The sequence below is a fragment of the Hylobates moloch genome, unplaced genomic scaffold (assembly GCF_009828535.3).
Source record: "Hylobates moloch isolate HMO894 unplaced genomic scaffold, HMol_V3 SCAFFOLD_10, whole genome shotgun sequence".
NCBI classification, from domain to species: domain Eukaryota; kingdom Metazoa; phylum Chordata; class Mammalia; order Primates; family Hylobatidae; genus Hylobates; species Hylobates moloch.
The window spans coordinates 83,805,634-83,949,812 of NW_026652285.1; the positions used below are offsets into that span (position 1 = coordinate 83,805,634).

At 37.2% G+C, this 144,179-nt stretch overlaps 1 protein-coding gene across 4 annotated transcripts; it reads right to left on the reverse strand.

Moving 5' to 3' along the window:
- Positions 1-8,370: 8,370 nt before the first annotated feature.
- Positions 8,371-111,565, reverse strand: SHOC1 (shortage in chiasmata 1). 4 transcript variants are annotated; one of them, XM_032761274.2, is made up of 27 exons: positions 111,497-111,565; positions 106,069-106,192; positions 101,108-101,195; positions 95,984-96,168; positions 78,831-78,984; positions 78,212-78,323; positions 76,450-76,603; positions 68,229-68,336; positions 66,060-66,168; positions 61,294-61,388; positions 58,120-58,362; positions 47,459-47,875; positions 43,636-43,755; positions 42,241-42,417; positions 37,998-38,102; positions 34,255-34,433; positions 32,972-33,044; positions 27,725-27,794; positions 26,439-26,617; positions 25,127-25,244; positions 23,770-23,881; positions 22,015-22,136; positions 19,866-19,959; positions 15,918-16,049; positions 15,482-15,631; positions 13,209-14,169; positions 8,371-9,068 (listed from the first exon to the last, which is right to left on the reverse strand). In XM_032761274.2, exons 1-27 carry the CDS (start codon positions 111,539-111,541, stop codon positions 8,968-8,970), a joined length of 4,527 nt encoding a protein of 1,508 aa, XP_032617165.1. In that variant the 5' UTR covers positions 111,542-111,565; the 3' UTR covers positions 8,371-8,967. The 4 variants fall into 4 exon arrangements, with proteins under 4 accessions (XP_032617165.1, XP_058301916.1, XP_058301918.1 ...); XM_058445933.1 differs by lacking the exons at positions 106,069-106,192; positions 111,497-111,565 and adding an exon at positions 103,987-104,121; XM_058445935.1 differs by lacking the exons at positions 47,459-47,875; positions 106,069-106,192; positions 111,497-111,565 and adding an exon at positions 103,987-104,121.
- Between the last annotated feature and the right edge of the window lie 32,614 nt (positions 111,566-144,179).

The window sequence follows — 144,179 nt, forward strand, 5'->3', positions numbered from 1 at the left end:
CATCATAAGTTTATATATATCATCGAAAGTTTAAATATATGTTTTAATATATAATTTTATTAAAAGTCTAGCATTTTAACATGAAATTATTTCATTCCTCTTTTAAATGTATTCAATGGAATACAAATACCATCATCATTTGAAACCTACTCTCATCCATTTAAAAATATACAAACCGTACCCTCCTTTAGTCAGAAATTTTACATGATTCTTTTTTCTTCTCTAAAATCATACTTCCAATTTAATTTCCCCACAAAATTTAATCCTGTCTCAATTACCCTTTTATTGCCTCTCATCTCCAAAGACATACTTCATTGGTTTTGTGAAAATGGATCTGGATCCTTTAAATATCCTTTCTTTGCCAATTGGCATAATGCTGATTTGTTCATAGAAGGTGTTGGAGAGATATTCCAGGAGGAAGGAACGGGTATGTCTTCCTGGGTCTCACGTGGTTTTCTCCAATGCTAGGCAAAGAGCAGCTTTTTCTAGCTCTTCATGAAGGCAGTAGTGCTATAGCTGGGAACCTCAGACAATGTGGCTCTGAGTCTTAGCCCAGGCTGCTGCTCCTCATACCCTCTCCTCAGCGCCTCATGCATACTTGCTGGGGCCCTGCAGTGATGGCCATTTAGCAAGCCAGCCAAATGACCTTTGCTCTGCACCAAAGCCCAGAGCTTTCCAAGCCCAAGCTATACACAGAAGTGTGTTAGGTTTCGACAGAGGGCAGCCTGTTTATCTCCTGGTTTCAGCAATGCCCACAGTGGTGCCACTCTCTCCATGTCCCCCACCTCCATCGACTCTGGCTCTCCTGTGTGCAAAAGGTTTTTTCCCCACAGCCCTCCTGTCATGAACATTGTGTGCTCCAGGACTTATTCTGCCTACGAGCCTTGGCTTGCCAATGCCCCAAAGGGTTGTTCTTGTTTTCCCCGCAATTATGGACCAATTCTGGCCCCAAATAAAATAAAATTTCTTTGTTGTCCAGTGGGCTACAACCACACCTTCTTCAAAGAGGTCTTCAAATAGGTGACCAGGTTTGTCTTTCTTTTGGGCTCTCCCTCAACTTTAGGGTACCCTTAGAGTTCTCATTCACAACTTAAAAATTTTTTATATTAAATTTCCCCTATTTAAATTACTGTGCAGTTTCTCTCTTGGTTGAACCCAGATTGATGCAAATCCTAATGTAATGTTTATGCTTGAAAGCCTTTTATGATCAACCTATCATACTTCTCTGTAATAGGATATAAATTGAAATAATTAAAAAATATTTCTTGTGACCTTAAGACTCTAAGTTAAATAATTTTTCTTAATTACTAATTCAATTTATTTAAGTACAAATATTCAAAACCACATAAATATATTACAAATTTTGATAATTAAATATAAAAAGAAAATACATATTAGAAATGCATGACATTACTTAACTAAGAGGGTAGCGAAAGGAGGGGCTGACTTTGGAAACGACTGGAACTCTAAAGACAAATGGATTGTTCATAAGCATTGTACACTAGTTGGTGAAGTTGTTTCTCATGGGGTATGGGTTAACAAATCTGAACCTACCATGATGCATATTGGGATTGAACAAAAAAGTAAATGGATAGAGGATGGTGGGAGTTAAGTGTCTCACTGTTGGAGTGGGGTGTGGGTTTACAGATAAGCAAGCAGGGAAGCTATAATGAACCATGTGGTACTGAATTAGAATACAAACGTAAGAATGAACTCATGTTTATCTTTCTTTTTTCTTTCTTTTCTTTTCTCTCTTTTTTTTTTTGTTTGAGATGGAGCCTTGCTCTGTCACCAGGCTGGAGTGCTATGGCACGATCTCGGCTCACTGCAACCTCTGACTCCTTGGTTCAAGCGATTCTCCTGCCTCAGCCTCCTGAGTAGCTGGCATTACAGGCACGTGCCATCATGCCCGGCTAATTTTTTTGTATTTTTAATAGAGACAGAGTTTCACTATGTTGGCCAGGATGGTCTCGATCTCCTGACCTCGTGACCCACCCGCTTTGGCCTCTCAAAGTGCTGGGATTATAGGCGTGAGCCACTGCACCCGGCTGAACTCATGTTTATCTTAATATAGATACTGATGGATAGATGTAGATAAACTTGTAGATATATGTATATACAGAGATAACTATAACACATCTATTTCTAGCTCTGTTTGCTTAGAGGGCCTTGGAGCAAGGACACTCTAGTAGCAACGAGCATAGCCAGTGCCCAGATTTTGGTTGCTAATACCATTCTCCAATAAAGGGTACTAGAGCTCCTTGGAGAAATGACTGATTCTAGAGCTGGGACAATGAATATACTAGATGGGTCTTGATATCTTGTAATGTGAGAAAGTAAAGAAGTGGTCAAAAACCAAAATGGTGGGGATTTATCTAAGGAACATAGGAGCAAACTGAAAGAGCTCCCAGTGGCTAAACCTGGAATAATTTGAACAATATTTTTTCTTTTTTCTTTTTCTTTTTTTTTTGAGGCAGAGTTTCACTCTGTTGCCCAGGCTGGAGTTCAATGGCACCATCTTGGCTCACGACAACCTCTGCCTCCTGGGTTAAAGAGATTCTTGTGTCTCAGCCTCCCAAGTAGCTGGGATTACAGAAGTATGCCACCACACCTGGCTAATTTTTGTATTTTTAATAGAGATATGGTTTCACCATGTTGGCCAGGCTGGTCTGGAACCCCTGACCGTAAGTGATTCACCTTCCTTGCCCTCCCAAAGTGCTGAGATTATAGGCATGAGCCACCATGCCTGGCCAATAATATTTTTAAAATGTCATATTGGATTATAAACCTGTCAGTCCATTTTATGTGGTATAACAGAATACTACAGATTGGGTAATTTATAATCAAGAGAAATTTATTTGGCTCACTGTTCTGGAGGCTGGGAAGTCCAAAAGCATGGCATGAGCATCTGGCAAGGACCCTCTTGCTGTGTCATCCCATGGAAGAGACAGAAGGGCAAGAGAGTGCAATAGGGCAATAGAGAAAGGGGCTCAACTCATCCTTTTTATCAGGAACTCACTCCTATGGTACTAACTCCTGCAATAATACCATTAATCCATTCATGAGGGCAGAGCCTAATAAGCTCTTAAAGATCCTTCCTCTCAAAACTGTTGCATTGGGAATTAAGTTCTTAAGACTTGCCTATTGGGGATCATGTTCAAACCATAGCAAACCCTTAGTATACATAAATATCTATGAGTAAGTACTATATAAATAAATAATTGAATAAGTAAATAAATTGGGGGAGAAGAGATAAATCTCCTGTATAGAAAGCTTCCAAATAATTTATATAGATACTCTTTCCTCAAGGAGGTAGAACATAAATCCCTACCCCTTAAGTGTGGACTACACTTAGCAACTTATTTCCAAAAAGTACAATATGGAAAAGGGTAGGGAGTAACTTTTTAATGGGAAACCTGGCAAATGGTACCTTATCTAGGTGATGAAATTTAACATAATCAGTGATAAGTCATGTTGATAACATGTACCTTTGATATGATGTATTGAGAATGAAACTTTAACTCGTTATGTAGTTTTCCTCCTCAAAGCACATAACCCAAGTCTAATCACGAGGAAAACATCAGACAAATCCAAATTGAGCAATATTCTATAAAATACCTGACCAGTATTCCTTAAAACTTCAAGGTCATAAAAAAAAGGCAAGTTTGAGAAACTGTCACAGCTAAGAGGAGCTCAAGGAGATATGATGACTAAATCTAATGATATATCCTACATGAGGGTATATATATCTTATATAAGGATATATCCTACATGAGATCCTATAACATAAATAGGACATTAAAGAAAAACTAATGAGTTCTGAATAAAGGATGGTGTTTAGTTAATAATAATGTATCAATATTGGTTCATTAGTTGTGACCAATGTACCATAGTAATAGTAATGTAAGATATTAATAATAGGAGAAATTTGATGTTTTATATTTGGGACTCTTTATTTTTGTAACTTTTCTGTTAATCTATTCTAAAATTGAGAGTTTATTTAAATTTTGGCTGGGCATGGTGGCTCACGCCTGTAATCCCAGCACTTTGGGAGGCTGAGGCGGTCGGATCACCTGAGGTCAGGAGTTCGAGACCAGCCTGACCAATATGGTGGAACCCTGTCTCTACTAAAAATACAAAAAATCACCCGGGCATGGTGGCTTGCACCTGTAGTCCCAGCTACTCGGGAGGCTGTGACATGAGAATTGCTTGAACCCAGGAGGCGGAGGTTGCAGTGAGCCGAGAGTATGACACTGTACTCCAGCCTGGGTGACAGAGCAAAACTCCATCTCAAAAAAAAAAAAGAAAAGAAAAAGAAAATTTATTTAAATTTTAAAAAGTAGATGTAATGGAAATGCATCTCTTAGTGAGATGAATGGGATGTTATGGTGGTTTAAAGGAGATTTTGCTGATCCTAATATTTCAAATTATTCCTTTATTTATTGCTCTGGTAGTATTTAGATCTTAGGTCTTGGCTTAGTAAGATTCAGGATGGGTGACAGATATATATTTGTTTCACAAAGTGGAAGGACAATTGTAAAAGTGGAGGACAGAAAAAAAGAACCATTGTGATGTGTAGGTCTCAGGTGTGTTCTTTGGCTTGGGAAAGAGTGCCTGTGGAAATTGAAGCACTGGAAATTTACTCTTTTAAAACTGTTGGTGCCCATGTACTCACTCCTTGAAATGTCTTTGTAATATGCCCTAATGGTAGGTGTACCTCAGTCTAAAGACTTCTGATATATATAATTTTGAGAAGTTCAGCTGTGAAAGAGAACAGAGCAGGAGTAGTTGGAGAGGATATGAAGTCTAGAAAAGCTTCCTTCAGAAGCTTAAATACATTTAAACGTCAAGGGGAAGGCCATTGTTGAGGGCAGGAAGGAAGGGAGACCTCATGTGGACTTCAGGTTTAGCCTCAGTTTTGAACATGGTTTAGAGAAAGCTCTATATAGGAGTTATATGCACAGCTTAATTTATAATAAAATGTACTTTGTGTCCCATTTACAATGTTAACATTATAACATTATCATTATTATGGTCACTGCCTTGCATACTTTGTCATCTCCCTTGCCCCACTTTCACTTTTGCTTCCTTACACAGTGACTAAGCCACAGCTCTTTTTTGTTTGTTTGTTTGAGATGGAGTCTCACTCTGCCACCCAGGCTGGAGTGCAGTGGTGCGATCTCAGCTCACTGCAAGCTCTGCCACCCCAGGTTCACGCCATTCTCCTGCCTCAGCCTCCCGAGTAGCTGGGACTACAGGCGTCCGCCACCATGCCCGGCTAATTTTTTGTATTTTCAGTAGAAATGGGGTTTCACCATGTGAGCCAGGATGGTCTCGATCTCCTGACCTCGTGATCGGCCCCCCCTCGGCCTCCCAAAGTGCTGGGATTGCAGGCGTGGGCCACCGCACCTGCACCACAGCCCTTTAAATGCAATTATCTGTCTTTGTTTTCCTCCTTTCTACTGGGCATCCCTCCTCCATTTGTGACCTACTTAATGCTCTCACTTTAGAGTCATGATCACTAATTTAAGAGGATCTTTATATTTTCTGGCAAACATACCCTATAGTTCCCCCATTCCCTTCACTCTCTCACTCTCCTAGATGACTGTTTCATAATTTATTTCTTCTCAAATCTCCAATACCTTCTCCTTCTTCACTCTCAGCTTCCTCGCTTTCATATCACTGAGGTTGAAAGTGACTCTAGTTTGTCCTGGCAAGTTCCAGTTTATCTTTCCCATTTTGCTTCCAACTCTCCTGACAATGAGCTTGGCTGACCTGAAGTGACTTCAGGCCCAACACTGGATGCAAAGGCAACTGTCCCACATAACTTTTAAACCAGTTCCCACATTTGTACAAGGCCTAATCCTTATAATAAACTCTTTATTCTATAACTCTCAGTGGTTCTGCTTTTCTGATCAAAGAAAACAGAAAAGAGGAAAAAAATGGAAGCAATCAGAAGAGAATGGCCATAATCTCCCACCACATCTGCCTGTATCTCTGCCCATAATTTCAATGGTTCTTCTTATGTCTGTGGATCAACTCTCTATGGTTCTAGCCAAGACCAACTCCCTCCTTTTCTGCACTATATCCCATCTCTTTTCACCTTCCCAGGGACTTGTGTCCAGTAAATCTCTCTCTGTCTCCATTAGCATTTGCTCTCATACTGGAATTTTCCCATCCATTTACAAACACTGTGAGATTTTTCTATGTTAAAACTACCCTCTCTTGACTTCTTCCTCTAGCCAATACCCCATCTCTCATCTATACAGCAAAAGTTTCAGAAAGAGTTGTCTAAACTCCCCATCTCCTGTTTTCCTTTCCTGTGCTTTCTGGAATCTATGATAATCAGGCTTTTGCCCCCACCATTGCTCCGAACACTGCTGCTATCAAGATCACCAAAGAGCTCCACATTGGTAAATCCAATGGTTCTCTTTCCTCCTCTCACTTGATTTGTCAATAGCAGTTGACACAACCGATTACTGTCTCCTTCTGCAAACATCTTCATCTAGCTTTCAGGAAATCTCCTGGGTTTTCTCCTACATCAACTGATCCCTTCTTCTCAATCTCCTTTCCATTTTCCTCTATTTCTGTCTAATGTTGTCCCATGGCTTGGTGGTTGAAATTTTTCTATTTTCTGTCTATATTCACTACCTTGGTAATCTTACCCATTTTTATAGCTTTAAACATCATCTATACTCTGATGACTCCCAAATTTATACTTCCCAGATTATATTTTCTACTGAACTTGAGACTTACATAATACAAATACCTATTTAGTATCTCCACTTGGAAGTCTAGTAGGTATTTCAAATTTAACTTGCCCAAAAATTGAGCTCCCAAGCTCGGTAAATTATACCTTTCTCATAATCTTCCCCATTGCAATAAATGACAACGTCATTCTTCTTAGGCCACAAACCTTGGTGCTATCCCTGATTCCTCAGCTGTACCTTCAAAATATATCCAAATGTATAAAGAATGACAACCTTTGTATTTATTACTCTATCTCCCACTGTTGAAAGTTTAAGAATGTGTCTGTCCATATATTTTTCATGCCAAAGTTGGAGTCAACCTAAATGTTCATTAGTGAGAGAATGATTAAATATATCATGGCAGATTATATTAAGCAGCTGCTAAGAAGAATATGTATTCAGTAGTGCTGCTACAATATGACACAGGCATTCCTAAAAATCACCAAGCTATATAAAATCACACAATAACCACCACAGGGCCTATGGGAAAATGGAGTTGGGACTTAATATTAAAAAATTTTGCCAGTGACAGTAAAAAAGACAGAAACCTAATGAAAATGATAGCACAGTTTTAAACATGTTAAATGATTAAGGAATACACAAATACTGTAATACATATGGCTCCTTACCTGGAAAAATACTCAAAGTTTGCTCTTGAGCCTGTAGGCCCCACTGTCCCACTGGCCAGCCCTGCCTAGCGACCATGGCCGGTGCCCTTTCTGTTCAAGGAAAAGAACAAAAGAGAGATAGAAAAAGAGTGAGAGAATAAATAGAGAAAAATGGCAGAGACCTGAGAGAAAAGTGGAGAACAATTAAAGAAAGGGGAAGGTAGGAAGCTGCTTAGCCAAGTTGCAACTGGCGAGTTACTGTGAGGTGGTAGCAGGTGGGCTATCTAGCCAGAAAGTTGAGACACCGAATGTGGCATTAGCTACATTGTGTGGCTCAATGACCCTGTGAAGTGTGGTGTGTATGTGTGTTTTGTGTATTCCTATGCAGCTTACTTCAGTTGGGTGTCATTTTTTAGTTCACCTAGTGTTTCTTGTGAACAAAATTGCATATCAGAATGTGAAATTCATCTTATGCCCACATTGTTCCCTGATATGGTGATCACTTTGGAAAATTTTTGAATTTTCAAAGGTCTATTTTTAAAAAACAGAAATGGAGTTGTGCAACATATAGTATTTTATATATTGTTTTTCCCTTTTTTTTACTCTATGTTATAGACATCCTGCCTTGTCAGAGCACACAGACTTACTTTCTTCTAATGGTTTCATGATATTCTATAGTCTAAGTTGTTGATCTGTTCCCCAACTGATAGCATTTTTATTGTCTATAATTTTTAACTATTACAAATTATATGGTATTTCATTGTGTAATTGGACATTTCTTTAAGAGATTCCTGGAAATGTGGTTGTTGAGTCAAAAGATAGGAGCATTTTTCATCTTAGTGGGTTTACACAAACTGTGCTAAAGAAGCTCTACAAACAATATAGGAAAGTGTTCTTTTCTTCAATATGTAGAAATTGGATAGTAGGAATTTTCAAAAATGTTGGCAACTGATAGGTGAAAAAACAGTAACATTGTTTTAATTTGCATTTGTCTAATAAGTAATGAAGCTTCATTGTGTCTCAAATGTTTATTGAAAATTTTTGTTTTTTTTCTGAGGAAATATCTATTCATATATTTTGCCCATTCTTCTATCAGGTTGTCTTCTTTCTATCAATTTGTAGGAATTCTTTATATATGAGAAATGTAAACTTTTTTTCCTATTATCTGGGTTGCAAATATTTCCTCTTAGTCATTTGTTCTTAAATTGTGTTTACAGAAAACAGTACTTTAAGTTGGAAGTTTTCTAACTTCAATTTTGTCCTAGGTTTTAACTTTCTTGATGTGGGAGGGTTAACTGTGATGATCTTCACTTCCTGACTCAAAGGGTCAGACTATGATGGAGACTCATTTAAATGGCTTGTGTGTAGGGGTGTCTGGAAGACATTTTGGATCTTATGATAATTATTCTAACTGATAAATTAGAATATTTAACTTACAAAGATGCAAACCATAGGGCAGAATACATATTATGAATATTTAATACAGAAATACTGAGACATATTTGAACAATTGCATTTTCTTTAGTGTATGAGCAAATCTAAATAATTGTGCTAGTGGATTAGCATCAAAAACAGTGGAATATGGCATGTAACATTGCTCTTCTCCTCCTTCAAAAAAACCTCAGCCGAGTCTGCCCATCAACTCTACCAGGGACTTTTTCATATGCTAGACGTCGTTTTTTGAATTGTGGTAGTTGTGAGTACATAAAACCTGTTAAAAGGAGAAAAAGGAAAATCATTTTATTGCTTACAGTAGTAAAGTATAGGTTTTTTCTTTTCCTTTTTTTTTTTTTTCTTTTTGAGACGAAGTTTTGCTCTTGTTGCCCAGGCTGGAGTGTAGTGGCACAATCTTGGCTCACTGCAATGTCTGCCTCCTGGGTTCAAGCGATTCTCCTGCCTCAGCTTCCCAAGTAGCTGGGATTACAGGCACCTACCACGATGCCTGGCTAATTTTTTGTATTTTTAGTAGAAACGGGGTCTTTCCATGTTGGGCAAGCTAGTCTCAAACTCCTGACCTCAGGTGATCTACCTGCCTCGGCCTCCCAAAGTGCTGGGATCACAGGCTTGAGCCACCATGCCTGGCTGAAGTATAGGTGTGTTTTCCTCACTATTCAAATGGATTTTGTGTCTTCATCATCTACCTATAAAGTGTCAAAATTTCCAAACTGAGATAAAATAATGACTATTAAAAAGTATGTTTTTAACATAAATGCCTCTGTACCTAATGGCCCAGTATTAAAAATTAGTGATAAATGCATATATTTTTATGCGCATGCCTTGTACAAGTAGTTAAATCTCCCTGGGTTTCAATTTTCTCTTCTGTGAAATGAAAAGTTATAATTCATAATCTCTAAGTTCTCTTCTAATTCTAACATTTTTAAGTAAAAACAATCCAAAATGGTTTGGGAAGCAACTCAGGCAGGGCTTCCTAATTCCTGAAAGTTTCCAATAAGTCCTCATTAATTAGGATATAAGTTAGAGGCTCATTTTGACAGACTTTGAACCTAAAACAAAGACATATTGCCTGATCTCCGTGTACCTTGTATCCATCTTTGTGGTGAGAGTGTATACAATTCTGTCAGGTTTTTTTTCTTCTTCTTCTTCTTTTTTTTTTTTTCCAGTTTGCCTTTCCTATTCCTGACTGTGGCTTTTTTTCATTTGGGATTATATATAATCCATATATTATTTATATATGGATATCCATATATAGTTATCCCTATATTAGTATCCACAGGTGCAATTATAAAGCACACACAAATTTCCAGTTAACCAATACAAAGTATCCCAAGTACATTCACAGATGAAAACAGTTTTGAAGAGATTACCAGCATTTTGAACATTATGAGCAAAATTCACTACATCCTTGCCAAGTCGGATAAAGAATCATCATTAATAAATGGAAGGAGTAAATAATAAACTGATAACAATGCAGTTGTCAGAAATAACAAAAGTTCAAAAAAACCAACAACATGAGAAAAACCCCACTCTTGGCTCAAAGAAAAATTTATAATAGATCAATAAGAAAAAAATAAAAATTAGGATACCATATTTAAAAATGGTATTAGTAGCTCATATTCAGCTTCCACTCCAGAGTCTTTAATATGCCATTTTCAATACTCTTGCTTTTAAGTTTTCCCTCATGAGCTTGATCCTTGACCCATAGCTGTAATGTGACATTTATTTTAAGCCCTGATGAATGATAGGTGGTGATCATGTAAGAACTCACCTTATAGGGCTTTTTTATATATGATACATTAACTTGAAAAATCCCAGATTTGGATACTAACAGAGGCTGATTATGAAATCAGTAAAATGGAAAACTAAAAATTATAAAACAGTTTTAATAATTATCCCTGGAGATATAATCTCATAATTGCAAGAGTTAGGGTACCATTATTTAAAAGTTTAAAAGGCAGGGTGGGGTGCAGTAGTTCACACCTGTAATCCCAGCACTTTGGAAGGCTGAGGCAGGCGGATTGCTTGAGCCCAAGAGTTTGAGACCAGACTGGGGAACATGGCAAGACCTTGCCTCAACAAAAAATACAAAAATTAGCTGGGAGTGGTGGTGCGTGCCTTTCGTCCCAGCTACTCAAGAGGTTGAGGAGCGATGATTCAGCCTGGGTGACAGAGCAAGACTCTGTCAATAATAATAATAATAATAATAATAATTTTAAAAAGCATTGTATTTTGTTAAACAGACACGCCAAAAAATAAAAATAAAGCAATGTAGTAAGTAATTATATCATAGAGATCCCATATATACACTTTGGGACAAATGGAAAATTATCTTGAAGTTATGGGTTATGCTAATGGCTTTGGATAATTTTCCAGGGCTGTGCCAATGTTAATTCAAAAAGTGTTGTATCTTAAACTATGTATTTGGAGGTAATGATGTACTATGGAAAACCAGTTAAGTAAAATTTGCCATATTGAATGTAGATACTAGTATCAAAAAGTCATGTGAACTGTTTGAATAAAATTATTTCATGGAAATAACTTGGAAATCGGAAGAAATTAATATTTCTAAACTGACATTATTTTATACAGTATGTGATTTAAAAATATATAACTAAATTAAAGAATTAAAATATAGGTAGATGTTTGACTATTCTACTCATATACCTAAAAGCTTTAAGCTTTTTCTAACATTTAATGTTAGAATTTATTTAAAAACGACTTCTGGGTCTTCTCATTGGAAAATGGGGGTTATATATTGGAGTACCCTGTGTTCAAGAACATATAGTAATTCACATACGTATTTTGTTTCAGAGTAGAAAAATATGAAATTTTCATCCAGTTTATGAAGTTAGCATAACCTTTATGTCCAAATGTGATAAGGCACAAATAAAGAACACAATGTAATATCATGAATGTAGACATGAAAATCATAAACAAATATTAGCTACCATATTTAACAGCATATTAAAAGAATCTCTTAGGCCGGGCCAGGTGGCTCACTCCTATAATCCCAGCACATTGGGAGGCCAAGACAGGTAGATTACTTGAGCCCAGGAGTTCGAGACCAGCCTGGACAACATAACAAAACCCTGTCTCTACTAAAAATAGAAACAAATTAGCCAGACATGGTGGTGCGTGCCTGTAATCCCAGCTACTTGGGAGGCTAAGATGGGAGGATCGGTTGAGCCCGAAAGGTGGGGGTGGCAGTGAACCAATCATGCCACTGCACTCCGGCCTGGGCCACAGAGGCAGACCCTGTCTTAAAAAAAAAAATCTCTTAGACAAGGTAGCATGAAATATTAAATAAAACAAAAATATAAAAATTAAAAAAAAAAGAATCACCCCTCAAAAGCCAGTTATGTTTATCACAGAAATGGCAAAGACAATTTAATATTAGTAAACCTGTAAATATAATCTTTGACATGAATAGGTCAATAGAGAAAACACATTTGATTTTTCCCAATATGTACTAAAATGAGTTTGGATAAATTCAGCATCTGTTTTTCACAGAAGTTTTTACAAAACTAGACACAGAATACTTCCCATTAAGGTGAAGAACAAAACAAGTTGTAAGTATTAAGTAAGAGCAAATCCAAGCATTACAAGTCCTGTAGCTTATACAATTTGGGAAGCCTTTTTAAAACAAAACAAAGAATACAAGATTTTCTTGGCCCCTCTCAGGCCTCACAAAAAAACCTATGAAAAAGAGAAGTTTGAAACTTAAGCATCCCCCCTCCCTCCCCTTTTTCTCCTATCCTGGGGAAGGCCACCTTTGTACGGCCATTAGAACTTAATATTTTGTTTTAGATGCTTGGGCCAATGCAGTAAGAAATGACACTGAACGAAAAGCTAGAATCACTAGAAACAAGAAAATTAAATTGTTCTTTTAAAAATTTGATATGCTTAAATGTTCAGACAACTCAAAAACATCCACCAGAATGGAGCTAATAATAGTGCCTATTTAATAGAATTGTTAGAATTAAAGTAAATAATCCAATAAAGGACTTAGAATAGAGACTGGCACCTAATTAGGCTCTTTTAATAAATGTTAGTCAATTAAATATATCTGCTCCACAAAGAGGTTAATTTTCTAGTTCACTGATTCCTCTGTTTAATCTTTGTTGATTTTAGTCTCCTGCTTTACTTAGAGTTGCACTGCTTTTATTTTTAAGTTCTTAAGTTGAATGCTTAGTTCACTTAAGGCTATAATAATTTAACACAATATATTTTCTTTGCATTTATTTTAGAGTTTAGATTTTCTCTTTTACCCAACAGTTATTAGAGAAGTTTTTTAAATGTAGTAATTAAAACAAAAAAATGTTAAATTTGGAGATGGTTTTATCTTTTAAAATTAAATTTGATAGTAGTTTTATCAACTATTGGATAGTGTTACCTGTTAATGATTCCTTGTCTCCTGAGTTAAATGAAGATTCAGGTTGCCTTTTCTGTCCTAAACTTTTTCCAGCTCTTTGGTAGAAATAAAGGCTGTTGAATTCTTTTGGATTTGCATTAGAATCAGAAGCACGAAATAAATTCAAACTGGGGACAGATGGTAATTCTCTCCAGAAAGTCTCATCATTTGAACTTTCACATGTGAGGCCTTCAGACTCATCTGATAGACATTTTTGCTGATCAGTGAATAAATTACCTTTCTGAGAGTACAATTTGTTACATGTAGTCTGCTCTGCACCATATTGTAAGTTGAACGGGTGATTCTCTTGTTCCCATATATTTTTCTTAAAGTTCCAAAGAAGAGGAGATTGAGTGCCCTCTAGTGAAAAGATAGGGTCCGATACGTCTTTATTTATGAAACCTTTTGCTTCATGTGTTCTCCTTTTCTGAGAATTTATAAAACGGGGAACAACTGACACTCTCTTCTGAGTGTCAATTGGTGATTTTATAGTTTCACAGTTCATTTGTGTTAGACCCAAAGAAAAGACATCTAACTCCGAATCACTGTGGTTTAGAAAGGAGTTATAAGCCGGTCTCCTTGATTCTGTATTAATTAGAAAAGGAGTATTCTGCCCGATATTAGGTTTACAGCTGGAGTCTTTCCAGTAGCTGGTCTGATTGTATGAAGTCACAGATGGTAAAAAACTTGAGATTTCTTTTAGTTCCATAATGGAAGAGTTGTCATTCGAAGTGGTGGTTTTGTCTTCCTGCACTGTCTCTCCTAATCCTAAATACTGATAATATTCATTATGTTCTTGAATGACAGAGTCTAAATCAGAAGCTGAACTCTGAGGAGACAAGGTACTAATCTGATTCCTATTTTCCTGAGGTGACGAAATTTGCGGTGATTTTGTTATGGAAGAAGAACTAATCTTGAATAGGGAAGTGATGCTACAAAAATGCTAAAAAATGAATTAATATAATGCAAACGTCAGTTTAGTAAATATAAATAATGATGCTTATCTATATGGAAAGAAGCCAAAATATAAATAGGTAGTCTATTCATAGATATTACATGGATCCAGGTATTAAGAACATGAAATCATTAGGCTCTATTAAAAGAAAAACTCATTGTAATTCATACATATTTTCTAATCATTTGTAATAGAATTTTTAATAGTCTGTTTTTCAGAACAATTTTAGGCTCACAGCAAATACAATAGAATTTTTAGTTATACAATTCATACATGAATACTATTTCCCTTGATAAGAATTTTAAAATATTACCAGTAAGGCCAAAGCTGTCTTTACAGCTAGAATTAAGGGTATGTTAGGACTGTTTGGAAGAGGTAATGTAAATACATGTGAATAGGGTACATAATTGAATTTTCTATGAGCACAATAATATTCCAAAATGATTTAAAGCGACTATATTGAATTTATCTGTATAAAATAGCTTTAGAATGTATAATATAGGCTGGGGTTTATGGCTCATGCCTGTAATCCTAGCACTTTGGGAGGCCAAGGCAGTTAGATCACTTGGGGTCAGGAGTTTGAGACCAGCCTGGCCAACATGGTGAGACCCTGTCTCTACTAAAAATACAAAACTTAACCAGGTGTGGTGGTGCACACCTGCAGTCCTAGCTGCTCGGAAGGCTGAGGCACGAGAATTGCTTGAACCCAGGAGCTGGAGACTGCAGTGAGCCGAGATCAAGCCACTGCACTATAGCCTGGGTGACAGAGGGAGACTCCATCTCAAAAAAAGAAAAAACACTGTAATCCCAGCACTTTGGGAGGCCGAGGTGGGTAGATCACCTGAGGTAAGGAGTTTGAGACCAGACTGACCAACATGGTGAAACCCCTGTCTCTACTAAAAAAAAAAAAAAAAAAAATTCAAAATTAGCCAGGCATGGTGGTGTATACCTATAATCCCAGCTACTTGGGAGGCTGAGGCAGGAAAATCTCTTGAACTTGGGAGGTGGAGGTTGCAGTGAGCTGAGATTGTACCATTGTACTCCAGCCTGGGCAACAAGAGTGAAACTCTGTCTCAAAAAAAGTAAATAAATAAAATATAAAATAAAATAAAATGTATAATTGATAGCTAATGAAAAGTCTATATGAAATTTAGTTCAAGTAAAGTATTTCTTTGCTATTTGAAGTCCAAAACAATTAAACCTGGATCTCACCTTCATTTTAAAAATTCTATTGTAAAAATAGATACTCAAATCGAAAGGAAATAAATTAATATCATAATACAGATCTCAAATAACTAACCTTTAACACTTTTTCTGGGACTTCAGGTAGGAGTTCCTGAAGTTGACACAGAGTTGCTAATAATATCCAATGCAGTGAAGGTCCTTTATTTAGCATAAGCTGAGCCACCAATGGGTTAATACATGGAAAATCAAGTAAGTACATTTCTTCCTAGAAAAGAGTTTAAGAAATAATCAGTCAGCAGTCTTTTGAAAGTGAGCCATTTTACTCTACAAGTAAGTACATTTCTTCCTAGAAAAGAGTTTAAGAAATAGTCAGTAGTCTTTCGAAAGTGATCCATTTTATTTTACTCGTTGCAGCAGATTAAAACTTTTGTCATTGCACCTACCACTCAATTTGAGACATTTGGGGGGAAAATGTTACCAGAAAGTAAATTCAAATACAGGTTTTTATATTTGCTTTGCAAATATCTATTTTATACATTTAGAAAATATACCTCAGATGGTGAAACTTTAAGCCAGGATTTATCCAGCCATTCATGAGGATCTCTCTTTGAGGTCATTAAATTGTGGTCAGCAATTTGTCGAATTATCAAGGCAGTTGCTTCTACTCCTGGGGCAATTATAAGCTGAAAAATATTTTTTATGTTAGATTACAGGAAATACTAGGAAGCAAAATATAATATTTTTTAAAAGTTTTTAATTAGAAGATAAAATTAAACAACAGCAGATTCTATCTAATTTTAGATAGAAACTATTGGTTTATCTATGTCCAGGACATTTTATTTATGAGGATAACCAATTTTCCTTCCTTATTTAAATGTGATATCCTTATTATTTAAATGTGATATCCTTGTATTTTTAATTTTTGGAACTAAATCATTTTCATTTCATTTGGCATTTATTAAGAGTCATTAAAATATAGTGTTATATTTCAACTATATTAGAAAAATCAGCAATTTGAATATCACTAGTAATATTACTATTTTGCTGTTTCCAAAAGTTAAACCTAATAGTTGGCAACTAAAATAAGAATTTTTAAAATATAGTGCAAGATTTTTCAAAGACAAAGTTAAAAAATAAGGGTACTTATAAATGAATTTGAAGTTGTATTCAAAAAAGAAAAAATAAGGTTTTGATTTAGAGTAGTCGTCATTCCCAGCATTTTGGGAATTGCTCATCTAATATTGGCTTACTGATTCTAAGATACCCCTGCCAAAAATGTGGTGTTTGTGTATATTAAATTTAATTCTAAAAAATATTTTTTTCCCATTAGTACAGTAGTAAGAAAAAAAAGTAAAGAAAAAATAATTTCATAATATCCTCTGTTTCCTGTCTGACACTGTTTTCCTCCATGCCCTTCTCTCTTCTGAAATGTCAGCCTTCTTCTGCTTTCATTTCTTTCTTTTCTTCTTCATCTTTTAAATTTGATTGAAGGAAAGATAGTTCATGAGTTAGCAGTTTAATGTGAACAGAGAAATACTGCCCCAAATAATCATATCCTGGAAAATAAATATCCTGTACTATAGTGGAAATTTAGTAAACCATAGAAATCTCACAAAATAATTATGACTTCTTACCTTCAGGGTGGAGGATATATGAATAAATATCCCCATACTATAATAAAGATATGAAGTGTTAGCAGGAGAATGGAAGGAGAGATGATGCATCCTGAGAGAGTAGGGTTGGGGCAAGTTTCTTTTGTTTTGTTTTTTAAATTATACTTTAAGTTCTAGATTACATGTGCACAATGTGCAAGTTTGTTATATATGTATACATGTGCCATGTTGGAGTGCTGCCCCCATTAGGTATATCTCCTAATGCTATCCCTCCCCGCTCCCGCCACCCCACGACAGGCCCCAGTGTGTGATGTTCCCCATCCTGTGTCCAAGTGTTCTAATTGTTCAATTCCCACCTATGAGTGAGAACATGTAGTGTTTGGTTTTCTGTCCTTGTGACAGTTTGCTCAGAATGATGGTTTCCAGCTTCATCCATGTCCCTACAAAGGACATGGACTCATCCTTTTTTATGGCTGCATAGTACTCCATGGTGTATATGTGCCACATTTTCTTAACCCAGTCTATCATTGATGAACATTTCGGTTGGTTCCAAGTCTTTGTTATTGTGAATAGTGCAGCAATAAACATACGTGTGCATATGTCTTTATAGCAGCATGATTTATAATCCTTTGGGTATATATACCCAGTAATGGGATGGCTGGGTCAAATGACATTTCTAGTTCTAGATCCTTCAGGAATTGCCACACTGTCTTCCACAATGGTTGAACTAGTTTACAGTCCCACCAACAGTGTAAAAGTGTTCCTATTTCTCCACATTCTCTCCAGTATCTGTTGTTTCCTGACTTTTTAATGATCGCCATTCTAACTGGTGTGAGATGGTATCTCAGTGTGGTTTTGATTTGCATTTCTCTGATGGCCAGTGATGATGAGCATTTTTTCATGTGTCTGTTGGCTGCATAAATGTTGTCTCTTGAGAAGTGTCTGTTCATATCTGTTGCCCACTTTTTGATGGGGTTGATTTTTTCTTGTAAATTTGTTTAAGTTCTTTGTAGATTCTGGATATTAGCCCTTTGTCAGATGGGTAGATTGTAAAAATGTTCTCCCATTCTGTAGGTTGCCTGTTCACTCTTGTGGTAGTTTCCTTTGCTGTGCAGAAGCTCTTTAGTTTAATTAGATCCCATTTGTCAATTTTGGCTTTTGTTGCCATTGCTTTTGGTGTTTTATTCATGAAGTCATTGCCCATGCCTATGTCCTGAATGGTATTGCCTAGGTTTTCTTCTAGGGTTTTTATGGTTTTAGGTCTAATATTTAAGTCTTTAATCCATCTTGAATTAATTTTTGTATAAGGTGTAAGGAAGGGATCCAGTTTCAGCTTTTTACCTATGACTAGCCAGTTTTCCCAGCACCATTTATTAAATAAGGAATCCTTTCCCCATTTCTTGTTTTTGTCAGGTTTGTCAAAGATCAGATGGTTGTAGATGTGTGGTATTATTTCTGAGGGCTCTGTTCTGTTCCATTGGTCTATATTTCTGTTTTGGTACCAGTACCATGCTGTTTTGTTTACTGTAGACTTGTAGCATAGTTTGAAGTCAGGTAGTGTGATGTGGGGCAAGTTTCTTAAAGGAGGTAGTGTTTGAACTGGGCAGTGAAAGACAGGTAGAACTCTGACAGCTAGTGGTAAGAGAATGGGGGAATAGTATTCCTGGGGGAAGGCAGGCCAGAATGACATGTTTGTGCAAAGGCTGAGAGGTGACAGTATGGAGGTATATTCAGTAAATGGTGAGTAAAATAATGTTAAAGTAGGAATCACTAAGGGCCACATTGTGGAGGAGTTTGAATCCAGCTGAGTTTGAACTTTATGTTGACTTAAGTAGGAAGCTATGGACAGTCTTTTGAGCAAGAAATTCAAATCAACAGCAAATTTTTATCAAGAGACTACTATGTACCTGGCATTGTGCTAGTTTCCAGGAATAAAAAAAATGAATAAATATGTTTCCTTACCTTTAAGGGGCTTATAGTCTAGTGAGTGAAATATTCACAGCTGTATTTTGGAAATGTAATTTGTATCTATATGTGATGAATTGAAGTGGGGAAAGAGTAGAAAAGGGATATTAATTAGGAAGCTACTTTAAAAATCCAAGTGTGAGGTGATGAAGGCCTGAATTTAGGCCTAGAAGAAGTAGAAGGAGAGACATACTCTAGAGACACTGCAGAGTTAAAAGAAGACTTAGCTACTAATTAAATTAGAATAGTGATACCATAAACTAAGCTTGTGGGAGGATGAGAAGCTGTGTTTTGGACATGCAGAGTTTGAGGTACTTGTTGGATATTCACGTGGAGATTCCCAGTAGTCTGCTAGAATACAGGTGCAGACCTTAAGAAATGTCAGGAAAAATTTAAGAATTATACTCAGAAATGAAAGCGAAATCTGTGGGAATCTCTAAGTTCATAAAGAAAAGAATGTAATGTGATAATGGAACAGTGCTGAGCCCTGAACTTGGACAAATGTCTAAATTTCAGAGCGGGACACTGAAAAAGGGGGCCAAGGAAAGAGACTGATTAGAGATCACCAATATATTACCCTAGTATATGTCTTAAGAGTTCCATTTACAGCAGATACAAGCTTAGTACATCTTTCATAAGGAAAATTTTTAATCAAGGGATATTTATTTTTATTCATATCCTGCTATGTTTAGAAAACATCTGAGTAGTAATAAAGAGAAGAAACATGATTTTAAATTCATTAAATTAAAGCCTTTTGGAACAGAATAATGATAAAATGTTTATTAATTTGAAAACTATGTTTAGCTTTTAAACAGTTTTTAATTCATTTGCTTAACACTTTTTTCTCATTGGGCACTGAAGTTTGAGTATAATTTTGGTTTATAAAAAATACTTACGAAGAAACACATAGGAAAAGAATACCTTTACATCCAGTTCTTCAGAGTTTAGCCCAAATGAAACCGAAGCTGCATAAATCAGTGCTAGGTGATGAAGTGTCTTTTCTGTAAGCGGATACCTACAAAGAATTATATTACTATATTTCTATTCATTTGATATCGGATTATATTTATTAAAAATTCATTTTGTTTTCCACATTTCATAGTATGTTTAGAATAACCTAGCTAAGACAATACTAGTGTGGCAAATTTGTGGGTTTTTTTTTCCACTCTGTGCTCTTGAAAAACCATCTCCATCTCCATTCTTTAATAATACTGTCAAATCTATGGGATGCATGTGTGTTAGGGGAGGCATGGGTTGTGGGAAGAACTTAACCCATCCCTTTACTGACTCCAGGGATGGCTTTATGACCAAATCCTAGCCAACTGGAATACTGCATCCCCCTGGTCAAAGTAACAGGTTCAGACATGGACATGTGACCAGAACCAGGATACATGGAATCCTCTCAGAGTTCCCTAAACTGTTAGAAAATGCATCTTTTTCTTTTCCTTCTGTGGTTACTAAGCAGGTCAGATGTAAGTGCTGAACGGTGGGTAGATATTTCTACTACCTTTACCCACTTTATGTACCCTAAGCAACAAAGAGGAAATTATTAGCTTATATTACAAAGAAGTCCAGAGGAAGCCATTGTTGGATCCTGGGACTCAAACAATACCATCAAGATAATGGCTCTCTTTATTTCTTGGCTCTTCTTTCCTGTTTCGGATTCTTTCTCAGATTAGCTGTTTCCATATGAGACGCTGATAAGAACACTGTGCCTAAACTGTTGACAAACAACGTAGTTTCTGTTGAACATCTGCTTTTCTTCTTAGAGTCTAGAACTTTGATTAAATGCCAGGCAGAGGGTGCCTACTTGACCAGCCCTTAAAAAAAACCCTGGGCAATGTGTCTCTAATGAGCTGGTCTGGTAAAGAAAATTTTACAAGTGTTCTAACTGTTTGTTGCTGAGGAAGTTAAGCACATCCTGTATGACTCTACTAGGAGAGGACTCTTAGAAGCTTCCTCCTAGTTTCCTCTGGACTTTGCCCCATGAGCTTTTTTCCTTTGCTGACTTTGCATTATAGGCTTTGTATTGTAACCTTGCACCGTAATAAATCATAGCCATGAATACAGCTATATACTGAGTCCTCCTAGCAAACTATCAAACCTCAGTATGGTCTCAGGGACCCCTGACACTCTTACTCAAATAAGAATTAATGGCATGAACACTAACATAATTCAAACAATTTCTTTTGTATTTTCAGTTTTCCTAATTTGGTCAGTTGATTAAGATACTTCCTAAATGTTCTAATTCTCTAAAAATACGAATCTGGGATATCTAGAGGTCTGAAATCATTATATTTTATAATATATGATTGTGAATATTTATTCACTCTTTACATCTTGAATATAAAACTATCTCAGAATATTAGATAATTATTTTCATGAAAATCTGGGTGAAAATAAGTTTGAATCTCCTTTTATTCTCCCTTGTACCTCAATTGCACTACTAGAATCATAGGTAGACAATAATCTAAAACAACTTTTAAAAGTTTCCAAATAAGTTATTTATCCAGAATCACTTCCAAGTTCCAGATCAAGCTTAAAATGCTTTACAAGAAAGTTCAAAGCTTAAAATGCTTTACTCCCTTTATTATTCTTCAAAATGAAGGTTTTAGACCAGAATTATTATTTTTCAGCTCTGGTAGAAGGGAAAAACCAGGCTAAATCACTTGGTAGAGGTTATTTGTTAATAGTAGGAATAAAAACCAAGGTATTTAGACTCTTATATTTGAACTTATACCCACCTGATGACAAGTGTATACAAAAAATTTAGTACAGGAATTAGACAGAAATCAGACAAGTCCAGAATTACAAAATAATAAAATACTTAAAGCAGCAATTCTTAGTGAGATGGGGGAGGGAAATATGGCTTTCATAGAATGTCTAGGGAAACATATCATCTCCAAAATTCAAATTTGTTTTCCTGTGATCATACCTCCAACTTGAAAATCCTTGACTTAAAGCAAACTAGATGACCACGCAGAAAATTGCATAGCCATTTCCATTCAAATAAGAGGACTTAGGCTTAAGAAATACGAACATAACTTTGGATGAAGAAATGTTTACCTACTCTGAATTTAATGTTTCTTTGGTATATAAAATTATCCAACAATATCTGTACTGTAATGATAATGCCATCAGCCTCATAATGATATTGTCTGATGCCTTCTCACAGTTCAATTCTTCTAGATCCTATCAGAAAATAAAGAAAATGTAAAAATTCATTAGGTTGAACAGGTATTATGAAATTATGTTATCATATTTCAAGAATCTATGACATATAAATAAGTTGAAAAGAGGCATGGGTATGAGCCCCCATTTCGTGGAAAAATGAAAATCATGCAGTAGGATTAAAGCTACAGTAGACATAAAACACCTAATTACAGCTTCAGCAAGGAAGGCTCCTGAATCTCCCAAGGTCCTAGATATGAAGAAAGTAGCCTATGGAGTGCCCCTAGTTTGGCACGCCATAGGCTAGTCCAATTTTCTATTGCCTTTGGAATAATCAGATCCTAGTCCTTTGTGGATGCAAGTCCTTTGTGGACTATGATCTGGTCACTCTAAAGGCAACAGAAAATATGTTTAAAACCTATGAGATAATGTGCACTGCATGGTTATTCAGAGGAGATGAGAAAGCAGCAGTTAATGGACTTTCTGGGAATCTCTACCTAATGGTATGGAATCTCCTTTTCCTTTAAAATAAGTAATTTTTGATAGATTAAGGAATTCAAAAAATGACCTTCCTCTAACAATAAGTTATATAATTGGATTACAACAGTTTTGCCAGCCAGGCACGGTAGCTCATGCCTGTAATCCCAGCACTTTGGGAGGCTGAAGTGAGAGGATCACTTGAAGCCAAGAGTTCAAGGCCACCCTGGGCAACATAGCACAACACTGTCCCTACAAAATATTAAAAAGTTAGCTAGGTGCAGTGGAGCATGCCTGTAGTCCCAGCTACTTGGGAGGCTGAGATAGGAGGATCACTTGAGCCCAGGAGTTCGAGGCTGCAGTGAGCTATGATTGTGTCATTGCACTCCAGGCTGGGCAATGGTGTGAGAGCCTATCTCTAAAAACAAACAGTTTTGCCAAACAGAAAAATATTGTTTAAGAACTTTAAATATACAAGACACAGTATCTCTTAAAAATCTCTAATAGAGTTGTGTTTTTCCATCATATAATTCTTATAACATTTGCTTATCAAAACACATATTGGCCATTAATATATAGCAATATTTATATTGCATACCATCAAACCTGGTTTCTGCTCCCACTCCCACCCCAATAAATTAATTTCTTTTCAGTTGGTTCTCCAATCAAGCAAACATATCAGGGAGATTCACCCAAGAATTTATACATAAAAATTCCAAACTACATGAATTTTTGAAGAGAAATTCTCTTTCTAAAAACTAGCTTACTTAGAGACAACTCCTATTTACACTGGAAATGCAATGAATGATTGGAAATTCAATATTATCAATCATCAATTAATATACTATCTCCTTGTAATAAAAGTGGCTGGAAATTGCTTCTTTAAAGCTTTCAATACTATAATTACTCTATAAATATACTTAAAATAGGTTAATACACAATATTACATATTCTTTATTTGCCCTATCTTCTTAAAGTATGTTAAAAAGCTATAAGGCATCAGAGAAGTTTGATAATAGTCATTTTCCACAGTGATGATTTTAGCACTTCTGGCCCATTTGCAAAATTTAGAAGAAATCACTAATATAGTTAAGCTTCCTACAGAAAAGATAATAACAAATTACATAGCCATATATTTTAGTCTATTTTAGTTTATATATTTTCTACCTAGTTTTACCTGCAAAATTATGGCAGTGTGTTCATCAATTGTCACCACTACATAACGCTCTGAACTTCCAAAGAGTTTCAATGACTCACTGCAGCCTCTCTCTACTAGTGAGATGTTATAGCTGTAAAATACAATATTCTTGAGTAAAAAAATGAAATGCTAATAAAATTATTTAAGAAAAGTTGTAGTTCCCTCCTGCATGTTAAGTTATTTGGATTTCTATGCTTTTTCTTTTACATGTCAATTTGTTCTACTTTATAAAATTTGAAGAATAAAGTTATGATTTATTCAGTATATAAAACAAATCAGCTGAGATGTGTGTTGCCTGAGGCATTGTGCTAAATGTTACTGCACATAACACTATTACAAATGTTTTGACCAATTTATTCCAGCTCTTTAAATAATAATTCATGAAATCAAAACATTATGGGACTAAAATATTCTGCATTTATCAGAATTTCCTTTTTTTATTCCTTAAAAATGGCTTACATTTTAAGCACTTTTTATTTTATTACTGTATATTGTTATTATTTTTAGAGACAGCTCTGTTGCCCAGCCTGGAGTGCAGTGGTGCTATCGTGGCTCACTGTAGCCTTGAATTCCTGGGCTCAATCGAACCTCCCATCTCAGCCTCCTAAGTGGCTGGTACTACAGGTACATACCATCATGCCCTTAACTACCTTTTATAAGCTCATAGTTTCCTATGAATGCTCCACAGCCTTAATATATAAAAACAAAAGCATGGAACATACATATTCATTTTAACTAAGGTAACAGTACAATTATCTTTCCTTGATATAGAGCCCAAGGTCCAACATTCCTGTGACAACTTGTGTGTTATGATAAAGTGTTTTACAATTTTATAACATCTAATGTTGGTATGACCTTAGATCTAAAGATTTAAAACCTTGAGAATTCATTTAGAACTTCACAGTCTTGTTTCCCAGGCAGTAAAGTTCCCTAAACAAGAATACTCATTCTCAATATTATCAATGGCTCAAAGACATGAACATATAATTCACAGAAAAAAGCATATAAAAGTTCATATTTGCTGGTAACAAAAGAAATGCAAGTAAAACATGAATTTAAACAATAATTGAATATTATTTTTGTCCATAAAATTGATAAATATTACCAAAAAATATAATATTCAATAATTATGAGGGTACAGTATAAGGAAAGAAGTATACATTGATATAAACTCTCTGGAAAACTATGCTTTTGTGATCTAATTCCAGGCTTGAATCACAGACACATGGAGACACATATACAGCATAATATTTAGCCTATCAGAATATATATATATACACATACATATATATATATAATGTACCCTTTTGTTAAAATTGTGAAATCAATAACTTACTTGGATTCTAGCAGCTGAAGTATGTCTGGAGTATTAAGAAGTCCTTCAGATGCAAAAAACACATATGGAATCCGAATTTCCAAAAGAAAACCTCCAAATCTATCCAGCAAGGTGCTTCCTAAATAAGAGAAAATTTATAAATATTTCTCTTTTATTCTCATCTCCCAGCTCTTTCTCTTTTTTTTACTAAACATGAGGATAAGAAGGAGTAGTATAAAAATAATATTCAGTGTAAAAAATCAGAAACAGGATAAAGACAGGCTTGAAGAAGAAAATAAAAACCATGTTATCCTACCTAGAAATAATAGAGTTTACTAATACCACTATACACTAAAAACAGAGTTTTGCACATATTTCCAGACTTTTTTCAGTATATTTTCTTGCTTATACTCACACATGTACACTCACTTCAATAAAGAGAGAAAAACAGGGTCACTCTCTAACTGAAATGTTGAAACTTGCTTTATTCACTTAAGTATATATTGGGCATGTGCTGTATTAAATATATACTGATTTACATAAAGATTTTAAATTATGTGCAATAACCCATGGGAAAACATTTTACAGATCAATAAGAAAAGAATAAATACCTCAATAGATACATGGTCAAAAGATATACACAGGTAATTTATAAAAGAATAGTTACACAAGATCAATTCCAAATAAACCATTATGGTGACTGTATTTTTAGAAATTTTTAGTTGGAATGTCTCAGAATCTAGACTTCCCACTCATATTTGAGGTGAATAGAAAATAATTGATGGCAAGTACTGAGAGAGATGCACTCTCACATTGAGTGCATTTTATACTCAAAATGTATCAGATTTATGGATCTGAGAATTCACAGCCTTAGTCATGACTGACAAATACAAAGAAATAAAGTGATATATGAAGTGGTTTAGGCTTTCTTCTAAGTATTTGTAGATAATTTGTTTTACACATTAAAATTTTCTGAATCAGTTAGCATACTATTACACAATTGTCCCCTAAAAATCAATAAAAATACTATTGCATAAAAGGCATCAGATTAAGATTGGATATCAATGTAATAAAACTGTGCTATTATAAGTAAAATTTGGAAGTTAGATAAAGGAATGAAAACATATAATTAGTAATGCTTACTTTACAAATGAGGACTACGAGGTAAGAGACAGTTAAAGGACTACCCCAGGTCACACAGATAGTGGGGGGGTTAGAGGTTGAACTCAAGGCTTCTAATGTCACAGCTTATTTTTATCTATAAATCACAAACAGAAAATAGAAAATTTTCATTCTAATAAAGCAAAAAAAGGATTTTGGTTTATATTCTTACTTTCTAAAACTGTGTCTGGAAGAATCACTTTAAAGGCCGTGTAAGGAATATTCAACTCTTTGCAGTGTTTAGTCCAACAAGAGTCTTCCACATAATTGTATTCCACCACAAATGAGAACTTACTCCATGGGAAATCTGCTCCAATATATTGATTATGTACAACTACACAGGAACTTGTACTAAAGACAAAAGACAGCCAAGAAAATGGCATTATACTTGTGTTATTATTTGCTTGGACTATTAAAAGATGACTGTTTTCTGGCTGTTCCATCCTTCTCTAATCTATGCCTCATCTTAGAAAGGCACTGGTGCATTTTCTGTTGATTTGCTCTTCAATTGTGTTAATTTCTTTATATTTTTCTTCTTAATGATCATATATTTTTATACCAGGATATAAAAACCTGTAGCCTATTTCATATCCTCAAATGGGAGACAGCCTGATTTTATTACCTGAGTACTATCAATAACAGAAATCAGCGTGAAAAATCAGTCTCATTTTCTTACAAATATAAGGTCTTAATCTTAGATAATTACATAATAGAATATTATCTGGCAACTTTAAAATGGGATTTTTTTTTCTTAATGGGCTTCATAAATGATTTAACAACAACAAAAAATGGACACTTAAATATCATAAATTTAGCTTTCTTTTCTCATAAAATATCATAAACATTTTCAAATCTCATAAAACATACCACCTACTATAATTAAAATTCTCTATTGCTGCTATCTAGAGCAATCTAGAAGTTAAAAAGTACCTATGTCCAGTTTTTATGGGCTTCTATTTGATCTACATTTTTTTTATTATTTGGATCCCAATATTTGAAAAAAATAATTTCTATGTAAAATGAGGCAAAATAAAGAGTTTTACACAATTCAACACTTGATTTATTATTAACAGGCCCTCACTAAAAGAATTTCTAAAGGACATACTTCAGGAAGAAGGAGAACCCTGAAGAAAGAAAATGTAAAAAACAATGCTGAGCAAAGAAACTGATAAAATATACTCTAAATAGGCACTTCTGTACTACAATAACAATAGTATTATTATTATTTGGGGATATTAAAATAAGATTGAATTAAATTTCTGGACACTAATAACATATAATACACAGGACAATGATCAGAATTAAAGTGCCCTATGTGAAGCATTTTTCAGGAAGAGGGTAGAGGCATTGCTTAATTTCAGATTTTGTTAAATTTTTAAAGTTAACTTCTAGGAAGATTTTGCTTTTCCTGTGAAACTGGTATGTTTGTTCCTCACAGATGAAGGAATGAATTTTTACCCCTTTAAAACACCTTCAGATTCCAGAAAACCTTTTCTTTCATTTGAATGAAGGACAGTCAGTGTTAAACCTGTTGGCAAAAAGAATAACTTTTTTCAGTGTCTTGTTCAGATACATATTTTTGGTATGTCATATATTTCACTACCATAAAAATGAATTAAAAATCTGTGAATAACAAAACTGCTTAAAATACAATTTGCTAGATTATTTTTCTAAGTTTAGCATATCAGAAAGTTTGAACCATAACGAATATTTCTCTTGTGTGTATACATACAGCATGGAAATTCTAAATTTATTACATAAAATAATAAAATTGATGAAAAAATTATTTTTGTTAATTTTTAATTTTTTTTTTTTTTTTTTTTTTTTGAGACAGAGTCTTGCTCTGTCGCCCAGGCTGGAGTTCAGTGGTGCCATCTTGGCTCACTGCAACTCCCGCCTCCTGGGTTGAAAGAATTCTCCTGCCTCAGCCTCCCAAGTAGCTGGGATGACAAGTGCCTGCCACCATGCAAAGCCAATTTTTGTATTTTTAGTAGAGACAGGGTTTCACCATGTTGGTCAGGCTTGTCTTAAACTCCTGATCTCAAGTGAACCCCCGCCTCAGCCTCCCAAAGTGCTGGGATTATAGGCATGAGCCACTGCACCCCCAAAAACTTAATTTTAAAGTAAGCAAATTGAACACTCACCAATCCTCTGCAGTTAATTTTATTTTGCTAAATATCATAGTAGATTTTTATCTTTGTTCTCTAGCCAAAAATTTAAGTACATAACTAAATAAGAGACTGTATTTCAATGTAATAGGAATGCCTTTATTCTCTTTCTACTGAGTATTTAGAAGCAGAAGACTTATTGGGAACTGTTTCTTAGATTCACTCTTGCTTCTGATACTTTAAATTTCTTATTTTACTAATGTTTAAACAAAATATAATAAATTTCAAAATATTCTGTACCCATCCACACAATTTATTTTTGGTAGACATAATTGATTCAAGAATAGCTAATTCTAGTTCAAATAAATTATATATACTCTATTAGTGTTATTTTTTCAACCACAGAGTTGACAAAGGTGTGATATAATAATAATGACAGTAATGGTTAATAATTTCATGTAACTTTACTTGACATGACAATAGTTCTGGTAGTGATAAGAAGTGAGTAATATTTCTCTTTTATAATTCCTAAGGTGATTCTTCTATTTAAAACCTAATCTGGCCGGGTGCAGTGGCTCACGCCTGTAATCCCAGCACTTTGAGTGGCCGAAGCGGGTGGATCACCTGAGGTCAGGAGTTCGAGACCAGCCTGGCCAACATGGTGAAGCCCTGTCTCTACTAAAAAAATACAAAATTAGCTGGGCATAGTGGCCCAGGCCTGTAATTCCAGCTACTTGGGAGGGTAAGGCAGGAGAATGGCTTAAACCTGGGAGGTGGAGGTTGCAGTGAGCCGAGATCACGCCATTGCACTCCAGCCTGGGCAACAAGAGTGAAACTCAAAAAAAAAAAAACAAAACAAAAAACAAAAAACAAACAAACCTAATCTGCTTAAATGATTGTATTAGCTATGATCCCAAAGCAGATTAATTACTTGGTAAGTGCAGTACTAGATCTTACAAACACACAGAAGACAGAACTACTTTCTAACACTAGGCAGAAAAAAAAGGCCTCGCTTCCAGAAACTGAGGATAATTGCCATCCTGAAAAAGAGTAAAAACATCTTCCAGTTTATAGATTCAAAATTTTTGTGTCAGTAGACCTTGTTGAAATGAAGATAACAAGCTCAGTGATTACATAATCCTGAATACCAAAAGAGACAGGAGTATTCAGCATGAAACCTAGATATGTGATACAGATACAGAGTAATAATCTGTCAATAAGGGTGACTATAGTCGGTAATAACTTAATTGCACATTTTAAAATAAAGAGTGTAACTGAGTTGTCTGTAACTCAAAGGATAAATGCTTGAGGGGACGGATACCCCATTCTCCATAATGGGCTTATTTCACATTGCATGCCTGTATCAAAACATCTCATGTGCCCCATAAATTTATACACCTACTATGTTCCCACAAAAACTAAAACTAAAAAAAAATCTGTCAGTGTATCTTCAGTAACATCAAAGGAGAAGGTGTCGCACTGAGTAGGTTTAAATATTCTTCTCTGTGGAGCAGGCATATTTCCTCAGGTTCTTCACAAAAACATTCCTTTGGTTATCCAAGTCCCTTTCTTTTATAGTGCAAACATTGCTCAGCACTTTCCTGATTTTTTAAAAAAATGTTTCCAATTACCCTGATTACAGACAACTGTGGTAGTCTCAGCCCCATAATTGTTAACTATTGCTCTAACATTTTGGTACTAGTAAGGATCTTATGAATTTAGTGGATACAAATCATCTTCCCAGGATTGGAAAACTGAATGAAATAATAAGATCCAAGTTTACAAATATGGACTCTGGATATATGACAACTTCGTCAAGAAATAGCACCTTATAAGACTCTGCTTGAGAGACCTTTCCATTCTCACATTACCATAATTTAAAATATTAGTTAACTTTACTTCCTGCACTGATGAGCAGATCTATGTGGCTATATTTGTATATTTCAGTTCAGTCTTTTTCACTAGTTTTAGTGTGTACTAGGTATATAGAGGGGCACTAATTGGCACATTCATTTGTTCAATAAACTTTTATTGAGTGCCTTCTATGTTTTGGGCATTTTCCTGAGTGCTAGGAATACAAATTAGGGTATGATCTGAACCCCCCAAAAGCAGACATTTTAGTGAGGAAAACAGATAAGAGGATCATTTCTAAGGGTGATAACACCCTTACAGCCTAGGGTGGGAGGTGGTGCCTTAGAAGTATGCACATAATGGGCTGAGAGCACAGAGGAAAAGCATGGATATCAAGCCTTCCTGAACAAATGTTTTAATTAATTTTTTAAAAATATGTAGGAGTTAGCTTCCTAACAAAGGGGGAAGAATATTCTTACAGCAGGAACAGGAGGTATAAAGGCATAGAGATATGAAACAGCATCATAGTTTGGTAAGGTAAGAGTAAAGAACTATTTTAGGAGATGAAGATGGCAAAAGATGCAGCTTATAGACGGAAGAGAAATGGTAACCAAAGGGTGACACAGGTTGACAGTGGTATTTTATTTTATTTTTAAGACTGAAAGGCTTGAACATTAAGGAAAAGAGTCATTAGAGAGAAAGGTTGGGCTAGGAAGTAGCTGATGGAACAAAGTCCTTGAGACTGCAGGAGATGGTATCCAAAGCACAAGTGAAAGATTGGTCTTCAAACGGAGGTTCATTTCTATAGAGAAAAGAGGAAAGGATAAAGAACAGAGAGAAATGCAGGTAAGTCTGTAAATGGTGATAGAGACAGGAGGCAGCCAATGGTCCCCCGGCGAAACCCCTCCTTCAAGCCTAAAACAGCCTGAAGGCTGAAAAACCAGACTGCAGGTCCTGGATGAAGCCCAACCTTTCTTGACTGATTCTTTCTGAATAATGCTCACCTGCGCACTGGGAAGACAGGATGAGGCCTTGGGAAGTTCCTGCAGTTTGCAGGAGGCAGGATCCTGTCCTGTCCTCTTCCTGTGTGGTAACCTGGGATTCAATCTGTGAGATGGGGGTCTATTAACAGGAGCCCCTCTCGCTTTGCTGAGTTTTTTCTTTTTCACCCAATAAATTCTGCTCCTCACCCTTCAAAGTGTCTGCGAGCCTAATCTTTTCTGGTCATGTGACAAGAGCCCGGTTTTTCTACAACAATTGTAGGGAAGGAAACTGAGGAGGATACTTAAATGATTAATGAAAATTAGAAGGCACAATTCCCTTCCAAAAAAATGAAAGGATTGGTAATATAGTAGGGGTTTTTGGTATAGTCATTTGGAAAATAGGAGTGGAACTAAGAATATATAAAAAGATTGTTAAGACGTCTTAAGAGCCCAGGTAAATTTAGAGGGCATGAGTTTGTAGTACTACCAATCTATATGGCTATGTGATTCTCTCCAATAGTGCTCAGCATCTCAGGTGTAGGAATAGAGAAATTAAGTGAATTGATTCATTCAGGATTGAGGATTAAATGAAAAGTACAATAGAAGCATAAGACTGATTAAAGTGATGGGTCAAATCACTGAGTCTGGAAAGAAAAGGAGATGAAACAAAAAAGTAGCTAGTGGATTATAGATCTCTAAGATGTTGAGGATCACGAAAGAGCTATAGGTATAGACAAAGAGCAGTGTATCAGAATTTAAGTTCAGAGGTAGGACAGTTCTGCATTATCACAAGTTCAATGGAATAGCCAAGGAACTGAAGATGAATATAATTTTTGTTGTGGAGGCCAATGAAACTATAAGGCCAGGGTGTCGAATGAATCATTCACATTAGAAACATTAAAGACATCTAGAATAATGACAGGACTAGAAGTGTCAAGAATACCATGAGCTAGGTACACAATTGTCCATGGATGATGGGAAATGACCAGGTGGTTAGTAGATGATGAGTGGTAGAGAATGCTGTGGCAATATGGCACAGCCTCAAAGGTGGAGAAATAATGTTTTGAAAATGATAATGGAAAGCAAGAAATGGCTTTCTCATCTCTGTGAGGTATATATATGTAGAGAAAATTATCAGCTTTTATATGAGAGGAAGTAGTATCATGCGGAGAAAGTTGGGCTTCAGTTAAGACAAAGGAGATTAAGAATGAGAAGAGTTTGCATAACAAGCAATGGATTCCACAGCACAAAGTGGAAGGGGTTAACAGAAGGGGCAGTAGTGGGTAGAAAAGTGTAGTAAGTGAGGAAAACAGACCAGAGAACTGAAGAATTGAGAGTTGAAGAATGATACTAAAACGAGAGTCCTAGGTTCAAATCCTGACTCCCTAACTACCTGTGAGATTTGGCATGCTACATCACCTTTAGCATGAACTTTAGTTTCTTTTTTGTAAAACTGAGTTAATAAAACCTATTCATAGAATTGCAAGTAGCTAATATTATTTAGCAACTAGTAGGCAATCAATAAACGGTGTCAATTATTAGTAATAACAAATACATATAAACACCTTGTAGTATATTTATACTGCAAATTTATAGTCCAGACTGATTTAAAAGCTGGTTAGATCCCAATGAGTTATACCCTTTCAAAGGGTGAATTTCATGCTATGTTAATTATGTCTTACTTTTAGAAGCTGTTTAGATCAATACACTTTTATAAGTTCAAGCATTTGTTATCAAATGAAGCATAATTTAAAACTGCCTACCTTCTATTTTGTTAAGAATTTTAATGAGTAAATGTTTTTCACCATCTGAGTCCATTCTTATTATAATCAGTACCTAGTCAAAAATAAAAATTTCATATGTATGTGAATGATTATTCTTTTTCATAGTCTTGATACAGTGACAAAATAACAAACTTTAATTGGTCCTATGAAACTAATGACAATAAGATTACAGAGCAAATATTTCTGTTGTAAAAGATGTCAATACTTAAACACAAGGAATATATTCTGGTAAGATCAAATATCGGTGAAGAAAATATTTTGGGGTAGGGCATTCTTAGCATTCTTCAAGTATCCCCATATATGTGACTATCAATACATAGGTTGTCTCTGTTAGTGTTAAATTCAACTCACACATTTAAATTTGTTGGAGAAAACCCATGATCTGCTGCTATATTTTGCTACTTACCAGTACAGTTTTGTGGGGGAGAGGTGGGAGAGCAAATTATTTTCAATGTAAAATTTCTCACCCAAGAAACTATAAAGTTGCAGTTAAGAAATAGGAGGCATAGAGCGAAAAATCAGAAAAAGGCCACAATTTATATCTGGATTTTTAGTGTAAAAGATTTGAAATGCTTTTCTGCTTGATAAGATTTTAAAAAGCAATTTCTGTTAAAACTTCATTAATGCAACCTTTATTTGCTTGATGTAGGGTAGGCAAATAATTGTGAATGTAATCCAAGGCATAAACTAAATGTTTGTTCTGGTGGAATCATATGAGATTCTGGCTCAGTATTTTAAAATAAATCATTGAGTTCTATTATTATATATATGTTCATGAACTTATATAAATACTAGACAAAATTTCTGACAATTGGAGAACAAATCCATAGGAAAACTATGCATAATAAAAATTAAAGTTTGTTTGGCTCTTTTGCCCAGGCCGGAGTGCAGTGGAACAATCATGGCTCACTGCAGCCTCACCCTCCTGGGCTCAAGAGATCCTCCCACCTCAGCCTCCCTAATAGGTGGAACTACAGGTGCACACAACCATGCCTGGCTAATTTAAAAATTTTTTTATAGAGACAAGGTCTCAGTATGTTGCCCACACTGGTAAAGTATTTTTAAATTCGAGACATGAATAATGATGCAAATCATCCTTTCTATGGGTCTGATTCTGTTCTGTTACCTTATTCAAGGACTAAACCGTCAAGGGACTAAGTAGTATAGACTACTTCATAATTTTAAAGTTAATGCAAAAATCTATCTTACATCCAATTCTTACTTAAACTGATTATTTTACCTGCTTTATTCCAATACTTAACCTTAATTTGCTGTTGACTTTGCATCCAACTTAGTATCTGACATTGCAATTCTTGTATCTTGTAGTTGGTTTCAGGCTTTTTCCCCCTAATAAACTGTACAATCTCCAGCTGTCTCCAAATGTCACCCAAATAGGGGCCTAAAATGCTATTGTAGATATCCTTTGCCTTTGACAAATATCCTATTGAAGCAAAATTAGAAAAAAATTGCGTAAGTATTTGTTTTTTAAGAAACTCCGTGGTAAAAAAGGCTGAAAGAAAAATAAGTCAAAGCAGAGACAGTTAAAATTTCCTTTAATTGTTTTCTGATTTTGATCAGATATTGACCAGATATTGACTAATAAAAACTTTAAAACTGAGTGAAGCTTAAAAATATGTACCACATATCTCTTTTTAAGCTGCATATATACATTCATGTATGCTAACACACTCTCTGAATATATAACCTATCCTGCCTCCTGGCTTGTTGAATGCTATTGCACTCTTCCTAAATCCCAGGATCTATATTTACATGGAAGTCCTGTTGAAATGCTCCTTAAGTGGAATGTTCTTGGTATTTTATCTGTACAACTTTTGTACTTGATATCTGCTTATTTATGTATATCACTTAGCCTATAAGCTCTTTCAGGGTAGAACATGTGGTATTTATACATATTTAATTCATATGGCTGCTAAAACAGCAGTGCCTAATTCAGGCTCACTAAGGGCATTTTTAAACATAAATTCATCCTTGAACGTTCATATTCAGTACATCTAGATTATGTCCTAATGATTTCTATGTCTAAAAAGCTCTCCATGTGATCCTGCTGAATTTCACCAGAGTTACCACCAGAGCACCTGGCATGGTAACTTACATAGATCAGGTGTTTAATGACTATTTGGGTAACAAATGAAATAATAAACTTTGGTAACAAATGAAATAATAAATTTTAAAAATTTAATGTCTATATACAAGTTTTATGTATGTGTGCATATTAATTCTATTTTTATATTAAAATTGCTAGACTGATGGGCAACTTAGAGACTGACTTATGTTCTTTCTGCCTCTTTATCTTCAGACCTCCCCCTGATTCTCTATATTGCCATGAGAATTAACCTTTTGAAAAATAAATGTAATCCAGTAGCATCCCTGAAATTCTTTTGTGTAGCTTAAAGGGCTCTCCATGGCTTTTTCTTATTTCTCCAGGCCTAGCTCCTGTTTGCCTTCTACCTTGTCCTCTTCAATCGAACCACATGGAACTGTTGGCAACATTTCCACTGGTACATTCCTCTGGGCTCTTAATTCTGCCTAGAATAGTCTTTTATACTGTGTCTACTTGGCAAACTTCTACTTATTTTTTTAAAAACATATTCATCTTAAGAATAATAGTCTCCATCCTTTGTGCCACTACCATATATCTCTGTTGTAATACCTATCACATTGCATAATAAACACTGAATTTATTTCTAGGTTAAAGCCCAGAAGAGAAACTCTATTATTTGAACCTAAAACTCATTACCTTGCCAGCTTGGGAGAGGGAGCAAACTGGAAGCTAGGAGAAAACACAGAATTCTGGCAGCCAGACCTCCATGGATTTTTTTTCCTCTGCCATTATACAGAGAGGAAGGAAGGACAACCTAACTTGATCTTGGCTTTCAAGAGGTATAGAAGAAAGAGAAAGCCCTCTACTAAAAATGTCCAAAGCAACTAGATTATTCATATGGCTGGATACCTGGAGATTAAGAAGTTAGTTTTCCAACAAGAATCTTACTTTTATGGTATTCCTTAAGGTAGATAAATAGTAATGCCAAAGTATGATTTAGTAAATGCATTTCTTATAGGAACAGAAAGAATTCAGTCCAAGTATAAAGCTCTCAGTGGTCTCACTTAACTAGGGTAAATTATAGACTACACTACTTAAAGATAAATATTGTTTAAGCCAACCTCCATAAATATTATTTCTTTCTTTCTTTTTCTTTTTTTTTTTTTTTGAGACGGAGTTTCACTCTTCTTGCCCAGGCTGGAGTGCAATGGTGCAATCTTGGCTCACTGCAGCCTGCGCCTCGTGGTTTCAAGTGATCCTTCTGCCTCAGCCTCCTGAGTAGCTGGGACTACAGGTGCACACCACCACGCCAGGCTAATTTTTGTATTTTTAGTAGAGGCAGGGTTTCACCATGTTGGCCAGGCTGGTTTTGAACTCCTGACCTCAGGTGATCCACCCACCTCAGCCTCCCAAAGTGCTGGGATTACAGGCGTGAGCCATGGCACCCAGCTCATAAATATTATTTATTTAATCCAAGGCTTTGGTAAGTATTGAGCACACCATACTTGGCTAGATTATGCACTTGACCAAGTATTATTACTAAACTACAGCTACCTTTAGAAAGCCCAACATGGTGCTCTTCTTTTCTTCTTCAATTAAACCACTTGAGTGTTGATACTGGACCGGGTTGTCTTATCTCCATCCTCAGACAAGTAAGGACTGGGGGCTAAGAATCCTACTTTACAGTACCTAAACAAGCATAAGCGTGTAGTGTCACATGCTCTTTTATTTAGTCACCTGACTTCATTGTGCTTCTCAGCTTCTATAATAGATTGCTAGCTCTACAAACAGTGAGACTGGTTATTACTCATGATATTAAAACAGAATTTCAGAATCTAGAATATCTGAGGTCCCACTGCTTTAGAGGGAGTACATTGATGATTCACTGCTGCTCAATATTTACCAAAACTTTGGATTAGAAAAATAACATTTATGTCTGGATCATAAATAAGAGAAAATGTCTGGGTCTTAGATCAGAGGAAATTTATTTTTACTTTATGTTTGAAATAGGTTCTAGGAATTCTAAATTATAAAACATAATTCCGTAAACACACCATTATTAAACAAGGCTAGGCCGGGCGTGGTGGCTCAAGCTTATAATCCCAGCCCCTTGGGAGGCCAAGGCGGGTGGATCACCTGAGGTCAGGAGTTCGAGAGCAGCCTGGCCAACGTGATGAAACGCTGTCTCTACTAAAAATACAAAATTAGCCAGGCATGGTGGTAGGTGCCTGTAATTCCAGCTTCTTGGGGGGCTGAGGCAGGAGAATGGCATGAACCCAGGAGGCAGAGGTTGCAGGTTGCAGTGAGATCACACCTCTGCACACCTACCTGGGCAACAAAGCAAAACTCTGTCTCAAAAAAAAAAAAAAGTCTAAATAATCTTGCAATAAGGGGCATAAAGCAGTAATGTAGTAAGACAGACATTTTAATTTTGATAGGTTATAAAAAATTCCAAAATCTCAGAAATTTCCAATATGCTCAAAATAGTTTGATTTTATTACCCAAGTAATTCATATACTAATATAGACATGACTAAAAAAGAAATTGCAAAAGATCTTACTCCTTATAGTTATATTTTACATAGCAAAGACTCAAAGCCACAAACATGCAACAAGGACCCAAAATGTTTATGGCAAAATGTCAAATCTCACATTAAAAAGTCATGCATGATAATGATTAGACAATCAAATCTGCTAGATTAGAGAATCCTAAATCTATTTTTCTAGGTGATGATAGTGTTAAGGACAATTTCTTTTAATGAATACAAGCAGAATAAAATGTATGTATTTCATTAGAATTATGTCAAAATGTATATAATGCTTAGTATAATAGAAAAGAAAGCTACATCATTTCTTATAAGGTGTATCTTTTTCAGAAAAGTAAGTTATTTCAGATGAAATATTTAATAGGAAGAAAAGAGGAAATAAAATATTCCCCACCAACCCAATGCTGTGTCCAAGCTGCATGTTAAAAGGACATCTCTAATTGTTACCAGAAGATGTAAGACAGCGGCATGCCTGAAAGTCATTTCTCTTTCATCAATTGTACCTAAGTAAGAAAAATATATTTTAAAACAGACTATATATTACAGTTTTAGAATATGTATCAGAATCTGCCTAACAATGGGAGCTAACATTTATTATTGAGTGCTTACTATATGCCAGGCTGTATATAAGCTGGCTATTTCATTGAATCCATAACAATAGTCCCATCAGACAAGTTTATTATGATCCAAATTTTATGAATGAGGAAATAGTATTAATGAGGTTAAGTAACTGTCCAAGGTCAGTTAGTGAGTAAATGGTAGAGCTGTCATTTAAACTCAGCTAACCTGAGAATTCATGCCCTTGTTGCTTCCAAAGAATATTCAGTTATTTCTACTCCTATTGGGAAAAAGAGTCAACAATTCCCAGTTATGAAACAAGAATAAAAATAAATTCGTAACTTGCCAACTGATTAAGATAAAAGTAGAGGATCATAACATGAAGAAATACCTTGAAATGGAGGTAGACACCTAGGGATATTTATTCAAAGGTATAACTCAAACAAGAGATAAACTCACAGGGACAGGCTAATTGCCTAATTGTGTTCCATTTAGTTCCAGAGCTTTTTTGGATGATAGATTGGATTTTTCTGCATATAAAAGTGAGACCAAGAAGATGGTATTCTAGACCCCCTGCCCCAATTTAACCAGAGAAGCTCTACTTTTCTTTTTCATATATTGGGATCTCATGAAATATTTATTTGAACAAAGAATTCTGCTAAAAAGTTTGCAAATTGATTATCTATTCAATGAAGATCAAGGCAAATGTGTAGCAGGGAATTAAAAGGCAACAGGAAAGCCAATTATGGGTAGTATATTCAGCCCCTAGAAGGACTTGTGGGAACAAGCCAATTATGACCTGCAAGAGATGAGAATAGGGCAGAGAAAACATATTTGGGGAACTGGAAATGTAAAAATGCTTGGAAAATGGAGTACAGACTAGGAAACTAGTTGTGGGAAATGGTCTGACTTCTTTTAATCTAGGTTTACTTAATCGTTACTTGTAGGCTTAGTTTTATCTCAATTCTGGGGCCAATGAAAGAAATATTAAGTATAACAACTATTCACTTGCTGGGGATTAATGCGATATTGTTCCAATTGGATACCCAAAACCATGTCCCTTTTTTGTCCTCTATTATACTTCATACATACCATTGCTGTATATTTTATAATAATCATCATTCTGCTCAATGATGTTCAAAGCCTTTAGAAGGTCAACCCATATTCAGCTAATTTAAAACCTGAGAATTACAGGACTGAAACTATCTAGAAGACATGAGTTTTTATTTTATGTAAGTCTTGTCTTCTTTCATAAAGGCCAGTTTGCTGACAATTGTTCTTTTCTATCCAGTATAATCATTACCAGAATGCCAGCTCCCCAAAATGTTGATCTTGATGCCTTTCTGTGGCTCAGGTATTTCAAGTAGTAAACTATGGATTAACACCTTCCTCTCAGATCAGGTATTCTATCTCAGTAATACTACTGTGACCTCGAGGTTTTGGTGACTAAAATGTTGCTCCCCTCAAAGACTGGGCACTCTATATGGAAGAAGATTAGAGTCAACTTTTTTTTCATTTGTAAAAGAGAGTTAATCTTTAAAAAATATATAGGACATCTAAGTTTAATGAATTTAGAAAACAGACTTTAAAAATAAATTAAGTAGATTCCAGGTAAGATGGAGTAAGTACACTCCACCCTGTCTCTTCCATTGAATACAACTATAAACACAAAACAGAATACATGAAACAGCTATCTGAAAACTCTAAAAGGTAAATGCTAGCAAGTGGACTGGGGAAGGAGCTCAGATTTCAAAATGCCACCAAACAAGTGGTGAGTTTCCTATTTTTTCCGCTTCTGGTATTTACTGGCTTAGACTAAAGCAGCCCAAGGCCCAGAAGTGATTATCACCATGTGGACAGAAAGAGCTCCAACAGAAGTCCTCATTTTGTCTAATACAGAAAACTAGGTTGATGTTTTTTGCTTTCAGAATTTTCAAAATGTTACTCATTGTCTTTTCATTTATATTATTTATGTCAAAAAATCTCATGTTACCCTTATCTTTGTTTCCTGCATGTGGCACGTCTTTTTTGTTCCTCTGGCTCCTCCTACAGTTCTCTTTTTATTATTGGCTTTGAGTAATTTGATTATGTGGACCTTCTTTGTGTCTCTTGTACTAAGTATTCATTGAGATTTTTGCATCTGTGGGTTTGTAGTTTTCATTAAGTTTAGAAAGATTTCAGTCATTATTTCTTCAAATATTTTTTCCATTTACTCTCTTTTCTCTTTTGAGAATGCTAATTACAGTATGTTAGGCTACTTTAAGTTGTTCCACAGCCCACTGATGCTCTTTTCTTTTATTTCTTTTTCATTCTTTCATGCTTTACAGTTTTTGCAGTGATTGTTTCTATTGCTGTGCTTTCAAGTTAACTAATTTTTTCTTCTGCAATATTTAATCTGCCATTAATCGCATCCACTATATTTTTCATCTCATGCATTGTAGTTTAGTCTCTAGAAGTTTGATCTAGGTCTTTTTAAATATCTCCAACTTTGCAAACATACAGAAAACAGTAATAAGAAGTTTCAGTGTCCTTTTCTGGTCATTCTAATGTCTTTGTTGATTCTGGGTTTGTTTTATTATTCTCATTATGGATTGTACTTTCCTGCCTCTTTGTATACTTCATGATCTTATTGGATGCCAGACATTGTGACTGTTACCTTGTTGGGTATTCTTGTATTCATATCAATCCTCCTGTGCTTTATAATGGGATGCAGCTAAGTTCCTTGGAGACAGTTTGATCCTTGGGGTGTTGCTTTGTGATTTGTTAGGCAGGTTCAGAGCAGTGCTAAGGCTAGGGATAATTATCCCCCACTACTGAGGCAAGATTTTTCTGAGTACTCTCCTTAATCCCCTATGAATTACGAGTTTTTCTAGTCTAGCTGGTAGGAATAGCCATTATTCCTGCCCTGTGTGAATGCAGCATAGTAGTCCCTCTAGTCCTTTCAGATGGTTTGTTTCTCCAACTCCAGGTAGTCTTCTCACATATATTCTTTGTTTGTTTGTTTTTGTTTTGTTTTTGTTTTTGAGATGGAGTCTCACTCTGTCACCCAGGCTGGAATGCAGTGGTGTGATCTCAGCTCACTGCAACCTCTGCCTCCCAGGTTCAAGTGATTCTCCTGCCTCAGCCCCCCAAGTAGCCAGGATTACAGATGCCCGCCAACGCACCAGGCTAATTATTGTATTCTTAGTAGAGATGGGGTTTCACATGTTGGCCAGGCTGGTCTCCAACTCCTGACCTCAGATGATCTGCCCGCCTCGGCCTCCCAAAGTGCTGGGATTACAAGCATGAGTCACTGTGCCTGGCCACCTCACATATATTCTTTGATCGATCATTTGCTGAATACTCGAGGGAGAGGCTCTGCACAATTCTATACTCTCTGTGCGAAGCTCTCTGCTCTCTAACATTCTATTTTGAACTCTTATCTGTCTTGGCCTCCCTGGACTCTTACCTCCTGTTTCCTCAACTTAAATTGTCTACCAGGCTCTGCCTCAGGTAACTCTCCCTCCACCATGGCCTGGCAATTCTTTCAAGGCAGTTAGCTAGGGTAATGGTAGGGCTTATTTCGCTCATTTTCTTTCTCTCAGAAACCACTGTTCTTCATTGCCTGATGTCCAAGGTCTTAAAAACTGGTTTAATGTATTTTGTCTTTGTCTTTTTTTGTTGTTATTTCTGGTAGGAGGGTAAATCTAGTCCCTGTTACTCCATCTTGGCAGAAATAAAAAGTCTAGGATTGACTTTAATTAATCTAGTTTTTGACCTCCTTTTTTGGGAGGAGACTGAGTGGTTCATATGCTGACAATAATAAAGTTAATTTAGTTTCTGCAATAGCAATCTGTCAAGTAATATATGTCAATTAGGAGCTTCACTGAGAAGTAATGCCAGGTGATATTTCTTACCTTTTTCTCTACTTAGCTGATCCTCCAGTATTGCTTTGTTGATTCTGGGTTTGTATCATAAGCTGAATTACAGTCATGCCATCATCTATAACTAATTTCTGAATCTTCTATACCCAATTTTTACTAATTTGATACAATAATTTCTAAACATATCTTTTTAAATAACGTGACTTTTATTTGCACTCACCTTGGTGAACAGCATCACTTACTACTTTTTCTTGTTCCTTTAAGAGAAACCTTGTTTGGTCAAAAATAACAGTGGCAAATTTCCAATTAGCAGTTGGGAGAATACAGAAGGATACAAGGTTTTTTAAGATAGGAGAAGCTGCTGCTTCGAGGAGGCAAAATGCTTGGCACTGGCTATCTGCAAAAATAAAAGCATTAATGGCATGTTTTAATAAAGATGGTATGCTTGTTTTGATAAACCAATTAAATGTTATTTCGTGGAAATCTGAACTTCTATCTGAATTATTTTCTGAGTTAAAAATAATGAGACTATAAAAACTTATTTTAAGATATTTATTCTAAATAAACTAATAAAAACAAACATGGAATTATATAATTTTATGGCTATTTTATTTATTTATTCATTGAGACAGAGTCTTGCTCTGTCACCAGGCTGGAGTGTAGTGGCACCATCTCGGCTCACTGCAACCTCCGCCTCCCGGATTCAAGCTATTCTCCTGCCTCAGCCTCCTGAGTAGCTGGGACTATAGGCACGCACCACTATGCCCAGCTAATTTTTGTATTTTTAGTAGCGATGGGGTTTCATCATATTGTCCAGGATGGTCTCGATGGCTTGACCTCATGATCCGCCCACCTCGGCCTCCCAAAGTGCTGGAATTACAGGCATGAGCCACTGCGCCTGGCCTATATTATTTATTAGAGAGGATTTATTCCATAATTGACTTGACATGGCAAATATAAAGATCCATATAAAGAGAACTGCATTTTTTTCTTTGCCATTCTCCACGGTTAGCATACAATCTTAAGCCAAACAATGAAAAATTTTTTCCAGTTATCACTAGAATAACATTATTTAAAGATTTGCATAATCATCTAGAGACCAAAAGAATGAAAAGATACTTGAGAACCTGGGTCATATTTCCTTATTGATTTTAATAATGAATCTGATGTTCTTAAGCAGGCTGTTCTTTAGGAGTCAAAGAATACTCTTCTTTATAGCATAACAAAAAAATCAATATAGGAATCAACAGTAACTTATTTACATCACTCTGATAGCAGGTAAGAGAACAGAGAGAGCATGATTAGCAGTTCATTTTCCAGCCTAGGCAGAAGAGTCCAAGGAGGTACAGTTGTTCTCAGATTGATATAGGGAAGCAGCAGTAGTTTAAATGAAAGAAGAAATAACACTGAGTAGCTTGGGTAGGGCAATGGGGAGAGGCAGGGGTAGTGAACAGGGCATTCCAGGTCGGGATATAACTTGAAAGTAGGAGTGGAATGAAGAAATACCTGAAACAAGTGAAGAAAATGACATGGAAAATGAGGTATGTCCTAGCTATCTAGGAAAGGGCTTTGAAACTAAGCAAATCCGAATGCATTTTAAAAGCATATAACATACCCGATGCTTGAATTTCAATGACATTATCTGTTCCCCTTTCCTGATTTATTTCCTCCAGGGTTTTATTAATATGAACAATAGGACTTTCTTCTTGAAGTGTCAAAGAACATGCTTCTTTATCTTGAAATTCCAATAAAAAATATAAATTTGTGTTGTTCAAGAGAAACTTAATGTTGTTTTACCTTATTTTTTTTCTAAAATATGATCAGTAGTTAAATTTCTTCATTGAAACATATCAGTATTAAAGTGAACAACTATTCAGATCAACAGACTTAACACTGCTAGGTAGGAAGATGAATGGTAAAAATGGAAAAAACTTTGGTATCAGATCAGTATTTTGAGCTCAGTTCTGACTCAGTTTCCTCATATGTAAAATGTGGATAAATATATCTGCTTTAAACACCAAGTACAGTTTCTGACACAGAAGGTATGTACCGTTCTACTTAATTTCTCTGTGACTTTCCACATGCCCTTTCTTCTACTACTACCCTCTCCTCTGCCCCAAACCTTCCCTATTTCCATCTTTTTTTAACCAGGCCAATTCTTTTTCTTTTCTTAAGACAGGGTCTCCCTCTGTCACCCAGGCTGAATGCATTGGTATGATCAGGGCTCACTGCAGCCTTGACCTCTTGGGCTCAAGCCATCCTCCCACCTCAGCCTCCAAGTAGCTGGCAGCACAGGCATGCACCACCATCCTGGGCTAATTTATTTTTTTAATTTATTATTATTATTATTTTGGTAGAGATAAGGTCTCTTCTGTGTTGTCCAGGTTGGTCTCAAACTCCTGGGCTCAAGGGATCTGCCTACCCAAAGTGCTGGGATTACAGGCCTGAGCTACCATGCCTGACCTGGGCCTAGTCTTACTGCTGCACCCTGCAGGTCTCAGGCATCTTCTATAAAAAGTCATATGTAACTGCCCACTCTACTTCCAGGCCAGCAAAGGGCTCCTCCTTTTGTTTCTTTAGCACTCTGTGAAGACTTCTTTACTGGTACTTGCCACATTGAATTGAAATGATCTATCTGCATATCTGACCTACTCTATTATACTGTGAGCTTCTCAAGGTCAGCAACAGCATCATATTTATCTCTAATATGTAATTTAGTGCCAGGCACAAAGTATCTAATAAATGTTAGTTTTCTTTCTGTCCTAGGTATTACAGAGGATTTCTTCTTTCCTAAGTATTATAGAGGATTTACACATAGATACAGACACACATAAAAATCTAGTTATTCTAACCATATAGTAGTATTATCCATCAGTAATATGATCACAAAATAATTCCAGAAACACATTACCAAATTTACATACATGGTTAAAAATATAATGGACTATATTCTAAACTAGATTAACCTGCTATTTTCAAGTAATACTTTCAATTAACCATAAATAATTAGAATAGATACAATCAAACAATATTATTAAAATTTTTGAGGGGGTCTAAGAATTTATAGTATTTCTTGCCTCTGAATTAACTGTAAAATAAGACAAAAAGTAAAATATACACCAAAATATTAAGACAGGGTCTCCCTCTGTCACCCAGGCTGGAGTGCATTGGTATGATCTATTAAAGGCTACGTTGGGGAACAGAATTTAGTTTGAGAGTCAAATGAGCTTGCTAACTAAACACCAGAATTAGACAGAATTACCCACCCAGTCCTAGGGTATGCTGGACTGGGATAGGATACCCCATTGGGTCCAGGGAGGGCGGGGGAGGTCAGGGGAACTGCCCAGAAAAGAGCCATGACATAGAAAAACCAAGGAGAATTCCTGTTCTTCCTGGGCAACCATTCCCACAGCTTATGTCCAATTTATTATTTTGACTTTACAATTCAGATCATTCTTTCCATCCCCTCTGGAGAGATGTATAAAAAGCCAAAGAGGCCAGGAACTTAACACTTAATTGAGGAAACGTCAGGAGTACAGAAGCCTTCCCTCATAACATTAATGGTTTTTTAATTGTTTAGTAAATGAATGGCTAATTTTTTAAATAAGAAAAGATAAAATAATACTTAAAGATTTCAGAATTTTGTGATCTTTCCTATTTTTATTCTTTTTTACATTTTCCTCCTTTCTTGCTGCTTTCCCTCACTTTCTGTTGATAATATACCCTATCATAAGCCATTATTACCACTATGGCAACCAGAAGATGTTAGTGTTAATTTTGGGGTAGATTCCTTTTTTGCACCAAATATAAATAGAATCAGAAAACATGAACAAATCTGAGAATAACAAATCTTTGAAAAATTCTTATTTTTGTGTCACATTTATAAAATAATTATTTATATTTTGCTTATTTTTATGCAGAAGCGATGCTTCAATTATGGTCCAAATATTGGTTAGAAATAGCTCAGTCACATACAGAATTGTCATCTGGTAAGGTAAGTTATAAGGTGGCCAAACTATTACATAAAAAGTAAATTGAATATGTAGAAATAGGAAATATCACAAAATTCTGAAATCTTTAAATATTATTCTGCATTTTTACCATGAAAAATGCTCTGATTGACACAGTAATATTGCTTTTTTAAAAATGACAGCTCACCATAACCTCAAACTCCCGGGCTAAGGCATCTGCCCACCTCAGCCTCCTGAGTAGCTGAGATCACATGTGTGTGCCACCACACTTGGCTAATTTTAGAGATGGGGTCTCATTATGTTGCTCAGGCTGGTCTCAAACCCTTGGCCTCAAACAATCCTCCTGCCTTGGCCTTCCAAAGTTCTGGGATTAGAGGTGTGAGCCACCATGCCCAGCCCCAGTAATATTACTTTAAGCAGATTTATAAAAGGCTGTCACATCTTTTGGAAAAATAAATATAACCATCATGACATTAAGAACTGAAGATCTTGTGTCTATTAATAGTATATGAGGCAGTAAGACCTAACTGTCTCTAAGTCACATAAATATTTTTGTACTCTTTAACTGAAATGCGGTAATACTACCTACTTTGATTCCTCAACAATGTTTCTAAACAGATCAAATATGACAATAGATGTAAAAGTGCTTTATAAAGCATAAAGATACCTGTATTTATGATAATATTATTAACCTTATGAAGAAAGAAAGAATAGGATTTATCAAACAAACTGATCATTAGAAAATATTTCTGGTGTTTCTGAATGTAACAATATATAAATATTGAAAGTTTCCAATGTCCCTAGTCATTAGGTTGCATCAATGTGTACTGGATTTTAGGAATAAATAGCAGCCAATAAAAAAATAAATATTGTTGTATTTATTTCATCAGGGTAACCTATGTCAAACTTATTCTGGAATGCCTATTTTATTTTCATGAGAAGTAAAATGATATGACACATTATATTACCTTTGATATGGCTGTAAGCAGTGAATATAAGACAGTTACAACTCAAACAGAAACTTTTAGGTAATGTTAGAAAGAAACAATTAAGTAGACAGAGAAAGTTTTCTTTCAAGTACACATAAAAATATAATTTAAAATACTGAGACAGGACTGACAGCTAAAACAGAAAAAAGAATGGCAGAATTGACCAACAAAATTTAGAGATACTATGAATTTGTAAGGCCATGCTGTAGAAAGCAAGTTTTACAAATAGTGGCTTTTGTTATAAATTCAAATGCATTTTTAGACTTTTTGAAACATATGTATCTATATCTAAATCATGCCTATATATCCATATCTATCTGTATACAAGAAGTATCAAGAATTGACAACATTTTCCTTGACTACAAAAAATAACATAATTTTATCTAGAAGAACTTTATCTCCTTGCCTTCTATAATAAATTATGTACTTAGTCCTTGAGCCTATCATATCTATGGCAAAATATTATTAAATTACCTACCATGTTTTTCATCACTGTTTGTGACTTCAGTCTTTGAGGTACAAGTCTTATATTTATTTCGCAGCATAATAAAGTCGCTCAAAGGGTCCAAATCATTCTCTTGTTTTTTACCATGTTCAAAAGATGCTTTTTTAATTATTGAAGAGGAAGGTGATTTAATAGATGGTCCTGTACAGTCAAGTTCAAAGTGATCGTTATTTTCTTTCTTTGGGATTATTCTGTTTACTGATTCTTGGTCATTCTTTGGTTTTTCTTCTTTTGCTGCTCTTTTATCAGAGAAATAGTCATCAGAAAAACATAGATCTGGTACTTCTTTTGCCAGAGATGGACTCTTTTGTGGAAGTGATAAATGAACATTTGTAGATTTTTCATCAATAAGTGCAATAGGTGAAGAATGACTTTTATGTTCTAGACATGCTGAAAACAGAAAATAAAAAACACACAAGTAACTTCCACACTTAAATGAGTGTTCTATTAGGTATTTGAATAACTTTTAGTTGTGGTTTCTTATTAATGTAATTTGATCTTTACAAGTACTTTGTTTACTGCTTTGAAAATCAATTTTTGGTCTGAATAAAATAAATTTTTAAAAAGGATCAAAATTTCGCACCCTTTTTCTTACTATAGGAGCTAGTTTACCAAGCAAAGAAGACATTCCAGTAAAGCCCTTTTGCTGATAGGCTTATGAATCATACCCTTGGAGGTAACAGTTACTCCATGGGTCAAACACTTACCTACCAGGCAAGCCACAATGGAAAAAAATACTTGCAATACATATAACTGACAAAGGACTGTATCCAAAATATATAAAGAACTCTTATAACTCTATATTTAAAAAGGAACCCAATTAAAAATTTGGCAAAAGACTTGAACCATAGTTCACATAAGATATGCATATTCTACAAAATAGATGAATCTTGAAAACCTGCTAAGTGAAAGAAGTGTCACGAAAGGCCACATATTGTATGATTCCATTTATATAAAATGTCCAGAAAAGGCAAATCTATAGAGAGAGAACAGTGGTTCCAGAGCTGAGTAAAATGGGGAGTGACCACTAATGGGTACAGGATTTCTTTGGGGGATGGTACAAGTTTTCTAAAATAGTTTGTGGTGATGATTGCACAACTCTGGGCTTATATTAAAAACCATGGAATGGTTTACTTTAAATGAGTCAGTTGTATGGTATGTGAAATGTATCTTGATAAAGCTGTTACAGGAATACCTCAGAGATATTGTGGGTTCAGTTCTGGACCATCACAATAAAGTAAATATGTTAAGGTGAGTCACACAAATGTTTTGATTTCCCAGTACATATAAAAGTTATGTTTACGTTATACTGCAGTGTATTGTGTACAATAGCATTATGTCTAAACAAACAAGTACATACTTTAATTTTGAAATACTTTATTGCCAAAAAATGCTAATGATCATCTGAGCCTTTAGCAAGTCATAAACTTTTTGCTAAGGTGGGGGTGTCTTTTTTTTTTTTTTTTTTGAGACATGGTCTTCCTCTGTACCCCAGGCTGGAATGCAGTGCCACAATCATAGCTCACTGCATCCTCCAACTCCTGGGCCCAAGCAATCCTCCCACCATCCTCCCAAGTAGCTGAGACTACAGGTGCATACCACCATGCCAGGCTTTTATTTTTATTTTTAGGAGAGACAAAGTTTTGCTATGTTGCCCAGGCTGATCTTGAACTCTTGGGCTCACATAATCCTCCCACACTGGACTCCCAAAGTGCTGGAATTACAGGTGTAAGCCACTGGACCCGACTAGGGGGTCTTGTCTCAATGTTGACAGCTGCTGACTGTCAGAGTGGTGGTTGCTAAAGGTTGGTGTGGCTGTGGAAATTTTTTGAACTAAGACAACAATGAAGTTTGCCACACTGACTGACTTTTCTTTTCACAAAAGATTTTTCTGTAGCATGTGCTGTTTGACAGCATTTACCCAGAGTAGAACTTCTTTCAAAATTGGAGTCAAGGCTGGGAGCGTGGCTCACGCCTGTAATCCCAGCACTTTGGGAAGGCCAAGGCAGGCGGATCACGAGGTCAAGAGATCAAGACCATCCTGGCCAAAATGGTGAAACCTGTCTCTACTACAAATACAAGTTAGCTGGGCATGGTGGTGCGTGCCTGTAGTCCCAGCTACTCAGGAGGCTGAGGCAGGAGAATCGCTTGAACCCTGGAGGCGGAGGGTGCAGTTGAGCCAAGATCGTGCCGCTGCACTCCAGCTTGGTGACAGAGTGAGACTTGGTCTCAAAAAAAAAAAAAAAAAACCACTGGAGTCAGTCTTCTCTGATGCTGCCACCACTTTATCAACTATGTTTATGGAATATTTCAAATCCTTTGTTGTCATTAAAACAATGTTCACAGAATCTCCAGCAGGGGTAGATTCTATCTCAAGAAACCATTTTCTTTGCCCATCCATAAGAAAAAACTCCTCATTTGTTCAAGTTTTGGCATGAGATTGCAGCAATTCAACCACACCTTCAGGCTCCACTTCTAATTCTAGTTTTCTTGCCACTTCCACCACATCTGTAGTTATGTACTTGCACTGCTAAAGTCTTGAACCCTTCAAAATCATCCATGAAGGTTCAAATCAACTTTTTCAATCTTGCTAATGTTGATATTTTGGCCTCCTCCCAAGAATAAGGAATGTTCTTAATGGCATCTAGAATGGTAAATCCTTTCCCAAAAGTATTTCAATTGACTTTGACTAGATCCATCAGAGGAATGACTATCTATGGCAGCTCTGGCCTTATGAAATGTATTTCTTAAATAATAACACTAGAAAGTAGAAATGACTCCTTGATCCATGGGCTGAAGAATGGATGTTGTGTTAGCAGACATGAAAACAAAATTAATCTTCTTGTATATCTCCATCAGAGCTCTTGAATGACCAGGTACACTGTCAATGAGCAGTAATATTTTGAAAGGAATCTTTTTTTCTGAGTAGTAGGTCTCAACAGTGGCCTTAAAATTTTGTAAGCCATGCTGTAAACAGATGTGCTATCATTCCGGCTTTGTTGTTCCATTTATAGAGCACAGAAAGTGTAGATTTATCATAATTCTTAGGGGCCTTAGGATTTTCAGAATGGTAAATGAACTTTGGCATCAACGTACAGTCAACAGCTGCATTAGCCCCTAATAGGAGGGTCAGCCTGTCCTTTGAAGCTTTGAAGCCAGACATTGACTGCTCCCCTCTAGCTATAAAAGTCCTAGATAACACTTTCTTCAAATAGAATGCTGTTTCATCTACATTGAATATCTGTTGTTTAGTGTGGCCATCTTCATCAATAATCTTGGCCAGATCTTCAGGATAACTTGCTGCAGCTTCTACATTCACACTTGTTGCTTCACCTTGTACTTTTATGTTACGGAGATGACTTTTTTCCCTAAACTTCATGAACCAATCTCTGTTAGCTTCCAACTTCTGTAGCTCCTTACCTTTCTCAGCCTTCATAGAATCAAAGGGACTTAGAGCTTTGCATTGTACTGGGCTTTGGCTTAAGGGAATATTGTGGCTGGTTTGATCTATCTACACCACTCAAACCCTTTCCATATTAGCAACAAGGCTATTTAACTTTCTTATCATTTGTGTATTCACTAAAGTAGCACTTTTAATTTCCTTCAGGAATTTTTCGTTTGCATTCACAACTTGGCAACTGGCCAAAAGCAAGAGACCTAGCTTTTGGCCTAGGTTGGCTCTCAGCATGCCTTTCTCACTTAATAATTTCTAGCCTTTGATTTAAAGTGAGAGTTGTACAACTCTTCCTTTCACTTGAAGACTTACAGGCCACTGTAGGATTATTAATTGGCCTGATTTTAGTATTGTTGTGTCTCGACAGACAGAGTGGGCCAAGGAAAGGGAGAGAGATGAGGGAACAGCTGGTTAGTGGAGCAGTCAGAACACACACATTTATTAATTCAATTCACTTTTTTATATGGGCAGAGTCTATGGCACCCCAAAACAATTACAAAATTAAAATCAAGGTAATTGATCACAGATAACTATAACAGATATAATAAGAAAAAAATCTTTACTATTGTGATAATTACAAATGTGACAGAGACACAAAGTGAGCACATGTTCTTCAAATATCCATATAATGTATTAAATCTATAAAATTATGTAAAGTCTTTATTGTGATATATAACTAACTTGAGGTTAAAATAAAACATTCATTTTATATTTTTGATAGCTAATAAATTATGATAATTCTAAAGTTGGAAATGCTGTTGGAAAATGGCTGCAAAAGAATTGCTTGATGCAAGATTGCCACAAAACTTCCATTTGTAAAAAACACAATTATCTGTGAAGCACAATAAAGTGAAGTACAATAAAATGAGATGTGCCTGTATTTTTTGTTTAAATTATATACAAATGGCCAATGAACATGAATAAGATGCCCAACATCATTAGTCAGCAGGGAAATATAATTAAAACCACAATGAAATAACCACAACACATTCATTAGAATGATTAAAATTTAAAACACTGCCAGTACCAAGTGTTAGCAAGGATATGGGATAACTGGATCTCTCACACATTGCTGGTGAAAATGTGCAATGGTGAAATTACTTTGGGTAGCAATTTAGTGGTTTCTTATAAAAGTAAACATACACATAAGACTCAGCAATTTGACTCCTAGATATTCACTCAAGAGAAATGATAATGTGTGGCCTGGCACGGTGGCTCACACCTGTAATCCCAGTACTTTGGGCGGACCAGATGGGAGGATCGCTTGAAGCCAAGAGATTGAGACCCCCATCTCTAATTAATTAAAAAAAAATAAAAAAATTTAAAGAGAGAAATAACATGTTTCCACAAAAAGACTTGCACAAAAATATTTATAACTTTTATTCACAATAATAAAAAAACTGGGGGAAAAGCCCAGGGGAATTGATAAACAAACTGTGGTATATCCATACAATGAAAAATTTCTTAACAATAAACAGAAATGAACTAGTGATACACAACATCATGAATGAACCTCAGAAATGTTATGCTCAGTGGAAGAAGGCAAACACAAAAGAACTTATACTATTTCATTCCACAAGTGAAATTCTAGGATAGGGGAAACATATAATACATAGTGACAGAAAGTATACCAGTGGTTGTCAAGGACCAGGGGGGTAGGTTAGTGAGGAGGAGAGATGGGATGTCAGGAGAATGACTGCAAAGGGGCATAAAGAAACGTTTTTATGATAGAAATACTCTGTATCTTAATTGTAGTGGCAGTTTCACAGGCATATACTTGTCAAAATTCATCAAACTGTACAGTTAAAATAGGTGCAGTCTTCCTGGACTGGCAACATTTGTGTATATTGTGATGTATCAATGACAAAAGAGTAGTGCATCCTGGGGACAAGGAAATCTTCACATTTGGAGCCCTCCTACATTCCATCATAAACATCTCTTTTTTTGGCTCATTCTAATATGCGTCCTTTCCCTTAATAAACCATATTTGTGAGTACAGTAAAAATAAAACAGGGGCAGTTTATTTTATGTAAATTATACTTCATAAAATTGATTTGGAAAAAAACAAATGCCTATAGGGCCAACTAAATAATGTAAATTAGTAAAATGTATGGCTATGGCTTAAATCACAATCTTTGTTTGTATAGATGAACTTTGTATTATTTTCTTCCAAAATGTAGTTTATAATTTTTTTTTTGCTTTTATTAGAGGTATTGGTATAAGAAACATTTTACTTTCCTCTTAACTATACCTAAATGTAAGACAAAAGTGTCAAATGTCAAGTAACAACGGGCTTCAATTTGTAAGTCCTGGGAACTACGGTGAGCTGGAGAGTGCATGGTCTGTCTAATGTGGTAAGCTGCTAATGGCTCCAGCTAATTGTTGCCATATCAGAACCTGAGTCCAGTTTTTGGAATTTTAAAGATAAGTTCAAAATACAGATTATATATGTGAAATCTCCCAAATTTTAAATGTTGGTAACTGGCTGGGCACGGTGGCTCACGCCTATAATCCCAGCACTTTGGGACACCAAGGCGGGCGGATCACCTGAGGTCAGGAGTTCGAGACCAGCTTGGCCAACATGGCGAAACCCCATCTCTACTAAAAATACAATAATTAGCCAGGCATGGTGGTGCATGGCTGTAGTTCCAGCTACTCAAGAGGCTGAGACAGGAGAATTGCATGAACCCAGGAGGTAGAGGTTGCAGTGAGCTGAGATCATGCCAGCCTGGGCAACAGAGCAAGACTCTGTCTCAAAAAAAAAAAAAAGTTGTTAACTAATTAAAACACCATATGAGTCAATAACATGTGGGCTGAATAGGATCCGAGTGCCACTTTTCAGATATTCTCTAGTGGTAATCTGGTATGTTTAGCAGGTGAATAGAAACTATTTATTATTTCAGTTTTCTCATTATTTTCCTTTATTATTTTCTCTTTAAGCACCCCTGCCCTGACGACTTGGCATGGGTTCCAGATATAGTTATTGCTACTTAAACTTCAGAATTATACTGCTATACATTTAATTATACTGTTAAACATTCATTTTTTTACAAATTAAAGTTTTGTGGCCATCTTGCATCAAGCAAGTGTATTGCTGTCATTTTCCAGCAGCATTTCCAACTTCAGAATTACCATAATTTATTGGATATCAAGAATATCAAATATGAATTATGTTTTATTTTAATCTCAAATTAGTTACAAATCACAATAAAGACTTTAGTTTTACAGATTTAATACATTATATGGATATTTGAAGACCTCATAAAATCTTCTCCCTTTTCTTTGTCTACTAACCTGACCTAATCTTATTTAACATTCTTATTCCACCATGGGTACTATGTAGGCCTGAGATGGACTGGTGTGTATTTGCTTGATATAGTCTGTTTATCTGTTCTCTTTCCTAGCCATCCAAACATCTTTGTCTTCTGTCTTTCTAAAAAATTTATTTTACATTGCTTATTGTTCTTTTTATAAGGAATATTCAAGAAGTAAGAAAGCAGATTTTCTTAGGTTACCTTTGAACCTGGAATTTGTGTTACCACTGTGGTTATATTACTAGTGAGCCACAGGAGTACACTATAGAAATGAGTGGAAACAGAGACGGGGATATGATGACAGTTAATTGTCTATCATATATTTATCCCAAGGAGCACTTATACATCTGTTACATATTTTGGTATTTGCTATTTGTAGTTTTTTTGTGATTAAAAAAATAATTTGAACTTTTTATTTTAGATTTAGGAGTACATGGGCAGGTTTGTTACCTGGGTATATTGCATGATGCTGAGGTTTGGGCTATGACTGATCTCATCACCCAGGTACTGAGCATAGTACTCAATAGTTAGTTTTTCAACCCTTTCCCCCACTTCCCTCCTCTAGTAGCCCCCAGTTTCTATTGTTGCCATCTTTATGTCTATGAATACCCAATGTTTAGCTCCTACTAGAACATGCAGTATTTGGTTTTCCATTCCTGAGTTAATTCACTTAAGATCATGGCCTCCAGCTGCATCCATGTCACTGCAAAGGACATGATTTCATTCTTTTTTATGGTTGTGTACTATTCTATGGTGTATATGTACCACAATGTTTTTTTATACTTTAAGTTCTGGGATACATGTGCAGAACGTGTAGGTTTGTTACATAGGTATATACATGTTATGGTGGTTTGCTGCACCCATCAACCCTTCATCTACATTAGGTATTTCTCCTAATGCTATCCCTCCCCTAGCCCCCAACCCCACAACAGGCCCCGGTGTGTGATGTTCCCCTCCCTGTGTCCATGTGTTCTCATTGTTCAACTCTCACTTTTGAGTGAGAATATGTGATGTTTGATTTTCTGTTCCTGTGTTAGTTTGCTGAGAATGATGGTTTCCAGCTTCATCCATGTCTCTGCAAAGGACATAAAACTCATCCTTTTTTATGGCTGCATAGTATTCCATGGTGTAAATGTACCACATTTTCTTTATCCAGTCTATCATTGATGGGCATCTGGGTTGGTTCCAAGTCTTTGCTATTGTGAATAGTGCCGCAATAAACATATGTGTGCATGTGTCTTTATAGCAGAATGATTTATAATCCTTTGGGTATATACCCAGTAATGGGATTGCTGGGTCAAATGGTATTTCTGGTTCTAGATCCTTGAGGAATTGCCACACTGTCTTCCACAACAGTTGAACTAGTTTACACTCCTACCAACAGTGTAAAAGCATTTCTATTTTTCCACATCCTCTGCAGCATCTGTTGTTTCCTGACGTTTTAATGATCGCCATTCTAACTGGCGTGAGATGGTATCTCATTGGTACCACATTTTCTTTATCCAATCCACGTTAATGGCCACCTAGGTTGATTTCTTGTCTTTGCTATTGTGAATAGTGCTGTGATGAACATATTAGTGCATGTATGAGATAAAAGACCTCTACAAGGAGAACTACAAAACACTGCTGAAAGAAATCATAGATGACACAAATAAAAGGAAAAACATTACATCCTCATGGATTGGAAGAATCAATATAGTTAAAATGACCATACTGCCCAAAGCAATGTACAGATTCAACACTATTCCTATCAAACTATCGACATCATTTTCCACAGACCTAGGAAAAACTATTCTAAAGTTCATATAAAACCAAAAAAGAACCCGAGTAGCCAAAGCAATCCTAAGCAAAAAGAATAAAGCCAGAGGCATAACATTACCTGATTCCAACTATACTATAGGGCTAGGGTAACCAAAATGCCAAGGTACTGGTACAAAAACAGATACAAGGACTAATGGGACAGAAGAGAGAACCTAGAAATAAAGTCGCACACCTACAGCCATCAGATCTTCAACAAAGCCAGCAAAAACAAGCAAGGGGGAAAGAACTCCCTATTCAATGAATAGTTCTGGGATAGCTGGCTAGCCATACACAGAAGAATAAAACTGGATCCCTACCTTTCACCATATATAAAAATTAACTCAAGATGGATTAAATATTTACATGTGAGACCTTAAACTATAAGAATCATAGAGGAAAACCTAGGAAACACCATTCTGGACATCAGCCTTGGGAAAGAATTTATGACTAAGTCCTCAAAAGCAATCGCAACAAAAACAAAAATTGCCAAGTGGGACCTAATGAAACTAAAGAGCTTCTGTACAGCAAAAGAAACTATCAACAGAGTAAACAGACAGTCTACAGAATGGGAGAAAATAATCACAAACTATGCATCCCACTAAGATCTAATATCCAGAATCTACAAGGAATTTTAACAATTGAACAAGCAAAAAACAACTCCATTAAAAAATGGGCAAAAGACATGAACAGACACTTCTAAAAAGAAGACTTACAAGACCTACAACATATGGAAAAAGTGCACAACATCACCAATCATCAGAGAAATGCAAATCAAAGCTACAAGGAGGTACCATTTCATACCATTCAGAATGGCTACTATTAAAAAGTCAAAAAACAATAGAGGCTGGTAAGGCTGTGGAGAAAAGAGAATACTTACACACTCTGGGTGGGGGATGTAAATTAGCTCAGCCACTGTGGAAACAGTTTGGAGATTTATCAAAGAACTTAAAACAGAACTACGTTTGACCCAGCAATCCCATTACTGGGTATATGTTAAAAAAAATTGTTCTGTCTTCTGTGTTTGAAACACTCCTTGCTGATAACAATTCTTATTCAGATTCCTTATCTCCTTAGACCAATCTCCCAACATAGATAGTAATTTCTAAAATTTATTTCTAACTATGTTCATTATCCTATAATAAACTATAAACTTTCCCAAATCTGGCTGGGCACGGTGGCTCATGCCTGTAATCCCAGCATTTTGGGAGGCTGAGGTGGGCAGATCACTTGAGGTCAGGAGTTCGAGACCAGCCTGGCCAAAATGGTGAAACCCCATCTCTACCAAAAATACAAAAATTAGCCGGGCATGGTGGCGGGCACCTGTAATCCCAGCTACCTGAGAGGCTGAGGCAGGAGAATCACTTGAACCCGGGAGGTGGAGGTTGCAGTGGGTTGAGATCATGCCACTGTGCTCCAGCCTGGGCAACAGAGTGAGACTATGTCTCAAAACAAACAAACAAACAAACAAAACAAACCCCCCCCCACACACAAAATATATAATTCATGCTAAATATGTTTAATTTACTATTAATATAATGCCCGTATATAGCAACCCAAATAGCTCAAGACATAGATACTCAAAAGACATTTTTGCCTTCTTAAGTTGTACAGTAAAAAATGAATTAGTAAACTTTTAAGTAAAAAGGAAAATCCTCTATTGTTAAAGAGTGATATTATTGAATGCTAATGTTCAGCTGTTAGGTCAAAATACAGTTACTGCAAAATGCTGGTTTGCGTCTAGGCTGATATGAACAGAAACTGCTAGCAATTTAATCATTTATAAAAGGAAACAAAGTCACTTTAAATGAAAATGGCTAGAAATTTAAAAACTGAGACTATAGAATTCTAGGACATAACAAGATTTTAGGGTTAGCTAGTCCAACTTCATCATTTTTTCAAGAAAATGGGACCTAGAGAAATCCAAAGCCGTAAATTCTGGCAGAGCCAGGGCCTATATGGAATGCTAGAACCTAGTGATTTTCCCAATTGCCTAGAGGAATCCAGAATCTAACATTTTCACATTCTGAAAATGTTTACATAACTAATATTTACTATTATGTACTTACATTCTAATTGAAGCACTTTCGTAGGCAAAAATATCTCAATTTTAGTGTCATTAGAAGACAAATTATCATGACATAAATATGTATTCAGATGTTCCAATGTTTCCATCATTTTCAGATTTAGTCCTGCTTGTTTCCACCACTCTGCCTTTTCTAGATTAATCACAAGGCTTTCTTCTTTAACAGAAAATATCTTTTTCAAATCTGTAACTGAACATTGGCGGTGGGGCTCTTGAAGTTTTGGCACTTACAAAAAAAAATAAAAAACCAATAGTTAGAAACAGTCTACCAAGCAAAAGAAACAAAACACAATAAACAGAACCACACTGGAATTTCTTTATGAAATGCATTTTTATGCATTAGAAAAAAAGTGAAACGAAGTTATAGCTGATATTTTTGTCTCAAGATGCTAATATTTGTAAAAGTTCAAGCTATTATAGCAGTAGAAGTCACATAAAGGATTTATTTCACTCTTTGAAAATATCAAAAAGTTAAAATTATTCTAATATTTAGTAGAAGGAAATCTTATTTTGTTTGACCATTTTCAATTATTAAATTAATGTTTGATTAACATTTTGAAGTAATATAAGCTTTATTAAATTAGAAATTCTAACTCATTATAATAAGCCTAAACAAAAAGATATATTTGTTCAGATTTTATGATGACTATATCATCTTAGATATTGTGGTACAGAGCTTACTGCCTCGTTACTTTCTAGCCTAAACGGGAGAAATCATAACATATGGAGGAACTGAAGTAGCACAACTACCTAATATTATTACCTGCATTATAAACATCAACTTGAAATTAGGATTATAAATTTTGAAACTCTAATTTTGGAATGGTGCTTTTATAATGACAATAATATTAAGAAGAAATTAAAACTTAAAAATACTAATATTAATAATAGTAAATACAAGTTACTAAAAAACATCTGGCACTGTGCTAAGTGCTTTCTTTACATGCATTATTCTTAATTAATCCCTAAATAATTCTATAAGATAGGTATAATTTTTAATAGTTTTATTAAAGTATAACTGACATGCAATAAACTACACATATTTAGAGTGAAAAGTCTCATAAGTTTTGACATATTTATACATTCATTAATCCATTACCACAATCAAGGTAATGAACATATCCATTCCCTCCAAAGTTTTGTATCCCTCCCGCCTCTTTATACCTCCCTTCTAATCTTCCTCATCCCCCAACCCCTGTCCCACTGTTCTGCTTCCTGACACTATAAACTACATTTTCTAAAATTTTATATAAATGGAATTATACCATATGAATTTTTTGTGGATTCTGTCATTCTGCATAATTATTTTGAGATCATCTGTGTTGTGTATATCAACAGTCCATTCCTTTTTTTCAGATAGAAATAATTGTAGATTCACATGCAGTTGCAAGAAATAATACAAGACATCTTGTTCTCCCCTTTTTTTTGCTTTAAAAGTATATTATACTATGTAACTGATAATTTCAATACATGACCTGATTTTGATGTCTAATGTTTCTGCTGTATCTCACTGATGATGCCAATATATTTTGTGATTTTTGTCTATCAGCATGTGTTTCTTTCAACATTGTGGAAGGTCTTTGAAGCATGAGTTGAAGTACATTCTTCCACAAAAAAAATTATTTTCCTCTAGAAAGGATTTACTTTTGTTTCTCTATGTGTTTGGGAGGCACTGTCAACCTGGGACCACTTTAAATTAAGTCACCACTATTTTTAAAAGTATATAGGTGGTTTGAATTCAGAGTGCAACCAGGCATGATGGCTGCCTTCTGGTTAGAAGTACTTAAGAGAAATTTTTTTTCTTTTCCTCTCTTCCAGCTCCAAGGTAGAAATATGCAAATTTATTCGGAGTTCCCTTCTATATATGGTGGTTTATTTTTGTATGCTCTTATTTTGATGGTAGTTTGTTGAATTCCCAGTTTTATGTAGGGGTCCCCTATCAGACCCTCCACGTAGGATATTTCTTGACTCTGTCAACCTCAAAACAGAAAAGTTCAAAGTCTCCAAGGTTTAATAGAAAGCTTGGAGTGAAAGCCAGCTTTGGTGCTTACGTGCTTCCCAGGATTCCTGTTTTCACTTTGTTTTTGGCAACTCAGTGATTCATTTAAAAAAATTTTAAAACAATACCTTATCCAAAGTTCCATTTCCATGATGGAATAGTTCAGACACAGACAAGAGTTTAACTTACTCAGATAAATTTTGAATATACATGTGAAATGTATATTCACCTCAAAATTATTTTGTTAAACTATAAACAAGTTTTGCTAAAATTTTATTTATTTATTTTTGAGATGGAGTCTCACCATGTTACTCAGGCTGGAGTGCAGTGGTGATCTCAGCTCCTGCAACTTCCACCTCCCTGGTTCAAGCGATTTTCCTGCCTCAGCCTCCAGAGTAGCTGGGACTACAGGCGTGCACCACCATGCTCAGCTAATTTTTGTATTTTTAGTAGAGAGGGGATTTCAACATTTTGGCCAGACTGGTCTCGAACTCCTGGCCTCAAGTGATCCATCCGGGTCGGCCTCCCAAAGTGCTGGGATTACAAGTGTGAGCCACGGTGCCCAGCCATTTTTTTTGTTTTGTTTGTTTGTTCGTTTGTTTGAGACAGAGACTTGCTCCGTCGCGTAGGCTGGAGTGCAATGGCGCCATGTCGGCTCACTGCAACCTCCACCTCCCAGGTTCCAGTGATTCTTGGGCCTCAGCCTCCCGAGTAGCTGGGGCTAAAGGTGCGCTCCGACACTCCCGGCTAATTTCCGGCCGTTGCTAAAATGTTTTTAAATGTCCTTTTTGGAAAGCTTGGGCAACTAAAACTTTTAACATTAGATGTGATTTATTTTATTTTTTTTTACAAACAACTCACAACCTTGGAAATACAGATAACGTGTATGGGACTGTTTTATGTACTACTTGTATTTCATTTCTTTTCCTTCTCCCATGTATAGGAATTACCCAGAAAATCAGCAAGATCCGGATCTTGTCATATACTTCTGCACCTAGCATAATGAACTTTATGGAAGATATCTTGGTATTTTAGCTTCAGGCGAAGTTATATATTGTGTTAAGAAATGGTCAAAGAAAAAGGATATCCCACATTTCTACTGGTTGTACCTTTTTACCTATACTTTCTATTTATCACTTAAAAGCAATTAATCCTTACCTGTAAGCAAAAATGGGTTCAAAGGGCTTCTACATCTTTCTAATTGCCACATCATGTAGTATTTATTAGCTGATTCTTCAGCAGTAAGCAAATTACTGAAAAAAAAGAGTTAAAGTTTAATACATTAATAATATTGAGTCTTTTGTATAATAAAATTTTATTCTTTTATTTTATTTTTTTGAGACAGCGTCTCGCTCTGTCACCCAGGCTGGAGTACAGTGGCACTATCTTGGCTCACTGCAATCTCCGCTCCAGATTCAAGTGATTTTCCTGTCTCAGCCTCCCGAGCAGCTGGGACCACAGGCGTCTGCCACCACGCCTGACTAATTTTTGTATTTTTAGTAGAGGCGGGGTTTCACCACGTGGGCCAGGCTGGTCTCCAGCTCCTGACCTCAAGTGATCTGCCCACCTCGGCCTCCCAAAGTGCTGGGATTACAGGTGTGAGCCACCGTGCCTGGCCCAAAATGCTATTTTTAAAAAGTATTTTTAAAGTACTTTTACACTCAAAATCAAGTGAAAAATTAACTTTATAAATGTGTAAACTGCAGTCGAGTTCTACAGACCAAATATCAAACACAGTACTCACTTCCTCCATCCTTGGGAAAGTTTGGTAATTTGTAAACTCAATTGTTCCTACTTGACTAAAAATTAGTCCCACCTCTACCTCCCTCTATGGAACCTGGAGCCAGAGAGGGCTGACTTGGGAGAGTTTTAGCACTTCCCTCCATAAACTATGCTAGCGTCAACCTTATACACCACCAAAAATAAAAATACAATCTAAGTAAAATTACCATGCTTACCATGCAAATAGCAACCTCAACAAAAATTTTTATAAAATTGCTGTCCCCAAGTCCATTCCATATAGAAATTCTGGATCCTCTACCGGCTGAGGATCAGAACTATGAAAAAGTCCTTCTCTGGAGATGGCAGAGTCCTAAAGTTTAGTTCAAGACCTTCAATCTTGATGGGTTTGTGAGTGAGTGATGTGTGTCTGTGTATGTGTGTTTAGGGGTACTGGGGGGAGAAGGGAGAAAATATGCATGACAATCAGTGTAAATTACAGCTCTTCTGTAGCTATGATGCTACTAGCCTTGGTAGGGGAAAGACTATTAATTCATAAACCCCTTAATCTGTGTCCCAAGCTTCCTGCTACCCTGAGTGAGAACTGACTGTCTTCTGTTTCTCTGTTCACATGGAACATATATGAGCATGCTAATTATAAGTATTGCCAGTTAAATTGACAGTCTAAGGCAGTGGAAAGCTAGGTTTTATGTCTAAGGCATCCAGTTTACTCACATAATCCAAAAATCTGGTCATGTGGTAGAAAATTTGAGAATCTAGACAATTCCTGAATCTTACCAAGGTTTCTTTGACAACACCTCAGATTGTAAGCAACTATTTTAAAGTGAAAGGAAGGGGTTATATTTAGCAAGCCATGTCCAATATAGACACACATTTTCACTCTTAATGGAGCTTTCTGAAGGCATGTCTGAATCTGATACATTGTTCATAAAAATATATTCACAAGTCAGCAGTCAGTTAGTAGGTTAATAAAATCTTACACCATACAGACTTTTCTTTTTTAGCCCATAAAATCTAGCATAGAATCTTATATGTGGTAGGCACTAAAAATATTCTTAACTGGGTATTATTTTCAGCCAAAATGTTGTGCTCTGAAATAAAAATAATTGGGACCATAAAAATAAGTTAAAGCTACAATAACATTCTTTATTATTTTTCCTTCTTTTTTAAAAAAATTTTTAACATCTTTTCTCCTTGTTTTTAGTTTTACAGTTGAGATATACAGTAGTTCCCCCTTATCCATGAGTTCACTATACTCGGTTTCATTTATCTGTGGTCATCTGCAGTCCAAACTATTAAACAGAATATTCAATAAACAATTCATAAGTTTTAAATTGCACTGTTGCGAGCAGTGTGATGAAATTTCACGCCATCCTACACCATCTCGCCCAGGATGTGAATCATCCCTTTGCCCAGCATATCCACACTATATATACTCACCACCTGCCCATTAGTCACTTAGTAGCATTCTCAGTTATCAAATCGGCTGTTGCAGAATCACAGTGCTTGTGTTCAAGTAACACTTTCTGTATTTAATAATGACTCCAAAGCACAAGAGTAATGAGGATGGTATTTGTTATGGTTGTTCTATTTTACTATTTTACTATAGTTATTGCTGTTAATGTCTTACTATGGCTAATTTATAAATTAAACTTTATCATAGGTATGAATATATGAGAAAAAACAGTATATATAGGGTTCAATAACATTCGCAGTTTCAGGCATCCATTTAAGGTCTTGGAATTTATTCTCCCGGTATAAAGGGGGACTACTGTAAACTCATTTTTAAAATATGGATTTTTAAGCTTTCACAGTCACCAAACAAATGGAAGTGATTTATCTCTTGCTGGTAAATGTAGTATCGAGGGGACAACTTCTTTCAGTTGTTTCAAATGGCTCTAAAACCATTAGCTAATTTGAAAGCCTTTTTTTCTAACTTTGCCAAATCATAAGTCATTAGTTAAGATTTGTTTCATAAATTCGTATTAGATATTTGAGTTATAACAATAGACATATAACTTGTGATTAAAAAGAGCTTATTATGGTTTAAATACTTTTAAAATCAAACTGAAATTAAAGATCATACTAATTTCTGCTAGTTTCTGTTTCTAAAAATGCCAGTCTGCCATAACAGATGGATTAGGGTGTATGGACTAAATAAAAGAGTAAAAGGGCACTAACAAAAACAGTATATGTCCTGCAAATAAAGATCTTGTACCTTAGCAAGAGAATTAAAAGTATTTAAACAAAGTATATGTAGTTTCCATACTTGTCCTATGCTCTTTTTAGGGCTCATATCTGATATGGACAATTCTTAGTTCATGATAAAACTCTGTATAGCACAAATTTACTCAAGAAATGTAAATAATTCTTAGCCAGAAGATAAAGATATATTTAGGGCCCTCTGTCTTATGCTTTGACACTTTCCTGAGACCATTAATAGAAGCCTAAGCAGCCAGTGATGAATTATAGAGCCTTGACTCCAGCTGGTCCCAGTAATCCAAATAGCACTCTCCTCTGGCAGATCAGCTAATTATAACAAGAACTCAAACCTAATACACACAGTTCCCACAGTTTCCAGTCCTGGAATAATTCATTAGAGACTTTTAGACTTTACTGTCGTTTTCCTGAAAATATGTTATTTTAGGACACATTAAGTTCTAGGTTTACAGTAGACTAATTGTACTGGTTATGTTCCCAATTTTGAAACTGGCGTTAAGAAGCAGAGGAATGGAGTGGCTTTATTTCAGGATAGCAGACTAATCAATCTTAGAAAACATTAAGTTACATGTATGCTGCATGGTTTAAGACAGCAGTGAAAGCTATCTCAGACTCTGTCAAAGGGCAAGGATGCTGGGCTATTAAGCTATGCAGTTTTGGCTCAAACTAGAATATAATGACCTAGCCCTGCAATATCAATTCTATAATTTCAGACTATTCTGTGCAACAACGATGGGGTATTGAACAAGTTTATGAATCAACCCTTGGTTCTGTATGTCTGGTCCACCCAATACTGAGACCACACTGACAAGAGGTGAACAAGGTCAGTGGATGTCCTCTGTTAGAGATAAGACATGATCCCTTGCACTCTCAGTGGGAATAAACTGATAGCCAAATCTATTGATCAACGATTGTCCACACTGCTCTGTGATCTTTGGCTATTTCTGGCCACAGACCTATGACAAATCTTTTAGTAGACCTCTTAACAACCTTATGAGGTAGATACTATTATTAGCCCAGTATTGTAGATTAAAAAAACCTGAGGCACAGAACAATTAAGGTTGCAGTTAGAAAGTGATAGAGCCAGGCAATGTGGCTCTAGTTCAGAGCTTCTAACCACTTATTATGGGCTGAATTGTGTCCCCACAAAATTCTTATTTGAAGTCCTAATTCTCAGTACCTCAGAATGTGACTGTATTTGGAGACAAGGTCTTTAAAGAGGTAATTAAGTGAAACAGAGCCATTAATACAACATGACTGGTGTCCTTATAAGAACAGGAGATTGGGGTATAGACAATGACAGAGGAAAGAATGTATGAAGGCAAAGGGACATCTATAAGCCAAGGAGGGAGGTCTTAGAAAGAAACCAACCCGGCTGACACTTTGTTCTTTCACTTCTCACCTCCAGAACTGTGAAGGAATAAATTTCTATTGTTTAAGTCATCTAATCTGTGGTATTTGTTAGGGCAGCCCTAGCAAACAAATACACCACTACATTACCTTTCATGGCAGTGACTGCCAGTAGAGACAGTGCCATTAGCAAGTGTCCAGTGGCAATGTCCTAAGCATACTATTCCAATGCCAGGATCTTAAAAATTTTTTAAGTTATTTATTTTTAAGTTATTTATTTTTAATGATAATATATTCACATTAAAAATACTGAAATGTATAAAAGCCATACTGTGAAAAATCTCCTACCCACATTGCTAGGTTACCTATTTCTTTTCTGGATACAACCAATATTACTTGTTTCTTGTGTGCCCTTCTAAAGATACTCTTTGCATATAAAACCAAATATATACATATATTTATATATTCCTTTTAGTTACTTATTACAGATACTGTACTAGATCTTAAATTTTTTTCATAGAAGTATCTTGGAAATTGCTTTCATATGGAGAGATTTAAATAAAGACTGCTTGTTCTGAATTGCAACTTGGGTTCTAGATATAATCTTTACTTACATTTTACAAACCGGAGATAATGGAAATGTCTGAAGTTCTGTACATAATGAATTCACTGAAGAATGTTGGCATGTTAGGAATAGAGGAGTTAGTGGCATTTCTAACTCTCCTGGAATACATGAAAATTAAAGTTATGTAAACATTGAATAATATTAAGTAGGCTAGGCGTGGTGGCTCACACCTGTAATTCTAACAGTTTAGGAGGCTGAGGTGAAAGGATCACTTGAGTCCAGGAGTCTAAGACCTAGGCAACATGGCAAGATCAGTCTCTACAAAAAGTACAAAATTAGCCAGCAGTGATGGCACATGCTTATAGTCCTAGCTACCTGGGAAGCTGAGCTGGAACGATTGCTTGAGCCCAGGAATTTGAGATTGCAATGAGCTGTGATTGTGTCACTGTACTCCAACCTGGGCAACAGAGCAAGCCTTTGTCTCTAAATAAATAAATAAATAAAAATTAAGTATAATTTAGAACATTTTGTAAGCAACTATTATGTTTGGTCATTCTGTTAAAACAAAAATGTTTTAATAAAAAGAAATTTGAGTTGAGATATAAAATGTCTTAAATGTCTATCTATATAAGGAATTACATATATATAACACTGTGTCTCAATTACAACCGTGGTGATTTTTTTTTTTTTTTTTTTTTTGAGATGGAGTCTCGCTCTGTTGCCCAGGCTGGAGTGCAGTGGCGCGATCTCGACTCACTGCAAGCTCCGCCTCCCGGGTTCATGCCATTCTCCTGCCTCAGCCTCCCAAGTAGCTGGGACTACAGGCAGCCACCACCATGCCCGGCTAATTTTTTGTATTTTTTAGTAGAGACGGGGTTTCACCGTGTTAGCTAGGATGGTCTCGATCTCCTGACCTCGTGATTCGCCCGCCTTGGCCTCCCAAAGTGCTGGGATTACAGGCATGAGCCACCCAACTGTGGTGATTTTTAAAAAATACATTGATAGCTAAACTTTATTGAGTTTAGTGTGTTTAACATAAATTCCAAGAGCTTTATATGTATTAAGGCTTTTGATTCTGACAGCTTGTGTTGTCAGTACTTAGGCAATAGAATTATTTTTATTTCCAAAGAAAGAAAAAAATTATTATTTTTATTTCCATACTAATTATTAGTGATGTTAAACAAACTGTATTATAAAGAGTAATTATTCACCTGAATGACTCTGGACTCTAGATGGCCTAGCACAGAATTATATATTTATAGGGCAGGCTTGAAAAAGTGATTCTCATGTATTGCTAACTACTAAGTGTGGTTTTATTACTTTCATAAATAAAGCAGTAAACTTTCAAATAGATAATTCAGAAGATCCAATTATAAATGTAATTAAGTATCAGGGCCATCAATATAGTTAAGCAACACAATTTGGCATTGTACTGGAACAAAAGATGATTCTAAGATTCAAAATTTGGTAGAATAATAATATTAACAATAATGATGACATAGAGAATGATAACATTGCTTTGGGAGATTAAAAATTCAAATTTTAAAAAAATGTGACAGTGGTGAGCAAGATTGCTAATATTGAGATCAAATATGAAATTTTATTTACTGAGCTATAATATTTTAAGGTTTCTATTTTTAATATTAATGCTATTTCCTCCATTCCTCTTCTACAATCTTTGTAACTGCCATCTATATGTTATTCAGTTTTTTTTTTGTTTGCTTTGAGACAGAGTCTAGCTGTTGCCCAGGCTGGAGTGCAGTGGTGTAATCTCGGCTCACTACAACCTCCACCTCGCCAGTTCAAGCCATTCTTGTGCCTCAGCCTCCTGAGTATCTGGGATTACAGCCATGTGTCACCATGCCTGGCTGGCTAATTTTTGTAATTTTAGTAGAGATGGTGTTTCGTCGCATTGGCCAGGCTGGTCTTGAACTCTTGACCTTAAGTGATCCACCCACCTCAGCCTCCCAAGATGGTTCACTCCCCGTACAGGCGTGAACCACCGCACTAGGCCTATTATTCAGTTTTGATGCCAGTAGAATTCTGAATTAATAATAGTAATAAATATAAAGGGGCAAATAAAAAATGACAGGATTATAACAATCCAATTTTAAACATGGAAACTGACTCACAGTACACTGTATATGTGAATGTACTGTACTTTTACATCATAAATAGGTAATCCCCAATAAGCTCAATGATTTATCAAAATTTCTACCTGGTTTACTGCACTCTTCTGGTTCACTCTGGCTTTGAATGGTCAAAATCTCTGTGGAGCTGAATTTTATATCCCCGATATCCTCAATTCCATGCTTGTTAGTAAGATCTGAAAAGGAAGAAACTTCGCTATTAGCAAATGTACCATTAAATTAATTTTCTGTAACCTTGTTCAGTGGCATTTTCCTTTTAAAGTATCTTTATTGTTTTATTGCATGTCAATTTTTCCTTTTAGAGAGAAATAGAGATTTATACTTCTGAAGAAAATGCTAACTTAGGTAAATAACTATTCCCCCATGCACACTCCTTGTTACTCTTCAACTGTCAATCAGAATTACCCAAGGAAAACAAAAATGGCAAAATCTACATAATCACTGGAAGGTAAGATAGGGTGGGCAATCCATAAGCCACAAACTTCAAAGAATGAGGTCGCTTTGAAGGGTTTCATCTCTATCAATATATGATGACTTTCTATGCCTTGCTTAGCTGGAACTCTACTTGTCTATATTAATACTGCCACGTTGGCTTTCTTTTTTCTTTCTTTTATCTCCCTTCTTCCCTCCCTCCCTCTCTTCCTTTTTTCCTCACTTCCTCCTTCCTTTCCAGCTGCCTGACACATTTTACCTATCCCTTTTTTTGCCTTCCTTCCTTCCTTTCTTCCTTCCTTCTTTCCTTCCTTCCCTCCCTCCCCTCCCCTCCCCCCACTCCCCTCCTTCCTTCCTTCCTTCCTCCCTCCCTTCCTCTCTCCCTCCCTCCTTCGTTTCTAGCTGTCCGACACATTTTGCCTATCCCTTTTTTATCTTTTGGCTTTCTTTTTTCCCTCCCTTCCCTCCTTCCTTCTCCACCCTAGATGTCTGACACATTTTGCCTATCCTTTTATTTTCCCCTCCCTCCCTCCCTCCTTTCCTGCCTTCCTGCCTTCCTTCCTGCCTTCCTGCCTTCCTTCCCCAGCTGTCTGACACATTTTGCCTATCCCTTTATTGTTTACCTTTTGGCTTTTTTTCTTTCTTTTCTTAAGGCTCAACTCTTGAAAACAACATACTCAGTGGTTCTTTATTGTAAGACATAGATTTTGTATTTTGTTTTTTGAAATTATGATGCATCTTATAACCTGTATGTGCATTTAGAATGTTTCTTTCTTCCCTAAAAATTCTTAAGTTGATAATACATCTTGCAGTTGGTAGGATCTTTGAATCAGACATATGGTCATTATATTTGCTTTTTAAATTTAATCTAAGAATCGATCTCTCTTTTAATAGAGAAGTTTAACCAATTTATATTTACTCAAACAAAGGTGATACTTTTATAATCTTATTTTATGCTTCCAATGCCTTTTGCTTGCTTTGCTCTCCTTTATTTCCATAGAATTAATTCTATTGCTCAGAGTTTTTTTTTTTTTTCCTCTGTTAGTTCAGAAGTTATACATGTCATCAACTTTTAAGTTCAGGGGTACATGTATAGGTTGTGCAGGTTTGTTACATAGGTAAGCATGTGCCGTGATGGTTTGCTGCACAGATCATCTCATCACCTAGGTACTAAGCCCAGCATCCATTAGCTATTCTTACTGATGCTCTTCCTCCCCCTATATCACCCCACCCCCCGATAGGCCCTAGTGTGTGTTGTTCCCTCCACCATGTGTCCATGTGTTCTCATCGTTCAGCTCCCACTTACAAGTGAGAACATGCGGCGTTTGGCTTTCTGTTCCTGCATTAGTTTGCTGAGGACGATGACTTCCAACTCCATCCATGTACCTGCAAAGGACATAATCTCATTCCTTTTTATGGCTGTATAGTATTCCACGGTGTATATGTAGCACATTTTCTTTATCCAATCTATCATTGATGGGCATTTAGATTGGTTCCATGTCTTTGCTATTGTGAATAGTGCTGCAATGAACATACACGTGCATCTATCTTTATAATACGATAATTTATATTCCTTTGGGTATATATATACCCAGTAATGGGATTGCTGGGTCAAATGGTATTTCTGCTTCTAGATCTTTGAGGAATCGCCACACTGTCTTCCACAATGGTTGAACTAATTTTCACTCCCATCAACAGTGTAAAAGCATTCCTTTTTCTCTACAACCTCACCAACATCTATTTTTTTTTACTTTTTAATAATAGCCATTCTGACTGGCATGAGATGTTATCTCATTGTGGCTTTGATTTGCATTTCTCTAATGATCAGGGATGTTGAGGGTTTTTTTTTTTCATGTTTGTTGGCTGCATGTATTTCTTCTTCTCCTTCTCCTTCTCCTTCTCCTTCTTCTTCTTCTTCTTTTTTTTTGAGACAGAGTCTTGCTCTGTCACCCAGGCTGGATGGAGTGCAATGGTGTGATCTCAGCTCACTGCAACCTCTACCTCCCAAGTTCAAGTGATTCTCCTGCCTCAGTCTCCCCAGTAGCTGGGACTACAAGCACTTGCCACCATGCCTGGCTAATTTTTGTATTTTTAGTAGAGACGGGGTTTCACCATGTTGGCCAGGCTGGTCTCAAACTCCTGACCTCAAGTGATCCACCCACCTTGGCCTCCCAAAGTGCTGGGATTACAGGTGTGAGCCTCTGCACCTGGCCGTATGTCTTTTGAGAAGTGTCTGTTCATGTCCTTTGCCCACTTTTGGGGGTTGTTAGCTTTTTTCTTGTACATTTGTTTAAGTTCTTTGTAGACTTGAGATATTAGACCTTTGTCAAATGGATTGCAAAAATTTTCTCCCATTTTGTAGGTTGTCTCTTCACTCTGATGATAGTTTCTTTTGCTGTGCAGAAGCTCTTTAGTTTAATTAGATCCCATTTGTCAATTTTTGCTTTTATTGCAATTGCTTTTGGCGTTTTCGGCATGCAATCTTTGCCCATGCGTATGTCCTGAATGGTATTGCCTAGATTTTTTTCTAGGATTTTTATAGTTTTGGGTTTTACATTTAAGTCTTTAATCCATCTTGAGTTAATTCTTGTATATGGTGTAAGAAAGGGGTCCAGTTTCAATTTTTTGCACATAGCTCCGCCAGCTCCCTCAGCACCATTTATTAAATAGGGAGTCCTTACCCCATTGTTTTTGTCAGGTTTGTTGAAGATCAGATGGTTGTAGCTGTGTGGTCTTATCTGAGTTCTCTATTCTGTTCCATTGGTCTATGTGTCTGTTCTTGTACCAGTAACATGCTGTTTTGGTTACTGGAGCCTTGTAGCATAGTTTGAAGTTGGGTAGCATGATGCCTCCAGCTTTGTTCTTTTTGCTTAGGATTGTCTTGGCTATTTGGGCTGTTTTTTGGTTCCATACAAACTGCTTGCCTGTTGTTGGTGTATAGGAATGCTAGCAATTTTTGCACATTGATTTTGTATCCTGAGACTTTGCTGAAGTTGTTTATCAGCTTAAGAAGCTTTTGGGCTGAGAACATCTTATTTTAAATCAATGCACTATCATTAATTTTATAATATATGTATTTCAATCTTTATTTTTTCTATCAATTAAAAAAGGCTATGTCTCAGTTATCCTATTTATAAAATAAGAAATTTAGCATATTTTTTCACCAAAACTTTCTCCCTTTCAAACAGATTAATCTAATTAAAGCTGAGATCTTGGGGATCTTAGAGATCTCTAAGATCTTAGCTTTTGTTAGATTAGCCTATGTTTCAAATGAGGTTATAATTATTTCTTTCAAAATTATCTGGCTTTTGTTTTAAGAAAGCAGGAAACACATATATTAGTTCTCCCCTCTAAATCCTATAGAACGACAGTAGCCATCTATAAAATACATAAAGTGAGGAGAAGGGGAAGGAATATTCATCTGCAGTTCAGAGATATTAATAGAATCCTAGGAGATAAAAAGAAAATTTAAAAACTAGTATATAAAACAGAATGGAGTTTTACTTCTAGCAATAGCTCCTATTGGATCAATCTTCCTGTAGATAGCACTTATAACTCTCAACAAAATATGTAAAATGACTATCTGAAGGTACTACAGTCTAAAGCATGCAGAAATGGGAAGGGAATTGACACTGAGTGAATTTCCCATTTTTACAGCTTTTCACTTGAAGGGATGACATATTTCATACTAGCTGGGTCAACCAGAACTTGGATAAAAATCTGTGGTCTTATTATCTTGGAGAATGAGAGGACAGTTCTACGTGAATTAGAGTTCAGGGTTACCATAGCAGCTGGAAGATAAAGGAAGAAATCCAGGAAAGGAGACAGCAACAGAGGAGGAGCCCCAAACTCTATGTATAAACTCTGCTTAATAAATCCCTGGATGATCCCTGAACTACACATGTATGGGGCAGATTGAAAGCATATCAGCTAAGGCTATATAAAGATTTCAGCTCTTTCCCACCATAGTAGAGACAAAGTTTATAGTTTGAGTTCAGCCAAGTTAACAGCCTATTAAAACAAACAGAGAAAGTCAACTCTCTTCAAAGGAACATAGCAAACTACTGTTTCTGTAATGTATCAGGTGCAATGTCAGGATACAATCCAAATACAGTTAGTAAAATGAAAAAACAGGAACACGTGACTCATTCTCTACAAAAAAATATGTTACTGGACGCTAACCATGAGATGACTCAGATTTTGAAATTAGTATCCAAAGATTTCAAAGCAGTAATAACATAGTAATCACTATGCTAAAGGATGTAAAGAAAAATATGGTTGTAATGAATGAGCAAATAGAAATTCTCGGCAGTGAAAGAGAAACTATAAAAAAGAACAAATGGAAATTTTAAAACAATATCTGAAATAAAAAATTCACTGGATGAGCTTAACAGAAAATTAGAGGTGACATAAGAGTCAGTGAAATTGAAGACAGAGCAACAGAAATTACACAATCTGAAAAACAATAAGAAAAAAATCGAATAAAAATGAACAGAGGCCAGGTGTAGTGGCTCATGCCTGTAATCCTAGCACTTTGGGAGGCCAAGGTGGGAGGAACACTTGAGGCCAGGAGTTCAAGACAAGCCTGAGCAACATAGTGAGACCCTGTCTCGATAATAAAAAAAGAAAGAAAGAAAACATGAACAGAGCTTCAGTGACTGTGGGACAATTTATCTACCTAGTTTTTTTTAACTATATATCTTTGTATTTTTGTCATAAAATATAATTCTGTGGTAATCAAGAACTACTCACAAAGCAATATGCTTGCTCAGTTGCCTTCAATGATGAATTCCACTAAACATTTTTAAAAAATCAACATCAATTATTTAGCCACTCCTAAAAATAGAAGTAAAGTTAATGATGCTTAAGTCATTCTATGAGGCCCATATTATTCTGATACCAAAACCAAAGACACTACGAGAAAATAAAACTACAGACCAATATTTTTTATGAATATTGACACAAAATTAATAATCTAGTAAAAAAGTGGGATTTATTGCAGTAATGCAAGGTTGATGGGAAATCCCAAACTCAATGTAATATACCATATCAAAAGGATAAAAAATTTTAAAAACATGATTATTCAATAAAAAATAAGAATTCTAAAAAAATTAAAAATCCTCAACAAAATACTAGTAAATTGTATTTGACAGCATATTACAAGGATTAAATACCATGATCAAGTGAGATTTTTTTCCCCTGAGATGCAAGGATAGTTCAACATATGCAAATCAATAAATGTGATACACTACATTAATAGAACGAGGGACAAGAACCATATGATCATCTCAATAGATGCAAAAAAGGCATCTGACAAGATTCAATACCCTTTCATGATAAAAACTCTCAAAAAATTAGGTATTGACAAATCTGCCTAATATTACCACTTCTATGTGGAATCTAAAAAGCCAAACTTAGAGAATGGAAGAGTGGTTACCAGGGGCTAGGGTGTAGGGGAAATGAGGAGAAGTTGGTTAAAGGGTATAAACTTTCTATTATAAGATGAACAGGTTCTAGAGACCTAACATACAGTATGGTGACTATAGTTAATAATAATGCATTGTACACTTTAAATTTACTAAGAAAGTAGATCTTAAGTATTCTCATTACATACAAAAAAGTAACTATGAGATGATAAGTTAATTAGCTTTTTTATGGTAAATATTTCACAATGTATATGTATATCAAAATATGTTATACACCTGAAGTATGTACAATTTTGTCACAAAAACACTTCCTTAAAAAATTCAAGTAATCCCAAAGAAGGCAGAAAAGGAGGAATTGAGAAACAAAAACAAATGACACAAGCTTACAGCTCAGTAATAAAAAGAAAAATAACCCAACTAAAATGGGCAAAGGATCTGAGTAGACATTTCTCCAAAGAAGATATACAAATGGCCAACAGTATGTGAAAAGATGTTTGACATCCTTATCCATCTGGAAAATGCAAATCAAAACCACAATGAGATATCACTTCACACCTAGTAGGATGGCTATAAAAAAGTTATATAATAACAAGTTTTGGAGAGGATGTAGGTAATTGGAACCCTCACACATTGTTGGTGGGAAAGAAATAGTGTAATTACTTTGGAAAACAGTCTGGCAATTCCTCAAAAAGTTAAACATAGAGTTACCATTTGATCTAGCAATTCCACTCCTAGGTATATATCCAAGAGAAATGAAAACATATGTGTGGACAAAAACTTGTACACGAATGTTCATAGCAGGATTGCTTTTAAGTTAAAAGGACAGCCCAAATATCTATCAACAGATGTACAGATACACAAAATGTGCTATAGCCATACAATGGAATATTGTTTAGCCATAAAAATGAATGAAGTACTGATATATTGGATAATGCCAATAAACTTGAAAATATTATGCTAAGTGAAATAAGTCACAGATCACATATTATATGATTCCATTTTTATTGAATGTTCAGAGTAGGCAAATCTATGTAGTTTTACTTACACTTTGAGCATGGGAAATAGGAAGGATGTTATGGCTTGAGATATCCCTGTAGCAGGCAACTTTATTGCTGTACTAAGCAGTTTTATTGTTATTGTTGTCACAACCCAAAGGTACCTGGGACACTGCCTACCCCCTGACCTTTCAATAATGTGTATAACTTTCCTTATTAGAAGTCCTCTGTGGCAGTGACTCTGTTTTACTTAGTACAGCAGCCGAGTCAAGTGAAGGCTGGGAGTTTAACAGTATAATCACTCAGTAAAGTCATTTGTTGTCCTTTACATTTGCATTTATGGAACTGAGATTTGTGTCCTGCAAATAAGCCTATGGCCCACCCTGCATTTTGAGATCTACTATATTTGCAAGTTCTGGTATGGATTTAATCTACTTTCCCAGGTTGGCTTTTCATTCCCTTGCTTTGATTTGTGGCAGAACAGTAATTCCCTGATTTAGTTTTAACTGTAAGAATTCCTTCAAGTCTGTGGTCTGTTCATGGCAAGCATCCCTGTTCTCAATGGATATCACAGATCCCCCTTCCTTTCCTCCATGATATTATATATCTTTGATCATTTTAAATGAAATTTATGAGAGGACAGTTAAATATTTGGGCTTATACTGTCACTAAAAATAACTCAATAATATTTACTAAGACTAAATGAGATGAAACCATCTAAGTTATGACTCTCCTAGTCATTGACGCCACGAATCCATACTCTGAGCTCTTTATTGTGAGCCCCTCCATAGTTAACTAATGTCAGTATAGAAGTTGATAATGTTTTTATTGTTTATAAGAAAACAACTCTTTAAAAATTTGTATAGTCATAGGTGTTTTAGTTTTATTTGTATAATTATCTTGAAATGGTTAAATTTCAGAGAAGTTTCAAACCTGAAAGTCATATAAAGAGAATGACGGCTGGGTGCGGTGGCTCATGCCTACAATCTCAGCACTTTGGGAGGCCGAGGTGGGCAGATCACCTGAAGTCAGGAGTTCAAGACCAGCCTGATCAACATGGAGAAACCCCATCTCTACTAAAAATAAAAAATTAGCCAGGTGTGGTGGTGCATGCCTGTAATCCCAGCTACTTGGGAGGCTGAGGTGGGAGAATCACTTGAACCTGGGAGGCGGAGGTTGTGGTGAGCCGAGATCTTGCCATTGCACTCCAGCCTGGGCAACAAGAGCAAAATTTTGTCTCGACAACAACAACAACAACAAGAAAATGACAATGAGAAAATAATCTCATCAAAAATAATACTGAGATTTCAACATGTAACTTGCAGAACATTTTTACAAAATCTGGAGGTTCAGAAAAATTTTAATAAACAAGAACCTATGTAACAAACATTCTTAAGTGGTTTTTACAAGTAATACATTTTACAATTAATTCTCACCTTTTTCAAAAAGCTTTTCATTTTCATCTGCATAGTTTATTATTTCTGGCACTAGGTTTAATAACTCCTTCAGTTCTGAGAGTGATGGAATATCAATTTCTGGTTTGAGGCTTGGAGGTATTAAGAATTCATACTCAATAAGAAAACTTGATGGCTGAAAAAACATAGTTTAAAAAAGTTTTTAGAGAGGCTTTCCAAATAAATATTTTTGAAACCATAAGTGGACAAAATTTGCTTAAATGATGTACCAAATTTTAAACTAAATCCACATTCAAAATTGTTAAAGCTGTATATACTTTAAAAAAACAGAAATGTAGCAGCTAAAAATACGTTCTATTATAAGCAATGTTCTCTCTGAGTATTGTATTTTATGATCACTCATTACATTAGTGGTGTACAATATCCCTAGATGCAGAAATAGCTTCTTTTTGGCTAATAGCAAATTGTAAACATTTTAAATTAAAAATAGTCACTGCAGTAGATGAGAGATAATAAATGGTGAGAAGTGAAATGAGATCATAGAATGGAATAGATCTTTACTGTGATCCATGGAGTATGTTTCTCTTTCATTCCAACAGAATTTGACTCAACAAGACAGACTAAGTCCACAACTCTCAGGGTTAACCTGGGAGGCAAGAGGTAGTGGAGGAATGGGGCCTATTGGTGAATTAACATTTTTACCATCATGTTAAAATTTTTATTGTAAGGAAACCCCTTAAGTGCTTTAAGTCCATTAAAATCCCCAAATATAAAACATTTTAAGTTGTCCTAAAAAAATGTTTTTTGTTTTTTGTTTTTGAGATGGAGTCTCGCTCTGTCACCCAGGCTGGAGTGCAGTGGTGCGATCTCGGCTCACTGCAAGCTACGTCTCCCGGGTTCACGCCATTCTCCTGCCTCAGCCTCCCGAGTAGCTGGGACTACAGGCGCCCACCATTATGCCTGGCTAATTTTTTGTATTTTTAGTAGAGATGGAGTTTCACCATGTTAGCCAGGATGGTCTCGATCTCCTGACCTCATGATCTGCCCACCTCGGCCTCCCACAGTGCTGGGATCACAGGCGTGAGCCACGCGCCCAGCCAAAAAATGTTTTTTTAAAGTAGCTTTGTGAACGCATCTAATCAATATGGGCCTAGATTTCTGAGCTTGTCCAACTGCAAAAAGTTACTGCACTCTCAACAGCTAGAATTCTTTACATACTGATATTACAACCATTTTGTGTGCTATTGAAACTAAATGCATCTTTGAGAAGTTTGGCCTTTAATATGCAAAAGATGCTATCATCCTGGTTAAACACTGGCAGAAATTCAGTCTTGGACCATCTATATTCTTACTCTTACAATATTCTCATTAGCTCAAGTACTATTTTTTGTGTATAACTCACAAATCAATATTTCTAGTTCAGGTGTCAATTTTTAAACTAGACATGACTACTTAATTTCCTATACCAGGTATATTGATTACAATTATTGGAAGAGATTTTAAAGTTCCCTATGACTGGCCTGCACACCAGACCAATTTATCAGAATATATCTGTGTAGAACTCAGGCTTCAAATTTTTTTTTAACTATTCAGGTAATTCCAACATACAGCCAAGGCTGAGAACCACTATTTAGAAGTAAATTTGACTTTTTAATTGATACATGTTCATTCCATTATAAAATATTTTTAATCTGACAATTGCAGACAGTGTATATTACAAAAATTTTACAAAAATGTGCCTCACTACTTTTACTAAAATATTATTGAAAGCCAGTATTACAACCTCATTTAAACATATTGTATCTTCTAGTTTCTCTTGACAAAAGTTCACTTTATCCATACAAAAATCTTCTTTTGCAAAAGCTTCCAAAGTTTCTTGAAGAGAGAAACATTCCCTTAAAAAAAAAATACATTAATTAGTGTTTACTAAAAGCCAAGTCACACACTAAATGTAGCCAACCAAAACACATAATCATTAAAATTAAAGTTGAGGTAAAACGATGATAAAAGTTATTGGCCAGGTGCAGTGGCTCACTCCTGTAATCCCAGCACTTTGGGAGGCCAAGGCGGGTGGATCACCTGAGGTCAGGAGTTCAAGACCAGCCTGGCGAACATGGTGAAACCACGTCTCTACTAAAAATACAAAAATTAGCTGGGTACAGTGGTGCATGCCTGTAGTCTCAGCAAGGCTGAGGCAGGAGAATCGCATGTGCCCGGGAGACGGAGGTTGCAGTGAGCCGAGATTGCGCCATTGTACTCCAGCCTGGGCCACAGAGCAAGACTCCATCTCAAAACAAAACAAAACAAAACAAAACATTGTTGATAACATTTAAGCTTGTGATCATACAAAAACATTTTCACCTCTTAAAAATATTTACAGCATTGGTCAATTAAGTAAGTACCTGGAAAAATTAGCTTCTGTGAAGATCTGTCCTTTGAAATCCAAAAGAGGATCCTTTACCAAAAACAGTTTTAGTCTACTCAAGAGAGTAGGCAAAGTTGGTAGGTGTTTTCTATTACTTACAAAAAGTATTCCTTTATCATCAATAAATAAATCTGAAAAGAAATAAGAAATATAAAGGAATAAGAAAAAAACAAAGTTATCCAAAGGGAGCTAGATAGTTAATGTAATCAGTCATTAGATACAGTTGGGTTTTTCAATCACATTTTAAACTCTTTAGCTCTTCATTGTACTGTGCATATACAGCATGTAGCATAGTTCTGGAACAAAGGCAAAAGTACAATAAATTTTAGTATTATCTAGGACACCGAGGAATAGCCAAATATCCCAAAAGAGCTGTAACGGCTAATACTTTATCAATAAAGATTAATCAATGGAGGAAAATATCTTATGGACTTACACTTCAAAATAGCCAGGAGTAGCCTACGCAAAATTTTAAAGAAATAGAAGTATTTGACTTCTGCTGACCTTGGTCTTCTCTGCATCATTTTACCTCTTAATATCTCCAATTCATCCCCCAGAGTCTCTGACATGTAGGGAATGGAGATGGTCTACAGTGCCTACAAATGAGACTGATTCTATTATTCTTAAGTTATTCACATGGTTGCTATAAAATTATTTACAGTGAAAGTTTTAAGCAAAGAATCTACTTGAGGAGTATGATATAGCTTATGTATTAAGAAACACTACTGCTAACAGTTAATTTCTGGAATAAATTTCTCCTCTCGGTCTCCACCCTGCCTTGTCTGGGTTTCTTTAGAATCTTGTCTGTCTAACAGCTTTAATAGTTTCTAAGTCACAGGAAGGAACATAAACTTGCCCCCAATTCTTCAATAAGTTTTTGAGTAGAAAGAGAAAAAGAAAAATATAAGCTCAGATGAAGAACTACTCAAAAAGCCAAGCTCCCAAACAGAAAGCCATCCTGAAGGGAGAGCAATGGTTTCTTGTTCTGGGTATTGACTTTTCGGTTAAGTGATGCTGAATCGCATGAGAAAAGAATAGTATGGAGTTTTCAGGTAGTAATGTCTCCCATGGTCAACTACATAATTGGTATGCAGGCAGCAAGGGAACATCCCTTTGCTTGGTGCTAACTTAATATGCCTTAAGAGAACTTGTGGTATGAACTAGCCTCCTAAGAGATATTTATCTGAACTTAAGTTCCCGACAATCTCATGGCCAAAAGCTTCCCATGATACACCAAAGGAAGTTAGTCAATCAATTCCATGTCTAAGGAGGGCTTATCTGAGACAGTTAAATATAGTTTACTGGTATAATCCATTCTGTAAGTATTAATGAAATTACATTAATAGTAAAAACCCAAACAGCATTAGTTTATATCCTATATCCACCTTCTGCTTCTAAACAGATCCTCCAGCCATCTTCCCTATCTACAGCCTCATTCTGGATATTTCTGGAACTAAATGGCTGACATCTGAAGGCAGTTATGTGGTCTTGTTTTCCATCCACCCTTTTTTGATGAAACCACTTGAGGGCAGCATCACACCACAACTAATATTCTTTGTAATTCTACCAAGATTGTTTATAGCAAGAGTGCCACTTCCTTACTTTCTTTGCGTTATACAGCATGCCCTGGAGTTCTTATTTTACTACAGCTAATATATGTACTATACAGATATAAGGAGACTGTTTTCTTCTATTGTAGAGGAATATTAAATTGTCACCAGGAAACAAAATTTTGGCTAGTTAACTATGAAAAGAAGCAGAAAAAGGTCTACTAATATGAAAGAAGAGAGGTTTATTCTTTACAAAGGACACTTTTATCTCCCTAGAAAATTCAAGATAATGAAATGAAAACAAGAGTTCACTAAGTTATCTGATAAAAATTATACAATTAATGTTTTTTTAATATGTAAAAACTTGGTCATAAAAATTAATGGAAAAAGCATAAAAACAACAATTTGTGAACTATCAAGGACTAACCATAAAAATATTCAGAAAGTATATGCAGGAAATGATAGAACTTTATTGAAGATCATTTTTTTAAAAATTTGAAAAAAAGGCAAGATAAAAAATACTTTCCTAGCTAGAAAGACTAACTATGGCGAAATTTTAAAGGATCCCATTACCATTTCAAGAGGTCTTGTTTTAGAACTTGGAAAAGTGATTACAAAGTAAACCTGGAAGAATATAGTTATGAGAGTAGAAAAAAGTAACAAAATAGGAGATTATTAATATATATTATAATTATACATTAAATAGTTAAAATTATATGATATGACACAATAATAGGCAAAATAGATCATAATAGAAAATCTAGAAATGAATTCTAATGTGGTTAAGGATTTAATATATAATGTGAGTGGCATTTCTAATCAGTGGGAAAGAAAGGACTATTTCATAAATGATATTGGGACAATTATCAAAAACACTTGGAAAAAGATTTTTTATTCCTACTCTTATACATACATCAGAATCTAAAATAAAACTAGGCACCTTCAGCTAGGCCTGGTGGCTCAGGCCTGTAATCCCAGCACTTTGGGAGGCTGAAGTGGGCAGATCACTGGAGGTCAGAAGTTTGAGACCAGCCTGGCCTACATGGCGAAACCCCCTCTCTACTAAAAATACAAAAATTAGCCGGGCTTGGTGGTGGGGGCCTGTAATCCCAGCTACTTGGGAGGCTGAGGCAGGAGAATTACTTGAACCTGGGAGGTGGAGGTTGCAGTGAGCCGAGATCACACCACTGCACTCCAGCCTGGGCCACAGAGCAAGAGTCCATCTCAAAACAAAAAAACAAACAAACAAACCTCATGCACCTTCAAGAAAATACAAATAAGTATTTATCTAATTAAGAAAGAATTTTCTAAGTATAAAAGGAATGAAAGAAACCATAAAAGAAAACAATTGGCAGAATTGGTTAGGTTCAAGTTAAACATATTTGGAGTTAATAATTTTACATATAAAGATAAAATATATGTCAAAATATAAACAAAAGAGAAAATCATTTCACAAAACAAAAAGATGCAGATGGCCAATAAAGACCAGTAATTCTATTAATTTACTTTTTTATGCCCAGCTTGTCAACAACAGAGATCACCAGTAATTTTAAAGATGTAAGTAAAAACATAATTTTTTTGCCCATCACATTGGTTTAAATGTATTACCACAACATCAGCAGTAATATATTCAATGATGATAATGCTGGCATAAATAGGGCATTCTCATACCATACTAGTGGACATATAGCTAATAAAGCACTTATACCAAATAGATCAATTTCTAGGAATTCATGCCAAGGAAATAATTGAAAATAAGAATACATATTTATATACATATTTGAAATTAAAAACATTAGTGGTCTCAAATTTGGAAATGTGTGATATGTACATAAGATTAAAAACTGCAGTCATTCAAAGCCATGCTTTTGTCTTGCACGGTGGCTCACACCTGTAATCCCAGCACTTTGGAAGGCTGAGGTGGGAGGATTGCTTGAGCCTAGAAGTTTGAGACCAGCCTGGACAATATAGGGGGATCTTGTCTCTACAAAAAAATGAAAAATTAGTCAGGCATGGTGGCACAGCTATGGTCTCAGCTACTTAGGAGGCTACGACAGGAGGATCACTTGAGCCCGGGGGTTTCAAGGCTTCAGTGAGCTGTGATTGCACCACTATACTCCAGCCTGAGAAACAGTCTCAATTAAAAAAAAAAAGTAAGAAAAAGAAAAAGACACGCTTTTGCAGAAAACTCAAGCATAAAATAAAATATTCCCAAGAACATGTTAATATTTAAAAATAATATGCATATATAGTATGATCACAATAGTAAAACAATTTATCTTTGAATTATAGAATTATGAGTTTTTAGTAAAGGGACATCCTATATATTTAAGATGTAGATATCTTAACATATGTAGAAAAACATAAAATTCAATCCTCATTCATGATTAAAAGCTGTTATCAAACTAGGAACAGAAGGAATCTTCCTCAACCCACTAAAGGAAATGCTTCTAATATTTCACCATTGAAAATGACATACACATGAAATGTTAGAAGCATTTTCTTTACCATCAGAAATAAGATAGCAACCATCATGCTTCTACTGAACAAAGTTCTAGAGGTTTTAGTCAGCATAGTCAGACAAAAAAAAAAAAAGATTAAATATTGCAAAGGAAGAAACAGCCATCATTCACAGACAATATGATTATATATATTAGAATTAGTTCTTGGAATTACTATGAGAGTTTAAGAGGTAGATAAATATGATAACACTATAAAAATCAACTGCCTTTTGTTATATACAGGCAATAAACAAACTTTAATTTAGAAATATAAATAGTAATGGCAGCTAAAATAGAGTACTTATGGATAAATCTTAGATATGTAACCGATTTCTGAAGAAAATAAAAAATATATAAAAAATAAATGATATATAAAATCTTTATGAAGAAATATTTTAAACTTTTTTGAAATACATTAAAGACCTCAATAAATGAACAACAGGAGATTCAGGAAGAGAGAACAAGAGAAAATTATCACCAAAGAAATAATTCTAGAAAATATCTTAAAACTGAAGTGCATAAGTATCTACATGGAAAGATACACCATGTATCCAGCCTAATATATAACAATAGACCCACAAGGCACATGCCATTGTGAAATTTGACAACACTGGAAGAAAAATATCATTAAAATTTTCAGGATGAAAAGATCTTATAAAAAATATTTAGGAATCAGAATGGCATTGGACTTCTCAACAGCGATACTGGAAGCTAGAATCGAATGGAACAATGCCTTTGAAATTCTGAGAAAAAATATAATCTGGAATCTATAACTAGTCAAACTATCAATTAAATGTGAGGATAGAATTAAGACTTTTTGGATATGGAAGATTAAAAAAATTTTACTACCTACATTCCTACTCTCAGGAGGCTATGAGTGGAAGTACTCTACTAAAAGAAACGAAAAAACTGACTAAACTGGCAGCTACAAGGTTGAACAAACAGGAGGCCCAATACAAGAAAGAAGTGAACAGAATCCTCAGGGATGATGGTGATAATGACTTGTTCTAGAACGAAAATCCCCAAAGATAAAACTATTGGTACACTTGATGCTTCAGTGTATTAAGAGGAGATTTAGACAAACGGGAGAGTTTCAGGATCAAGTTCTATGTACTAAATACATAGAAAACAAAACAAAACAGAAAACAAGCATTAACTTCATGGAGTACAGTAATCTCCTCTTATCTGAGGTTTCAGTTATCCACAGTCAACTGCAGTCCAAAAATACTATATTGAATGGAAAATTCCAGAAATAAACAATTTATGCCTTAAATTGCACGGTGTTGTGAGTGGCATGATGAAACCTAGTGCTATCCTGCTCAGTCCCACCGAAATGTGAATGATCCTTTTGTCCACTGTTTCCACACTGATATGCCACCTATTCATTTGTCACTTAGTAGCTGTCTCAGTTATCAGAACGATTGTCCCTGTATTGCAGTTCTTGTGTTCAAATAGCCTTTGTTTTACTTAATTCTCCAATTTTATTGTTAGCTATTTATTGCTGTTAATCTCTTACTGTGCTTAATTTACAAATTAAAATTTATCATTGGTATGTATGTATAAGACAAAACATTGTATATACTGTATAGGGTTTGGTACTATCAGTGATTTCATGCATCCACTGGGTATTTTGCAATGTATCCCCTGTGGATAAGGGGGGACTATTGTACAATAAAGAAATTATTGAATAACACAATACTATTTTCAGCTACAAATAGTATTTATGCACTCATAATTCTGTAAATACAGAATACTGATCTAACCAAAGTTATAACTACATTGGGAGTGTAGACCATAGGAAGTGTGGGGGGACGTGGTAGTGAGGGTATAAAAGAGTGAGGACAGCAACATCTTTATTTTCATGGTGAGAGGTCAATATATAAGGTCTAAAACTAAAAACATCAGGAAATAGCAGTATAAGCATGTCATACAGATAAACAAATGACAAAAGGAATATAGTTTCTTTTAAAACTGTTTCAAAGAGTTAAAAGTGGTTGCCTCTAGAGAGTGAAAAAATAAGGGGTGGTTGATGAAGTCAGGAAATTACTGCTTTTAAGAAAAGTGTTGGTCATACACGGTGGCTCACGCCTGTAATCCCAGCACTTTGGGAGGCCAAGATGGGCAGATCACCTAAGGTCAGGAGTTCGAGATCAGCCAGGCCAAAATGATGAACCTCTGTCTCTACTAAAAATATAAAAATTAGCTGGACGTGGTGGCGCATGCCTATAATCCTAGCTACTTGGGAGGCTGAGGTGGGAGAATCACTTGAACCTGGGAGGCAGAGGTTGCTGTGAGCTGAGATCACGCCATTGCACTCCAGCTTGGGCAACAGAGCAAGACTCCGTCTCAAAAAAAAAAAAAAGTATTATACAACCATTTTAATTGACGGTGTAGAAAATATAAAATGACACAGAAAAGTGTTTATAAAATCTAAGTAAAAAACACACTAAAAAGCATACAAATATTACCTTTGGCTGAAGATAACAAAGAATTATACCAAAGATTAATTCAAAACTCTGGGTTTTGGCTGGGCACAGTGGCTCACACCTGTAATCCCAGTGCTTTGGGAGGCCAAGGTGAAAGGATCACTTGAGCCCAGGAGCTCCAGACCAGCCTGGCCAACATGAGGAAACCCTGTCTCTACTAAAAATACAAAAATTACCTGGGTGTGGTGGCATGTGCCTGTAATTCCAGCTACTTGGGAGGCTGAGGCACAAGAATCACTTGAACCCAGGAGGCAGAGGTTGCAGTGAACAGAGATCGCGCCATTGCACTCCAGCCTGGGCGACAGGGCAAGACTCTGACTCAAAAACAAAACAAAATAAAACAAAAACAAACCAAAACAAAACAAAAACAAACTAAGCTTGACAATATTTTCAGGGACACAAGTTCTTTCCATCTTTCTTTTTGTATTTTTATATTTTGAGGTAAAATATGCCTATTAAAATTTACCATCTTTACTTTTTTTTTGATACAGAGTCTCACTCTGTCACCCAGGCTAGAGTGCAGTGGCGTGATCTTGGCTCACTGCAACCTCCGCCTCCCAGGTTCAAGCAATTCTCCTGCTTCAGCCTCCCAAGTAGCTAGGATTACAGGTGCGTGCCACCACACCCGGCTAACTTTTGTATTTTTAGTAGAGGCAGGGTTTCACCATGTTGGCCAGGCTGTTCTCATGATCTGCCTGTCTCGGCCTCCCAAAGTGCTAGCATTACAGGCATGAGCCACCGTGCCCAGCCCATCTTTACTATTTTTAAATGTACAGTTCAGTGGTAACAAATACATTATGTTCTTTTTTCCCCCTCATCCCCCTTCCCTGCTACCCTTCCCTGCCTCTGGTAATCACCATTCTACTCTCTAACTTCATGAGATCCACTTTTTTAGCTCCGACATGAGTGAGAACACACAATGTTTGTCTTTCTGTGCTTGGCTTATTTCACTTAACATAAAGGCCTCCAGTTCCATCCATGTTGCTGCAAATGACAGAATTTCATTCTTTTTTGTGGCTGAATAATATTCCATTGTGTAGATATACCACATTTTGTTTATTCATCCACTACTGGGCACTTAGGTTGATTACATATCTGGCTATTGTGAATAGAGCTGCAATAAACATGGGAGTGCAGATGTCTTTTTTATATAATTTCCTTTCTTTTCCAGAAGTGGAATTGCTGGATCATATGGTAGTTCTATTTTTAGTTTTGCTGAGAAGTCTCCATACTGTTCTCCATAGTGGCTGTTCTAATTTACACTTCCACAAATGGTGTACAAGAGTTCCCATTTCTCCACATCCTTGCTGGCAACTGTTACTACCTTTTTGATACAAGCCATTTTAACTTGGGTGAAATTTCATTGTGTTTTTTTGTTTTTGTTTTTTTTTTTTGAAATGCAGTTTTACTCCTGTTGCCCAGGCTGGAGTGCAGTGGTGCAATCTTGGCTCACTGCAACCTCTGCCTCCTGGGTTCAAGCAATTCTCCTGCCTCAGCCTCCAGAGTAGCTGGGATTATAGGTGGCTGCCACCACGCCTGGCTAATTTTTGTATTTTTAGTAGAGACAAGGTTTTGCCATGTTGGCCAGGTTGGTCTCAAATGCCTGACTTCAGGTGATCCATCCAGCTTGGCCTCCCAAAGTGCTGGGATTACAGACATGAGCCACCACGCCTGGCCAGCTCATTGTGGTTTTGATTTGCATTTCTCTGATGATTAGTGATGTTGAGCATTTTTTCATATATCTGTTGGCCATTTCTTCTTTTGAGAAGTGTCTGTTTATATCTTTTGCCGATTTTTAATTGGATTATTTGTTTTTTTGCTATTCAGTTGTTTGAGCTCCTTGTATATTATGGTTATTAATCTGTTGCCAGATGGATAGTTTGCAAATATTTTCTCCCATTCTGTGGGTTGTCTCTTCACTTTATGATTGTTTCTTTTGTTGTGCAGAAGCTTTTTAGCTTGATGTAAACCTGTTCGTCTATTTTTGCTTTAGTGCCCTCTGCTTTTGAGATCCTATACAAAAAATCTTAGCTCAGACCAATGTCCTGGAGCATATTCCCAATGTTTTCTTCTAGTAGTTTCACAGTTTCAGGTTTTCGATTTAAGTCTTTGATCCATTTTTATTTGATTTTTGTGCATGGTGAGAGATAGGGATCTAGTTTCATTCTTCTGCATATAGTCATCTATATGCAGCACCATTTATTGAAGACTATCTTCTCCTCACTGTATGTTCTTGGTGCCTTTGTCAAAGATGAGTTAGCTGTAAATGAGTGGATTTATAGTGGGGTTCTCTATTCTGTTCCGTTGGTTTACATGTCTGTTTTTATGCCAGTACCATGCTGTTTTGGTTCATATGGCTTTGGAGTATATTTTGAAATCAGGCATTGTGATGCTTCCAGCTTTCTTCCTTTTTGCTCAGGATTGCTTTGGCTATTTGGGGTCTTTTGTGATTCCATTTAAATTTTAGGGTTTTATTTTTCTATTTCTGTGGAGAATGTCATTGGTATTTTGATAGGGATTGCATTGAATCTGTAAATTGCTTTGGATATTGTTGTTATTTTAGCAATATTAATTCTTTCAAGCCACGAGTATGAAATATTTATCTTTCCTTTTTTGTGTGTCCTCCTCAATTTCTTTCATCAGAGTTTTATAGTTTTTCTTCTACAGGTCTTTCACTTCTTTGGTATTTTGATAGGGACTGCACTGAATCTGTAAATTGCGTTGGATAGTATTGTTATTTTGGCAATATTAATTTAGTAATATTCTTTCAATTCATGAGTATGAAATATTATATCTTTCCTTTTTTGTGTGTCCTCCTCAATTTCTTTCATCAGAGTTTTATAGTTTTTCTTGTATAGATCTTTCACTTATTTGGTTAGAATGATTCCTAGGTATTTTATATTTTTTGTAGCTATTGTAAATGGCATTGATTTCCTGATTTCTTTTTCAGATTGTTCACTGTTGGTGTATATAAATGCTACTGATTTTTGTATGTTAAATTTTTTTTTTTTTTTTTGAGATGGAGTCTTACCCTGTCACCCAGGCTGGAGTGCAGTGGTGCAATCTCGACTCACTACAACCTCCACCTCCAGGGTTCAAGCGATTCTCCTCCAGCCTCCTGAGTAGCTGGGATTACAGGTGCACACAGCCACACCCAGCTAACTTTTGTATTTTTAGTAGAGACAGGGTTTCACCATGTCAGGCTGGTCTCAAACCCCGACCTCAGGTGATCCACCCACCTTGGCCTCCCATAGTGCTGGGATTACAGGTGTGAGCCACTGTGCCCAGCCATATGTTGATTTTGTGTTCTGCAACTTTACTGAATGCATTTATCAACTCAGTTTTTTGGTGGAGTCTTTGGGTTTTTAAAATTTTTCTTTCCAACTATTATTTTAGGTTCAAGGGGTACTATTATTTTAGGTTCAAGGGGTAACATTTGTTACATGGGTAAATTGCATAAATCTTTGTTTTTTCTAGCTATAACATCATGTCATCTACAAACAAGGCTAATTTGATTTCTTCCTTTCCAATTTGAATGCCCTTTATTTCTTTATCTTGCTCAATTGCTCTGGCCAGGACTTCACGTTTTATGTTGAATAAAAGTGGTGAAAATGGACATCGTTGTCTTATTTCAGTCCTTAGAAGACAGACCTTCAATTTTTTCCCATTCAGTATGAAGTTAACTATTATATATGGCCTTTATTGTTTTGAGGTATGTTCCTTCTATACCTATTTTGATGATGGTTTTCATCATAAAGAGATGTTGAATTTTATCAAATGCTTTTTTCAGCACCTATTGAAATAATCATATGGTTTTTATTCTTGATTCTTTGAATGTGATGTGTCACATTTAATGATTTGTATATGTTGAACCATCCTTGAGATGAATCCCATTTTATCATGGTGAATGATCTTTTTAATGTGTTGTTGAATTCAGTTTACTAGTATTTTGTTGACGATTTTTGTATCTATGTTCATTTTTGATATTGGTCTGTAGTTTTCTTTTTTGTTGTTGTGTCCTTGTCTGGTTTTGGTATCAGGGTAATGCTGGCCTCGTAGAATGTGTTTGGAAATATTCCCTCCTCTTCAATTGTTTTGAAGCATTTAAGTAGGATTACTATTAGTTCTTTAAATGTTTGGTAGAATTCAGCAGTGAAGTCATCAAGTCCTGGGCCTTTCTTTGATGAGAGGCTTTTTACTATGGCTTCAGTCTTATTACTCATCATTGGTTTGTTGCAGTTTTCTATTTCTTCATAGTTCAAACTTTTTTTCCTTTTTTTGACATAGGGTCTCACTCTGTCACCCAGGCTGGAATGCAGTGGCATGATCACAGCTCACTGCAGCATTAACCTCCCAGGCTCAATCAATCCTCCCACCTCAGTCTCTCAGGTAGCTGGGACTACAAGCACATGCCACCACAATTGGCTAATATTTTTTGTAGAGATGAGGTTTTACCATGTTGCCCAGGCTGGTTTTGAACTCCTGACCTCAAGTGATCCACCCACCTCAGCCTCTCAGAGTGCTAGGGCACAGGCATAAGCCACAATGTCTGTGATTCAATCTTGATAGGTTGTATGTGTCTAGGAATGTATCCATTTCTTCTAAGTTTTCCAATTTGTTGGCATATAGTTGTTCATATACTTGCTAATGATTCTTTGTATTTCTGAGGTCTCAGTTATTATGTCTCCCTTTTCATTTCTGATTTTATTTATTCGGGTTTGCTCTCTTCCTACTTAATCTAGCGAAAGGTTTTATCTCTTCAAGAAACCAACTTTTCATTTTGTTGATCTTCTGTTTTTTTTGTTTTTTGTTTTTTGTTTTTTTTTTAGTCTCAGTTTCATGTATTTCTGCTCTGATCTTTATTGTTTCTTTCCTTCTACCAATTTGGGGTTTGTCCTTTCTTTTCTAGTGCCTTGAGGTGCAACATTAAGTTATTTTATTTGAAGTCTTTCTACTTTTTTGATATAGGCATTTATTGCTATAAACTTCCCTCTTGGTACTGGGCTCTTGCCATACCCCAGAGATTTTGGTATGTTTTATTTCCATTTTCATTTATTTATTTCAAGAAATTTTAAAAGTTCCTTCTTAACTTTTTCATTGGCCATTTAAGACCATGTTGTATAATTTCCATGTGTTTGTGCATTTTCCAAAGTTCCTCTTGTTACTGATTTCTAGTTTTATTTCATTGTGGTCAGAAAAGCTACTTGATACGATTTCTATTTTTAAAATTTTTTCAGATATATTTTGTGGCCTAAGATATGGTCTATTCTGGAGAATATTCCATGTGCTGATGAAAAGAATATGTATTCTGCAGCACAAAATACACAGTATGAAGTTAGCTATCACAAGGGTGAAATGTTCTGTAAATGTTTGTTAGGCCTATTCTAGTGTGTAGTTTATGCTCTTTGTTGATTTTCTGTCTGGATGATCTGTCCACTACTGAGAATGGGGTGTTAAAGTCCGCTACTATTATTATATTGCAGTCTACCCTTTTAGATATATTAATGTTTGCTTTGTATACTTAGGAGTTCTGGTGTTGTGTGCATAGATTTTTATAATTGTTATATCCTCTTGCTTAATTGACCCCTTTCATGATCATCTTTGTCTCTTTTACAATCTTAGATTTGTAGTCTATTTTTTATAAGTATAGCTACTCCTGCTATTTTTGGTTTCCAGTTGCATGGAATATCATTTTTTACTGCTTCTCTTTCAGTCTGTGTGTCTTTTTAAGTGAAGAGAGTTTCTTGAAGGTAGCATATAGTTTGGTCTTGCTTTTTTAATTCCTTCAGCCATTCTAAGCCTTTTATTTGAAAATTGAGACCATTTACATTCAGTGTTACTATCAAGTAAAGACTTACTACTGCCATTTTGTTGCCTATTTTCTGATAGTTTTAAGACTCCTTTCTTTCCTTCCTACTGTCTTCTTTTGTGGTTATTTTCTCTGGTAGTACGTTTTAATTTGTTGTTTTTTATTTTTAGTGAACATATTGCAGGTTTTTGGGCTGTGGTTACCAGGAGGGTTACAAAAAACATTGTATAGCTATAAAAAGTTATTTTAAAGAGATAATATTTTGGATTACAAAGAAAGGAATAGAAACAAAGACAAACACACATACACACAAAATGCCACATTTTGACTTAGCTGTCTCAACTTACATATTTTTATATTACATCTCTTAACAGGTTGCTATAGCTATTGTTTTTGATTGGGCTTCATACTAGAGTTATGAGTGCTTACACACCACAATTATTGTAACAGAGTATTCTCAGTATCCTAGCGAATTCTTAAAATTAAGTATTCATGTACTTAATTTTACCAGTGGGTAAATAAAGAAAAGTTTTCTTTTTGTATGTTAATGTTGTTTTTTTTCCTTTCAGATTGAAGAACCCCCTTTAGCATTTACTGTAAGATGATGGGTCTCATGGGGGTGAATTCTCTGAACTTTAGTTGTTTGGGAAAGACTATTTCTCCTTCATATTCAAAGGGTAATTTTGCTGGATACAATGTTCTTAGATGGCTTTTTTTTTCTTTGAGCACTTTGAATATGTTGTTCCACTCCCTCCTGTATGTATGGTTTTTCATTGAAAAGTCTGTTACCAGAAGAATTGGAGGTCCTTTATATGTTATTTACTTCTTTTCTCTTGCTGCTTTTCAGATCCTCTCTTTGTCCTTGACCTTTGAGAGTTTGGTTGTTACATACCTTGGGGTAGTCTTATTTGGGTTGAATCTCTTGGGTATCATCAGACCTTCCCGTACTGGAGATATTTATCTTTCTCAAGCTTTGGAAAATTTTGTATTATTTCTTTCTACCCTCTGCCTTTGCTTAGCTCCCTTTTGAACATCAAGAATTCTTAGATTTGGTTTTTGAGGTAATTTTCTATATCTTGTAGGTAGTCTTTGTTCTTTTTCTTTCTTTTTTCTTTTTTCTCCTCCAACTGTATTTTCAAATAGCTGGTCTTTGAGCTCACTGATTCTTCCCTCTGGTTGTTCCATTCGGATGTTGAGAGCCTCTAATTAGTTATTCAGCTGAGCAAATGTATTTCTCAGTTCCAAAATTTGTTGAGTTTTTAAAGTTAACTTTAAAAATTTAACAAATTCTCTTTGTTAAATTTCTCCAACAAATTTCTGAATTGCTTTTCTGTATTATTTTAGAGATCACTGAATTTCCTTGAAACTGCTCTTTTGAATTTTTGGTCAGAGAGCTCACAAATGACTCTCTTGTTAGGGTCAGTCACTGGATTTTTCCTTTGTCCTTTTGCAGAGGTCACATTTCCCTGTTCAGTGTTGTTTTTTGTGGGTATATGTCTATGTCTTTGCATTGAAGGATTGGTTATTTATTCCAGCTTCCTCTATTCAACTTGTCTTGGTTTTTATTGGATATATTTTCTTAGTAAATCTTCACTACTATTGCCTTTTTCTTGGCTATAGGTGGTATCTTAAGCCCAGGTTTGCCTTGCCTCTAGCAAATGGTCAGGGCACGGTCTGCCCCAAATGGGAGAGTCTGAAAATGATTATCCCAACAGTGACAGAAGTCTGCTAGAGGTTCGTGCCCAAGGGACAAGTGGCACAAATTAGCTACTGTGATTTGGCTCCTTTGCCTGAGTTACAGAGCAGTTTCCAGGGCTAGGGAAGGTAGCCCCTTCTCCCCTCTTTGTCTTTCCTTTCAGGCAGTCATGATGCTTTCCACAGGTTAAAGAAAGAATTCTCCTGCCAGGGAATCCAAGATGGAGGGAAAGCTAGTTGACTATTCCACTCTCACTTTTTCCAGCGTAGAAACCATGAGTTGGGGGAAGATTTTCCATGTGGTTGTTGTCAGGCAGAATGGGCAGGGTGGGGCATCATGGATGTGGAAGTTGGGTTCTCCTACCATCTGCTTGAAGTTTTTTCACTTCTCTGTGTCCCTAGGATCTATCTCATCCTCATATTTGAGATGTGAGTTGTTGCTAGTGAAAATCTTGGCACTGTATATTTGTTTTTGGTTTCCTGTATGAGTAGTGAAGCCAGCTTGCTTCTGTGCCACCATTTTAAAATAAGTCAGATTACAGCTTTTTATTGTAAACTTTAACAAACTATTTGACTCTCTAAACCATATGCATATGCAACTTTATCAATTTTATTTTATTTTTATTTATTATTTTTTGAGATGGAGTTTCACTCTTGTTGCCTAGGCTGGAGGGCAATGATGTGATCTCGGCTCATGGCAACCTCTGCCTCCCAGGTTCAAGTGATTCTCCTGCCTCAGCCTCCCAAATAGCTGAGATTACAGGTGCCTGCCACTATGCCCAGCTAATTTTGTATTTTTGGTAGAGACAGGGTTTCACCATGTTGGCCAGGCTGGTTTCGAATGCCTGACCTCAGGTGATCCACCCGCTTCGGTCTCCCAAAGTGCTGGAATTACAGGCATGAGCTACTGTGGCTGGCCTAACTTTATTTTCAAAAATAAAAATAAAAGTTACATTTATATTTGCTTATATGTTCCCAGGATACCTAGAGGGATGCTTAAGAGTTTCATGTATTAACAAATAGTATGCGAACATTGTAGAAAAATTAGCAAATATCAATAAACCAACAACCATAAAAGAAAACCAGCCACTGTTTGTTTTAAAGATATATGTGTTTTGAAATTATAATTTAGTAATTATTTATAATTCTTTTAAGACATAGCATATTTACAAATCCCCAAATATACTGTTTCTGTTGATTTAGACAATAAGACCAAACTATCTACAAATCTGGCAGCAATCAATATAATTGCAAAGAAAATAATTAAAATTAAAAATCTAAATTTATAAAGTGATGTCCGGTAACACAGGACACCTGAGGAAACATAGGATATGGACAATTTGTATGCATTTGGGAAATTCAAGCATATTTTCTCTCAGTCAATAGTTGATTCTAGCTGACAGTAGCTTCTAGTTTGCCACATTTATACTACTATGCTTGTGTAACCCATTAGTTTTTATAAGCCATCTCTTTGAATATACTTATATAAACTTACATATATTAGTTTATCCCCACAAAAAAATTATTAAAAAATAGAAGAATATATAATAGAAATAAATTATAGAAGAAAATTTAAAAATCATAAAAATTTTCTCCCAAATCTCAAAACCACTTTTTCTCCAGACAGGGTCTCTGTCACCCAAGCTGGAGTACAGTGGCACGATCATGGCTTATTACAGCCTTGAACGCCTGGGTTCAAGCAATCTTCCCACTTCAGCCTTACAAGTAGCTAGGACTACAGGACTGCCACCACACCTGGCTAATTTTTAAAAATCTTTTTGTGGAGACAGGGTCTTGCTATGTTGCCCAGGCCGGTCTCAAACTCCTGACCTCAAGTGATGTTCCATTTTTTATGAGTAGACTTGGACTGAAAATTCAAGTCTTCTGACTCCAAATTCAGGCTCTTTCTACTATATCATGCTCTCAAGTTTTAGTTCTTAATACAACTAATCTCTCTATCTCTTCCAACTATAAGAGGAATTTCTCTCTCTCTCTCTATATATATATATCATCACACAGCTATTTGCCAATGCTAAAAATTTTATACATAATTTATATATCTACATAAAAATAACAGTAAAAGAATAAAATTATTTTTCATGTTGAAGTTATAGCATTTCTTAAATGATAGTAATAATCACATAATAGAACCTTAAGTTCTGTAATTTAAAAAAAGAATAGGCTGTTATACATACAAGAAAGGCAATTTTCACCAAGTTTTTACATGGTTGAAAGAATTCAACATCCTCTAGTAAGATGAGACATTTGGAATCAAGTTTGAATAAAATATACTTAAAAAAATTTTTTTTTTTGAGATGCAGTCTTGCTCTTTTGCCCAGGCCAGAGTGCAGTGGTGCAAACTCGGTTCACTGTAACCTCCATACCCTGGGTTCAAGTGATTCTCCTGCCTCAGCCTCCCAAGTAGAGGGATTACAGGTGCCTGCCACCATGCCTGGCTAATTTTTGTATTTTGAGTAGAGACGGGGTTTCACCATGTTGGCCAAGCTGGTCTCAAACTCTTGACCTCAGGTGATCTACCCGCCTTGGCCTCCCGAAGTGCTGGGATTACAGGCGTAGTAAGCCACCGTGTCTGGCCTACTTTTAATTATTTTTGAGAGTATGTTTGTAAAATTGAGTATATTTCCTAACTTAATACTGGAGCTATTCCATCTCCACTTTGAACCTTGGTTTCACATAAATTAGATGAAATTGAAAATGTTTATTATGTTTTAAAAACTAAAATATAATCATCACTTCATAATATAGTAATTTAATATTACACTGGATTGCTATATCATGGGATCTTAAAAAGATGCCAATGTCATTATAGCAGTATGTTGAAGGCATACTATGATCAAATCTCTGCAGGTTGTTTTGAGGCCCAGCAAATTAAACTCCAAAAATAACCCAACTTACAAAGAGGATTAATATGAATGAGGAAATACTGCCCTAATATGGCAAAGCTTAGAGTTATGCAGGTGGATCTTTAATAAAAAATTTTTCATTCAAATCAAACAAAAAACTCACTGAAAAGAATATGTGTATATTGGTAAGAAATGTTTTACAACAATATAAAATAAATGTTTTACCTTGGTTCTGGTTTTGAAGTGCTGAACATTTTTCTAAACAACTGACAGGGGTAAAGACTTCATTGTAGTCCATGTGGGTGTATAAACTGACCTCCTCTACTTCAATTTGGGAGTCTGGATTTGAACTTGGAACAACTTCCTCAAATTCACAATTAATCTGGGTCACCATTCTTGTAATTGTTTTTCTGTGACAATATAAAATTACTAATGTTATGTATGTTCTATTTTAAAACACTTTTATTAGTAGATAATATATGTCCACTGTGGAAAAAATTATCAAATTCCAACAGACACAGAGAAGAAACATCTATATTCCCATCATTCAAGATAAATATAAAAAGTATGTAAATTTCTCAATTAAAAAATATCTTTAAACAATAGTGGACTAATGACAACAGTATTCTATAACCTGTTCTTTTCTGTAAAAAAAATGAAGCATGAACACATTTACATGTCAATCAATGTACATTCACCTAATATTTGAATGGATAAACAGGGTATCAGTAAATCATAATTTATTCAACCAATTCTCTATTGTTGGAAGTTTACGTTTGTTATAATTGTTTGCCATTATGAGCAACAATGCAAAGAACATCTATATGCACTAATAATCTGAAATATATTTCTTAAAAACAGAAATGATAAAGTTAAAAGTATACAGATTTTTAGGTTTTGCCACACATTGCCAAACTGCCCTTGTGCTGGATATTCAATGTCTGTTCCTAATAAAATTACCCAGCCTTTTATGTTCTGTTCCATAACCTGGGAAGCTAACCTCTATGAACTAACCAAGCTTCCTTGTCCTCTGGCTTCTAGATGGGTTCAGCCATGGAAAGCACTGGCAGAAGATCAAAGGTGAGGGAGACAGGTTGGAATGTTATTCCTCCCAAATCCTTCACTGTCAGGCCACAGTTTGGAATTGGCTGCACTCTTCCACCAAAAGTTACATCTTTTGTCAGACAGCCCTGCTCCTGTAGTTCTTACTAGGTTGGTAACTGCCCAGGCACCTTGTTCCTTCAACCTTAGGGTGGTAACAACTTTGTAACCGCCCAACGGGTTCACCTTGCCCGCTGCCTAGACAAAGCTGATTTATCAAGACGGGAATTGCAATGGATAGAGATGCAGAGCCGGCTGTGCGGGACACCGGTCTTTTATTATTACTCAAATCAGTCTCCCTGAGCATTTGTGGATCAGAGTTTTTAAAGATAATTTGGCAGGTAAGGGCTTGGGAAGTGGGGAGTGCTGACTGGTCAGGTTGGAGATGGAAATATAGGAGGTGGAAGTGAGGTTTTCTTAGGGTCTTCTGCTCCTGGGTGGGATCGCAGAACTGGTTGAGCCAGATAACCAGCTAGGTGGTATCAGCTGATCCATAGAGTGCAGGGTCTGCAAAATATCTCAAGCCCTGATCTTGGGTTTTACAATAGTGATGTTATCCCGAGGAGCAATTTGGAGAGGTTCAGACTCTTGCAGCCAGAGGCCCGCATGACCCCTAAACCAAAATTTCTAATCTCGTAGCTAATTTGTTAGTCCTACAAACGCAGTCTGGTCCCCAGGCAAAAAGTGGGTCTTTTCAGGAAAGGGCTATTATCAATTTTGTTTCAGAGTTAAATCATACACTAAATTCCTTCCTAAGGTTAGTTCAGCCTACACCCAGGAATGAACAAGGACAACTTAAAGGTTAGAGGCAGGATGGAATCAGTTAGGTTTGATCTCTTTCACTGTCATAATTTCCTCAGTTACAATTTTTGCGAAGGCGGTTTCAACTTCCCACTGTTGCTAGTCCTGAGGACATCTTTTTGGCTCTTTTAACCTTGCCCTTACCTGTTTCCTGATTGATAACAGGTATATCTGTATCATACCATTAGAATGGCTGGCATTACAAGAGATCTTCCAATAGATAAATACATTATTGGCAACTTAGTTATACATCCTAATATACATTTTTCCTAATATCCTGGAATATTTCAGCCCTAATAATTCCCTTGTACAGACTGAAAGAACCAAAATCAATATAACTCTCCAATATAATTAGAGAAAAGACCAATTGTGTCATATCTTAAAATCATAGGTAGAGAAAGCTTTAGAATTTATCATTTACTCTAAGAAAATACAAGGTAGAAGAAAAAATATTTTACCTCTTCCATGTCCATATTATTCATTAAGATTATTGATTCCTATGTGGATTGTTATATACTGAACTTAGTGCTTACATAGGTGCTGTCTTTTTAAAATAAATGTTGCTGACAGGGTCAGCACTCTATAACAATAATTGGTACTACAGTTTTGAGACTACCTAGTCAATTTTCTTTCTGTAGATATAAAAGATCTATGAAGATCAGTGTTTCCTGGCTCTCCTCATCCACCTTCCTGTCCAATATATTTATTCTCTCTTCACTGGTGCCTCCTCCTTTGCATAACCTGCGGACACTGGTCTTTCCCAGGTTTCTACTCTAAATTATCTTTGCTTTCCTTCTATATCATTCTTTTTGAGTAAGTTCATCTACTCCTATTCATTAATTTGCAAACTTAACAAAACTATTTATTGAGTGTCTACAATGTGCTAACACCATTCTAGATACTGGGAATGGGGTGGTAAACAAAACAAAGTTCTTTCCTTCATGGAGCTTATCTGCTAAAAGGAAGATAGACAAATAAGTATATAACATAATTTCAGGTGGTAAAAAGTGTTATGAATGGGCTGGGCACAGTGGCTCACGCCTGTAATCCCAGCACTTTTGAGAGGCTGAAGTGGGTGCATCACCTGAGGTCAGGAGTTCGAGACCATCCTGACCAACGTGGTGAAACTCTGTCTCTACTAAAAATACAAAAAAATTAGCTGGGGGTGTTAGTGGGTGCCTGTAATATCAGCTACCCGGGAGGCTGAGGCAGGAGAATCACTTAAACCTGGGAGGTAGAGGTTGCTGTGAACCAAGATCACACCACTGCACTCCAGCCTAGGTGACAGAGAGAGACTCTGTCTCAAAAAAAAAAAAAAAAGAGACAGAGAGAGAAAGTACTGGTGGGGAGTGGTGGCTCACACCTGTAATTCCAGCACTTTGGGAGGCCAAGGCGGGTGGATCACTTGAGGCCAGGAGTTTGAGACCAGCCTGGCCAACATGGTGAAACCCCATCTCTACTAAAAATACAAAAATTATCCAGGTGTGGTGGTGCATGCCTATAATTCCAGCTACTCAGGAGGCTGATGTACAAGAATCACTTGAACCCAGGAGGTGGAGGTTGCAGTGAGTTGAGATTGCACCACTGCACTCCAGCCTAGGCGACAGAGCGAGACTCTGTTTAAAAAAAGAAAAAAAGAGAGAGAGAGAGAAAGATAAAGCACAGATACATGTGACAATACGGATAAGCCCTGAAAACATTATATTAAGTAAAAGAAACCAATCACAATAAAAGCACATATTGTATGATTCCACTTATGTGAAATATCCAGAATAGGCAAATCAATAGACAGAAAGTAGATTCTGATTCAGTTAGTCCGTTTTGGAGCCTGAGATTCTGCATTTCCAATCTATTTCTAGGTAGTATTGATGCTGCCAGTCCAAAGGCCTACTTTGAGTAACAAGATGCGAGATGATCTCTAAGATCTTTTTTCACCTTACGAAACAATAATTTAGTTTTCACCAAACTAGCCTAATTATTGCCTTTGCTAAACACTTATTGCATATTCCTGTGTCTATGCCTGGAGACATGCTGTTTCCTCTGCCCAAAATGCTGTCTCTCAAGTTAATTTCTCTTTGATTGCCCAGCCCAAGCTCAATTCCTACTTCTGTGAAGCTGACCTCTCCTAGTTATAAATGCACAGCTCTACCAATCTAACTTATAAGGTGAAAAGACGTCTTAGAGATCGTCTCGCATCTTGTTACTCAAGGTAGGTCTTTGGATTGGCAGCATCAATATCACCCAGAAATAGATTAGAATTGCAGAATCTCAGGCTCCAAAACAGACTAACTGAACCAGAATCTGCATTTTAATAAGATCCTCAGGGGATTCATATGTACAGTAAAGTTTGAGAAGCACTGATCCATCATCATCATACTGATAAAATGAGGGTCACAGGTAAAATGACCAGCAAAGTAGTTAGCACTTGACTTTTCCAGTCAAGGCTTAAAAGCTATATATTTTAATTCATAGTGCAGAGCTTTTTTCACTATGCCTTTCTGCTTCCTCACTGCTAGGAGTTTACTCATATGATACATACTTCTAATTGGCTATATCCCTTGTAACAGACTTTATGTTGGTCATCCTATATTACCATTTAATTCTTGCATTGTTAATTTTTTCTATGTTTATCTATTATTTTCCTAACCTGACTTTAAATTCCTAGGTGACAGAGACTGTATATTGGGTTTCACTGTATCCAGAGTCTAGACACCTTTCAATGTTTTTTTGTTTCTTTTAAGCACAACTAAGGAAAATTTAAATTACAGAAACTTGAAAATGTGAATAATAACAAAATCTTTCCTAGGTTGGATCAGCATTCTGTGCATGAAGTGAAGCAACAGAGTCAATTATTAAATTGCACCAAAATCTCTACTTTATGCCTACATTTACAATGTAGAACAGGTTAGATGTTCCTCCTCATATTATGCTCTGGGTGCCTATCTCTGTCATTGTACTTTGCACATTGTATTGTAATTATTTCTTTATGAAACTCTATTCCTTGTTTTCTTGTGTTCTTTGAAGGTTAAGATTATGTCTTATTCATTTTTATATCTTGTATCTAATATATAGGATGATAATGAATATTTGATGAATGCTTAAATAATAAATAATGTTTTGACCAAATATATTACAAAATAGCCTTAAATCTGTATTTATAATATAGGGGAAAAAAGACTAATTTTAATATAAAGGACTTTTTATAGCTACTTTCTACAGAAAGATTACTAATTGATAAACTAATTGAAAGTTTACTAATTAAAAAAGAAGATATAAGTCACTTATTAACCACTCCTTTGTGGTTCAAATTAGGACCTTTTCTTCAGATAAAAGAAGAAAATCCATGAAGAGATAAAGGAAGAGATTTTCCCTCTTTAGGTATCTGGAGAACTTACTGTTTATCTTCTACTAGATATAAAAGAGAAATTTGAGATTAAGGATACATACTTCTCAAGGAAATCCTCCACAAAGAAACTTGCTTTCCATTGGTCCAAGACTGAGGTATCTGTCATTCCTGGAACTGAAACAGCTGAGACTAGAAAGGATAATGGTTAACATTAAAGTCTAGAATTTTCTTTTACACTTAATTCAAGGAAGCCAAACATTCACCTTTTACGTTATGATTTTATCTTTATTTGTTCACAAATGTATTTTTTTCAAAGTGATACCTGATTCCAAATATTTAAATAGTCATCCTCATTATCAACCTACCCCTGCCCCTCAATCAACTACAGTTAGAACAATATCACCTGAACATATCACCCTCATTTTATAGCCTCTCTTTTGCTTATACAGCACTACCATCCCAAATAGTCCTTTTCAACTGCTCATGCTATACCTCATGAAGCTTCTATTAACCATTCCAGCTCAAGCTGATACATTCTCCTTGAAGGGCCATAATATTGTCAGTAGCACTTGGGTACTCAACCATATATAGTCCTATATTTAAAATTGTAGGCGGCACGTAGTGGCTCACGCCTGTAATCCCAGCTCTTTGAGAGGCTGAGGTGGGTGGATCACTTGAGGCCAGGAGTTCAAGACCAGCCTGGCCAACATGGCAAAACCCATCTCTACTAAAAATACAAAAATTAGCTGGGCATAGTAGTACATGCCTCTAGTCCCAAATACTTGGAAGGCTGAGGCAGGAGAATATCTTGAACCTGGGAAACAGAGGCTGCAGTGAGCAGAGATTGTGACACTGCACTCCAGCCTGGGCACCTGGGTAAGAGTGAGAATCTGTAAATAAATAAATAAATAAATAAATAAATAAATAAATAAATAAATAAATAAATTCGTATGTGTACCTAGCTTATCTCCCAAATTAGACCTTTCGTTCCTTAAGGAGAAAGACCATGTCATATACCACTGTCAGAATATACAACTGAGTATTCTACCTACCACCAGTATTACTTCTTACTAGTTTTGTTACCTTGAACAAATCTTCCCCTGTGCCTCACTGAAAAACATGAAAAACAAATACCAAAGTTTAGTGGTATTTTGGGAGGCTGAGGCCGGTGGATCACGAGGTCAGGAGATCGAGACCATCCTGACTAACACGGTGAAACCCTGTCTCTACTAAAGATACAAAAAAATTATCCGGGCATGGTGGTGGGTGCCTGTAGTCCCAGCTCCTGGGGAGGCTGAGGCAGGAGAATGGCGTGAACCTGGGAGGCGGAGCTTGCAGTGAGCCGAGATAGCACCACTGCGCTCCAGCCTGGGAGACAGAGTAAGACTCCATATGAAAATAAAAAAAGAAAAAAAGTTTAGTGGTTAAGAGTACAGGTTCTGGAAACACTCTGCCTAGATTTTAATCCTTGGACTGCTACTTATTAACTATATGATCTTGCGTAAACATCTTAACCTTTTTGCACCTCTGTTTTTTTTTATGTACAAACTAGGAAGAATAGCTTTTTCAGAGTGTTGTTGTAAAGATTAAATGTAATGTGGCATGCAAACTGCTTAGAACACTTTAGGTTCCATAGCCAGTCCCATAACCATTGCTTTCAAAGAGTCTTGATTCTCTTGCCTCTCTTTCTCTTGTACTAACTTAGGACAACCCCTACTCTACACTTTCTGTGTATGTACACTAAAACAGTTGAAAATTACTGGAAAAAAAATCACCCACCCGTGCTAAAGGAACTCATTCCAAATTATGACCATAAATTTCAAATGGCCACCCAACACTGACAGATGATAATAGTATACCCCTTAATAAAACTGGCTTTCTTGACCACAGATGAGGTCTAAAAAAAACAAAAACAAAAACAAGAAACAAAAACAAAACTGGCTTTCTTGCTTTTTAAGACAGCTAATTCACACATTACCCCTTCAAATCTTTAGTGTTCATTCCATTATCCACTTTCAGTGTATGACCTTACCTTCACATAGAAAACTGATATAGAGAACTACCTCATTTTCCACAACCAATTCTACCAACTTACTGGCATAAGTACCTACAAACCCTATCTTCCTATTTACACAGGGGAAGAATTATTTTAGTTCCTACTGAATACTAACTTCTCTAACTGTGCTCTTGATCCTATCCCCTTTTACTCCTGTTATCCTTTTTCTTTTCCTGCATTGTCTTATTCTTTTTACCAAAATTGTTTCCATTGGCAAACATTTTACAGTCTCTCTCATCATGTATTTTTTAAAAATCACACATCAAAAACAAAAAAGAATAACTCTTTACTCCACTTCTCCCATAAGTTAGTCCATCATTTAAAAATTTTTCTTCATAGCAGAATTCCCCAAAATATTCAAATTCACTCTCTCACTTTCCCACTTCCCATTATCTTCTCAACATACTCCAATCATATTCCAATATATTCCTGTCATACTCCAATTATATTCCAATCATATTAATAACCAATATTCCAGGCAAACCACTCTTATCAAAGTCATCAATGACCTACATTTAGTGAAGCTAATGGTCAACTCACTATCCTCAGATAACTTGAGCTTTTAACAGGAGCCCAACGCATTGGACTACTACTTCCTTCTTGAAGCACTTTCTTCTTTAGAATTCTACACCAGAATCACTTGATTTTCCTATCTCGCTTCTTAGGTAACTCCTTTTACATCAGACTTTTAACTGTTAGAGTGTTCCAGGGCTCTGTCCTAGGCCTTCTAATCTATTTATACTCATGATCTCAGTGACTTCATCTAGTTTCACAGGTTTATGTGTAATTTACATATTGAAAACTCCAATTTGAAGCTCCAGCTTGAGAAGCAGGTTCACTGTGTACTGATTACCAACTCGTTTGAGTATGGTAAGACAGAATACCCATACACAGGAAGTTACATGAAGTAGATTTATTACTTACAGATAGGTAACAAGGGACAGCAGAAGCCTAGGATTCATTGTGAATTGGTCCCGTAAGGCTCAGGAAAACTGCCCAGGGCAAATGAAGTCTTCATGTGCCACACTTGCACAGCAGCTGAAGAACCCCAGAAAGCAGTCCACCTGGGTTTAATGTTCTGAGGTCAAAGGACGTGCTGGGCTAAAGCACTGAAGGACATCCTGTTTCGTGGGTGGGGGAAGACTGGCACAGAGCCTAGGCTGTTCTGGCCAGCTCCCCCTTTATCTCAGAATGTTGCATTCCCAGCACATTTTATAGTTATTCTTAAGAATTTCAAGTGAGAAAAGAAGGCCAAGGCCACCCAGAGAACTGTCCTGAGCAGCTGTGCTCAAGATTAATGTAACCAATTGCCTTCTTAATGATCCATTTAGATGCCTAATAATCTGGCCGAAGCAGAGCTGTTGACTCTGACCACAAATTGGCTTCTCTATAAGCCTTTCCCTATTTTAGGAAATGGCACTGTCATCTGCCTGGTTTCTCAGGTCAAAAACCTAGAAGAAAATCTTTATTCTACTATTTTGTAACCCCCTCACTGTTGACAATTTGTAAAATAAGCTAGATTTTAAGCACATCTCACATCTCCATTACTATAAGCCTTGTCCAAGACACTGTAATATTTTATCCAGAGTTTAGATTCTGGGCTACTACAATAGCTCCCTGATAGATTTCTCTGTCTCTACTCTTGACTCCTAAATCCCCACCCTTTCTATCCTCCAGACAATCATAACTATCTTTCTACAGCATAAATCAGGTTATATCATTCCTTTTCTTAAAATTATCTAGTGACTTCCCATATAACAAAAACATCATAGACTGGGTGGCTCAAACAACAAACATTCATTTCTCATAGCTTTGGAGGCTGGGAGGTCCAAGATTAAGGCACCAGAAGATTCAGTGTCTATTGAGGGCCCACTTCCTGTTTCATGGGTGGCTGTCTTCTTGCTGGCCTCACATGGCAGAAAGGTCAAGGGAGCTCTTTGGGGTCTCTTTTATAAGGGTATTAATCCCTTTCATGAGGACTCCATCCTCATGTTCTAGTCACCTCCCAAAGGCCCCACCTTCAAATATAAATTTGGGGGACACAAACATTCAGTCTATTGCAGCTGTAATAAAAATAAACAAACAAACAAACTCACTGTTATGGCCTACAAAGCCTTATATGGAAATTGCCTACTTCTCAGTCCCTTTTTCATTACCCAGTCACAATAGCTTTATTTTCTGGTCCTTACACACATCAAGTTCGTTCTTGAGTTAGGAACTTTGCATTTGCTTGAAGGGCTTTTCCCCCATATTTTTCATGGTTGTTGCTTTCCCATCATTCTGGTCTCAACTCAAATGTCCTCCTCCTGAGAGAGACATTTCCCTAACTATCTTAGGAAATAGCACTCCCTACTCCCGCAATTTCATATCACTTAGCATTACTGTCTCTTCTCTATACATTGATCAATATCAGATACTAGTTTATATATTTAATGGTTTTGTTGCTGTATCCTCCTTACCAGTCTAAAACCCACTGAGGGCAGAGACTACTTCTATGTCTTTTAAGTAACTGTGTACTTAGTACTTATAACAGTGTTTGGTACATAATATATACCAAGTAAATGCTGTTAACTGACTTGACTCCTCCAAGGAGGCTACTTCTTTACTAGTCCATGAGTTGATACAAACAAAAAACTATTTTGTACATATATGCTTAAAAATAATTTTATATTCGGTGTGCCATTACAACTTGAAGTAGGCCTCAGATAGTCAAGAAAAATTCTATTATAATAAAACAAATGTTTACAATGTTAGACTATTTTAAGTCTTCATCATCTACATATCTTTTATTTGGTTTATTCATATCAAATATAAGCTTTCCAATTCCTTATTTAGTTACCTAAATTCTATAATAAAAATACTAAGTTGTTAACTTCTTGGAATTCTGACATGAATAGATGCAATGAGTTTTTAATTAGTAAAACATTGCATATTCTTAATAATTTGCTGTGCTAAACTCTGAAATGGCTTTTAAAACACATTTTTAAGAAATGAAAACAAACATACCTCTTGTCCATGGCCTCCTAAATTTATTATCAGTATCTGCTATATGGTAACTTTCATCTTGATATAAACATGAAGGGATTCGAAGCAATAAAGCATTTCTGTAAAACTTCTTTCTAACCACATTCTGTGGAAGAAAGAAAGATTAGAAAATCTTTTAACATATACTATTTATCAATATTCAGAATATATTAAAATTCTCTATACTTTGAAACTTATATGATTTTTCTTTAAAAGTAATACATGCTCCTTATAAAAAACAGGTATACCTAATCCCAGCATTTTGGGAGGCCGAGGCGGGCAGATCACAAGGTCAGGAGATTGAGGTCATCTGGCTAACATGGTGAAACCCCGTCTCTACTAAAAATACAAAAAAATTATCCAGGTGTGGTTGTGGGCACCTGTAGTCCCAGCTCCTCGGGAGGCTGAGGCAGGAGAATGGCGTGAACCTGGGAGGTGGAGTTTGCAGTGAGCCGAGATCGCGCCACTGCACTCCAGCCTGGGCGGCAGAGTGAAACTCCGTCTCAAAAAAAAACAACAAAAAAACCAGGCATACCTCACTTTATTGTGCTTTATTCTATTGTGCTCTGCAGATTTTTTTTTTTACAAATTGAAGCTTTGTGGCAACCCTGTGATGAGCAAATCTGTCTCTGCCATTTTTCAAAAAGCATGTGCTCACTTCCTGTATCACATTTGTGGTAACTGTCCCAACATTTGAAACTTTTCTGTTATTATTCTATATGTTATGATAATCTGTGATCAGTGGTCTTTGATGTTAGTTACCATTGTAATTGTTTGGGGGTGGCATGAACTGCACCATATAAGACAGCAAATTAATTGATAAATGTTGTGTGTATTCTGACAAAACAGCCTTCTGTTAGAAGAAGATGCCAATGAGGACTTTCATAGCTAGAAAGAAGTCAATGTCTGTCTTCAAAGCTTCAAAGGACAAGCTGACTCTCTTGCTAGAAGCTAATGCAGTTGGTGATTTTAAGTTGAAGCTAATCCTCATTTACCATTCTGAAAATCCCAGGGCCCTTAAGAATTATACTAAATCTACCATGTCTATGCTCTATAAATAGAAGAACAAAGCCTGGATGATGGCACATGTATTTACAACATGGTTTACCAAATATTTAAAGCCTATTGTTGAGACCTACTTTTGGGGGAAAAAAAGGATTACTTTAAAAATATTACTGCTTGGTGATAACGCACCTGGCCACCCAAGAGCTCTGATGGAGATGTACAAGGAGATTAATGTTTTCAAACCTACTAACACAATATCTATTCTGCAGCCTATGGATCAAGGAGTCATTTCAACTTTAAGGTCTTATAGAAATCAATACATTTTGTAAAGATATAGCTGCCATAGATGGTGATTCCTCTGATAGATCTAGGCAAAGTCAATTGAAAACCTTTGAGAAAGGAGAACCATTCTGGATGCCATTAAGAACATTTGTGATCATCAGAGGAGGTCAAAATATCAACATGAACAGAAGTTTGAAAGAAGTTGATTCCAACCTGCATGGATGACTTTCAGGGATTGAAGACTTAAGTGGAGGAAGTACATAACTATAGAGGTGATAGAAATAGCAGGAGAATTTGAATTAAAAATGGAGCCTCAAGTTGTGGTTGAATTACTGCAATCTCATGATAAAACTTGAACAGATAAGGAGTTGCTTCTTATGGATGAGCAAAGGAAGGGGTTTCTTGAGATGGAATCTACTCCTGGTGAAGATACTGTAAACATTGTTTAAATGACAACAAAGGATTCAGATTATTCCATAAACTTAATTGATAAAGCAGCAGCAGAGTTTGAGAGGATTGAGTCTAATTTTCAAAGAAGTTCTGTGAGTAAAATGCTGTCAAAGAGCATCGCATGCTACAGAGAAATCTTTGGTGACTGAAAGAATCAATGTAGCAAACTTCATTGTTGCCTTAAGAAATTGCCACAGCCACCACTCTGATCGGTCAGCAGCTGTCAACGTCAAGGCAAGATCCTCCACCAGCAAAAAGATTATGACTCACTAAAGACTCAGGTAATTATTTATTATCAATTTTTAGCAATAAAGTATTTTTCAGTTAAGGTATGCCCATGGTTTTTTAAGACATAGTGCTACTGCACTCAATGGACTATAGTATAGTATAAACATAACTTTTTTTGTTTTGTTTTGAGTTGGAGTCTCGCTCTTGTCGCCCAGGCTGGAGTGCAGTGGCGTGATCTCGGCTCACTGCAACCTCAGCCTCCTGCGTTCAAGCTGCACTCCAGCCTGGGTGACACAGCGAGACTCCACCTCAAAAAAACAAAAACAAAAAAAGAGAGAAAAAAAAAAAAAAGCTATTCTCCTGCTTCAGCCTCCTGAGTAGCTGGGATTACAAGCGCCCACCACCACGCCCGGCTGATTTTTGTACTTTTAGTAGAGACAGGGTTTTGCCATGTTAGCCAGGCTGGTCTCGAATTCCTGATCTCAGGTGATCTGCCCACCTCAACCTCCCAAGTATAAACATAAATTTTATATGCACTGGGAAACCAAAAAATTCACATGACTGACTTTACTGTGATATTTGCTGTTGCTGAGGTATGCCTGTATTAGATAACACAGAACCACATAAATGAGAAAGTCAAGGCCCCTTGTAATATCAGTAGTAGTTTGATGTATTTTCCTACAGATATTTTTTCTAGGTTAAGCTAAAATATATGTGTAAGTACTTGACAAAAAATGGGATGACATCATTTACATATCACTTAGCAATGTGCTTTTTTTCACTAAACAGTATAATGTGGATGTCTTAACTTTCATTTTATCTTTGCATTATTTCCTTTGTTACAACCAGCAAATTCATTTCTAATTTTTAAAAATATATCTAATAAAGGGAACTGTTTCTTTAAAGGAATGTTAAATCAGTTAAGTTTGTAAATGAGTCAGTGTTCTCTTTAATTTGGCTCTGCCTTTACTTTCCAACTTTATCTTCCATTACTCTAGTCTCTCTAAATAGACTAGTCTCTTCACTACCTCCCTTAACGTTCAGTGGTCACTCCCTGGTTAACACCATGGTCTACGCTGTACCTCTGAAAATGCCCTATTATTCTTCTCTGTCGAGATCCAACTCATCTTTCAAGGCCCATCTTAAACAATATCTATTCTATGAAGCCCTTCCCCAGTGATTCTAATTTCTCACATAATTCATTATTCTATGTATTTGGACAAATGATAATTTCTTGCATTATTTCCCAAGACTTTTTAATGTTTGCTGAAGGTGTTATAACATATTAAATAAGAAGTCCTTATTATTCAAGGATAAGTGGTAAAGAGAAAAAGATTACTTAAGGTAATTTATATCAAATAAGGACCAAAGATTCACAGTAAATAGGAAAAAAAAAAGGTTGATTAGTATTTAATCTAAAAAATGAAAGTTATAAAAAGTTTTATAACAAAATTTTATGTATAGTTATAATTATTTTTTGTCATGATTTTCCCACAAACTGTATTATATGATTATATGCATGATACTACTCATTGCTTCACCTTTGATCATGAAAAAGATATTTTTAGAAAATGTTTGAAGATCTTCCCAAGGCATCTCTGACTCCTTTGATATTCAAACCATTCTCTTCCTCTTGTCTGTCAACTGATCTAATTTTGCATGAACTTCATAATATCTTTACTTACTATTTGAGCGGTTCCTTAACACCGTTTTCATGAACTTGACCAAGTCCTGCATCTTTTGCAAGATTTGCCATTGATTAGTATTGCGTTTGTATTATATCACGGAGTGTTGTATACCAGCAGAAACCAAAATACCGTGGGCAAAAAAAAGTTTCAGGATGTTTGAATACAGACTAATTTTGCAAGTGGCCAATACACATGTTTTGTTATGATGACTTTTGATTCCTACCATAGATATCTTTTAACTACACATTTGCTTCTCTCAGTTATGAGGGAATAATAAAACCAGAAGATGCCTGCATGTCTTTCTTATTTCCTGTAAAATGTAGCAGTTTTATTATACTGGAGTAATTTTTTTCCTTGGTAGATGGAGTCAGTGTTACCAAGAAAAAAATTTAACTTGTCAACTAAGATCATAAGAACAACAGACTGTTGTATGACAATTGTTCTAATTAGTTTCCTAACAACGTGTCTGGGCTTGAAATTTAGCTCTGACAATTATAAAAGCTATTTAACTTATCTGGAAACTAGTTGTCTAACCTATAAAATTGTAAAACCTGTAAAATAATAGTATCTGCCTCACGAAGTACTTATGATGATAAAATGATAGTCGGATGGTGCAAAAGTAATTGCGGCTTTTGCCATTACTTTTAATTAACTAATGGCAAATTAATGGCAATACTTTTGCACCACCCTAATATAATCCATCAGAAGGGCAAAGTATCTGTCCCATAGAAAGTGGTCAATGCATGCTATTAGTATTATTTTATAGAGATAACTGGGATTCTTTTTCTCCACTCATTTCAAGAAAAGATCACTCCAGATTGTTAGCAAAATCACCCCACACTTGTCAAGAGTTTCCATTTTTTTTCTCCTGACAGCTTTGGATTCATTTTAATTGTTTGATTATTTTAACTTAATAATTTCCTTCCAAAAGTGGCTTTTTTTTTTTGAGACGGGGTCTCCCTCTGTTGCCCAGACTGGAGTGCAGTGGCGCAGTCTTGGCTCACTGCAACCTCCGCCTCCCCGATTCAAGTGATTCTCCTGCCTCAGCCTCCCAAGTAGCTGGGATTACAGGTGCCCACCACCATGCCCAGCTAATTTTTTTGTATTTTTAGTAGAGACAGGGTTTCACCATGTTGACCAGGCTGGTCTCGAAATCCTGACCTCGTGATCCGCCCGCCTTGGCCTCCCAAAGTGCTGGGATTACAGGCGTGAGCCACCGTGCCCAGCCAAAAGTGGCATTTTAAAGATATTAAATGTGGAAAATAATTTTCAATAAATCTAAAAGTAATTAGACTAATAAACAACCTAAGGATTACTGCAAAATTATCATATACAAGTTGAGCATCTTTAATCCAAAAATTTGAAATCCAAAATCCAAAACTTTTTGAGTGCCAATATGATGCCACATGGGTGGTGAAGATACTGGCACTTTTGCTTTTTGATGGTTAGTTCAGTGTACACAAACTTTGTTTCATGCACAGAGTTATTTAAAATATTGTATAAAATTACCTTCAATCTATGTGGATAAGGTGTATACAAAATATAAATAAATTTTGTGTTTAGACTTGGGTCTTATCCCCAAGATATCTCATTTTATATATATAAAAATATTCCAAAATCTGAAAAAAAATCAGAAATCTGAAATACTTTTGATCCTAAGCATTTCAGATAAGGGATACTCAACCTATATTGAATGTAGTTAACACTTTTTACATCATAATTCTCAGTAAATAGACAGTAAGCCACCAACACTCTACCTCATATAAATAGTCTATTGCATGATATTTCAATGCTGAAAACATATCTTCTTTCTTTCAAAGCAGTATAAATTTCAACATCTGGAAATACAAAAATTAAAATTAAACATTGGTAAAATAGCAAGTCAAGTGCAGAAAGTCTCAGTCACAAAACTTTGGCTCACTGGTTTTTAAAAAGGTTCTGAATGATAATCATTGGTAAAAATAATATACATTACTATAATTTTACATCTAATATGAAAATAATGTATATTGATATAAAATTGAATATTTTCTTATTGTTTAAACCATATAGCTGTTAGTTGGTTGGTGGAAATATATTTAATGTGATCATTTTGTTGCAAAAGAGCTTGAAATTTACAAGATTGCCGGAGTGGTGTTCCGAGAATAACCATATTTCTCAAGTGGTCTTGAAATTGGATAACCAAGGGCAGAGCTCTGTGCTGAAACAGTGGAGGATTTGGAAAATTGGGAAACAATTTGTGAAACTGTTTCCATTCTCTTACTTAGAAAATAAGCAGCCTAAAGTTAGAATTTTCTAGTAGCTAGCTCATTTGGAATAAAGCAACTATGGCATATTGGTAAATCAACAAATCCATCTAATGAAGCAATAAGTAAAATTTAGAATGCCGAACTAGTCCGGGATGGTTCTCATTTACTTGAGAACTCAAGGAATTACAGTTTTGAAGTTACTCTAGGACAGAGTAACTTCTGTGTAAAACTTTCAGTAAAACTTTTAGTAAAAAACTAAAAACATACTTTTAAAACAATCCAGGCCAGGCGTGTTGGCTCACACCTGTAATCCCAGCACTTTGAGAGGCTAAGGCGGCTGATCACTTGAGGCCAAGAGTTTGAGACCAGCTTGGTCAACATGATGTAACCCCATCTCTACAAAAAATACAAAAATTAGCTGGGCGTGGTGGTGTGCACCTGTAGTCCCAGGTACCCGAGAGGCTGAGGCAAGAGAATTGCTTGAGCCTGGGAGGTGGAGGTTGCAGTGACCCAAGATCACAACACTGCACTCCAGCCTGGGCAACAGAGCCAGACTCTATCTCAAAACAAAAACAAAAACAATCCAGAGCACAATTATTTTATTTGTTTAATGACTCAGAAGGATTTTTGGATATTACAATATGTTTTCCAATTAAAATGAGACAAATATGTTATCTGAATTGTCTTTAATATTATTAGATTCTGTGGTGTGGAGAATATACAGTGTGGCCACCCTCTTTCACTCTTAAACAAGACCAACGTGGCATTATTTTACTGGTGCTTACTTCTCTGAGAATATTTCCAATCATTGCACCTCTATGTCTTTTCCACCCAGTGTATCACTGATCTTTCAAGCAAATATTGATTCTAGAATTTCCATTTCTTTGTGTTGCACTTTCAGAAAAAACTGATTGTCTCATTCTAAAAGCCATTGCAAAAAGTTAACAACTCAACTTTACTGACTTTACCCATTCAGCTTGTCAGCATTGATATTCACTTTTCTTTTCTTGTGAAGCCTAGTATTTCTATCAGTTTCATATTTATCACTCTCACCAATTACCTTAACAAATAATTACTTTTGTATTGAAGTCAACCACTGAAATTCATGCTAAATATGTACTACTTAATAAGATGCCATATGTTATATACATGCTTAGAATTCCATTTATCAAGTTTATTTGATTGTAATACAGATATCGAATCCATCTAATAGTGGTGGGTGGATGCAAAAATGATAGATTGCTCTTATTTCTAAAACCAAAGATATGGGGGAAATGAACAAAATCATGGTTAGAGAGAGGGTAATTTAAAATTATCAAGTTTTGAATTGCAGCAATTCTCGAATTTTTTTTCTTTACCTTTTTCTAAAGATTTTATTTCTCTTGCCGGGCGCGGTGGCTCACGCTTGTAATCCCAGCACTTTGGGAGGCCGAGGCGGGTGGATCACGAGGTCAGGAGATCGAGACCGTCCTGGCTAACATGGTGAAACCCCGTCTCTACTAAAAATACAAAAAATTAGCCGGGCGTGGTGGCAGGCGCCTGTAGTCCCAGCTACTCGGACAGGCTGAGGCAGGAGAATGGCGTGAACCCGGGAGGCGGAGCTTGCAGTGAGCCGAGATCGCGCCACTGCACTCCAGCCTGGACGACAGAGCAAGACTCCGTCTCAAAAAAAAAAAAAAAAAAAAAGATTTTATTTCTCTTGTGCTACTTCCTAACTAACATCTACTGGCCTACTGGACCAAAATGGAAATGCACACGATAATGAGGTCAGGCACAAGGCCAGGAAGTAAGCTTTCCCAAGATGATGATGATGATTTAATTAATTAATCAAATAATTTTTTGAGACAGAGTCTCCCTCTGTCCCCTAGGCTGGAGTGCAGTGGTGCGATCTTGGCTCACTGCAACCTCCAGCTCCCGGGTTCAAGCAATTCTCCTGCCTCAGCCTCCCGAGTAGCTGGGATTACAGGCGGGTGCCACCACGCCTGGCTAATTTTTGTATTTTTAATAGAGACGGGGTTTCGCCATGTTGGCCAGGCTGATTTCGAACTCCTGAGCTCAGGCAATCCTCCTCTCCCCTCAGCCTCCCGAAGTGCTGGGATTATAGGCCTGAGCCACCATATGCCAAGCCCCAAGATTATTTAAAAGCACTCACAGGTGAGTGTGAATCTTCGGGCTGGCTTCCTACCTCTCCCCACCAGCCTAAGGCATCAGGAGCTTTCTGCCTTCTTCACTCCCTCGCATAAAAACCACACTTAAAAAAAAAACATAAGACCCGCCGGAAGCGGTGGCTCCCGTCTGTAATCCCAGTACTTTGGGAGGCAAGGCGGGCAGATCACTTGAGGCCAGGAATTCAAGACCATACTGGGCAACATAGCAAAACCCTGTCTCTACAAAGAATACAAAAATTAGCCTGGGCCAGGTGCGGTGGCTCACACCTGTAATCCCAGCACTTTTGGAGGCCAAGGCACGTGGATCACTTGAGGTCAGGAGTTCGAGACCAGCCGGGCCAACATGGCAAAACCCCTTCTCTGTTAAAAATACAAAAATTAGCCGGACGTGGTAGAGGACGCCTGTAGTCCCAACTACTCGGGAAGTTGAGGAAGGAGAATCTCTTGAACCCGGGAGGCAGAGGTTGCAGTGAACCGAGATCACGCCACTGCACGCCAGCCTGGGCGACAGAGCGAGACCCTGTCTTAAAACAGACAAAAAACGTAACATGGCAGAGAAGGCGAGGTGCACCTATTTTCCCTTATTGTTTAGCCCATACAACTTCTAGTTGATGGGCTGAAATCCCACCAGCATCTCTGAGCCCTTCACACCTTCTATTCTCAGGTTAAGTGGACGGTGGGTCTGGGGTTTTGTCTCTACAGAGCCACATCGGCCGGGCCTCAAAGATGTGTTTTCCAGAGATTCCGAGCTGCCATACTTCTTTGGTCCCATACGACCTTTTCCTCCCCTCAGCCCTCAAAATCACCCTCTCTCCTGCCTCCAGCCTCTCAGGGCTCTTACCTGAGGTAAAAATCGCCTCCTGCATCTCTTCCTGGGGTAAAATTCCCGCCCGCTGGACACGTGACCGCTGAGCCTGGACTCTGTGCTTCCATTGGTCAGACCAGGCCCCGCCCCTTGGGCTCCGGGTACTTCCGTCCGCGAGTGGGCACAGCCTAGGGAGGTAAGACTTGTGGGGAACCGAGGCTGCAGCCTGGGCAGCGCCGAGGTCCTCGGGAGTGAGCAGAACCCTCGTAGCACTGGGCGGAGTGTGACGGTGGAGAAGTCGTCGTGAGGCTAGAAAGAGCTGGGTGTGAGGGGTTGGGAAGACCTGGCAAAGCAGTCCGGACTTTGCGAATGGCGGCTCCCACGTTAGCGAGGCCGGGCAAAACGCGGCAAGGTTAGCAGGAGGGCGAGGGCAGAAGCCTTCCACAGGTAAGGGTGGGAGGATTTAGCAATCAGACAGATTCAGGGAAAGAGGAAGGCAAGAGAGAGGAGGCAAACGTGCCTCAGGGGTCTGGCTAGGTGGGGGTCATGGCTTGGTAGCAGAAGAACTTTTGAGGAGGGGCAGGAAGATACTGCTTTTCAATTGGCACATATGGATTTTATACCTTAATTAAAGCCACCCCCTTACATACACACATTTAAGTATCGCCAGACTCGCCTAATGAGGAATAATTATTCTTTCCTCCATATTTCTTAACTCCTGTCTTTTCCATGAAACGGCTTGGCATTAAACTCCTTCCCAGAAGATTGCAAGAAGTAACATGCATTTATTTACTTTACTAACACATGGGTGTCTTTTGAGTTGATTGTTCAAATACTAATTGTGAAATGTCAGTGGATAAGTCACTTTATTTTCTTAAGTTACTTCCTTTATTTTGTACAGGTGTGTGCAGTTTGCTGGTTATATGGATTTAATGTTTGACAATAATCAGTTTTAAAGATATTCACCTAACATTGAAGTGCATTAATCATCCTGTGTTCTTGGATGTCTACCTTTTATTAAAATCAATTTTAAATTAAATATCTTTGTAAAAGTTACAAAAATTGGCCAGGCGCTGTGGCTCACGCCTGTAATCCCAGCACTTTGGGAGGCTGAGGCGGGTGGATCACCTGAGGTCAGGAGTTGGAGACCAGCCTGGTCAACATGGTGAAACCCCATCTCTACTAAAAATACAAAAAAAAAAAAAAAAATCAGCCGGGTGTGCTGGCACGCCCCTGTAATCCCAGCTACTTGGGAGGCTGAGGCAGGAAATCGTTTGAACCCGGGAGGCGGAGGTTGTAGTGAGCCGAGATCGTGCCACTGCATTCCAGCCTGGGGGACAGAGCAAGATTCCATATCAGAAACAAACAAACAGAAAAACCAACAACAACAAAAAACAAAAATAACACATGCTTATCTTCACTATAAACAGGAAAACCATCCAAAGATGTATACAGAGAAAGTAATCGCCATTCCCACCCCAACTCCAGGTAACCAATATTAACAATCTGTGTTGATTCTTTTCACACTTTGTTGTATGTTCATACAAATTTATTCAGATATGCATGTACAACGTTGATTGGCTAATTATATATAAAAATTATTACTTTTAAAAATAGCTGCATAATGTTTTATAGTAACTACATGCCATGATTTATCTAAACATTCCACTACTGATGGATTAACAGATTGTTTCCAATTTTTTGGAAACAATGACAAATAATGCTGCAGTAAGAATTCTTGGACATACGCTCTTGAATACTTTCTGTGGCATAGATTTGTTTTGGCTTGCTGGCTCAAATTGTAAGAGCATTTCAAATTTAATAGATATTGCCAATTTTCCTTCCAAAAATGTATAGCAGTTTACATTAACAGTACCAGAAAGGGATCATCATTTTCCTGAATACCCAACAGTACTGAATATATTGCTCTTTAGAAATTTTTGCCAGGCTGATGCATGAAAAATTCTATCTTGTTTTAATTTGCGTTTCTCTGACTACTGCTGAGATAAAACATGTTTTAGATGTTTATGAACCCTTTGGATTTCTTCTTCCATGAATTGTCTAATTATGCATGTGGCTGTATATGTGTATGCATCTGTGTGTTTGTGTGTGTGTGTTTGTGTGTGTATGAGATCAAGTGATTTGCCTATTGGGTAGGTTGTCTTTTTGAAAATCTCGTGTAAAGGTTGCTTTAGTTAAAATCAGGCCTAGCTGTATAAATAACAGAAAATTCCAAAATAATATTAAATATATTTCTCTTTCATGTAAATGAAGTCCAGAGGTACAAACGTTAAGGACTGATATGGCAGCTCTGCCCCACTAAGTCCTCTGGGTCTTAACTTCCTACCAGCTCATTTTTCTGCTATTTCTGTGTAGTGGTCCTTGTTTTCATGGTCTCAGGTGGCAGTTTGTTTCAGGAAGCAGGATGGAGGAAGGACTGAAAAGGAACAAAGGCCAAAGGCACAATGTCTCTTTATATATATGTAACTTAAATTGTAAAATATAATGTTCACATAGAAATATAATGTTTACATAGAAACTATACCACAATGTATAGTTATAAAAATTATTTTAAGGAAACATCCGTGGAGCCTCCCCTCAAGTGAAGAAACAGAGCATTGGAATTTCAGAAGCCCGCTTTTCCTTTCTAATCACAACTCTCCCTAGAGGAAGTCTCCCTCTAGACCTAGAGATTACTATAATTCTGGCTTTATGGTAATCATTGCCTTGCTTTTCTTTAAAGTGTTTCACCCAAGTATGCATTTCTAAATGACATAGTTTGCCTATTTTTGAATCTTGGTGTTTGTGTTACTTTGGTTCTTGCTTCTTCTATTCAGTGGATGTTTATTGTATATGATGATTCAATTTCATCAGTTTCATTTGATGTATTATATATGATGATTTCAATTATATATGATGATCAAATAGGATACAATAGTATCCTATTGTATAAACATACTTCAATTTATCCATTCAACTGTTGATGGACCTTTGGATTATTCTAATTCTTGTATATTACAAAGAATGCTGCTACAATATCCTTGTACATGTATCCTAGTACACATATATGTTTCTCTGGAATATAGATTTAGGAAAATGTTTTGGATTATGGAGTATACATATCTTCACATTTATTGACTAACACCAAACTGTTTTCCGAAGTCATTATACCGATTCACCCATCAGTAATGTTTAACAGTCTGTACTGCTCTATATCCTCACCAACCCTTAGCAATTTCATACTTGAAAATTTTGAGATCTAGTAGATGTCTAGTTGCAGTAAAGGCTGGAAGATGCAGTGTTCGTTCTGAACAGTTATGTGCATAGTTACGATTTGGAGATTCTATTATTAATATAAGAAAAGGACATATATTGGGAAATACATAGCAATCTCTGCCACATTCAGAATACTAACTTAAAAATAGCTGCCAGGCTGGGCGCCGTGGCTCACGTGTGTAATCCCAACACTTTGGGAGGCTGAGGCAGGAAGATCACCTGAGGTCAGAAGTTCAAGACCAACCTGGCCAACGTGGTAAAACCCTGTCTCTACTAAAAATACAAAAATTAGCCAGATGTGGTGGTGGGCGCCTGTAATCCCAGCTACTCAGGAGGCTGGGGCAGGGAGAATCACTTGAACCTGGGAGGCAGAAGTTACAGTGAGCCGAGATCGCACCATTGCACTCCAGCCTGGGCGACAGAGTGAGACTCCATCTCAAAAATAAAAAAATAAAAAATTAGCTGAGTGTGGTGACATGCACCTGTAATCCCAGCTACTTGGGAGGCTGAGGCAAGAGAATCCCTTGAACTCTGGGGGGCAGAGGTTACAGTGAGTGAGATCATGCCACTGCACTCCAGCCTGGGTGACAGAGTGAGACTCAGTCTCGAAAAAAAAGAAAAGAAAAAAAGCTGAATTTTTTTTAGCACTCATTATGTGCCAAGCACTATTCTAAACACTTTGCAACAACTCATAAGCTAGATAAATTTACAAATATTACAAACTCCAGTTTACAGAAGAGAAACCTGGGGCATTGACCACTTAAGTCTCTTACCCAAGATGAGCTTGAAAGTATGAGACAGAGTTGCAAATCCAGGCAATCTGACTTCAGAGCCCAAACTCTGAACGAGATCGTACACTCTCTAAAAGGAATATTTGCTCTTGAGTCATCCATGTTTTGTAAATGTTTTCTCCCTGTTTATTTTGGTGAATTTCTAAAGATAGTTTTCTTTCTATATTTACAGATAATTTTATCATATCCAAATCATGTTTTTTTCTTAGTAGATAATGTTTTTGCATCATTTCTAAAATTGTGCATATGATGAGAATCTTAGAACAACTGCTTTTCCCTATAAATTTTAATTCACCATTATTTGCACCATTGTTATTTTGAACCTAAATGGAAATAAAACAAGTTGAAATAAAACACACTTCAGTATAAACTAAGCTGAGGATGGGAAGGAGGAAAAAAATTCCTCTACTGTCCAGACCAATTCCATACATTTACAGAAATCTCTTATAATAATATCAAACTTCATTGTTGTACTCACATGCTGTGCTGTTAAGGCTATAGTAATAACATTTAATGTTTATTGAGAACATACTTTGTGCCAGACACAATACTAGGCACTGATGATGCAAAAAATAGGGAAAACAAATCTTTGCCTCCAAGAAGCTCACAAATCCTTGCCTGAGTTGCTCTTATTTTTCTTGTCTTTAGGTGATTCTAAACACTGCTGCCAGGGTGATATTTCTAAAACAGCCAACTGTTTTTGAGTGGTATTCACTTCCTGCTCAAATTGTTTCAGCTGTCACCACAGCATAAAATCTTAAATCCTTAGCATGGAACAATACCCACTCAACTCCATTTATTGTGGAATCCTGAACCATTGGCCATTCTCTGAAAGAGATTCTCCCACTCCTAAGTCTTTGTTCCTGCTAATTTATTTTATACTCTGATCACATGTTGAAATCCTACTTATTCTATAAATTTTAGTTTAAATATTTCCTCCTCCCACTGACACTCTTAGTGAGAATCAGTGGTTACCTTTTGTCATTCCTACAATTTTTGTTAATATCCCACTTTGGGCACTTTTCATGTTTTGCATTATAATTGTTTTGTTCATGTCTGCCTTCACCACCAGACTTCAATCTTCTTGAGATTGTGGGCCATGGACCATGTCTTAATTATCTTTGTGTAAGTAGCACAATGCCTTATCCAGAGTAAGCACTGTGATGAATATTTAATTTAATTCACTTCTTAACATCTGGCACTAGGTCATTTTGAAATAATGACTATCAATTTTTTTTACACTTCCTATTAAATGTAGGCTTTCAGTGTTTTTGCAGGAGCAATTGTGTGTGAAATATTACACACACACATATACATGCCTGTGCAAAATGAACATGGTATGAATATAGCAGATAATCAGCTCAAGATAGAATTGCAAATTAGCTCAAACCAGATCATGCAGAAAATCTCGATATATGGAATGAAAAGTATTGCACAAATGTGTTGCATAAGTAATTTATTGTCTTCTGCTGCTAATTTATAGGTGTAACCTCACATACTATCTTTTGATCGCCATTAAGGGACTGTTTTGCACCAATAGACTGAGAGCAAACATTTTAATACAACATATTCAGTCTAATTAAGCTGGATAATTACTGCTGGAAAAGAGCTATGGTAGCAACAGCATGTAAATAAATTTTTGCAAGTATAGAAGGGAAACCTAACATTTCATATTCATGTAGATTACCTCTTTTCAAATACAAGAAGACAAATGTTATTCTAGCCTATTTTGGCAGTATTCATCTCTGTAAATACTATTACTTTTCTCTGTCCCATATGTTCAACCCTTCAACATTTTTCTGATTATGAACCATTTCACATATCGTATGCTTATTGGATCTTTTACACACTTTGAAAAATTCAGGTAAGCTAAGATTCTTGCTGTAAACTTTACCCATGCGTAGACTTCACTTTGTAACCCAGAAGAAAGAGTGGTAATTGGGTCACCATTTCCATGGGAAAAGTAGAAGTACTAAGCCATACTTTCACCTCTCCCTGGGTAATATTTACCCTAAAACCTTGCACATTATATGGTTCGGTGAAGTTAAGCAATTTGCCCAGAAATACATAGGCAGATCAAGAACTCAGCTCTTCTGACTTCCACCCTGTGAGGTGTAGTTGTTTACTTATTGATTTATCCATCAATTATTTTTAAGCATATATTATGTGCAAGGAAATATGCTAGTTGGGGAGAGCAAATTGACTCTCCTCTTTCAATGTGATAGGGAAAATCATTTACATAATTATTATTCCCTAAGAAAATTAATGTTATAAGAGTATGGAAGTTTAAAGAAAAAATACTTTATATTTCCACAAATAAGTTATAGAGATGCGAGAATTTGATTAGATAACTCATTTAGATATTTCACCAGATTAACCACACCAATGGGAAGTCTAGCTCTTTGGATCACAAAAGCCACAACATAGCACCACTATGTACTTAATGGAAGATGAACCAACTTGCAAAACAGATAACATCCAAAGGTCTAAACTTGCAAATTCAAACTAGAATAAGTTATAATAAATGTCTCAAATATCCAGGGTAACAAACATCATCCTTATAAAATGTGGAAAAACTATTATTTCTTTCTCTCACCAAAATAAGGCTTAATGTTGTTTGAGGTATGCTTGATTGCTTTTATGCCTTGTATTTAAAAATGAAGGAGATAGGCATTGGACTAAACTTGGGAAGAAGGATGTTACATTAATAGTAATTTCATGGCCGGGCACAGTGGCTCATGCCTGTAATTCCAGCACTTTGGGAGGCTGAGGCGGGCCGATCACAAGGTCAGGAGTTCAAGACCAGCCTGGCCAACATAGTGAAATCCTGTCTCTACTAAAAATACAAAAAATTAGCTGGGCATGGCGGCAGGCGCCTGTAATCCCAGCTACTCAGGAGGTTGAAGCAGGAGAATTGCTTGAACCCAGAAGGCGGAGGTTGCAATGAGCGGAGATTGTGCCACTGTGTTCTAGCCTGGTCAACAGTGCGAGACTCTCTCTCAAAAAGTAAAAATGATAATAATTTCATATGCAAGAAAAGTCATTTTATGAAAAGCTGAAGGTAGACCTTTCCCATAAATAAAATGATTTTGTAAAACAATTCTCATAATTTTATATTTTTAATTTAGACTTACCCTTGGATCTCAGAATGTAAACTAACAAATGATTTTTGAATACCTACTATGTGCTCAGTATGTACAACTTCAGCAGAAAGACAGCTTGTGTTGTCTCTTACAGGAGAGAAGAATAGCTAGAAACAGTAATGTTATTGACCACCAACTGACCATCTATTGATCATTTAATATACCATTGACCACCTTCTTTAACCTTCTTCTTTGTTTTCTGGCTTCCTGGATTATTTCACCCGTTCTGTGTCTGGGCTGTTTATCATTTTGGAAGCAAATAGCAAAACCAGGAAATCAGGCTCGTTAGTTACACTACAAATATATGCTGTGCATATATTTAGCACAGCATATATTTGTAGCTAGACCTTCAATGCCAGTTGTCAATCATTATTTCCCTTCATTTGTTCTAGAGAGAGTGTGTTGGTATATGCCAGCAATATTCTAGGTGTGAGAAACAGAGTCTCAAACAAGACATTATCTATGTATTTATTTATTTAGAGACAGAATCTTGCTCTGTCGCCCAGGCTAGATTGCAGTGGTGCGAGCTCAGCTCACTGCAATCTCCGCCCCCTGGGTTCAAGCGATTCTCCTGCCTCAGCCTCCCAAGTAGCTGGGATTATAGGCGCTCACCACCAAGCCTGGCTAATTTTGTATTTTTAGTAGAGTCGGGGTTTCACCATGTTGGCCAGGCTGGTCTTGAACTCCTGACCTCAAGTGATCCACCCGCCTCAGCTTCCCAAAGTGCTGGAATTACAGGCATGAGCCACCGCATCCAGCCCTATCTCTTTATTTCTAAACGGCCCCTTATCATATTCTAACATCTAGACCAGTGGTTCTCAATTGGAGGTGAGTTTGTCCCTCAAGGGGACATTTGGGCATGTCTGAAGATGTTTTTGTTTGTCAAAACTGGGGGAAAGACAGCCTGGATGCGCGGCCCCCACCTGCTCCTGCTACTCGGATGCGGCCTTCACCTACCAGGCCCTTCCTCCCTAGCTTGGGGCAAGCAGAGCTGCATCCAGTGGAAATAAAGCCGTTCCAGGATTATTGAAAACTGAGTAGCAACCTTGGGGGTCCTGGGTCATCACATACTCCCCCAGATGGAAGGTCCTTCTCTGGCATCAATTCCCGTCTCAAGGCCCCGCCTTCCACCTACGGTGGTCCCTGAGTAATGGTCTTCAGGCTCTGTCACGGTGGTGGAGTCTTCCGCACCCAGCGCATCGACCTTCACCAGCAGGCCTCCCCACTAGATGTCCTCCGCTGGATGTCTAAGCCTTGGGAGCAACAGGGCCTCCTTGAGAAGAGCCTTCCCGACGGGCAGAGGAGCTTAGGTCCCGAGGGGACAAGGAACCTGGGTTGCCCTCACCCCCGGAGCTTGTATATGGATTATAAATATATAAAGGGGAAAGGGGTGGGTTGGGAGGGGTTGTGGGACACTTCCCCTCCTCCCCATTCCCCTGGTCCCCTCTCCCTGGGGATGTTTGTTAATAAAGCGTAATAAAATGATTTAAAAAAAAAAAAAAAAAGGCCAGGCGCGGTGGTTCACGCCTGTAATCCCAGCACTTTAGGAGGCTGAGGTGGGCGGATCACAAGGTCAGGAGTTCGAGACCAGCATGGCCAACATGGTGAAACCCCGTCTCTACTTAGGCATGGTGGCCTTCTGTAATCACCACCAGGAGGCTGAGGAGGAGAACTTTGAACTGGAGGTGGAATTGCATGACTGAATGTGATACCTAAATAGGTAGAGGCCAAGAATGTTACTAAATGTCCTGCAATGAATAGAACAGACTCCATGCTCCTGGAAAAGAATGATGTGTTCCAAAATAAGAATAGTATTTACTACCGATTAAAGGAAATTTAAGAAATCTTGATCTAGACTAATCTAGTCCCGCACTCTTCACACTCTTCTAGTCGTATATATGAAACCTACCTCATTTCCTGCAGGTGACCTCACATTCTGCTAGAGTGGGAGGTTGTGTTTTTTTCTACTTTTCTCTTTTTATCTCAAAATGTCTATTTAGCCTCATTTGGCATTTTCTTATTCTCTTCTTTCTGTGAATAAGTATTTTTCTTTCTAAGATTTTCTCTTTCAATCTTTGTGCCTTATCTTCTTCCCCAAATTATTTATACCTACAAAAATGCATTCTGTATCACAGGATACAAACAGATAAGAAAGGCAGAGTACTACTTCCCTTAGATGCAATATCTCATCCCCACTCAGCTCCTCCAGAATTTAGTTCGTAGGTGTTTTCCTCTCGTGTACATCTTCATTTTCTCTCCTATAATGGCTTTTCTGTGTCTAAAACGTGCTTCATTATATTCTATCCTAAAATATTTTCTAACATTCTTATTTTGAACCTTCTACTTTTAAATTTTTCTGTATTCCCTATGACTCCACTACCTCTTTCCTAGACTACTGTAATTTTCTCCTAGCTGTTCTCCCAGCCTCTAATCTAGTCTACATAGTGCTGTAGAATAAAATTATATTCACTACTCTAATTAAAGTCCTTCAGTAGTTAACCAATAATAACTTTGATATGTCAAGCATCTCCTATTTTCAAGGTACTAAGCTTGGTACTGAAGTTAGTATTAGTCTATTACATGGAAGAGGAAACTGAGATTTAAAGAGGTCAAGTGGCTTGCTCAAAACTACATAGCTAGGAAGTGAGGGGCCAACCCAAGTCTAATGCCGAAGTTTGCACATTTCATACAACTCTTTATTTCCTAAGGAATGAATTCTAAACTCCTTAGCGTGGCCTTCAGGACTCTTTGTGATCTGGTTCCAAGCTTTTTCCAGCTACTGCTGACATTCGTCCACCCCACACTATTGTTAAATTACTGTTGTTTTCCCAGTACTATCTTTGCTTTTATTTCTCCTGTTTGCCCCTTCTCATATTGTATTGTCTTAGTCCATTTTCTATTGCTTATAACCAAATACCTGAAAATGAGTTATTTATAAGAAAAGGAACTTATTTTTTAGTTATGGAGGCTGAGAAGTCCAAATCAAGGGGTCGCATTTGGTGAGAGTCTTCTTGCTGGTGGGAACTCTGCAAAGTCCCCAGGTGGTACAGAGTATCACATGGCCAGGGGGATTAGCATGGTAGATCAGGTCTTTCTTCTTAAAAAGCTACCAATCCCACTCCCATGATAACCTATGAATTCATTAATTCATGAATGGGTTAATCCATTCATGAAGGCAGAGCCCTCATGACCCAATCACCTCCTACAGACCCCTTCTCTCAATACTGCCACATTGGGGATTAAATTTCAACAGCAGTTTTGGAATGAACAAATATTCAAGCCATAGCATATACCCTCTATCTACATTATCTTTCTCACACATCCCCATAGGTCCAAGCACTTACCCATCTTTCAAAGCCCAATTCAAGCTTCCCAGCTAAATTCCCTGATCTTCTCTGATCAGTTCTTTTCTTTTTTACTGGTAGAGCTTTACTCACTTTCAAATTTTGTTATCATTAATTGTTGTATGCTCTTTTGTCCTTCTTCTACTCAGACCTCCTTTAGAGCAGGGAATTTGTTATGTGATAGTAACATTTTTGTGTAGCATTTTACAAACACTCTTTCATGTGTGTTAAGAACGTGGCAAAGAGTCAGAGCTCAGTAAATGTTTATATGGTTCTAATCTTCATAGCAACTCTCCAAGGTATCATTATGCTTTACTAATAGTAAGGAAACTAAAGCTCAGAGATATTAAATGACCTGCCCAAGGGCATAAATGTTCTCCAGGATGACACAAGCTCCAACTGGAAAGTTCTGTCTCCAGTTGAAAGTTATTTCTACTACCCTACCTATGGCATCAGAGTTTTGTTTCCCTGTGTATATCCTATCTTGATACCGTGGTAAATGTATGAGTAAATGTCTGTTAAGATTCTTTCATGAGAATCATGAGAGATTTATTGGTCACCAAAAATAAAAGTATTTGAGGATATGACTCATTCTCACACATAGTATTTATTGTTCACTTACGCAGAAGGAAAACAACCCTCCCATTCTGATAAAATATCTTAGGCAACATTATGTTGAGCTCTGTATTCTCCACGTAAGAACACCAGTGTTTACACACCTTTAACAAACAAGTTTTTATATTTCATTTAAAATCAGTAGCTAGTAAGAAACTTGAGGAAATAATTTTTTCATCTTTTGTTTTTCATTTATGCGTAGCCAAATTTATCATTCTCTTTCTTATAGTTTCTGCCTTTAGGGCCATTATTTAAAAACTTTTCCAGCAGTGGTGTGAGTTGCCAGCAACTCAATCACTTTGCAAGTGTGCAGCTGCCTCCCTAACTCTTCTAATAGAACCTTTAGCTATACAGACAACTCTACGACGAGCAGAGGGCCTCTAATAATCTCTAGTCCTAGTTGTATTGTATAAAATACTTGTCCTTGGAGAGGGCTGAGGCCATAATCTAGCTAGTGAGCATTCCATAGGTCCATACCAATGGGAATAACGTCTTACCAAAGACTTACAATAATGTGGATATCAAGGAAACATAAAAAGCCAACAGTAGAGTGAAGAGCCAATGTGGATAAGTTTGAGGGGTTTAAAATGTCATCAAATCCAAAAGGCAGGCTAGAAATAGATTTCCAAACACTGGATATTCAGACCTAGTGATCACCAAAGTGTGATTACTTAAAACTATGCCCTTGCCAGGTGCAGTGGCTTATGCCTATAATCCCAGCACTTTGGGAGGCCGAAGTGGGTGGATCACTTGAGTCCAGGAGTTCGAGACCAGCCTGGGCAACATGGTGGAATCCTGTCTCTACAAAAAAATACAAGAATTAGCTGGGCATGGTGGCGCATGCCTGTAGTCCCAGCTAGTCAGGAGGCTGAGATAGGAGGATCACCTGAGCACAGGAGGCAGAGATTGCAATGAGTCAAGATCTTACCACTGCACTCCAGCCTAAGTAACAGCAAGATCCTGTCTCAAAAATAAAATGAAATTATACCCTCAAATTCTTTGACATTCCTCTGATTTAGGGGTAGGTGTGTCCCTTCCTCTTGCATCTAGGCAGGCTTATTAATGCATCAACCAATAGAGTGTGGTGGGAAATGAGGCTGTGGATATTCAAGGCTGGGTCAATGCAGTTTCTGACTCATTCACTCACTCTTAAAGCCTTGAACCATACAAGAAGCCTGACTAGCCTGAAACTAACAAGCTGTAAGAAGCCAAGTTATATGGGGCTCTGGTTCTTAGCCCTCATCTACAAGTCATTCCAACCAAAGTGTCAGACCTGAGCAAAACGGTTTTCAGATTATTCCAGTTTGGTCATTTTGCTCCTTGTAGGGAGGTTCCTCAGTGACTAACACAAATGTCTCTGGATTGGTTCCTTCCCTTTCATATCATTCTGGTCCAGAGGTTGGCAAACTATGGCCTGTGGGCTAAATCCAGCCTACTGGCTGCTCTTTGTATAGCATACTAATTAGGAATGATTCCTACATTTTAAAATTGTCGTGATCATTTGGAGGAGAAGAGGCACTCTGGCTTTTTGAGGCTCCAGCGGTTTTTTCATTGATTCTTTCTCATCTTATGAGTTTATCTACCTTAAATCTTTGAGGCTGCTGACCTTTAGATGGGATTTTTGTGGGGACTTTTACTTAAAATTAAGTTAAATTAAATTAAAATTGTTACATTTTAAATGGTTGCACAAGTACCTTCATAATATCCTTGATCTGTCTCTTTGGCCGCAAAACCTAAAATATTTGTTATATTGTCCTTTACAGAAAAAGTTTTGGCTGGGAGTGGTGGCTCACCCCTCTAATTCCAGCACTTTTAGGCAGGAGGACTGCTTGAGGCCAGGAGTTTGAGACTACCCTGGCCAACATAGTAAGACCCTGTCAAAGAAGAAGAAGGAGGTAGAGGAGGAATAAAAAAAAGGCCTGCAACTTCCTGATTTAGTCCCCCAAAAAGAAGAGAGATGGAATAAAATAAGAGATTATTGCAGAGGCCTATCTAGATAGTATTGACTTCAGTCCCCCAGAAACAGAAATTAGACAGATAGGAACTATTGAGACGAATCTCTCTAAGTGTGACATAATACTTGATAATCTACTTTAAACTTCTGTATTTCTTTCTTCAAGTCCTAATTTCCCAAGGAAAATGACATTCTTCTTGCTCCTTAAGGAAGACTTTGATATTCCAAAGAGATGTACGTCCTATGCTGCTGAATTATTTCATAATTCTAGAATGCTGGAGCCACAGGGCATTTAGGGATTTTCTAGTCCAACCCCTGTTCCATATTGAAGGAGGCTAGGCTAAATGGCCTAAAGAACATGACTACTGTGAAAGGAAAATAAATCTTGGGACCCCCAAATCACTAAGCTAAAGGGAAAACTCAAGCTGGGAACTGCTTAGGGACAACCTGCCTGCCATTCTATTCAAACTCACCTCACTGCTCACTGAGATAAATCCATATCTGATCGCCTCCTTTGGAGAGGCTAACCAGAAACCCAAAAGAATGCAACCATTTGTCTTCTATCTACCTATGCCCTGGAAGCCGCCTCCCTGCTTTAAGTCTTCCCGCCTTTGCTTCAAGTTGTCCCACCTTTCCAGACCAAACCAGTGTTCATCTTGCATATGTTGATTGAGGTCTCATGTCTCCCTAGAATGTATAAAACCAAACTGTGCTCTGACCACCCTGGACACATGTTGTCGGGACCTACTGGGGCTGTGTCACAGGTGTGCGTCCTCAACCTTGGCAAAATAAACTTTCTAAATTAACTGAGACCTGTCTCAAATTTTCAGGGTTCACACTACTCATCTAGAGTAAAAGTCCTCATGAATTCACTGCAAGACAAGGACACAGGAAAGCAACTACCACACAGAAGAGATGTGGACCCCAACACTTTGGTCTCTTACATCCAACCAGGTGTAATTGGCAAGTAACACAGGGCCAAGCACTACACCTGAGACATCCTCATCACAGTCACAAAGACTGAATCTAAAACTTTGTCAATACCCTGTGACTTATGGATGACTGTATTTGCTATACAACAGTGTGCTGGTATAGATATAGGGGTGGTGTGGGTGGGCGTGGGCACTAAATTGCTAAGTAGTCTGCGCTTACTGTCCCTAATTGTTCCTGCTAAATTCAGGCATGCTTAAGGTCCTCTGAGAGCAGAAAACCCTCAAATCTTATTGAAGACAGGCTCTTATTTCATATTCTCCTTCTCTTCTTGCATCTTTTCCCCCTATGCTTTCTTCTCTTACTATCTTCTGTAAAAAAATTTTCTTTCTACTTCTATTCCTGGTCTTCCTTGCTTTGACTCTTCCTCCTCATATTTATGCCAAACTGTTTTTATTTAATTTATGCCTATAATCCCAGTACTTTGGGAGGCTGAAGTGCGTGGATCACTTGAGTCCAGGAGTTCGAGACCAGCCTGGGCAACATGGTGAAATCCCGTCTCTACAAAAAATACAAAAATTGGCTGAGTGTGGTGGCACATGCCTGTAGTCCCAGCTAAATATTAATATTTAATATTAAATAAATTAAATATTTCTGTATTTATTTAACACAAATGATGGGTTGCTTCTAACTGGAGTAGCAGGTGAGAGTTTGGGCAAAGGGAAATGACCTGCAGTAACAAGGCAGAAACATCTGAAAGTCTAGGGAATGTATTGAAAAATGTGATGAAAAAAATTCATTGATTTGCCAATACATATCATGATGGCTGAGATGAGAGGAAGTTGAGAAGCATATAGCTCTTCCCAAAGGAAATATATACAAAATATCCCAAAGGATATGCAGCAGACTCATCCTTTTAATAATTTCCAAGTAAATAGTCAAAAACCCTGCTTAGGAAAAACTCAGAAAATATTGCTTCCACTGGCTTCAAATGGCCTGCTGAATTCCCATGACTCTGTAGACTTCCACTAAATCCAAAATTGCGGAAATTTAAGGGACACTGCATTAATAGTATAATCACCCCGTGCTTTTTGATACATGCCAAGGTTCTTCTTAGCTGAAAGTAATTTGAACTGGCTATTTGCTACATGGTTCAAGTCTGAATGCTGGAAGATTTAACTAACTGCCTTGTGAGAACTACCTAACATCAAGAAGAAGCTGGTGCCATGTGGGTAGGCTTGTCCTGTAAGAATTGATGAACCAGCCTGCTTACTACTGAAACCTCCATTGCAAAAATTATAAATGAGGAAATTATGGCGGTGAAAGAGATCAGACCTAATCCAGTCCATCCTGCTTCTAACCTTTAAGCCGTCCTTGTTCATTCCTAGCTGTAGGCTGAACTAGCCTTGGGAAGGAATTCAGTTCATGGTTTGACTCTGAAACAAAATTGATAAAATAGTGCTTTCCCCAAAAGACCTCCTTCTTGCCTGGGGACCAGTCTGCCTTTGTAGGACTAACAAATTAGCTACAAGATTAGAAATTATGGTTTAGGGGTCATGCAGCCTCTGGCTACAAGAGTGGGAACCTCCCCTATTGCTTCTAGGGATAACATCACTATTGCAAAACCTAAAATTAGTGCTTGAGATATTTTGCAGACCCTGCATTTGATGGATCAGCTGATACCACCTAGACCAGTAATCTGGCTCAACCAGTTCTGTGATCCCATCCAGGAACAGAAGACAGCAAGAAAACCTCACTTGATCCCCTGTGATTCCATCTCCAACCTGACCAATCAGCACTCCCCACTTCCTGAGCCACTACCTGTCAAATTATCTTTAAAAACTCTGGCGCGGTGGCTCATGCTTGTAATCCCAGCACTTTGGGAGGCCGAGGCAGGCGGATCACGAGGTCAGGAGATCGAGACCACGGTGAAACCCCGTCTCTACTAAAAATACAAAAAATTAGCAGGGCGTGGTGGCGGGCGCCTGTAGTCCCAGCTACTCGGAGAGGCTGAGGCAGGAGAATGGCGTGAACCCGGGAGGCGGAGCTTGCAGTGAGCCGAGACTGCGCCACTGCACTCCAGCCTGGGCGACAGAGCGAGACTCCGTCTCAAAAAATAAATAAATAAATAAAATAAAAATAAAAAAACTCTGACCTCCCACTTCCATGCTCAGAGAGACTGATTTGAGTAAGATAAAACTCTGGTCTCCAGCACAGCTGAGTCTGTGTGAATTACTCTTTATTGCAATTCCCTTGCCTTGGTAAATCGACTCTGTCTAGGCAGTGGGCAAGGTGAACCCACTGGGCGATTATACTACTACCCACTTTTTTGCTGCTGACCTCAGCTGTCTGGTTGGGCTTCTATCCAGTGCCTCCTCTATTCCAAGAGATGTATCCGTCTTACGTAATAGGACTATTCTCAACTCAGACCATCCTACCTCTACCGATGAGTTGTGAAGGCAGAACACGTGAGCAAAAGAAAAAAAACAGAAGCAGAAGAAGAAAGTTTAATCCCTACACAGTCTGATTTTGGATTTCAACTAAGAAAATAGCATTTTATATGATAAAATGATATATGATTTCAAAAATCCTACTGAAGCTAATTTCTCTAATTCGACTAATTTGAGAATGCTTGTCAGAACCTTCTTAGAGTGGTGCCAACAACATTTCTATACTCACTTGTATATGAGAAAGTTTAGGCAGAAATCAGAATTTTGATTTGCTAAAATGTAATCTTTGATGGTTAAAAAAATTCATTGATTTTTTTTACATAAACATTAACATGAAGCCAGACTTTGGAGGACTACATTATGAATAAGGTGGCTTTTTAAACTTATTGTTTAAATCTCACACTTTTGAGAATGAAAGAAGCAAATTAATAATCATGCCAGGGCAATGGGAAAAAACTGAGGCTGTTGCAGTCAAGTCAGGAAGTTCAGTCACTCTAATTACAAACCATATTTTGTGAGAATGTATTCAGAATTTCCCATGTGGTAGGAGAAGGGATGCTGGAGAGATTTTTTCCCTGCATCTACTTTCTCACTTCCCTTCCTCATTTCCCTAGAGTTCCCTAATGTCTCCTCCAACATCCTCAGCTACTTTTTCTCATCTTTATTCACTAGAATGTGGGCTGAATTTGACATAAAAATGAAGCATCAAAACTAGTTTCACAGCCAGGCACTGTGGCTCATGCCTGTAATCCCAGCACTTTGGGATGTAGAGAGGGGCAGATCACCTGAGGTCAGGAATTCAAGACCAGCCTGACCAACATGGCGAAACCCTGTCTTTACTAAAAATACAAAAATTAGCCAGGCATGGTGGCCCGTGCCTGTAGTCCCAGCTACTTGGGAGGCTGAGGCCTGAATCTGGGAGGCAGAGGTTGCAGTCAGCCGAGATCATGTCACTGCACTCCAGCCTGGGCAACAGAGCGAAATTCCGTCTCAAAAAAAAAAAAAGAAAAGAAAAAAAAACATCTAGTTTCACATATACTTGAATTTCAGTGGCTGACTATCCTTTGCACCAAAACAGGTGTAATTTTTAGGAAACTCAAGAGTGGCTACCAGTGTGGCTGCATACGGTACAGCATTAATGCATTAATGTAAAATATACATCTGTGTATCCTATTTTTCTTTAGAGAAGAAACTTCATAACCCCTTTCTGGCATGTAAAAAAGCAACAGTATTAGAAGGTTAATTAGAAATTGAATGACGTTTCATGCAGACTAGCTTGTAGATCAACAAACTTGACCTGATTCTATCTTGTCTATGTGGCACTCACGTGGCTTCTCATGTCTCCCCCAAGCAAAAGGAGAACAATCTGCCTTATTCACAGTATTCGTGCTGAATGCATGAGATGCACATGCCACGCATGTCACAAGGCAATCATGTCTTCACAAAGTTAGAGAAAGAGGTAAACCTATGATGGCTGGCCCAGTGACCCCTAGAGACTTCAAGAAATCCCAAAGGAAATGCAGCAGACTTACTCTTTGAATAAGATGTCACCTTCTGAAGAAAATGTCAGCAACAGAAAAGTCAGAGGTAGAGCAATGATGGGAAGAAGATGTGCTCTCAAAAAACTTTTGAAAACTGGCTTTTAAATAAAGTGAGAAAAAGCTTGTCTTTACTTACAACTTAGACAAATACCAGCTCTCAAGCTTCTATGTGAACAGGGTCTGTTAATGAAGTCGTCTTCGATGTGTCTCCAGATGTGTCTCATGCACATGGGAATCATCGTCAGAAGAAAGAGGGAGCCACCCTTTTGACAGACGTTGCAATGTAATAATAATGACAGAATTATAAATAAATAACTGTAAGTTATGATAAGGAATAGCCAATACTTACCTGGAACTTACTATGAATCAGGGACTGTCTTGAGTACTTTTTCTGTATTATCTCAAGAAAACCTGGGCTTAGAGTCATGCAGGCCTAAGTCTGAGTCCTGGTTGTGTCACTTTTTAGTTGTGTGGTCATGAGGAAGAAGTTTCTTAAACTTCTTTAATATTAAGTTTCTTCAAATGTAAAATACTCTTAGGGTTGTTGTGGAAACAGATTAGATCAGGTATGCACAAGCACCAGTAGGGTCCATTTTCTCTTGTGTTGGACACTGCAAGCCTTCAGATGACAAAACTTGGGTGTTTGGGGAACATTGTCTGAAGGTCATTGAGTAGTTAACCATTCTAATATCACATGGTGTGGAACATTCACATTAGTGCCCATTAACTTTGAGAAGATTGTGTGCCTCTTTCTGCTTGGGAAAAACTCATTTCTATGACCTATTTTCTATAAACATTCAGAAGTGTGGGAGGAAAGAGCCCGACAGGATTCATCAAAACCAAAGAAGATACAGCAAGAATGGCAAATATGGTATCATGAAAGTGATGGAATTAATTTGCATTTCCCTTCAGGGTGCAAGATTTCAGATTTTTTCCCCAGAAGGGTATTCATCAAAAGGTACTAAATGTCTGCACTACCTCATCAGAAATGTTTATTTCTCTTTTTTTCAGACGGAGTCTCCCTCTGTCGTCCAGGCTGGAGTACAGTGGCACTATCTCAGCTCACTGCAACCTCCACCTCCCATGTTCAAGGGATTCTCCTGCCTCAGCCTCCAGAGTAGCTAGGATTACAGGCACCCGCCATCATGCCCGACTAATTTTTGTAGTTTTAGTAGAGATGGAGTTTCGCCATGTGGGCCAGGTTGGTCTCAAACTCCTGGCCTCAAGTGATCTGCCTGTCTTGGCCTCCCAAAGTGCTGGATTTACAGGCATGAGCCACCATACCGAGCCAGAAATGTTTATTTCTTGTGAACTGGTGCTCATTAAAATAGAGTGCCCCCAGCCAGGCGTGGTGTCTCAGGCCTGTAATCCCAACACTTTGGGAAGCTAAGGTGGGCGGATCACTTGAGGCCAGGAGTGCGAGACCAGCCTGGCCCACATGGCGAAACTTCGTTTTTACTAAAACTTCAAAAATTTCCCGAGTGTGACAGGTGTGCCTGTAATCCCAGCTACTTGAAAGGCTGAGGCAGGAGAATCACTTGAACCTAGGAGCAAAGATTACAGTGGGCCAAGATGGTGCCACTGCACTCCATCCCGGGCAACAGAGAGAGACTGTCTCCAAATAAATAAATAAATGCATAAATAAAAATAAAGTACCCCTTACATAGTTCCCTCTTGTCAAAAACTTCAGATACACAATATTTGCAGCTCCACCTATTATGAATAAAGACAGTAGATAGTTTATGTTGCTAATTATTAGTACTAAAAGACTTGCTAATTAAATAGTCAACAACCACAAAACTGCTTTGGGAATGAGGCTGGTCCTTGTAATTAACCTCATTTTGTAAGTGAAGGAAGGAACATGAGCACAGAAAAAGACTATGGGACCTAGCCAAAGCCACAGCTAGTAAAGGACAAGGATAAAAACTAGAATTGATGAATCCTGAATCCTAAATTACAATGCCTTGTTCATCAGCTTTTGTCAACCTTCAGCAGTTTTAGGTGCTTTCCTGTGGTTGTACTTGTGGGATTCAAGACTGGATTTTGTTATTGTTGTTCCTTGGCAAAATAAATAAACAAAAGCAAATTGTATTTAAAAATAAACACACTTTTATACATAAACATGCATACACATGTAAAAATCTATTGAGAAAATTCCTTCTTAAACAGTGGCCTACTAATAATTACTTTTAGGATCAGTGTACAAAGTACAAAGGATCAGTGCCTCTGGGTTGCGGGGAGGACTTGCAGGCTTAGATGCTGTATGAAGGGGTACTAGAACACTTTAAATGTAAAGTGGTTTACTTCCATGCTGTGTGATGCTATTCCTGGCTCTTTCAATTCAGCCAGCCCAATCATGTTAAAGCCAGCCACTAGTACCAGCTATTTTTTTTTTTTTTTAGACAAAGTCTCGCTCTGTTGCCCAGGCTGGAGTGCAGTGGCGCAATCTCAGCTCACTGCAACCTCTGCCTCTCAGGTTCAAGCAATTCTCGTGCCTCAGCCTCCCAGGTAGTTGGGATTACAGGCATGCACCACACCCGGCGAATGTTTGCATTTTTAGTAGAGATGGGTTTCACCATGTTGGCCAGGCTGGTCTTGTCAATTCCCAACCTCAAGTGATCCACCCGCCTCGGCCTCCCAAAGTGTTGGGATTACAGGCGTGAGTGAGTCATCGCCCTGGCCAAGTACCAGTTCTTAATGCTGGTATTTGCCTAGGATCTTGACATTTGCCTGTGATCCCCTTCCTCCCCTGCATAAAGATCCTGTAATTTGAGTTCAGTTCCTTGAGCTCTTTGATACTCTCAGACTATACTGTGATTATAAGAAACTACTTAAGTCCCTTCTCTGGCTGACTGGTCTCATATTCCCACTAATAATAAATAACATAGTTTGTATTCATGATCTGGGTTACACCCAAGCTAGCAGCTATATAATATTTTTGTAACCATAATAGGTTCATTGCCAATGTACACAGCAAGTCAATACACTGAGACAATAGGTTGTGTGTTGCAGAGAAAGAGGTTTAATCATAGCGCCACTGAACGAGGAGATGGAAGGAAACTAATCTGTCTCCCTGAGAAGTTTGGGGCTAGAGTTTTTTTAAGGCTTTTGGAGGGGGCCAAAGAGTGGAGATTGATTGGTTGAAGAGTGCAGGGTGAAGTCATCGGACAAGGAGATGAAGAAGCTGTATTCTTATGCTGATCCCGTTCTTCTGTGGGGGTCTTCAAACTGGTCTCTAGAATTCGGGGTCTGAGAAAGATCATAAGTAATCCTTAAACAAAAGCCTTATTATTCTAATGTCAGAGATCCTATCTGTAGGAACAATGCGGATGCCAATGAGTCTTGAACAGTCTTATGGCCCTAATGTCAGAGACCCTATCTATAGGAACAATGGGGATGCAGATGGTCAGCATCTAGTGCTGCATGACTTTTAGCAACAAGGAAGTGGACCAAAGTGCAGCCTGATTAATGCTTAATTATAACTATATTTCTGTCCTGAACCTGGCATGCAATTCTTGTCAACCCTGTGGAAGTGGTTTCATTTTGAGACATAGAGAGCTTTTTTCCTGTTGTGCTTTCTGGATCAAGCTACCCGCTCCAGGTCAGTGGGGTGGCAGCAATGGTTTCTAAAGGTACTCCCTATACAGCCAGAAAAAAAAAGTATATTCTTTTTTTTTTTTTTTTTTTGAGAGGGAGTCTCGCTCTGTTGCCCAGGTTGGAGTGCAGTGGCACCATCTCGGCTCACTGCAACCTCTGCCTTCCGGGGTGAAGTGATTCTCCTGCCTCAGTCTCCTGAGTAGCTGAGATTACAAGCATGTGCTACCACGCCCAGCTAATTTTTGTATTTTAGTAGAGACAGGGTTTCACCATGTTGACCAGGCTGGTCTTGAACTCCTGACCTCAAGCGATCTGCCTGCCTCGGCCTCCACAAGTGCTGGCATTACAGGCTTGAGCCACTGTGCCTGGCCTCCAAAAGTCAAATTCTTGGCTTTGAGTTCTAAAGTAGACTCTTGAAATTCATAGCAGAGACAATAGACTGGAAAGCAGAGATTTCTAAATTGCGAGAGTTGGGCTGTTTGAAAGAGAAAGTATTTTTAAGTTCAGAAGCTTGGCTTTGAAAATCAAGAGTCAAAGTCCAAATATAAACTTTAGACCATAATTATCAGACTCCGGAAGAATATAAGATGATGCACAAGCAGTTTTCCTAGCCAAAAGGAAGTAAAATTTCTACCACTTGGCAGGAGAAAGAATTGGAGAGTATATGAAGGAACTTGGCCTCATGGATGTGGTTTCTCTCCTTTACACACTTCAAGCTGAGTCCTAAGAAGGAGACGGGGAAACACATCAGCTATTCTGCTGAGGATTAGTGGGGCTCTCAGAGCAGGAAAATCATCATCAAGCTCCCCAGGTGTTGCTTGGTATGATGGTACATTTGGCAGTGAAGTCTGTCTATAGCAGAGCACCTGATCTGAGGAGGAGCAATGACTAAACGTGCTGTCCAGGTAGACAGGCCTCAGGGCAGCTTCTAAGAGGCCTGCACACCTCTGAACGATGTGGGAACATAACTGCCCAACGGGTTCTCCTTGCCCATTGCCTAGACAGAGCCAACTTACCCAGGAATACTGTCTAGGCCCGCTGCCTAGACAGAGCCGACTTATCAAGGAATTTCAATGGAGGAAAAGTATAATTCATGCAGAGCCAACTGTATGGGAGACTAGAGTTTTATTATTACTCAAACAAATGAGTCTCCCTGAAAACCAGAGACCAGGATTTTTCAGGATAATTTGGTGGGTAGGTGGTTGGAAAGCGGAGAGTGCTGATTGGTCGAGTCAGAGGTGAAATCATAAGGAGTCAAAGCTGTCCCCTTGCACTGAGCCGGTTCCTGGGTAGGGACCACAAGACCAGATGAGCCAATTTATCGATCTAGTTGGTGCCAGCTGATCCACTGAGTGCAAGGTCTGGAAAATATCTCAAACACTGATCTTAGGTTTTATAATAGTGATGTTATTCTCAGGAGAAATTTGAGAGGTTCAGAATCTTGCAGCCTCCAGCTACAGGACTCCTAAACCATAATTTCTAATCTTGTGGCTAATTTATTAGTCCTACAAAACCAATCTAATCTCTAATCAGAAAGGGAGTTTGTTTTGGGAAAGGGCTGTTATCTTCTTTGTTTCAAAGTTAAACTATAAACTAAATTCCTCTCAAAGTTAGTTTGGCCTCCACCCTGCAATGAACAAGGACACCTTGGAGGTTAGAAGCAAGACAGAGTCGGTTAGGTCAGATCTTTTTCACTGTAATAATTTTCTCAGTTAAACTTTTTGTAAAGGCGATTTCAGGAAAACCTTCAAAAGTTCCCAGTATGGCAGCTCCTCATAAAATGAAAATAGAATTATCCTATGATCCAGCACTTTCACTTCTAGATATTTACCCAAAAGAATTGAAAGCAGGGACTCAGATATTTGTACATCCATGTTCATGGCAGCTTTATTCACAATAGCCAAAAGCTGGAAACAATCCAAATGCCTATCAACAGATAAATGGATAAATAAAATGTGATGTATCCGTACAATGGAATAGTATTCAGCCTTTGAAAGGAGTGAAATTCTGAAACATGTTAAACATGGATGAACCTCTAAAACATTATGCTAAGTGAGGCTGGGCATGGTGGCTCACACCTGTAATCCCAGCACTTTGGGAGGCCGAGGCGGGTGGATCACAAGGTTGGGAAATCAGGACCATCGTGGCTAACACGGTGAAACCTCGTCTCTACTAAAAATACAAAAAATTAGCCAGGCATGGTGGCATGCACCTGTAGTCCCAGCTACTCTGGAGGCTGATGCAGGAGAATCACTTGAACCTGGGTGGCGGAGATTGCAGTGAGCTAAGATTGCGCCACTGCACTCCAGCCTGGGTGACAGAGTGAGACTGTGCCTCAAAAAAAAAAAAAAATTGTGCTAAATGAAATGAGCTAGATGCAAAAGGACAAATCCTGTAGGATTCCACTTATGTGAAGTATTTAGAATGGTCAAATTCATACAGACAGAAAGTAGAATAGTGGTTACCAGGGGCTGGAGGGAGGGGAGAATATAGAGCTATACTTTAATAGGTCCTGAGCTTCAGTTTGGGGTGATGAAAGTATTGTGGAGATGGATAGTGATGATGGTGGCTCAACAATATAAAGATGAGCAAGAATGCCACTGAAATGTACACTTTAAAATGATTAAAATGAAAATTCTTGTATATATTTTACCATAGTTTTAAAAAATCTAATTAAAAAAACTAAAGAAGGACAAAAATGACTGAAAGTGAGGCCAGTGGACCTGGAGAGGTCAGGATGAGGAAGACTTAGAGTGACTTATGAGGTCCTGGGGACTGATGAGCCAAGTGGGCACAGACATTTCAGCACCGTTATGGGGGGAGAGGCAACCAATACAAAAGAAACAGATTATTCATCTTAGAAGAAGCCAACTAGGTGGTTTGCTGAAGCCCATAAACCATGTTCCTCTTTCCCAGAGTCAGGATGATAGACCACCCAGGAGGACTTGGATCATTCAGAACCTAGATGTTACTCCCCAAGAAGGGAGAGAAGGAAGTAAAAGGAGAAAATCCTAATTTGACTATTTAACCAAAAAAGATTGAGTTTAAACTGCAAGTAACTGAGATTACTTTGGATTACAGAGTTAGGTTTTCCATCATCAGTGAAATAACCCATGAGCTAAAGTGAGTTATAAGGAAATCATTTCCATTTTGCACACATGAATGTGACTGTGAAATGTATTCCCATTGTGTTGTTATATACCTTTTCTAAACCTAAAACTAAGGTGTTTCTCAAATCTGTGGCAATAATGGGGCACTTTGGTGTGGAACAGGGAGTTCTTGGTTCAAGATTATTGCATCTTCTTTGCACTCACCATCTGATGCAATTGCATAGTCATATTGATGGTCATCTTCTAGACCAACCCCAGAACATGGGTATTTATGAAGCTGGATCTTTGGGGTTCCTACAATTAAAACAATGAACAAACATGGCTCTTCAGGTCCCATGTGGCACCTAGGCCTTTGAGAACATCTTTTTTTTTTTTTTTTTTTGAGACAGTCTCGCTCTGTCTCCCAGGCTGGAGTGCAGTGGCGCGATCTCGGCTCACTGCAAGCTCTGCCTCCCAGGTTCCAGCAATTCTCCTGCCTCAGCCTCCTGAGTAGCTGGGACTACAGGCGCCCGCCACCACGCCTGGCTAATTTTTTCTATTTTTAGTACAGATGGGGTTTCACCGTGTTAACCAGGATGGTCCCGAGCTCCTGACCTCGTGATACACCCACCTCAGCCTCCCAAAGTGCTGGGATTACAGGCGTGAGCCCCCGTGCCTGGTCCCGAGAACATCTTTGTACTGTTTGGATAACCCTCCTACCAGCATCTTCCAGTGGTTAATGATAAGGATCAAGAAGGGCCTCCTGAGCTAGTAGCTATTAATAATTGTAAACATGTATTATATACTTAATGCTCACACTGTGTTGAGTACTTTACATGATTATCTCATTTAGTCCTCACAACAAATCTTTGAGGTAAGTATTACTATTAATTGCATTTGGCAGAAAAGCAAACTGAAGTTTAGTGAAGGCAAATAACTTGCTCAGGGTGACACTGCTGATAAGTAGTAGAGCTAGGAGGAACCTAGAAACCTGACTTCCCAGCTCAAGTGCTAATGATGGCATTACATAGAGTATTGTTACTGGGACATCCTCCTGATCTACTCTAAAAATCTAGATCACCAACATATATATTCCTGGATGCAGTATAGCTAAGAACTGGCTTAACCTCTAGATCTGTGTTTGAGGACTCACAGATTCATTACTGGTCCACATACACAAGCAGGGCTTCTGCATGATACCCAATAGGACTTTCTTAAAATTGTGGAAAGCATAAAGTGTATCTTGAGATTTACTAGTCTTATGGATAATTCATCTCTCCAATTCTATCCAGACCACCTCATAAAGGAGAATATATTATGCATTGCCAGGCTGTATCATCAAGTTATGAAAAATAGCTTGCCTCTCAAGCCTTCCCTGCTTCCCCATATCATTGGAAGCTTTACTTCTATCCCTGTGGTATTAGGGAATATCTTGCTTCTAGAGGAGCCAGACAACAGTGACTTCCACAATAGCCTCATGTGGGAGTGAGAGTTAATAACTTGAAAGACGGCCGGGCGCGGTGGCTCACACCTGTAATCCCAGCACTTTGAGAGGCTGAGGCGGGCAGATCATGAGGTCAAGACCATCCTGGCCTACATGGTGAAACCCTGTCTCTACTGAAAATACAAAAATTAGCTGGGCATGGTGGCGCGTGTCTGTGTCCCAGCTGCTCGGGAGGCTGAGGCGAGGAGAATTGCTTGAATCCGGAAGGCAGAGGTTGCAGTTAGCTGAGATTGCACCACTGCACTCCAGCCTGGCGACAGAGCAAGATTCCATCTCAACAAAACAAAACAAAACAAAAACTTGAAAGACTGCCCAAGAAAGGTGAAGGCTAAACCTCAGGGGATGATCTTGAAGCAACAGAGACAGACCTAGAAACTTGCCTTATATGATAAAAGAAGACCCAGCTTCTTTGTCTCTACCCTGTAGGCACTGGGCAGACAGGTAGGTGATATTTTATTTCACAAACAAGGGAACTAAAAGTATGAACATTTCTCTGTTCCTCATTGTCTCTGCCCTAAAATATTTCAGCTATCTAGCCCCAGTTAGAGTGGACTGGCACTGTCTGGTACAGGAGGTATGCAGCAGATGTTCTGCATCTGAGCTCCATTATGACTGTCCCCCCATAAATCACCCCCCAGCCAGCCCAAGGGAATGCAGGATTCAGAGGGGAACTGTTCTAACCAGTAGCAGCCAATTAAATCCAGGCCAGAGAAACCCATATCCAGGCACTTTATCTTTGTCCTAAAATGAACCTAGCTAACCTCTTCAGGCTATCCAAAACCCTGACCACTCCACATAGAGAGACATTTGCTAGCCTTACCTGTCACTTTCCACTGTACACATACCAATGACACCTGAACCAGATGTGAAGACGGACCCACAAAGGTTCTGCTGAGCCTAAGGATCTGCTCACCTATTTCTGATCCTGAATGCCCCTGGGACATCTTCCAGAATGTGTGCCTCCAAATAAAGTCTAGAAAATTGGAGGAAAATTTAAATGCAGATGTATCGAGAAGGAATAAAAGCCATTAGAAATTCCGGGAAAAGAATTAAGAAATGTAGAAGAAAGTCACGGGGCTGGGTGTGGTAGCTCATGCCTGTAATCCCAGCACTTTAGGAGGCCAAGAGTCGGGCAGATCACCTGAGGTCAGGAGTTTGAGGCCAGCCTGGCCAACATGGAGAAACACTGCCTCTACTAAAAATACAAAGATTAGCCAGGCGTGGTGGCACATGCCTGTAATCCCAGCTACTCAGGAGGCTGAGCAGGAGAATCGCTTGAACTGGAGAGGTGGAGGTTGCAGTAAGCTGAGATTGCACCATTGCACTCCAGCCTGGGTAACAAGAGCAAAACTCCACCTCAAAAAAAAAAAAAAAAAAACCAAAAAAAGAAAAGTCACAACCCAAATATGAAGCAAACAAACTTTCAGATCATGATGGCACAGTGTGTTTATAATACTAACAACTCACTTTTCTCCCCACACATAGCAATCGTAAAAATAAAAACAGCCAGGCACAGTGGCTCACGCCTATAATCTCACCGCTTTGGGACACTGAGTCGGGCGGATCACCTGAGGTCAGGAGATCGAGGCCAGCCTGGCCAATATGGCAAAACCCCGTCTCTACTAAAAATACAAAAAAAAGAGATAGCTGGGTGTGGTGGTGAGTGCCTGTAATCCCAGGTACTTGAGACGCTGAGGCAGGAGAGTTACTTGAACCCAGGAAGTGGAGGTTGCCGTGAGCTGAGATCGCAGCACTGCACTCCAGCCTGGGCGACAAGAGTGAAACTCCATCTCAAAAAAAATAAATTAATAAAAAATAAAACAAAACAAAACAAAAACAAAGGCTTGGGCACAGTGGCTCATGCCCATAATCCTAGCATTTTGGGAGGCCGAGACAGGATTGCTTGAGTCCAGGAGTTCAAGACCAGCCTGGACAAAATAGCAAGACACTATCTGTACAAAAAATTAAACAATTAGCTCGGCATGGTGGTATATGCCTGTAGTCTCAGCTACTTGGGAGGCTGAGGTGGAAGGATCACTTGAGCCCAGGAGATTGAGTCTGCAGTGGGCTATGATTATGCCACTACACTCCAGCCTGGGAGACAGAATAAGACTCTGTCAAAAAATAATAATAATAATAACAAAAAAGGAAAAGAAAAAGAAAACTAAAAGATATAGTTAGGCTTGAATACCAGATAAAGATATCCAAAATCCAGAGAGCAATGGAAACTGTAAACAGTGGGAAGGACTGAAGCTGGGTAGCTGGTAGTTTGGCTTTTGTAGGGCAAAAGGGATTGAAAATGCTCCATAGGAGACAGGAGACTGGAGCCAGGCACAAGCTCAAAGACCTCAACAGTGGTGAGGCACCCTCAATATTATGAAGAGAGAATGAAAATGAGCTGCTCCTAACTGCTGCTTGGGACCGTAAGTTCTAGTGAGCTGTAGGCCTAAGGTTTACAAGGCCATAGCCTTGCAACCAAGAGATAAGTCAAACACCCAATGGTTATGACTAGATCTTCCCTGCTCTTAATATCTTCTTTGATTCACTGCTATTAGACTGTGTCCGGATTTAGAGACCCAGACTGTGGAATAGAAGCAATTAAAAAACTGATGGGCAAGGGAAGGTAAGGAGAGGGGTTGAGAAAGACAGAAAAAGAGGCTGGGCAGAGTAAGATTCTGTCAGGAAATAAAAAGAAAGAAAGAAAGAGAGAGAGAGAGAAAGAAAGAAAGAAAGAGAAAGAAAGAAGGAAGGAAGGAGAAAGAGAGAAAGAAGAAAGAAAGAAAGAAAAAGGAAGGAAGGAAGAAAGAAAGAAAAAGAAAAAGAAAGGGAAGGAAGGCAGGAAAGAAAGAGAAAGAAAGAAAAGGGAAGAGAAGGGAAGGGAAGGGAAAGTAGGGAGGGAGGGAGGGAAGGAAGGAAGGAGGGAGAAAGAAGAAAGAAAGAAAAGAAAGAAAGAGAAAGAAAAAAAGGAAAGAAGAAAGAGAAAG

Excerpts from the sequence above, each read along its gene's own strand:
- SHOC1 (XM_032761274.2), bottom strand. The coding sequence starts at position 111,541 with ATGTTTTCAGCATTGAAATATCATGCAATAGACTATTTATATGAG. Across the intron at positions 19,960-22,014 it reads AAAGAAACATTAAATTCAGA|GTATCCGCTTACAGAAAAGA; the intron begins GTAGGTAAACAT and ends AATTCTTTGTAG. Across the intron at positions 9,069-13,208 it reads AGACAAGGAATCATTAACAG|GTTTTATGTACTCACAACTA; the intron begins GTAACACTATCC and ends TCCTTTTAACAG.